At 39.7% G+C, this 144,179-nt stretch overlaps 2 protein-coding genes across 5 annotated transcripts; both read right to left on the bottom strand.

Annotated features, from left to right (window-relative positions):
* Positions 1-7,435: 7,435 nt before the first annotated feature.
* ISOC1 (isochorismatase domain containing 1) lies at positions 7,436-24,198 on the bottom strand. Of its 2 annotated transcripts, XM_025860963.2 has the most exons (5): positions 23,864-24,198; positions 14,606-14,725; positions 14,297-14,500; positions 12,547-12,663; positions 7,436-8,570 (listed from the first exon to the last, which is right to left on the bottom strand). In XM_025860963.2, the coding sequence occupies exons 1-5, from the start codon at positions 24,170-24,172 to the stop codon at positions 8,424-8,426; spliced, it is 897 nt and encodes a 298-aa protein (XP_025716748.1). In that variant the 5' UTR covers positions 24,173-24,198; the 3' UTR covers positions 7,436-8,423. The 2 variants fall into 2 exon arrangements, with proteins under 2 accessions (XP_025716748.1, XP_073734719.1); XM_073878618.1 differs by lacking the exon at positions 14,606-14,725.
* Positions 24,199-61,818: 37,620 nt separating this feature from the next.
* SLC27A6 (solute carrier family 27 member 6) lies at positions 61,819-130,468 on the bottom strand. 3 transcript variants are annotated; one of them, XM_025860930.2, is made up of 11 exons: positions 130,204-130,467; positions 129,036-129,703; positions 117,970-118,173; positions 103,329-103,487; positions 101,902-102,026; positions 81,787-81,981; positions 72,539-72,629; positions 69,541-69,739; positions 68,403-68,500; positions 67,016-67,146; positions 61,819-62,376 (listed from the first exon to the last, which is right to left on the bottom strand). In XM_025860930.2, exons 2-11 carry the CDS (start codon positions 129,514-129,516, stop codon positions 62,200-62,202), a joined length of 1,860 nt encoding a protein of 619 aa, XP_025716715.1. In that variant the 5' UTR covers positions 129,517-129,703; positions 130,204-130,467; the 3' UTR covers positions 61,819-62,199. The 3 variants fall into 3 exon arrangements, with proteins under 3 accessions (XP_025716715.1, XP_073734634.1, XP_073734635.1); XM_073878533.1 differs by lacking the exon at positions 81,787-81,981 and having other exon boundaries at positions 129,036-130,468; XM_073878534.1 differs by lacking the exon at positions 117,970-118,173 and having other exon boundaries at positions 129,036-130,467.
* Between the last annotated feature and the right edge of the window lie 13,711 nt (positions 130,469-144,179).

Here is a 144,179-nt window from a genome sequence, read left to right as displayed (position 1 = left end):
CCAATGGACCAACATCTGACAAGTCATGCTTTTCTTGTCTACAGGATTTGGAAGCTCTGCCACCACTGGACCTGCATTCCCCCATGGTAGTGAGCAGGTGGGACCACGTAGAGTCGGCCCCTTTAGATCGTCCATGCGCTTTCCCACGTGCCAGCCTACCTGCCCCATTCCCTCCATTTGTATTCCCTGCCTTGCCCTGTGGGCAGTCGAGTTTGAGAACTTTGGGTTCAGCAAAGCCTACTGCACACTGACTCCAGGTCGCTTGGCTCAACAAACAAGCTCACTTTAAGTAAGAGTGACTGATACAAAATGAAAAATTAGCTTCTTCAGTTTTTAGACACTGTATATGCACTGATGAGCTGTCCTTCCCCATACTTGGTAATTAGGAATATTCAAGACCACACAGTTGGGGATAAAGCCCATGAAAGAGGTCACACATTCCATCCCTGGGCTCTCCAGGTTCTTACCCTCTATGTGTAAGGATAATAATAATCCTGTCAAGGTTTTGAGAAGTATAGACAGACATAAAGCACCTATTAAAGTGCTGGACTCCTAAATAAGTGTTCAATCGATGTCAAGCTGCCCATTTTGAATCTCTGCCCTTCATCTGTGCACAGAAGCTGGGTAGGCCCTGTGCATGCTGTGAGCTTGGTGCAGAATTTCCTATTCTTTTCAAGTAAAGGCCAGAAAATATTTGACCAAATCAAACCAAACTAATCACCCACTAAGCACTAACAAAATTAAAATGAAAATAGGTTTTGGACTTACAAAGCTCTAATCCATCTGGAGAGCACAGTCATCTGGCATTCCCTAGTGGTGTCCAGTATGTCATCTTTGTACAGACCATGCCATGTGGCCTTTGTTTATCTATCACTAGACGGAGTCCCTTCGGAAAGAATCACTCTCTCTTCTCTCAACTAACCCCAGCGGGGAGGCTTTCGCAAGGCAGGTAATCAATAAAGCAGTACTCAAAGAATGAACAAATAAACCTACATATACTCATTCCAGAGAACCCTTGGTAGCTGAAGTCTGCTGGCATTATTTTTCTTAGATGTTAAAATATTTCAGAATCTCTGCTGCCCGTCTACCAGTGACCGAACAGCTGATGTTGGAGAATGTTATTGGAAACAAACCCCTGTGCACCTGGACTTCACGTTTTCCACATCCCAATTAGCTAAAACTGTTAAAATTTGGATTATACACCCACTATCAATAATGATAGGTTGTTCATTTTTCCAGAACAGTGCTTCATTTTTTTGCGAGTTAGTATGGCTTGAAATCATTGAATGCTTTCCCACATACCTTTCATTTTTATCTTTGTTAGATCTTTCAGTAAGTACAAGAGGTAAAGAGGAGACGCTAAACCTACCTCCAGATGTTTCAACTCACCAAACTGTACAGTACTATTCAGCAAAAGTGCTGCAGTCACAGAATTTATTCCTGTCAATTTATTTAAAGTAAACACCTATCAATTGTGTTTCAAAAAAGCAAGCAATGAACTCATCCATTTGGTCTTGAAAAACAATTTTCTACAACGCAGTCACTCTAAAATTTCTCCAAGCTAGTTCAGCCATTCCATAAAGATGATCATTTTTTAAATGCTCCTAACACCATTATGCTTTGCCCCATCACTGCATTTATTACCCAAAGAAAATGGGATAGTATTTCTTAGTCATGTATTTGTAATTGTGTTTGCATTTTCTAAGATATATTTCTCTTGAAATTATGAAGGGCATCCTTGATTGAACAATTACAGTGATTCATTTTCTCTTCTAAGAACCCATTTAACACATGAGGGCAATCAGCCGTACTATGTTTGCACTGCTTGGTTATGTGAAAACTCTCTAAGGCTCATTTTTTAGCCTTAGGCAAACCGTGTTATTTTAAATGAAGGTTTCCAGAAAATTCTAACACCCAGGAAGCAGATGAAGGGGTAGACCCTTTTTGGCATCTCACCCCACTCCACTTCCTTCGTGAGAGAACCCAGAGATCGCTCAGAAAGTCTTGAGGGCCACTACAGAGAGCGAGCTAGCCCAAGAACCAGAACCCTACAGACTCCGCCCTTCACACTGCAGCACGCCCAATCCACTGTGGGCAGGTACAGTCCTTCTTGGGCTCCATCTGGGTGATGTGCCATGTCTTCTAGACCCTTAATGCTTCTACCCAGGTCATTTCTCAATGTTGTTTCGGCAGCTGGTCACCTTGAGAGAGGACCTTCTGGATGAAGGGCAGCCTTGCTTACGTAGCTTGCTATAGAAGCTCAGTTGTGTACCCAATGAGTGCAAGCCTTCCAGCCAGCACACACTTCATCACCCCTGAGGATGCCTTAGCTTGTAAGTATAGTAGCATCAAATCCGAAGCCTGGCAATGACTTTAGCTTGAAAATTCATGTTTACAGTTTATTATAGCAAATGATTTGATTAGAATTACTCAGAATATGGAGATTGGCAAACAGTATGGCAAACAAAAACATTCAAGGACTCTAGTATATGGGTGTTCCCATTACTCATATTCCAGTAAGTTCTTATGCTATTTTTGGTCTTCATCATTCAGGTCTCAAAAGACTTTCTATTTCACTGACCTTCAAGCCAACTAAAATATTCAAGTGTTCAAGAGATAGCCTCAGTCTTAGGTGGGTATATTTTGTTACTGAAATAAGCAGAAATTAATTTGTCAAAGGCAATGAGTATTCACCATAGCTAAGGTATTTACCTCTGAAAGCTTTGAACACATAGGGTGGGTGAGTTGGTAAAACAATTTCCAGCTAAGAAAACTGCATTTTGGAATGCAAATCTAAGCAATTTAATGAACGTTTCAAGGAAGTTTAAAGAGAGCGAGAGTTGACATTTAGTGAAATTTTTATGTTTCTCAAGGAGCTCTCTAAAGAAATTAAATATTTAAAGTAAAAAGTGAAGTCTTCAAAACAAAAATCAAGCTATTTATAGCAAATCTCAAGAGTGCAGAGAAGGTTATCTATACAAAGCACAAACTTGGGCCTAAAGAACTCCCCTTTGCAACCCATGCTTTAAGCGGCATTGTGGCTTGCTCTTAGGTTTCCCTGGTGCCTAGAGGAGGTGTCTGGCTCACAGCATAGCAGGAGGGAGCACAGCAGAAAGGTTACTGCACAGTCTCTAAATTCCAGTCTCAAATCTGCGGTCAGAATCTCAGTCTCACGACTTCCAAGGAGCTCGACGACCTTGGGCAAGTTACTTATTCACTCAGATCTTCATTTACATAATAGGGTTATGAGGACTCAGTTCATATAAAGTACTTTGGTACCTGGCACATTTCCTAAGATGACGGGCCCTCAAACAAATGTTCGACTTAATTCACTTTCAAAATCTGAAGCACAGGATTTACAACTGCAATGAACCTTACTCCTGAGGCAGTGTAGACCGATCTCTTCGTTGTGCAGATGAGAAATCTGCTCCAGGGACCAAAGCTAGTAAGACTGAAGCCAAGTGTGCCATCTCCATAATTACATGAGCAGGGGCGACTTTGCCAGTAAGAAAATCTCCCGTTCTTCTCTTTTCTGCCAACTCCATTCACCAACAACCCCAACCATTTTTTTTTTTTTTTTAATTTGAGCAGAAAGGTATGAGAGACGCATCCACACACAGTGGTATATTGAAACCATGCTATCTGCAGGAATAAATTGCTGAAATACAACACTGATATCATAAGATGCTTAGTTTTGCCAAATTCGCTAAAATAATAAAGCTCTTACTTATTGGCGAAAGAACAATACAACCACGAAGCTACTAACATCTGGGTGGCAGCCAACAATTTTCACTTGTGTTCTTTGTAGGTATCATGCATTCTTTCTAGGGTCTTCATTTCTTTAAAAAAAAAAAGAAAAGAAAAACTCCACATTTCCAACTTGTAATTTACAAAGCATTCCACATTTTCAGCTGAGGCTGCCAAACAGGCTATTCTGAAAGCACACAGGCATTTTCCAAAAGCCCAATTCAAAGCTGCATGTATTCAATATACGTCAACAAGGAGTACTTGTGTATTAACTGTACGTCCTGAGACACACCCCCTTTCATTTCTTGCATTTGGTGCCTGAAGTGGGAGGAACAATTTAACAAGGAAGCAGCTGCAAGAACAACGAACAAATCTAAAGCCTAGTGACTTTTAGACTTCTGTAGTAAAATATACTGCGCAACTAACAATTGCTGCATTGAAAAATACAAAAAGCCAAGAGGACAAGGAAAAATGCAGTATTAACATAATAGACCAGGGGACATACATTTTCCCTCCCTGGCCCACTCTTCTGGAAACAAATTAATAAGAGCTCATTGGAATGTAAAACACAGACATTAATTTATTCTCTTGACAGCATCCCACTTATTTCCTTCCTCCTTCTCTTCATGTAAACATGATTACAAATTACAAAAATAAATAAAAGCAAAATATATTAGTTCTCCATTGCTGTGTAACCAATTCTCACAAGTATAGTGACTTAAAACAAAAGAAATGTATTACCTCCCAGTTCTGTAGGTAGAAGTCTGGGTACATTGTGGTCGCATTACCTGCTCAGGATCTCTCAAGGCAGAAATCAAGATGTCAGCCAGACCGCGTTCTTCTCTGCAGCTTCTGGAGAATATTCTTCCAAACTCTACTCATGTTGTTTGCTGAATTCAGCTCTTTGTGCTTGTACAACTGAGGTCCTCGTTTCTTTGCCAACCGCCTGCATTCTGAGGCTTGCAATCCCCTCCATCTTCAAAGTCAGCAGCAGAGGACCCCCCCGCCCTCCCCAGGGAGTGGGGGATCTCTTTGCTCAGGAAGAAGCCCAGTCCCTTTTAAAATCTCCCCTCATTACATACAAGCCACCAAGCCAGTCTATGTTAAAGTGCACTGATTTGAAACTTGAATCACCTGAGCAAAAACCCCTTTCCTGCTTTATTGACACCGGGGGTTTAATTGCCTACCTGGGAGCCAGGGACTGCGCACGTTCCCACACCACAGTGAGAACTTTAGGAGCCATTTCAGAATTGTGTTTCCTATGGCCGGCAAATCGGGATTATAGTCTATTCAATAGGAATTACTAGGTTATTTTTACTGAACTACCATTTTGGATTTTAATCTCTTCTAAAAATACAAACTTTCTCGATATCTGTTCAGACCTGATAAAGAAAAGCAACGTGGAAATAAGCATTCTTAAAGCCAATTGCAATTCTTTTCAAAATCCATTTCCGTCTCATCTAAGTAACCGATAATTCTCATTATGGTATCCTAATGATTTTTAAATTCTTTTTAATCAAAGGTTAGTCGTTGACAATTAGGCTCCGTGGAGGATTAAGGAAGCATTAATGATGTGAAAATACTGATTTGGAGTTGACAATGTAAATAATTTCCATATTACCAGCCATCCTCCCGAATTAGTTAGAAAGCCATCCCGAGAGAAAGAAGACTAGATTGTAGACTGCGGGCCCAGGGGGAGCCAGGAGCACAGGGAGTACCCGTCGGTTTTGCTGACGACAACGGCTGTGCTGTTCTACAGACTCTACCATGCTTTTCATTGTTTTCTCCTTTCCTTCGGATCATCTTCACAGCATGAACCACCAGTGTCAGGAAGTACAAGACAACGCGTCAAGAAACCTGGCCCTCGTTCTGCTACAACTTTAACCATACGTGCATGTTTAGAAAAGGCATTTATCTCAGGGTCTTGCTGGCCACATTTGTAACATAAAACCATGACAGAAAAAAGAAAAAAAAATGTTAGAATTTTAGAGCTGAATCGCACCTTTGAGATCATGATCTTTCAAGTTCCAGCCAGCTCGAGTCATATTTATCCAAACATCAACTTGTCAAAAGGGAAAATATTCCGATTAGAGAAATGTGGTATTTAAATGGATATTAACAGGGTATTTGGTTTCCTGCTTGGAGTAAGTTATCACTTTTATTTCTTTTAATTTTAAAGTTCTACACGTTTTTACATTTCAATAAATGAAGCATCTTAATCCTGTTCCTAACCCCTCAACACGGAACTACTCTTCTGCTTCTTGCTTAACTTCTTTATTTCCAACAGTTAAAAGAATACTGTAATCCTACAAAATTGTAGGCACTTCCCAACTCAAAGCCTAATGGATTAAAATCAATTCAGTCTTCTCATAGTAACAAGGCCATGTCACCTTGCTTTGCATGATCTGTGCAAAAGAAGGGAGAAGCCAGAATTCCCAATCATATTCTTCTGAACTTTGGTATATTGACATTCCTGAACTTTTGACATAACCTATTTCAATTTACATTTGCTGAGAGGTTATGATATATCTGACTTTGTACCAGACCAGAAGTTTCCTAGGAGCATCTTTTTATCCTCAGCACACAGCACAATGTTTAGAACTTAGCAGGTTCTCAAAATGTTTCCAGAATGAGTGTAGAAACTGCACAGGTCCTGCTTTCAAAGAGCTGACAATCTAGTGGGAAAGATGAGTTTTAGCCCGGTGATACCCATTTCAGGTTTCTAACCTACAAAACTGTAAGATACTAAGTTTGTATTATGTCGAGCCACTAAGTTTGTGGTAATTTCTTATGGTAGTCATAGGAAGCTAACTTGGGGGTCAGGGAATGAGTTTCAGCTCTGACAAGGCTTCACTGTGGTGGTATGAAGGGCATAGATGCAGGGGAGGGAAACAGATGTTGTTACTTAAATCCTTGCTATTCCAAAATGTGGTCCCTTCTGAGCAGTCCCAGTGCAGAGTGGCCTTTTTATTTGGAAACACAAAATGTCAGGCCCTTCGGCACACCTACTGAACCAGAGCCAGCATTTTAACAAGATCCCCAGATGAACTGCATTCATATTAAAGTTTGAGGAGCACTAGGTTGAAGTTCTTAAAAACTATTTTAAAACGTTGAGAAATCTCTGATTCTTTTTTTTTTGACGCCAAGTTTGCTGGGGAAGAAAATACTCAACTGCACACACAAGATCACTGGCTGCTGTCGGTTACCGCCAACCAAAGAAATAAACATTTCTACTGCTCTTAAGTAATGAGGGGCGCCTGGGTGGCTCAGTCGTTAAGCCTCTGCCTTCAGCTCAGGTCATGGCATCCGGCTCCCTGCTCCGCGGGAAGCCTGCTTCTCCCTCTCCCACTCCCCCTGCTTGTGTTCCCTCTCTGGCTATCTTTCGCTCTGTCAAATAAATAAAACCTTTAAAAAAAATAATAATAATGACAAGGCCCTTCAGTAAAATCCATTTGCCCCACCTGCAAAGGAGTTTCCTTTGACAATTCCCTTTGGCTGAGAGATTTTACATGTCAAAAGTTTTACACCTTGAAGTAAGTATTAGAATTCCTGGCATAGTACTTACAGAGCCATGTTGTGGCGGACAAAATAATTTCCTTCACAGAATACATTTTCTTTAATTACTTTAATATAAAAGACAGCAATGTTCCATATTTCACATAATATAAAAAAAAGTTTTAGAACCGTCTTATAAGTTTTTAAAGAAAATAAATTTATTGAAGGGTAGCAATGACTACAAAATTAACACGACCAAATCATGACTCAAGCCTTTGCATTAACTATAATATTTGGAGGATAGGTAGAGAAAACACCAAATAAGAATATGGACTTTGAAAACTCCATTTTATCCAACCTGTAACTCCTTGCTAAATCTGGTGCATACTAGAAGATGTATTCAAACACTGTTGCAAACACATTCGGCCAAAGTCAAAAACTTATAACAGCTCTCCACTAATTTTATAACATTGCAAACCATTCTGTTTGCAAAATTAAAACAAAGAATGGCCCAATGAGTATTTCTAAGTAAAAGATTCTGCTAAAAAAAGAGAGAGAACATTAACAGAGAATGAGTGATTGCAACTAGAATAAGAAAATTAGCAACATCGATAAAGACATAATTATTCAATATACATTTGTTTGGTTAGATCAATGCAACTCACTCAAGTAGTTGACTGCACTGTGAAGCAAAAGGTAGCATGATCCATAGGCCTGTTTGAAATTCTCACCTAATAATCCTATTTCAATCTACTCGTAAAGTAAAAGCACTGAGTCCATACTACAACAGGCATCTTAACAATACTACGAAGTCAAACCGTTACCGGTACATTTTTTTTTTTTACAGTGCACAATTTATAAGGAAACATCACGAGAGTATTCACTTTAAAAAATGACCAGTGGGTACAGTATACACAAAACAAACACCTCCATTATAATTTTTTTTAATAAATAAAAGCACATTAACAAAAAAAAAAGAAGATAGGCAGCACCTGAAGCCTTTGACATCTGTAACTAAATGCTGGTACCCAAATGGTCTAACTGGTTATGTTTGACTAAGAGGCGCAAAAAAGGAGCTAAGTTTTGAGTTTAACATTTTAATTCTAGTAGAGACAAGAGCTTGTCTGGGCTTACAGTCCTGTCACCTGATGGTGAGTACCATACCAGTCCTTCAAATGTCCTTATACTTTGGAAAGCAGGCCTGACTCTGGAGCACTCGCCTTAATTAAATTCTGAATCTCCTTGAATTTTGGATGGTCTTTATCTGCCACCAGCTGTAGCAGAACAGCCTCACTCGTGGTCACTATGATCCCGGTTCGAGCAAGACGCTTAAAAAAAAAAAAAAAGGACAAATCAAGAAATGAGCATGACAAGGAACACTGTGTTACAACAGCAAAAGCTATGGCGGGTCACAATAATTAGTGTCCTCTATTAAAACCACAGTCCAATCGCTTCTTAGCCTTGTGGCTAAGATCATGTGTGAAAACCGTGGTCCTTAGCCAGAACATCAAATTCAGTGATGGGGACAGATTTCAAACTAGTCACACCACAAACCCATTTATGATTATTCTCGATATTAGTAATACGGACTAGAAATAAGCAAAAGAAAACATGAAGCTAATATTCTGACTTCTAAGTGCCAGGGACAGAAGAAGGGAAATCAAGACTATGAGTGTAAAACAATCTTTGATTTCCTTTTTCTGTCTCCAAACATCTGACATACATCTGATATACAGCAATGTATGTCCTTCTCATAAGCAAGAAACGACTGGTGGTAGGAGAGCCTCATGCAACGTGTGAGAACGTGCCCCTGGGCGGACAACAGACCCACCAGCACTGCCACCACCATAAACTTCAGAATCACGAAACAAGCGCATAAAATTTAAAGTTTCGCTGAAAGGTCAAAGAAGGTCCTTGCCAAATCGCCCCAGTGGAATCGTAATAGAGGAGCAAGGACAGAAGTCTCAAGGAGGGAAGGATGGAGACAGGAGGGCAAAGAAGACAAAGTCGAGAACAAGCAGGAGAGGGGTAGAGAAGGGAAGGAGAGAGAATTCTGGAGTTAGACATGTCTTCTCTGGCTGTCTCTATTATCAGAAACCATAGGGAAAAAACCGGCCAACTGCTGTCCCAAGAACCATCAGCTGTGAGAAGACAGGTGGTTGGACACAATTCCTAGGCAGGTCAGAGGAAAAGACCTGGAGCAGTCATTCCTCATGAAGAAGGAGTGAGGACGAGAGCCAGGACATCCTCGTAGAGTGAAGGTGAAGCCTGCAGACACTTGAGGATGCGCAGGCCCAACCTTCCCACTGGCAGAGCAAACTCTCCCTTTTTGTCCCCAAGCACACAGGAGAGAGAAGCCAGAGCCCACTTCTCGGGAAGCCAGCGTGGACCTCAGCCCAGCAGAACGTGCAGAAGAGCATGCAGAGCAGCCGACCAGAACGCTCAAGCAGGATTACGTAGGAAAGAGGGAGAAAAAAAACCCAAGCGTGCTGGTACCCTTTATGTTGGGGACAAATACCTGAAAGTGAGTTTTCTAAAGACTTCCGGAAACTAAAGTCCTCCTTTTAGTCCACTTCTGACTATCCTATCAAAACCCTTAGAAATCTCCAGGACCGTGTGCTTCCCTCCCAGAGAACAGCAGGGGGCAAATGTAAGACTAGCTGCAGCTCAGCCGTGTCAGGTGTCAAACGCGGCTCCCGCGCTCACCAGCTGGAGGCCCTGCCCGGCCTCCCTCCCTGCCCGAGGTTCAACCAGGGGACTCTCAATGATTCACTCTGATTCTCAATCACACACTTGCAGTGTCTGTGAAAGTGCCTGATATGTGCAAAAGTGCCGACAGAGGTCAGCTCTCGCTCATCTTTCTAGGTCCTTCGTGAGGCAGGAAGGACAGAGAACTGTTCCCAGGTCTAAGGAAGAAAGCTGATGACCCCCAAAACACCAGCTTTCCCCAGTGCTCCGCTGACCACAGTCTGGTTGACTCCAGGCCAACACTCCTCGGTGAGGCTGAGAGTTGGGTCACCGGGGCAGAGGGAGGCTGGGATGCTCGAGGCACAGAGACACACCTTAGTCAACTGATACCAACGTAGTATTCCGTAGCTTCAAGATGGAGATATGGCCAAGGTTGACTGGACTCAAAAAAAAAAAAAAAAATCAAGCCAAACCTGTGTAAGCAGAAGGCGTGGCTCAGCAACATGCAAAGTTTTCCAAACAGCCTCCCAGACCTTCCCATGGTGCCTGCCAACTCCAAATGAAAGGCGACTGGACAGAAAGAGAAAAGCAACAGCTTCTGCAGACACGGGCAGGTCTGTGCACACTCATGTGCGCTATTAGGACACCTACAGTCCTGCTCCCAAACTCTCTTTCTCTCCTGGCTGAAAATGAGGTGAAAACTTCAAACCGCGGCTCTTTAATGCACACAAGTATAGGGCTTCGTCGGCTTCCAAACTCCATCCCCTACACTTACAAAACCAGTCCAGCAAGGCCAAAGGCAAAGTTATTCTGACCCACAAACCTCAAAATGCAAGGGCACAAAGCCACCAGGCTTTCAGAGATGGCAAAGGGGGAAAAAAAAACCTAAACCTAGTAAATTTCCAATCAACATGAACACACCCCGCCCCCCCACAAGTCCAAGGGTATCAAGTTCCAGAGAGGGTTTCATTCTATTTTATTCTACATTTACTCTACAATTACTAGTTGAAAAAAACAATGCCTGACAAATGTCGGTGCTCAAAAAATTCTGTTGAAGAAAGCACATGCCACAAACCCTGGCACTGAAATTTCAGTAACAGTACTATAAATCTTATTAGTATAATAATCTCAACAGGCAATATGGGTAGTCTCAGGAATTCCGTGAGTAGCTATGTTCTAAAGGAACAGGGAAGGCGAGCTGGCCGGATTGCTCTTTAACTTTCAAAGTCCTACGGTAAAAGAAAAAAAAAACTAACCTTTCTCCCAATAAGTTAGGTACAAACTACAACACCTCCATCGAAAATTAAGACCTGCATTCAAACACATATTATCCCTCCCGGGTCTGGACTCCTCCTAATCACTGAGATCAGACTACTTCTCAAAGAGTGTCCGACGGTAAACAGGTTCACCATGTTTTTATTCCCAGTCTTAGGAGAAGACAGAAGTGCCAACCATCATAATTTTCTGTAATAAATGCCATAATAAAGACATGTCTCAAAAACTTATTTGAATGGAGGGCAAAAGTCCTTGCAATTTCTTTCTAAGCAAGATTATTGTTATTTTTGGATGCTTTTAGTTTTCCACTTCCATGGAAACACTTCAAGTTCTGGAGCTCAGCCTTCCTAGAGAAGGGACAGCCAACCAGGGCCTTAAAAAAACTGCTGCCGCCAAGCCCCAACTTGCTTCTGCATCGGCCCTCTGCACTGACTTTGCTCCTTCCTGGCCTCTGACACTCTCATGTGCTCTGCCTCAACACCCCTGGGAACACTCTTGGCTAAAGCAATGATTTTGCAATCCAACAGAGAAAGTGGTTCATAGGCCAGCTTGGGCCTGAACACTGGAGGATCTCAACGACGACAAAAATACCTGTATCCCCCATTCTCAGTAAAGATCATCAGCTAAAAGAACATGCCAACTCAACCCACATGGACACGACTCTAAAATTATTACAGAACTAGAATTAAACGTGAGAGAGACAACACTCCACGACATGGAGCGACTTGTTTCAAAGGATTACGTGGTAGTTTGCTTTTCAACAGTCTTGAAAGAGAAAATGCTTACGGAAGACTGACAAAACATCTCTGATTCCCTGACTATGGTCCACCCTGACCCTCCGGGGCAGACAGCAAGAAACACTGTGTGTCAGTGGTGTCCACAGGCAGTGACACACCTCCCATGTCCAAAAATTCAAGTCCGAGGAAACCCAACAGAGGCTGAACCAGGCTTAGGACCACCATGCCCTAGGGTTGGGCTGAGTTAAACCTAGGTGGGCTGTTTCTGATTTGCAAATCTCTCAATGAGGCAGATTAAGCTTACCAGAATGCCTCTTACCAGTTCATACATCAAACTACAAGCAAAATTATGAGGAAAGATGTACAAGAGCTTTTGATGTCACCAGAAATCTAGATCTGAGGAGAGAGAGGATATAAAACAAGATTTAGTGGCAAGACCTCAAAGGTCAGTCAGCGCACCATCAAGACTCTGGAAGTCGATGAGTCCGATGTTGTTAGAAGAAATTCAAATTGAAGATGTCACTATTTCATTGCTATGAAGTATTCATGATTCTTCAAATTCATTGGGAAAAGTTGATAAATTATTTTCAAGCAGGACAATTACCTCAAGAGCAAACATCCGATCCATCATGCTTCTCGATGAGGTGGCATCAGCAACAATATGAACCTCAATACCTCGGCCAACTAGCTCCAGAGCTGTTTGCTGGATACACACATGAGTCTAGGAAGAAAATTAAAAATCCTACGTAATAATGCAGTCACACATTTTACAAACGTGCAACAACATGGTAAAGCAGGAAAAAGCACTACAGTTTTCATGACCTTGTCCTACATCTGGTGTTGCCTCTAACTTGCTAGGTGATCTTGAAAATAAAACAGCATCTCAGGCTTTGGTTTCCTCACTGTAAAGTCAGAAATTGGATTACATCACGCTTCCTCATACTAGGATCCTTGAAGAGATTCTTGGAGCTCCATGAGAATTTTTTTAAAAAGATTTTCATCTGTCATCTGGATGACCTTCCTAGGGCTGACTACTACCACTCCATTTTGATGCCACTCGCGGTTGGGTTTTATTTCTGAACTCACTCTGAGTGCCTAACACAAAGAATGAGTCAGCAGTACCGTAGACGGAGAAACAAGTAGAAAAACTAAGTTGGTACGAGGTATCCAGTAGTAAAGGTAGGCCAAGTTAAAAATAACAAGTGACAAAGGCAGAAAATATCCAGTATACGGCACAAGCAGATGTATTACAGAGATTCCATCTTTGTAGGTACTAACTTGTAACAATTCATTAGCAGAGAATACAGAGCAAAACCATGCCCGACAAGAGCTCCGTTACATAAGCAATGAAAGCACATTTCAATAATACCAGGATGCCAACCTTATGTGCATGTGACGAGTGAGCTTTGGAGAATTATCAACTGACATGCCATTAAAATTGGCACTGGAGGACTGTTCAAAGATGATTTTGATTAGGTATGAGGTCTAATAATGATGAATGAGCAAAAAAAGTGCCCAACTCAGTGACAATATTTGGCATGACATATTTATATAAATAGGCTTCTTCTATATTATCATTATTGAAGTCAAGATACAAAAATATTTAATGCACACCTAAACCTAAGGCTGCATCTTCCTACTCTGAAAACCTACTGTATAAAAACCTACCATCATAGGTATATTAAATTAATATTATTTGGATTTCATTGTATTTATGATTTTTTTCATAATTCTTAAATGTAATTCAATAGCTGTTTAAATGTTATGAATAAGTACATATATATCTTCTTTACACATATGCAAAAAAAAGGGATCAAACAAAAATCATTTTAATCAGCATGAGGAATCCAGGAGTATTTTTAAAAAAGATATGTCAGTGATTTAAGCATAAAGGACAATGAACTACATGACTTCTAAGTTTTTTCTACAGCAAAAATATGACCAAGGTGGAATCCTACAACACATAAATAAAAATAATGCCTCTGATGAATATGTGCCCCAAAAGTAGTAATTAAAAGCAAAGGCCCAAGAATTGATCAACCGAGATTCAAATCCAACCCCATCCCTTAACCAGCTACATGCCTCACGCAAATTATACAGCATGTGTGTTTTAGTCTCCTCATCTGTAATAGGGGGAGACCGAAAGTACTTAGTTGGTTCAGAAAGTCACCGGGAGTGTTAAATGAATGAAGAGATACAGACCACTGCCATGCAGAGTCAACACTCAATAAAGGGTGGATGTTTTTCATCATTACTATCACCTACCACCTAGTCTATATATAAAATTGCACTGTCGAAATACCAAGTTCTTCTACAAATGATATTGTATCCCAAACATAACAATAGGCACTTACTTCTACTCCAAATAATACAACACTCCGGACTCCAGGAATCTCGGCTAACGCTGCTTCTACTTCTGGTATTACCATTGAAAACTTGGTCTTTGGAAGGACGAGTTTTACACCTGTTAGGTCAATTTCTTGAACGGTGCTTCCAAGACCTTTAGGGTACTGTTCTGTTACAATAACTGGAATTCCTAACATTCGGGCCCCTTGTAACTGGAAAAAACAAAAACCAAAGATAATTAGCAATATACATATCTGTAAATATATACATGTATATCATGCTTCAGGAAATTGGAAAAAATAAACAAGCAAACATACCAATCTTTGTCCCACACTAATAATATCCCCGAAATATTTGATGGCTGGTCTGAATCGTTCCTGCATATCACAGCAGAAAAACACAGTGCTTGAAGGTGTAAGATTTCCCAGGGTGGTGAGCTGAGGAAAAAAGAAAAAAGAATGATTTAGCATTCGTTATACAACGACATTTATTTTCAGTGGAGGTCAATAAAGGAGAAAAGTGTTCCTACTGTTTGACCCAGTAAGTCAATTTCTACAACTATTATCCAAAAGAAGAGATCCGAATTACAGAAAAAAAAAAAAAAAGTTATCCACAAAGATGTTGACTGAATTGCTTTTAATAGTGAAAATGAGAAATGAACCAAGGACTAACAATAGAGAAATGACTTCACAATTTTAACAGTCCCATGATAAAACATTTTTTTAGAGAACTGAAATAACATATGAAAATAAGTGTTCAAAATATCTGAACCATCTATGAAGAAATACTCATGATCTAATGTTAATTTTAAAAAGAGAGCACAGTTCAACAGCACCTCAATCATGTAAAACTATAAATAGAAGGTAGAAGCAAATATATGAAAGTAGTTACACAGTTATGTGTGCTGGTAATATTTTTCTTCATAGGTTTCTTACCTTCTCTAAATGCTACTTAAAAACCCTTCCCAAATGTTATTTAAAAATATGCATTGCTTTTATAACTAGAAAAAAATGTTACGATAGTAAACAACTTAAGTTTGATGATGGCACTGCTTACAAGTACGAAAAGTAATCCTGGAAATAATCTGTAGCAGAGACTATGGAACATAAAACTGAAAAAAGAGAAACAAATCCAGAATCGCTCTGTCATCAAGACAGAAATATTAAGATGCTGTTCTCAGGAATAACTTCTCAGAGTTCAAAAAAGAAATGCAATGAACTGATGCCAGGCACATCACCACTGTTCAATGGACAGACATAAATTGGACACCTGCATTCTTCAACATATTCATCACCATCAGGAAAATAATGAATTAAGGTTAAAAACAGGCATTAGATTACCTAGCTTTAATTAATTGCCAGAGTTGCTCTACAGTAACAACTTGGGCTCAGTATGAATCTACAAAAGAAGTGAAAACCACTGGTGAATGTTAAGAATTTCATGTCACTCATGGATTCTTAAAGGTCCATGATGCTTTTCTTCTTACCTTCTCAAATTTCAGAAAGCCACTGTAGAGGAAGCAGTCCAGTCCTGAATGAACCCTTGCCCCTCCTCTTACTAGCCAGCCCTTAGATCTCCCCTCGAACTTTCCCATTTTGCCTAAAACCACCCATGGATAATAGCTGTTAATAATTTTCTAGAGAAAACCTGTGTCCCAATCACATGGTGGTGGTTTCCCCACCAGCCTGGCCCTAGACCCTCCCTACAGGCCCTACCACTGAGGGCTACTCTCAGGAAACAGTCACCACAGGAATTAAGTGAATCATTAAAAGGAATCCTTTATCCTTCCAGTGAGTTTGTACTTTATCTAGGTGCTGGTCTGAGGAACTCTGGTACCCAGCACCCTTTGGTGTGAACTCTATAGACCAAGTTCATGGCAGAATGGGAGTGCCATCTGTAATTCTAACACTATGCATAGGGTTTCCCTACTTTGCCAATAAAGTATGATTAAAATAAATATTCAAGCATCTTAAATTATATATTCTATCTTTAACTGTTTGCTCCCTTAAATTTTTAATGCAAGTATCATTTTCTAAAGCAGTGAGCATGTATATATAAGTACCTAGGACACAATTTTTAAAACCAATCACTATTTATAAATATGTATTTTAAATTCTCAGGAAAAATTAAATTTTGGATCAAAGGGCTCAAAGTCTAAGTGGGTCCCTAGACACCCACAATGTGTTTAGGGCACACGACAGAATGTGGTTTACCTGCAACTGGTCAATTTCAAATTAGAGCAATGCAACTCAGCCATTCTCGTCATTCCACAGCAGTGAAAGCAGTAAGCAGGCCAAGTAAACCAAAGTAAGTGTGCCGGATGGCCAACCATTATCATACTTAGAGCTCATAGCAGCTTTATCTCCAGCTCGCAGATCTCACCTAACAGACGAACTCAGTATACATTCCTAACAAGTTTAGTTGTCCTGACCCTAAATTCACAGAAGGTTATAAACAGCAAATCAGAACGGAAGCTGCTGGAGATAGGCAAACGCGGTATCGGCAAGAAATGACAGATGACAGAGAAAAGATTCAAAATACACTAAAAGATCAAAACTCAACTAGTTCCACATCTAGACTTCTAGTGGAGGAGTACGTATATAACTTATAAATTGGGACATCATGTTAGCACACTCAATAAGAAAATGTTAAATTATATAGTACTTCAGGACCACGATATTAAAATGGCCAAAATATTTAATACTGGGATACTTAAAGGAATAAAGCCTTACCTACCCAGAAATCCTAAATATTCAGAGTTGTAGTCTCCTGGGGTTTCTGTTCCTACCTCCTTTCAGCTGTGAGGTCTCCTGTTCTGGGCAGGGGGCCACATCAGATATATGTCATAGTAGACACGGACTGAGGACGTCAGAAAATGCTGCCATAAAATCCTCACCACCTTGCAAAACCCTTCTAGTACAGGAACTCACCTATTAACCTTCAGCAAACAGAAACGACAGAGATAATGTGACAAGGCATGCTTTTGTGCAGAGATGACTGGTTATAATTTAGTGAATCAAAAATGCCCAGATACCCTCCTCTCTGTAAGGCAGAGTCAAACTCCTGACATCCCCTTGGATGTGGCATGAAGTAATTTGCTTCCTCAAAGTAGAATATAGAGGGGGTCGGGTGACTATTGACAGTGGAAAAACCTGGCAGACACTGCCTCAGCCAGGTGATCAAAACCGAGATAATCAGGGATGCCACACTGATAGTGTCCCGTCTTGAAAAAACGTGAGGAGAACGACCTTCACAATCTGCCTCTCAGAATCCCACAACCCCATTTGAAGCATGAGAAAAACATCAGATAAACCAAAACTGAGGTACAGTCTACCAAAATATCTGACCAATACTTGTCAAAACCATCATGTCATCAAAAACAATACAAATCTGAAAAACTGTCATTGCCCAGGGGAGCCTAGGAAGACATGACAACCAGACATAATTAGTATCCAAGAATGGATTGTAGAAGAGAAAAATGGCACTCGGGAAAAAATGGTGTAATGTGAATGAAGTGTAGAGCTCAGAGAATCATATGTACCAATGCTGGTTCCTCAGCTGTGCCCAGCATCGTGCCCGGTAATGTTAAGATGTTAGTCGGGGGGGGAAACTAGGTACAAGTATCCAGGATCTCTCTGAATGATCTCTGCAACTTTGCTGTAAGTCTAACACTACGCTAAAACTAAAAGCTTATTTTTTTTAAAGAACACAACAAAAAAAGAGCTATCCCTATGCTGTGGTAGTTGGGGGGAAAAATGCTACTTTATGAATAACCTATATAATTGATAAGCCAGAAAGAAGGCTTTGAGGCTACAATAAAAAGGAGAAAAAAAACAAAACAAAAAAACAACGCTGAAAAACTCTCACCATGTCCCACCAACCCACCCCCCAAATCCACATGAATTCAAGTAAGTTATTAAATTAAACCCTGAGTCTAAAGTCCGGAGACTTCTTAATTTGAGTCATGAATTTCTCTGAAACCAAAACCTTGTAGATAACTAAAAATGCTGCTCAGACACACACTCTAACTGCAAGATAACAAATTAAAAGTGCACTTGACCAAATGCCATCACAAGGAAAAAACAGCAATTACAGATCACTGCATATTCAAGAAACATGAAAAAAATCACATATAAAAATATGTGTGTGCATACACACTTTCATATACCTATGTATCTACAAACATCTCTCTACATACACACACATAGATAATACATATTTCAATAAGCCTATTTAAATACAAAAAACTGATCAAAGCCAATAGCCTCCTCAAGCAAGAGTTTCAGAGATCAATTTCAAGTATAAATTTGTGTCCACTTTAAGAAATGTCATAGCTGGAATCTGACCTTAGATTTCACAGTCAAAAGACTTTTCACCCCCAAGTCCCATTATTATGGTTATCATGACAGTATTTCCCTCTCTTCACTACCACCTATGTTCTGACCATTTTCTAACAGTGGCTGTCCATCTGCAAGGAACGTGTTCCCCTTCTGCTAAGGGTCCCTGGTTACTCAAGACGGGCACATATAGAGAGGCTGGCCTTGCTCAGTGATGCTCTCTCCGTGCCCCAGTTCTGTTCTTCCATAAAAGCAATTCACGGTGAGTGTGACATGTTGAATTCTGTCCCCCAAAATCCGTATGTTGAACTCCTAATCCCTAGGACCTCAGAAAGTGACCTTATTTGGAAACAGAATCATTGAAAAATAATTAGTCAAGATGAGGTCACACTTGAGTGTGAGCTGAGTGCCAACACCAACATGACCAGCATCCTTATAAAAAGAGGCAATTTGGACAGAGAAGGCCTTGGGAACATGAAGGTAGCGATGAAGGTGATGGGTTTATACGCCAAGCAATGCCAAAGATCACCAGCAAACCACCAAGAGACAGGAAAGAAGCATGGAAGAGATTCTCCCTCATAGTCCTCAGGAGTCAACCCTGACTGCTAGCCTCCAGAACTGTGTGGAAATAGACTGCTGTTGTAGAAGCCACTCAGCGTGTGGTACTTTGTTATAACAGCCTCCTAGTGCGAACTACTACAATGAGTAAACTGTGTACCTTTAGGAATGATTAAAGTTTCAAATTGTAAGTGGGATGTGTTCAAAACTGTGGTAGTCTATGAGAGTCACAGGATAGGCATGGATGTGCTCAGGAGAGAGCCCAGAAGGGCAGTCGGGTATCATTATTTCACTCCCAAGTATTTGCATGCAAGGAAATGTGATTACCACAGCTACAGCAAGGCCTTGCTCCAGCTTGGACTCCCTTAAAACAGAGTTTTATGACGTGATTCCCCTGGGGTTACAAGCCTCCCTACACAGCAGAGCTGTGGGCATTAGAATCTGAGACCAAATCTCAATTTCCCTAAATTCAATTACATGAAATCAGACAAATCATTTACATTTTCAAACAGCAGTGTCTCAATCTGTAACGAAGCAACAAAACAGTATCTCCCTCAGAGGGCTACTTCAAGGTTTCAATGGGCTTCATGTAATCAATCAATAAATTCATGGTTCCCACGCTCAAACACAGCTTATTTACAGGTAGCCTCCACAAGGGGAAAAAAGCATACAATGCAGCAATCTAAAATGCTGAATTTTTTGAAAGTCACACACTCTCACACACACACACACTCCCATCGAACCAATGGGGGAGAGACCAACCACATCCCTCATGATCCAGATGTTTCCTCTCAGTGCCTGACACCACTGACCTCCCAGGGATCTGTCCCGCCTGCTTCTCTTTTCTGTTTCTGAGCATTACTATCTATCTGCTCCTCCTACGTGCTCCCACAGGAAAGGTTTCACAATCAGAAAGCACCACCTTCAAACCAGGGAGCCCAAGGGGGGACAGATTCCTTTCCTTCTTCTTCCCAAACCCTGTCTTCTCTCCCTTCCCACCATGAACTCTGGGGTCTCTTCTGGCTAGGAAATGTCATGCCCTCTTGTTGAAAATAGTAACAGTAGTAATAAACCTCTAAGAAAGTGAAGGTGCTGGAGCCAAATCCCTTCCCCATTAACCATCTCAGGAAAGGTCAAAGTAACCTTCCCAGGGAAGTCCTTATCTCCCACCCCACACGAAGCTGCCAGAGCCTTCCCTCCTCCGTACAGAGGCAAAATGGCCTCACTGGTGTTCTCCTCTTCACGGCCCCCTCTTCCTCTCTTCTGTTCGGGCTCTGTCTTCCACGGTGACAAGGTGGAAAATACACTGGTGGTGGCAGGATATCAAATGTACAGGAGTTTCCAGGGTTGAATGCTTCCATTAGTAAAAACTTGGGAAATGCCTTTGGAAAAGTTAAAATTTGTAAGTTGTAAAAATGACCCAAACGCCCACCGTTTGATCCTCTCCTTTACATTTCTTCCTCTGCGTCTCAAAATGCCTCAGACTTCAAGCATTCTGACAAAGCCGAAGAGACATAAAACATGAGCTGTCTTCAGCTACCTGAGCTGTCAGCAGACACTCGGTCACTGTGACGGATTATTTCAGAGAAGACGACACTCCGAAGTCCCGTACTGACACCGGGGATCTCAACAATCGGTCCCCACAGAACCGCTAACCCACCGCAGGTGCGCAAGTTATGGCACAGGAAACCACTGCGTTTTACAAGGTCATAGCAGTAACAGTCAGAAAAACATGAAAACAAAGTCACTCCCCTAGGTACATTAAGAATATACTCTAGAATATATAGTATGTGAGCCAGGGCCCTAGAGGCTCTAAGCCCTATGGTCAAGGAAATAACAAGTTATATTATTTAAGCAGTGGACTACATGGGACCAAACTGATGCTCTCTGTCCCTGCCTCTGGGAGAAAGGGCCCATCATGCCCCAGGAGCACGGCCTCACTGATGGGCCATCTTGAGCCTTCCGGAGTGACAGGCACTGATTCCAAAGAACAGTGAACACCAGCCAAACAAATATTACAAGCTCAAGTTTGTGGCCTGTCCTCTATTCTGCTTGATATTTTCATTAAGCACGAAGAGAGAAGATGAATGCTCTAGTCAGCTACAAGGGAGGACTTGATGCGCCACCATTATCAGAGAACCTTGGGCAAATTTCCTCTATGTTCTGCTCTTTTGCAAAATGAGAGTTAGGTTATCAGGTAAGGAACAAGAATGGGGTCTTATCCATGTTTGGGTTCATCGTGCCAGGCACTTACACCTGCCACTCAAATGTTCTTGTGATGAACTCTATGGTCTCATTTAGCTATAAAATGTCCATGTCTCTAGGATCATACAGCTAGGTTCTAAAAACATATAATAAAACGTTCATGAAAAGAACTATCTTCCCTCTCACTTCTGAGTACATACACACATAGACATGTGTGTCTATATATATATATATATAGACACACATATATACATACAAATAGGTATCAGCATAGTTTTACGGATATATATGGAGCGTGTGTAGCCTTCCACATTTATTTTATGGCTGGAGGAGGCACCGGGCCGAAGAAGTCAAAAGTATTATGATTACTAAAAGGAGATAATATAAGAAAAATGTTGTTAAAAACTTTAAAATATTTAAAGTTAAGAACTCTTGGGCTATTTAGTGGGCTATAAATAACATTTTTTAAAAAGATGGAGCAAAGTTGTGCTATTATTACAATTATTTTAAACATCACCACCAAAAAAATGTTATCTCCTATACCAAGCAAAAGCCACAAGTGACCTGAATTATAAAATGGCTTTTGAGAATGTACAGGACATGGGGCGCCTGGGTGGCTCAGTCGGCTGGGCGTCTGCCTTCGGCTCGGGTCATGATCCCAGGGTCCTGGGATCGGGCCCCGCATCGGGCTCCCTGCTCGGCGGAAGGCCTGCTTCTCCCTCTCCCACTCCCCCTGTTGTGTTCCTGCTGTTGCGCGCTCTCTGTCAAATAAATAAAATCTTAAAAAAAAGAGAGAGAGAGAATGTACAGGACATTTCAGGTATACACATATACATCATTAATTTCCAGAATGTTTCATTAAAAAGAGTTGGCAGACCCGGGCCTTGAATGTTTCAAAATAAATAAATCTGATCTTGGTGGGGAAAAACAGACTTAGAAATGTGGGGTGCAGGGGATCGCTAGTCTGACAACATCTTACTAGGTATAGCCCACCCTCCCTCCCAACCACTACAGGAAATGCTTCACAAAGAAGTCTGCATCTTCAGTTCAGCTCCAGACCTCCTCAGTTAGAATTTGGATTCTGGCCTTTATTAATGGATTTGTCAAAGGTGCATCCAACTTCTTGGGTATTTTGGCAACAATAACCTAAATACACCGACAAGGAAGGCTGCAGAGAGGTGTCAGCCATGAAAACTCCTGAAGACATAAAAATGGGGGGGGAGTAAACACCTACCCACCACAATTCTCACAATTCTCTGTATGGACAACAGGGCAAATTCTGGGGTATCAGAGATCATCCCTCTAGGATCCCCACGGGGGTAAACAGTGGAATCTCATAGCCTTTGTCCTCTGAACATAGGAAATTTATCCAGGTAAAAGTATCTGCTTTGGAAGCTTCTGGCATGGGTGCGGGGTGATAAGAAACAAAACCAATTCTGCAGCTAGCTGTCTACAGCTAGGGGAAAAAAAAAAATCTAGAGAATACTCTTAAGAATATGACACGCAAAAACAAAAAAAGAATATGACACTTGAATATTAAAATGCCTTCTAAGTGTGATTCCCAAACTTCAGTTTGGTCTTGAGAAGAAATGGCTTATCAGTTTCTCAACGAAAGAACAATTGATAGTGTAGTACCTAAAATATACCTTATGCCCTCTCTTTTCAAAAATAAAAATCCTCCAGTGAAGCCTCTGAGCGTAAAAAGGGCAAGAGACAGGCCCGCATAGTTATTAGTGCATGACTTTAAAAAAAAATATCTAAAAGCTATAAAATAATCCTCAGGCGCAACAACTTTCTCAGCCAGGACCATCGGAAAATCCTGGTGAAGCGAAAGTTGGGTAATTAACAAGGTATTACAGTCCTGGAGTCAAATGACTTTTTCAACGAAGGCGACGCATATATAATCAACAGATTCAGTAACCAGTTACCAGGACGAGGCTACGCACTTAAGGTTAGGGGAGGCTTAAGCTCCAGGAACTGTAAGCTGGGGAAAGGTCTGGCTCCTGAAGTTTGTGTTTCCGCAAGTGGTAAACACAACTCCGGGTAACAAACCCTAAGGCCAGCACTCCGCGTCAACTCTTCACCCCATTCGGCAGCACTCCCACAGAAAATCACAGCTAGTACCGCACAGCCCTTGGGTTATGCAGGCGGCTGGACTTGCTCCTGGCACACAAAGCGGATGCGGGCGGTCGAGGACCACACACGTGGGGGCGTTCTCGCCTGCCCGGACGCGCTGGGAGGCCCACGCCCCCGCTTCGGGCGAGGACAGCTGGTGACCGTCACCTTCGGACTGGCCCATCCTCTGGGCCGTCCCCGAGGACTGCGATCCCGGCGCAGCCCTTCCAAGCCAGCGAGGCGCGCAGGGCCCGGCGCCAGGGCGGCGCGGGGCACCTGAGGAGCGCAGCGGAGGCGGAGACAGGGACGCGCGGAGACCAGGAACAGTGGCGGGGCGCGCGGCCCTCTCGCGGGACCCACCTGGATCTGAAGCGGCACGAGGCGGACCTTGCAGCGCTCGCTCACCGCGAAGCCCTTGGGCAGGTCCACGTACTGGCCCCACTCCTCGGCGAAGAGCTGCACCACGAATTTGCGGTGCATGTCAATCTGGTCGCCGTACAGGCTGAGGAACTTCTGGATGAGCAGCTCGTAGCCCGCGCCGTGCGGCACGGACGAGGGCCGCGCGAAGACCGAGAAGCAGAAGAGCACGGGGACCGTGCCCGACGGCGCCCCCGCGCCCGCGCCGCCGCTATTGGGGAGCGCCGGGACAGCCAGCTCCGCCGCCGCCATGTTCCCCCGAGCGTCTGCCAGCTCCGAGGCCAGCGAGGCGCAGACAGGGCCGGCCCCCGCGGCCCCGCCCCCGCGGCCCCGCCTCCCCGCGCCGCCCGCCGGTTCGGGAAGGCGAAGGGGCGGGCCCTGGCGGCCGCCGCTCGCGCGCCCTCCCCCGCCCCGCAGAGGGCGGACCGCGGCGGAGGGCTGGGCGGTGGGGCCGGGGTGCGCGCGAGCCAGCGCCTGCGCCCGCCTCCGGGACCGCCCCCTCCAACCTGGACTTGGCTGGGCGGCCCCGAGGCGCGCCTAGTGCGCGGGAGAGGTGTGTGCCCCCGGCCCTTCGCCCGCGCTCCGCCCCCCCTTCGAACGAGCGCTGTTCGCGGGGAGTTTACGCAGTGCTTGGGGACCCAAGGCTGCCCGATTGAATCTGCCCGGACGGGTTACCTGTTGGCCTTGTGCGGAGACAGGCGGGCAGTCCTCTTCGGGGGTGGCAGCAGTAATGTCAAAACCGATAGGTCAGACTGATAGAGACCCTAAGAAGAGCAGCAGAATCTAATGTTTCCTTGGGAGGGTCATCCGAGGCTCCGAATTTCCTATTTTTTCAGTCCCATGGAATACAGTATCTCTAGGAGTGAACTTGAGATCTTGGCCTCCCTTTATCTCAAACCAGTTTCAGGGAGAACTTGGATTGGGAATTGCAAAATATAAAGAGGTTTATGAGTAAAAATCGAGACTTTATATTCAAACTGAGTTTTTCTGTTAAGTGAGTAAAAGGTCAAATAAAGTAATCCCCTGCCTTATGAACACCATAAAGCACTATCTACAATTAACTGGAATTAGAGAAGCATACACTGTAAAGTTTCCTTTACATCAGGTCGTGGGTCAAGATAGGCTCACGAGTCTAAACACATTTTAGGTATTGGGGGTTTCCTCTTCCTGGAATGTAATAACTTTTAAGTCAGTGCATTTGTAGGATGTTTAGCCGTATCTCTGGCCTCTACCCGGTAGATACCAATAGTCCAGGCTCGTCCCTAGTCTTCACAAGCTAAAATGTTTCCAGACATTGCCAAACATCCCCCCGGGGGGCAAATTTGCTCCCAGTTGAGAACTACTGCTTTCAAGTAATGTTAAGACCTCCATTTGGCCTTTATTGCTCACTTGTACCCAAACTACTAAAAATAGTCTGTTTTCTGATTTCTTTTCAAACCCTGAGAGATTCCATTAAAAACTCTTATTGTCTGAACCCATCAGACCCAAAATGATATTTTTGCAGCTATTACTCCATTGCAAGGTCTTCCATATGCAGATGTAAAAATCTGTGCTAATAAGAGTGACAATCGCAAAGTTCCACTGATGCTCCAGGAAAAAAAAAATAGGGAAAAAATAATTGACAACTAAAAGCTAAGTATGAAAACCAGAGGCCTTTTCAGCAGCATTGAAAGAGGTTTTCAATTCCTGCAGTAGGAAGACAGGGAATGCTGAGGACCAAATATTAAGAGTAGCAGAGCTCCAAAGAGGGTTAAACTCTTAAACAGTGCATATTTTCTACGCCAAGGCCAGAAAAAGCCTTGGTTGGAAATGGAACCGTGACACAAGAGATGGGGTTGATGATGCCCAAAATCATGAGTCCTCAGATTCCTTAATGACACATTCCTCCATTTTTTTTTAAGACAATGCAGAGGCTTTTCCTCAGCAAGACATGAACTCCCCCAGGATTTTCCCCCCACTTTTTTCTCCTGGTACCTAGGCCTCTAACATAGCCTTAAGTAACACCAAAACTAGGCCACAGATGTGCTGGGGCTCATCAGGAAGGAAAGGGACCCAAAGCAATAGTAGAATCCAAAGGAAGAGCTGAGAGATTTTGTGTGTCACTGGATTATGAGGGTGCATGATCAAAGATGTGGAGCAAAAGTTTACCAGTTAAGAAACACTCTACCAACATACAGGTTTTAACACCCTGGTAAAGCTTCGGAGTGATAGACCGAGCACAATGTGTCTAGGGTAGCTCCTGCACGGGCCATACATTTACATTCTCACCCCAAAGCTATGTTAACTGTTTTTCCCTCTGTCATACTCTGGAGAGACATAAACTGGCTGGACACCCTGCAGAATATCACATTTGTCCACTATATTGATAACATCATGCTAATTGGACAAGATGAATAAAAAGTAACTGTTTGTGGAAGGCCTTGGTAAAACACTCCAGAAGAGAGGGAGAACCTCTAAGAAGTTTTAAGGACCCACAACAATAGCAAAATTTTAGGTCCAGTGCCCTAGGGCATGGCAAGACATCCCCTTCCAAGTACAGGACAAATTACTGCTTCTTGCACTTGCACTTCCCACCATGAAGAAGGAAGCACAGTGCCTAGAAGGCCTCTTCAGATCACAGAGACAGCATATTCCACAACTGAGAATAATATGACTCATTCTGTGTGACATGAAATGTGGCCAGCTTTGAGTGGGGTCCAGCAGTAGAAGTGGTTTTGCAGTAGATCCAGGTAGCAGTGTGGACAGCCCTACCTCCCAGGCCATATAACCCAATAGATCCTATAGTACTGGAAATACCAGTAGTAAAAAAGATGCCATTAAGTTGACGGCAAGTCCTAATGCAAGAACCACAATCCAGACACCATCAGTTTTGGAACACAGTCATGCTATGTGCAGCAGAAATTTCTACTGTTCCAATAGGACATCAAGGAACCATGCAGATGGAAAAGCCAACCCTGAGCTGATTTCTTTCAGATCCACCAAGACTTGGGGTTAAAAAGGTCCAGAAGAAATCCATAGAAACTTGGAAGTGGTACATACAGGATCAAGAACAAGCAAGACTGGACAGATCAAATGATTAAATGTGTCAGCTAGCCTAGACACCCACATTATCCACTACTGTCCTAACAGTACCTCTCCTTCAGGTCACATGGGGGATCCATTATCACTAGTTGAAAGAAGCTAAAAGATTTGAGCTTGGTTTACAAACGCATTGGCTTAATATCTTGGTGCAAGCCTTGGAAGACAGGAATGAGGAGAAATTCTCCCCAGGGGCAAAGTTTGGACAGTGATTTGGTTATTTACTTTTCACGGAAAGAGAGGTTACCTGAGCTGGGCCTGAAAAAGACAGAATCAGGGACAAAGTTAAATGGCTTAGCAAACTAGTCAGGAACCTGGAAAAAGAATGATTGGAAGGTCAGGACCAAGGAGATCTGGGATAGTGACATGAAAATGTTCATATGGGAAGGAGCACCAAGTGTGACAATTTTCATATTGCATGGTAATGCTCACTCAAGAGGATCCACTATAGAAGAGACTGTACCAGCAGGAAGATAACCAGAATATAAGAAGGACTCCTTCTACTCCATGATAAAAAGACAAGCCAATTAAAAGGGGAGAAAAGACTTGAACAAGCACTTCATAGAAAAAGATGAACAAATGTCCAAGAAGTACACGAGAAAGTGCTTAACATCACTAGTCGTCAGAAAAACACAAATTAAATCAACATAAAAATTCTATTTCAAACCCACTAAAATAGTTAAAATTAAAAAGACAATAACAACAATATGGAACTAGAGTTTTTATACATTGTAGCTGGTGTGTGACATGACACAACCATTTTAGAAAAATTGACACGGCAACTTTTTACATAGTTAAACATGCATCTGTTCTTTATCCACAAAATCTCAACGGGCAGTTTTTATGCAAGAGACATGAAAACCCACGTCCACAAAGACTTATACACAAATATTCATGGAAGCTCCATTTATGATATCCCAAAACTGGAAATAACCCAAATTTCAGTGAGGTTTGATAAACTGTTGGTGATATAGTCACACAGTGGAATGCTACAAGAAATAAAAAACAAAGAATATCTCATACACAGAACAACATAAGCTGAATCTGAAAAAACAAAAACAAACACGAAGCCAGACACAAAAGTGTGTATATTGTGTGATTCCATTCAAACGAAGTTCAAAAAGAGATAAAACTAATCTCTGTGATAGAAATCGGAACAATGGTAGCCTATGGGAGGATTGTAAGGATTAGAAAGAATCACAGAATTTTCTGCGTTGTTGGAAATATTCTGCATTTCATTTGCGTTTATTTAATTAGAATCCACCTGCGCATTTTACCATATGTAAATTTTTACCCTGAAATAAAAAGTACAATCCAATGTCTTATAATAATTATTTCTCTGATCCTAATTTCTACCACTCAACCCTCCGCTCCAGCCCCACTGCCCTCTTGTCATTCCTCATCCTTTGTACTTGCTATTCTTTCTGCCTGAGAACTATTCTGCTCCCAGACAGCCATGCTATCTGAGTTTTAAGCAAGTCTATATGAATTCCTGCTGCCTCATTGAATGTAGGTCTATGTTCAAATATGAACCTCAAATCAAAGAGGTCCACCCTTATTTTCTTACATAAAATAGATCACTTACTGTGATCACAATCTATATATCCATTTCCTGCTTCACCTTTCTTGTCTTTCTTAACACTTATCCCCTTTTGTATATATAGTGACAGCAGAAACTTGTTTCCATTATTTCCTGCTGTATTACAACCCCTAGAACACTGCCTGGCACATAGTAGGCTCTCCACAAATAGGGTGAAGGACTGTTACAGTGAATTTATCTTTAAGCTAACTGTACTGAAAAATCCAAGGTATGCTCAGTCAAAGGTATTATTTAGGTGAATGCTTTGTCTACATTGTAAATTAATTCTGGGACAACTATGATTAGAGGATTACCGGATTTCTCAGAAGGCTCCAAACAGGATTATCCGACTCCATTTGTGTTCTCTGAAAACTCTGTGTTAACAAAAGCAAAGAAAGTCAAGTATCACACAGCTTATACACCCTTCTCCATGGGGAGTTCTGACAATTTTCTGCAAAGGAAAGGAAAGGTGTCAAGATGTCATTTCATACATAGATGTGATGTGGTACAGTGAAATGATGTGAAGATCTACCAGATAAGTTTAAGAACCAGAGGAGACCTTAAGATCATCTACTAGAGACACTCTAGCTGAAACTTACTGCTAGGATTTATTATTATTTTACTATAACATCACCAAAAATCTTACAGTTGATTGCTGGCACATCCAGCTGTGACTATCTCCCATAATGTTAGTCAAACTCATATGAATATAAAATTCAATTGCTTGAATTTCTCATCTAGTCAATCAATGAATACTATACACTTAGGATTCTGTGGTGAACAAGAAAGATAATAAATATTCTTACAGAGCTCCCTGCTGTTATAGAGCTGACAGTCTGTCTACTGGGGTAGGTAGACAATAAACACATAAGCAAATAAATGACCTAAATAACCCTGGGTAGGAAAAAGGCTATGAAGAAAGTATCATAGACCATAGCCAGGAGTGGTAGGATGCAGGATACTTTAAATAAATTGTCTGCGATCTCCTTTCTTGGAAGGCAGCATCTAAGCTGTGATCTGAGTGGTAGGAGAAAGTACTCCAGAGGGAGGAACATGCGCACAGGCTGTGAAAGTGTAACCAGCCTCCTATGTTTGAGGAAGGGTGTGGTTGGAACACAGTGAATTACATGAGACAAGATAACCTGATCAATGGTTATAAGCACATAAAGAATTTGTGTTTATTTTGAGTCAAGTGTTTTAATCAGGGAAATGACATGAACTGATTTATGATTTAATAAAACCTCATCTTAGTACTATGAGGGAAACTGAATGTAGAGAGTCGAAAGCAGAGACAAGGAGACCTGCGTAGTTGGCTGTCAGAGTCCTGCAGGCAAGAGGGAAAGGCTGATTGTTCTGCAGCAGTGGTTCTCAGCCAGGGGCGATTCTGCCTCGGGGCATATTTGGCAATGCCTGGAGACATAAACAGCTGGAGAGAATGGTCCACTCTGTCTAATACTGCCAAGAGATCAAGCAGAATGAGAATACACATAGAGAACATGGGGACATCAAGTCTCTTGGTGACTTTGACAAGGACAGTTCCAGGGGAAGATGGGGGATAAGAGCCTGGTTTTATTGAGTTCGAAGAGAAAATTGGTAATGAGAAATGAGTCCACCAATTCGTTATATTAAGAGGGACAGGAGTTTAGGAGGATTTCTTTAAGGATAGGAAATGCTAGAGACATTAGATTATCATTTTATACTGGTGAGAATTAAGCAGGAGATAGGGAGAGGTTTATAATGCTCTAGGAGAGAAGATAATTGAAGGAGCACAGTCCCAGGGCGCCTGGGTGGCTCAGTTGGTTGGGCGACTGCCTTCGGCTCAGGTCATGATCCTGGAGTCCCGGGATCGAGTCCCGCATCGGGCTCCCCGCTCAGTGGGGAGTCTGCTTCTCCCTCTGACCCTCTTCCCTCTTGTGCTCTCTATCTCTCATTCTCTCTCTCTCTCTGTCTCTCTCAAATAAATAAATAAAATTAAAAAAAAAAAGGAGCACAGTCCTTGAAAAGGACAGAATCCAGAGCACAGAATGGGGGTTGTGCTTCTTGTGGGAATGGAGATCCTTGTTCTACTGAGAATAAAAGGCAGGGGGCCTGGGTGGCTCAGTCATTAAGCGTCTGCCTTGGGCTCGGGTCCTGATCCCAGGGTCCTGGGATCGAGTCCCACATCGGACTCCCTGCTCCGCGGGAAGCCTGCTTCTCCCTCTCCCACTCCCCCTGCTTGTGTTCCTGCTCTCACTATCTCTCTCTCTGTCAAATAAATGAATAAAATCTTTAAAAAATAAAAGGCAGAGGATTCAGGTAAACATAGAGGCAGGTTAATAACTGGAATAAGAACATAAGGGAGTCTATTTTCTTTTGCATGATATATAATATTGCATATGACTCTTAAATATCTATTATCCTTATTTCTTGGTATAATTTAGATATAGGTTATTATATTAAAGCCAGTCATAATTTTGGCCTGGTCTGGTATTCCTAACTCTGTCTTTTCTTCTTCTCTTTTCAAAGGACATACTTTGGGAGTCACCTATCTATTTTAACACATTCCTTTCACCATGACCATCTTTCGAAGATAGAAAGCTGTTTATAAGTTGTTCTATTTTGTATTTCAGAACTTCCCTGTATCTCCTCAGGAAGTTTCTGTCCAATGCGGCATCTGGTTCATTTTTCAAAAAAGGGGGTCCTGGAGTGGACAGGAAACAGTGAAATTATAAACTTCCCAGAATTTCCATTGTCTCCAAAATCTCTCTTAAGGTCTTGAAGTCAGACAACCTAAGACAGTGGAGGCACATGGCTGAAATCACAACGTGCATGGCTTTAATTTCCCAAAGTTCAGTTATGGCTCCTTTGGAATCCTTAATCACCTTGTTGCCCCTCACACTGTTCTGCTGCCTGTGGACAGATGGAGTACTGTGATTTGCCATTCTTGGACAAAAGTTTGTAGAGCCTTTCAGGTCAGCATAGCATTTAGCCCCCCATCTTCCCTCCTGATAAGCTGAAGGAAGCATCCCTGCTCCTACCAAAGGCTCCCCTTGGGCCCTGGATCCTCCGTCCCTCAGAGATTTGTGTTCTGCAATTATCCCCGATCCTGTTCTATGTGAACAAATTCCTCCTCTCTCCTGGATCTTTCTCACTGGATATGAGTTAAGTGAGGAGATAATAAATGAACTCTTTTGCTCCTCTTCTTCTAAAAATAGGGTCCTCTTTCTCTTGTGTCAGTTGAAAAACTTCTTGGAAAATGTGACTCCACTTGTCTTTCCATTTATTCCCTAACTCATCCCGCTATGGCTTCTACCTTCCTCTGTCCCCTCAAACTGCTCTTGTCAAGGTCGTCAATGAGCTGCTTCTTGCCAGTCTCATGACTATGCCTACCATTAACAACCATGTCTGCACTCTGAACTTACTGGACTCTTCAAGCATATGCAACACGTCTCATCACTCTCTGCTTTGTGAAATCTTTTTAGGTGGGAACTGCCATTACTTTATATTCCCCTGGTTTTCCTTCTTACTGACTGCCTTCGCCAGGCTTTTTTAAAAATCTTGTTCTCCCATTATCTGACTTCTAAATGTCAGCACACACCAGACATCCGTCTTGAGTCCTCTTTTTTTCCCTTCTCTGCACGCTTTCCCTGATTGATCTCATCTCGTTCCTAATCACCATCTGCATGTTACAACAATCAAATTTTTATCTCTAGTGCTGATTCCTCCCTGACATTCAGACTTATATGTCAAACTGCCTACGTGGCCCCTCCACTAGATGTCTCCAGAACCTCTCACATACACCATGATTATGATCGGGGTGCCTGGGTGGCTCAGTCGGTTGAGCATCCAACTCTTGATTTCAGCTCAGGTCATGATCTTGGGGTCGTGAGATCGAGACCCATGTCAGGCTCCATGCTGGGCGTGGAGCCTGCTTAAGATTCTCTCTCCCTCTCTCTCTGCCCCTCCCCACTTGTACACTCTACCAAAAAAAGAAAGAAAGAAAAGAAAACTCAAATACACCATGATCAACACAGAACTCTTAACTTTCATCCTATATGTGATATATATATATATCTTTCTTCAGAGTCTTCCCTCATCTTAGAAAGGGGAGTCATCTCCCAGTGATCAAGCTAGAAACCTGTGAGTCATTCTGGACTGATTCCCTCCAGCACCACCACATCCATTTTGCCAGCAGAACCTGTGGCTTCTACCAACCAATTTTGTCCATCCTTGTCAAAGCACATCAGCTCTCTCCTGGATGGCTGCCAGTAGTTTCTCTGATTCAGCTCGCCCCTCAGGCCATGCTCCACACAGCAGAGTGAACTGTTGACAAAGTAAATGAGAACATCTCATTTCTCTGCTTACAACCCCTCATTAGCTTCCAACTAGACTTAAAACGGAAGGAAATCCATTTCCTTAGCACAGTCTGCTAGGCCTTACAAAGTCTGACTTCTGTTCTACCTCTCTGCTCTCATCTCCTGTCTTCCCATCCTTAACTCCCACCACTCCAGCCACATAGAACTTTCCCAGAACTTTCCAGTTTCAAAGCCTTGCACTTATTTTGCCTGTAGGATTTTTTCCCAAGATTTCCCCCCTGCAGGGCTCCCTCTCATCCTTCAAATCTACCTCAAGTACATTCTCTCAATCCAACCCCTTCACTCTTAGCACGTTATTGTTTTGATTTTCTCCTTGGCCCTTGCCATTCAGTATTCATTTTACATAAGCTTATTGATGAAGGGTACTCACCACATGAAGGCAGAAACCCTGTCCATCTCTTCTGTCAAAGTGTTCCCAGCAACCCACTGCCTGCTGAATAATACAAACTCAATAAACACGTGAACAAATCAATGAATGACTCAATGTAACTGATCTACCTTTCTCCTTATTCTTTCTATTCTCTGGTTTAGTAATTTGAAGTCATTTCCCACCCTCTCCCCAAAGATGTTCTAGGGGAGTTACATCTTTGTGTGTTCCAAGGTCCCTGAACCTAAAGAATTGACCATCTGATTTTATTGTATAGATCCTGTCGATTACAAATACAGTTCTTTTCTGTTATCAGTGGTTTTGCTTTCTGCTGTTTCGGTTAACCCACAGTCAAGCACCTTCCAGACGCAGACGACTGTCCTTCTGATGCATCCTCAGAAGGTCAATAGTAGCCTAATGCTACGTCACAATAGCTAGGTCATGCACCTCACTTCAGCTCCTCAGGTAGGCATTTTGTCATCTCACATCATCACCAGAAGAAGGGTGAGTACAGACTAATATATTTTGAGAGAGAGAGACCACATTTATGTAACTTCTATTGTATTGTTATAATTGTCCTATTTTTTAAAAAAGATTTATTTATTAATTTCAGAGAGAGAGAGAGAGAGAGAGAGAGAGCACAAGCAGGGTGGGGCAGAGGGAGATGGAGAGAGAAACTTAAGCAGACTCTACACTGAGTGAGGAGCCCGCTGCCAGGCTTGATGTCACAACCTTAAGATCATGACCTGAGCTGAAACCAAGGCTCAGAGGCTTAGCTGACTGAGCCACCCAGGTGCCCCTAATTGCTCTATTTTATTATTAATTATTGTTAATCTCTGTGTTAATACTGTGCCTAATTTAGAAGTTAAACTTTAGCAAAGTATGTATGTATAGGAAGAAAACAGAGTACATGACCTCCCTTGGACTCGCAAGTAGGTACTGTGGTACTAAGGAAGAAGGAGGGAATGGCTTCTGGTGGACAACAAAGAACAAAGGCTATAAACTATTACAAGATTAGCCAAATGCAACCTTTCCTCTCTGGCCTTGCTTCATGAAGGCAGTGATGGCAGCTGCCTCAGTTTACACTTCATTATGCAGCTTGCAATCTTGGGATGCTTTTCAACACATGAGTGTGGCAGGCAAAGCCGACAAGGACGCTTCAGGCTTTTTCCACTCGGGTAATGCATGTCTGGCTTTTCTACATGGCCTCTGCAGCCACTTTACCATCGTTGATTCTATCACCTCCATTAAAATTTAAAGTCTAGCTGCGATGAAGTTAAGTGATTTCTCATAACCTCCTTTCTGGAGCTACAACTTGGCTAAAATAGGATTTCTGTAATTATTACTGCTTTAATGCTGGCACTCACTTTCACTGGCAGGCTTTTTCCCCAATTTTAGTTTATTAAAAAATTGGACTATCTCCTCTTACTTTCTTTTCAGGAATAACCTCTCCAAACCTAATAGGCTACCCCCAAAAATTGTGCTATGGGGCTTTCTCTAAGCCTAGAGAGTAAGGAAAAGAATATCTCGGGCTAAAACAAAAAACCTGATGGGATCTTTTGTGCACGTATTTTTTATATTTTTCCTTAGCCCTATCTAAATCCATTATCTACCTAAACCTCTATGTTTCTGAGTGAATTAGGGCCTTGGTCTTATCTTCTTTTGGATACCATTTATTGACTCTTTACGGCTCACTAGGTCCAAGACTAAGCACTTTCCATGTATTTATTTAATTTGATTCATACAATAATCCAACGAGACAACATGTCTTCACCATCCACTCTCCTCCGGACTTCTCAGCTTACAAAAAAAACTAAGGTCCAGAAAGGTGAAGTGGCTGCTTGGAATCCTATAACTTGTAACTACAGAGCATGGACCCTGTAGGAGGTCATGATTTTACTGCCTGGAATACAAGTAGAACCTTTTCTTAATTAAGCGGAAGGGGAAGGCTTGGGAATGCGGTCGCTGCTTCCCTCTAAGGCTACCCAGGTCCCTCGCCCTTGTTGCACCTGATCAAAATGTCTGCTGGTGGGAGGGGGGCTGCCACATGGCATGCTCTTTTCACTTACCTCTTCAGAATAAGCTTCTATCTGGAAACCCCTTCAGTACTCAAGTAAATGCAAATTCCTTGAAAATATAGAGGTAGTAGCCCTTGAGCTGTCCAATGCTGAGGACTCCAGCGTGTAAGTTTGTGGCTATCTTCTTGGAATACTAATAGCGAACACTTCTATAATGCTTGGTATGTTATAAGCACGGGTCTATTTGTTTTTGGTTTCTGTGGCTGCCCTAACAAAATTATCACGAACTAGCTTACTCCAAACAACACAAGTTTATTTGCTCACAATTCGAGAGGCCAGGAATCCGAGCTCAGTATCACTGGGCTGAAGTTAGGATGTCAACGGGCCTGGGCTACCTCTGGAGACTATAGAGAAGAATCTGTTCCTTGCTCCGTCCAGCTTTAGGTGTCTGTTGGCATTCCTTGGCTTTTGGTCACATCACTTCAATCCCTGCCTACATCAATGTATCACCTTCTTCTGTGTCTGCATGTGGTCACATTTCCCTCTGCCTTCTTCTTATATGGATACATATAATTGCATTTAGGGTACATCTGGATAATCTCCCCATCTTAAGGTCCTTAACTTAATCACATTTGCAAAGACCCTTTTTACTATGCAAGTAGACACGGACAGGTTCCAGGGTTTAGGACCAGGTAATGGAGCCATGACTCAGCCTACTGCAATATTTTATACATAGAACTCACTTAATCCCATAGCCATGAGGTAAGTATTATGATTATCCCCATTTATTGATGAAAGTGAAGCACGGAGGGGTCATACAACTTATCCAAGATCAAATAGCTATTAAGTGGCAGTGTGTGGATTTGAATCAGGTTTGTGACCTGAAAAACTAGCTGCGACTGTAATTAAATGGAAAAATAATTCCTATAGAAGAATTCCCTAGGGGCGCCTGGGTGGCTCAGTCGTTAAGCACCAGCCTTCGGCTCAGGTCATGGTCCCAGGGTCCTGGGATCGAGCCCCGCATCGGGCTCCCTGCTCCGCGGGAGGCCTGCTTCTCCCTCTCCCACTCCCCCTGCTTGTGTTCCCTCTCTCGCTGTGTCTCTCTCTGTCAAATAAATAAATAAAATCTTAAAAAACAAAAAAAGAATTCCCTAGGCTGAGTGTGCCAAGATCGAAGTCAAATGTAAAGAGGTTTCTGCTTTAAAGGCAGTCCTCCTAGCTAGCTTATGGAATTTCCCCACTTTCTCCTCTTTGGCAGGACTCCTTGTTCTGTCATGTACTTTATCATCTCATACATACACAATCTCTCTACGTGTAGGGCTCTTAGAGTAATGTGAGAAAAGTGTGCTGGATAAAGTGTAGGCAGTTGAAGTATTTGCTGAATGAATGGACTTTTAACCGTTCCATCAAAGAAACACCATGTTTGAATTGGCAGCAAGCAGTAAGCAAGCTCGATACTCCTCATTTTTAATTTTTTTAAAGGATTTTATTTATTTATTTGAGAGAGGAGCAGGGGGAGGGGCAGAGGGAGAAATAGACTCCCCACTGAGCAGGGAGGCTGAAGTGGGGCTCGATTCCAGGACCCTGAAATCATGACCTGAACCAAAGGCAGATGCCTACCCGACTGAGCCACTCAGGCGCCCCTGCCCTTTGAAATCTTAAACCTATCCATCTCTGATTCTTGCTCAGGTCAGGCTGTTTTAATCAAGTAGCCCATTTCTATATGCCTGTTCTGGAGACTCTTCCAGAAAGCTCTGTATTTATATCCTTTCCCAAGTCTACATTCTTTATAGTACCCTTTTAACCAGTTCATTTTTATTTTTCTCCCCCATATACTCAGAGTTTCACCAAAACAATTTTCATAGTTCTTCATATCACTATACTCTTAGGGTCAGGTCACTGGTCCGGAAGTTTATTTCTTTCCATGTGAATCTCATTCTTCTTGACCAAACTAAGCACAACCAACATGCTCCTCAATTTACAGCCTTAAGTTATCCCACCAGTGCTGGGACACACAGGTATTACTCTTCTACAGAATACTGGAAAGATGTATTCAAAAAATAATACCACATCAAATAATAAAAGTGTTTTTAAAAATATTATATGTTGGCAGATGAAATAAGAGTCCCTCATACATTTCTGGTGAGCATGTACACTAATACAAGTTTTTAAAAAGCCAAGTTGCCGTCATCTATGGAGAACCTTGAAAATATTCATTATCTTTGATCTCTGAATTCTACTGTATAAGTTGGTATAGGTTGAGATGCTATAACTGAGAGATTCAAGCATGTAAATTGGTTTAAAGACAATAGGGGTTGATTTCTCACTCACGTGATAGCCCTAGTTGAGTGACTTTCTTCAGTATAGTGATTCAGAGACCAAGCTCCTTCCTTCTAAGGCATTGCCATCCCCTCGGTCTTCGTCATCTTAATCCTAAGGGAAGAGAGAGCAAGACCTAAGGGAGGAGAGAGCAAGGGGAAGATACATTCACTTCAAGTTTTAATGCAAAAGTGACAGACATCACGTCCGCTCACATCCAATGGTGAAAACCCATCAGTCAACTTTAAGAGAGAAGAGAACACAGTCTAGCCTACATGCTCAGAAACAAAAGGAATTGATTTTTTGTTGAGGAACAACAGCGTCTGCCACATCAAGCTTTCCAAAGAAGCCAGCCTCAATATAATGCCAAAAGCAGAGTGTAGTGGGAATATAACCCCCAATACAGAGCATATAGAAGCATCATGGACAGATAGGTGGATTCAAGTTAGAATGCTCACTCTGGCCCTCAGAAGGTGGGGCCCTTATGGAATTTAAAAGTTAACTCATTTTATAGTTTGCATAATTCTTTCGCAAAGGGATTTGGTAAAGATTAAATGGGATATTGTATTCAAAGCACTTACTCAAGTATTTGTTACACAATAATCATTTAATAAGTAGCTACTATCATTATAATTGCTATTTAAAAGTTTTATATACAAACATATCTATGACAGTTATTCCTGTTGAGCCAAAATAATCTAAATGTATCACTGAGTTAACCACGGCACATGCATTCGTTAGAATAGAAAACAGTTCTTTGAAAGTAATGCAGTCAGCAAAGTACAATACAAAATGGATATAAAATGTAAAAATTTTAAAGCAGGAGACATTTTTAAGGAGTATGAATTTAATTAGGTTAAAATACTCTTAGCTATGTAAAAAATACAAAATGCAATAAAATTTTAACCAATGTTATCTATAATTTTTCATTTTTCTTTGTTTTGACTTTGTTTTTGAATTTTTAGTGACTTTTACTTTTTTTTTCTTGGTTTTGCTGTTTATGTTAAAACTTCTTCAAAGTAATAAAATACTATAGATGTATTTGAAATCCCTTTTACAATCCCTCCTGATATGGCTCTTTCCATCTGAGAGAAAACTTTTTCTTGAGTTGGTGTATGTCCTTCCTCATCAAGTATTTGACTCTGGCCATAGATGTATGTTTACATAAAAATATATGATAATTTGGAATTTTTTAAATTACATGAATGGAATCCATCTTTGATTTATCTTTTCATGTAATATTATGCGTCCAATTTTTTTCCACATTTAGTCTATAGATCCAGTTCATTTAAAGTTCCATGGTCTTTCATTGGATGATTATAATACAATCCATTCATTCATTCACCATGGATGAATAAGTAAAGATTTCCAGTTTTGTGCTATCTCTAAGAAATACTGCAGTGAACATTCTTTCCTATGCTCCCCGTGAATGTGTGTGATAGATTCCCTACAGTATACAATCAGAAGTGAAATTCATAGGTCAAAGGGTACGATCATACCGAGGTTTATTACATATTGCCAAATTGGTTCACATCTATTTTATATTCTGTTATGAATATACCAATTTTCCAAACCTTTTTCTCAATTCTTTCTGACTTCTTTTTTCCCAGTATGACAGTATTTAATAATATGTCTCTGTGGCTCTGCTTTTCCTTTCAGTGATTATTTATGAGGCTACACATTTTTCATATTTTTCTTAGGCATTTAGATTTCAACTTACACCTTTAGTTTTTTGCTATTTGCGATAATCTTTTACTTACTCATCTGTACAGTTCTTTCTCTGTATGTATATTCCCCAAACTAAACACATTTTACAATACAGGCACCCCAAATGTCATTGCCTATATTGTGGCTAGACATATTGCTTCACAAACTTAAAAATCAAGCTACTATTTGGTAACTCTGGTGGAAAATTAAATTTCTTTTCCAGGTGTTTTTATTGTGAATAATAGATGTGGTTCACTAAAGGGATTTCTGGGGACAAATGTATATTCCATACAGATCAAAGAAAGGCAAGCCACTGGATCTCTTACCGAGTTCACCTTCCCTGCAGCTAAAGACAACAGAGTCTAAACATGCTGCCAACTGTCAGGGATTTTCATACTGCTCATCCAGGCTTAAATATCTGCTAATTTAGATAATGGCTACAGCCCCTCAGCTAATGGTATTTACAACAAAAACATATGGCCAGTACTTGGAAGGCCAGTCATTAGCTAATATGAGTCATTTCCAGATGATATAGAGATAATTTATACTGTCAGTATGAATTGTATTTGAGTGGTATGGCATTTACCAGAGTTGACCCTTCAAGAATAGACACTGGTGGCTACTTCATGTGTTAACTCTTGAGGGACTCTGAAAAAGACTACCTGTCCATCACAATTTAAGGAATACAGACTGAAAAAGCACTAAAGGTTAAGGGAGGTGGAGGAGAGATGAAAGAAAGAGGAAAGAAAGAATCAGAAAAGAGTAGGAGGACAGAGATGGAGCAAGCTAAAGTCTACATTAGACAGAATAGGTGCTAGATTATGCTGTAGTAACAAATGGTCTCTAATAATGATGGTTTAACTCAATAAAATTTTTTCTTGATTATATTCATGTTCACTGTGGGTCAGAGAGGGCTCTGCCCAATACTCTTCAAGAGGTAGAAGCTTCTGTGATCATCAGAACTTCCTCCCAAAATTGATATATACCACTTCTGATCACACTTGACTGTCCACAGCAGATCCCATGGCCACCTGTAACTTCAACAGGAACTGATATATCTTCCACGCTAGCCTGGAAGCAAAGGAATGGGAAACATTTGGTAAACAGCATAGTGACTACTAAAGACCACCATTTTGGCTATCAAATGTTGGTTCAGGGGCGCCTGGGTGGCTCAGTCGGTTAAGCATCTGCCTTCGGCTTGGTCATGATCCCAGAGTCCTGGGATCAAGCCCCGCGTCAGGTTCCCTGTGGGGAGCCTGGTTTTTCCTCTCCCTCGGCCCCCTACCCCCTGCTTGTGCTCTCTCTCTCAGATAAATAAAATCTTTTAAAACAATGTTAGTTCAGTTGGTTCAGTCTCTAGTCCCAAAAAGAGAACAACACATCTACCCCTACTCAAAGAAAGACAACCCCAAAATCCCACTCAGTCATGGTATTACCAAACCCCAAGTTTGGCTGCCTGTCACTCAAAAGGCCAATACTCAAGAAAAAGTTTTGACTGGAAAGGAATTTGAACTTTATTTAGGAGGCCAGCCACCTGGGGAGAAGGCAGACTCTTGTCCAAGAGCCAACTCTGAGGTTTATGCCTGGCCCAGGGGTTTTGAAAGGGGTTTAGGGCAGTTAATCAGTGAAGGGAGTGCAGTGGTCCACAACATTTCTGGATTACGTGCAGACTCGATGGTGCCAGCTACAGATGTTATCTCAGTGCCCCGGGGGTTGTGAGAGCAGGTCCAGTTCTTCTTTGATGATGTGTAGGAATACTCTGTTCTTCCAGGAGGGCAAGTTCTACAGATACACAAAGGGAGGTTAGTAAAATTATTTGCATGACCTGAAAAAAGAAAAACATTTTGCTAAAAAAAAAAATGCTAGGCTAATCAAAAAGGTGAGGCAGCTTCAAACAGACTTGTTGGCCACTGTAGCCTGGGAAAGTTTTGGTCCTTCACTCCTCAAGGCCAGTGGCCTGTCTGCTACTGATCAAGGGACTTGGGTCAGCAAGTAAGGACTGCGTTAACTTGAAGCAAGTTAACCCTGCAGACCGGGTCGAGTGCTGCTATAATGGCATTAAGCTCAACATCTTGGAAGGGGAACCCTCCTACAATGTTGTTAGGTTCAGCCACTCTGGAAGACAGAATGGAGGTTCCTCAGAAAGTTAAAAATAGAGCTACCCTATGACCCAGCAATTGCACTCCTAGGCATTTACCCAAAGGATACAAACATGGTGATTCGAAGGGGCACCTGTACCCCAATGTTTATAGCAGCAACGTCCACAATAGCCGAACTATGGAAAGAGCCCAGATGTCCATAGACAGCTGAATGGATAAAGAAGATGTGGTGTATATATATATATACAGTGGAGTATTACTCAGCCATCAGAAAGGATGAAATCTTGTCATTTGTGATGTGGATGGAACTAGAGAGTATATGCTAAGCGAAATGAATCAGTCAGAGAAAGACAAATACCATATGATTTCACTCATACGTGGAATTTAAGAAACAAAACAGGTGAACATAGGGGAAGAGAAGGAAAAATAAAATAAGATGAAATCAGAGAGAGAGACAAACCATAAGAGCCCTTAACTATAGGAAACAAACTGAGGGCTGCTGGAGGGGAGGTGGGTGGGGGATGGGGTAACTAGGGCATGGGCATTAAGGAGGGCAGTCGATGGAATGAGCACTGGGTGTTACATGCAACTGATTAATCACTAAATTCTACCTCTGAAACTAATAACACACTATATGTTAACTAAATTGAATTTAAATATTTTTTTTAAAAAAGCTCAACAACTTGGACCTTTGCATTATATTCTTCCATATCTACCTTAAGTTTGGAAGCAGCTACTCTTGCAATGGAGAACTATTAACGAAAAAGACAAGTAAACACCTTCCAACACACAGACATACACACATGCCTCATACATTAGTGTAACATCAACAGGTAATCATGCTAAGGCCGGAAGCAATAAAAGTCCAGTTCAAATAGTGCAGAACTGTGGAAAATTGCTAGTTTAGTGTGGTTTCTGTGAGTCTTACCAACGAGCAGGATCAGGAAGCTGTCTGGCATTTCTTTCACCCAAAGCTAGGTTTATGGTGATACCCAGAAAAGACAGGCACAAGGAGCTTCCACTACTCAGTACTTTGCCAAATTAATATGCTAAAATAAAACCATCTGCAGCATGTACAAAGATGGGTAGACACCATGATAGGACACAGTTTACTTTTACCCCAGGCTTGTCTGTCAGTTTCTGGATGTGCAAAATTAAATTCCCTTGTGGGGTGACTACATTTAAACTCCAGGACTCCTTTAGCAAATGCATTTCTCTTCTATTTCCACCTCACTTTCTTCCCACCCATGTAGTCTGTAGGCCCTAACCTCATTTAGACTGGAGTCTAATATCCGTGCTCCTGGCATCTGGTCTGTTTGGTCCCGAGTCTTACCCTTCCGAAGATAGATCTATAAAAAGAAAAAGGATATATATTTTTTTCTTTAAAGATTTTATTTATTTATTTGACAGAGAGAGAGAGCGAGAGTAGGAACACAGGCAGGGGGAGTGGGAGAGGGAGAAGCAGGCTTCCCGCCGAGCAGGGAGCCCGATGCGGGGCTCCATCCCAGGACCCTGGGATCATGACCTGAGCCGAAGGCAGACGCTTAACAACTGAGCCACCCAGGCACCCAAGGATATTTTTAATAAGGATGGAAAACTTTTGTATTACAGATGTTTTCAGTAACTGACAGGACAATTGGTTGAAAAATAAATTTGAAATGAGAGAGTATGGGGGTATTTCTGGGGGGAAAGGGTGGGTATTTTTTATTTTATTTTTTTTTAAGATTTTATTTATTTGACAGAGAGAGACACAGTGAGAGAGGGAACACAAGCAGGGGGAGTGGAAGAGGGAGAAGCAGGCTTCCCGCGGAGCAGGGAGCCCGATGCGGGGCTCGATCCCAGGACCCTGGGATCACGATCTGAGCCGAAGGCAGACACTTAACGACTGAGCCACCCAGGCGCCCCTGGGTGGGTATTTTTTAATATGTAGAGGATACCTCAAGAGGGATAACACCCTGGGATAACAACCTGGGGAGAAGTACAGAATGCCAGACACCAAAGGGAATAAGCAGCCTGGGGAACTTTTAAACAGAAGTCAGTCGAGGAAGCCCACCCTTTGTGTCCAAGCATGACCTAAGCACTAGCAGCACAGGTATCATCTGGGAGGTTGTTAGAAAGGCAGAATCTGGGTCCTGAACCTTACAGTATCAGAGCCTGCAACTTAACCATATCACCTGGTGATTCCTAGCAGCGTTAATGTTGGTACTCATCAAGATTTTAATTATTAAGAGTTCTTTTTAAATAGTAAGGTATAATTGCTCACATATTCTTGCATTCAGAAAGCAGGACCTAACACAGTTACCAAAGCTAACACAACCTAACTAGGCAGTTATTGGTTATTGGTAACTATTATTAAAATCAAATCATGGGGCACCTGGCTGGCTCAGTCAGGGCATTCGACTTTTGATCCATCCAGGGGTTGTGAGTTTGAACCCTATGCTGGGTGTAGACATTATTTAAATCAATAAATAAAAACTTAAAAATAAAGTCACCTCTTTTGTAGTGAAAACATTTCTTCTGCTGCGTTGACTATTATTGCTAAGATAAACTTTATGTGGACGACAAAGCAATAAATATAAAATCTGAAAGAACAACTTGAAGTACAGGAATGTCTTATCATTTATGTATTTACATATTCCTGTATATGTACACATGCAGAAGTCATGTATACAAATATATAAAATGTAATATAAATTAAAAGTGTAAACTTTGTCATGTAAGTATCTTTACATAATAAAGGATACCTAGACAAAGAGAAGTTAAATATATCCAAGGTCACAAAATTTTTAAGTGGCAGAATATGGAATAGAATCTAGTTCTCCTGAATATATTACATTGTAACTAATAATTCTGATGTTTAAAAACATTTATTAAGATTAACTACAGTAGTTATTTCATGATGAGTTTCAAGCAGGAATCAAACTACAGCTTGAATGGTATGGATTTTATGTTCATGTTTTTCTGGAATTTTAAATAAATGAAATGTCTGTCTCACAGTTAAAAATATTTTTCATATATTATAATTTCATTTTTTAATGTTTACGTTATCTTATTACTATGGACTTTTCTACTTTCTAAATAAGATGGGCTAAATTTAATTTAAACATTAAGTCTTTAGCTCAGAAATTTTAATTTCACTAAAGGCTACCACAAAGTTTTAAATATGAAAGCTTTTCTAATACTTGATTCATTTTAATCTATTCAATTTTTATAATGGAAACCACAAAACATATTAGGTAATAAAGGCTAATTTATTGGGTATTTTCCATGTGTCATGCACTTATGCCACATTTTTGTGCCAATAAAACTTCCTTCTCTTTAAAATATTGATATCTATTAGTTCCAACTTTTATTATATATAAACAATACTTTATATCTATACTTTAAAAATAAGGAATGTAGAAAATCAAAGCATTTATGTTACAATAATCCAAAATTGCATGTACACCATGATTACAATATAAAAATATTCATGCATATAGACAGTGAAATGCAAAAACAAGTTCATTTTCAGGGCGCCTGGGTGGCTCAGGCGTTGGACGTCTGCCTTCGGCTCAGGTCATGATCCCAGGGTCCTGGGATCGAGCCCTGCATCTGGCTCCCTGCTCCGTGGGAAGCCTGCTTCTCCTCTCCCACTCCCCCTGCTTCTGTTCCTGTTCTCGCTGTCTCTCTCTCTCTGTTGAATAAATAAATAAAATCTTAAAAAAAAAAAAACAAGTTCATTTTCTAATATAGGGTTATAGATTTTTGCTACTCTAGACATTTACATAATATATTATTTTCAATAAAAACTGAGTGCTCTGTTTGTATATGTTTCTCAAATGAGAAAACATGGCTTAAATTTTTATCTTCTTAGTGATCGATGTAGAGAAACATAGATCTTAATTTCATTGAATTAGAGACATCAGGCTTCTTTATACTTAGTGTTTGGTTCTGTTTAAATTTTTACATACCCCAAGTTCATATTCTCTCATCTTCTGAAAACATCATAGTTTTTACATTCACATTTAAATTTGCAATTGATTTGTAATTGATTTTTGTTTGTGGCAGGATGTTGAAAGAAGTTCCATTACTTTTCCACATGGATATCCAATTTTCACAACATGGTATTTGGAAATCATTGTCATTTCCCCACCGCTCTCCAGGGCTACTTTTCCACACAAGTCAAAAGTCCATATGTACACTGGTATGTTTTCTGATTCCCTGTTCTGGTCCTTGTTTTATTTCTCTACCTTTGTGATACCATGATAATATCTTAATTATTTTAGCTGTGTAATAAATCTTTAATTACAGATTTTATTTACTTAATAGTTAGAATATTCAGATTTACAATCTCCTTTTTTATCAGGTTTATTAAGTTGTATTTTCCTAGAAGCCCTAAAATACATTTAACTTAAGTCCCAGAAGGAAAAAAGAGAAACAAGGAATGAGACAGAAGGCATAGTTGAAGTGATAACAACTAAGAATTTCCCGAAACTGATTAAAGGCTTCAATTCATAGATTCGAGAAGACCAAATTTAGATCAAGATAAAATTTACGTTAGAGGCAAATAAGTGAGAAAATCGTTAAAGAAGTCACAAAAGTAGAAAAAGGAACAACAAAGAAGCAAATTACATAAAAAGGCTTTCACTCACATACTGTGGATATTAGTTACAAATTCAAACACCAGTTATATTGTATGTAAATATAGAAGTGCTAGGATCCAGCTGTTTCAGGACCTCTCAGATGCCTTCAAGCTATTGTGCATTCTCTGCAGGAGCTGACTCATTCCCTGTCTACCCCAACTCCCACAATGCCATCTTTTGAGCCCTAATCTAAAGCACCACAGGTTTAGAAGGGTCCCCACCATTGGTGTCTTCTGCAGTGCTTTTGTCTCGTATCCCCCAGATTCCTTCAATAGTGAGGGTGAGCGTCCCGGCCACCACTGCTAGGTTAACCAGAGACCCCTGGGCCGAAGCTGCCCTGAAGGGATTTGGCATTTCTCTGCATTTGGATCAAGACTCAATTATCTGCATTTCTGTCTTGTCATCCAGTGATGTTTTACTACCTTATTAGGATCCTGATAACTTCAAGTAAATTTTTTTGCAACATATTTGATGCAGGTTTTCTACTTTTCAGTGGGAAAAGTGGTCTTAATTACCTAGTTTGTCACTACCAGCAAAGACAATTCCACTCTTATGATTTTTTACATGCAGAAGGGCTATCATTCCACCTTTCTAATCTAGTTCAAATGGTCTCTTTATTTCTTTTTTTAAAATTTTATGTATTTATTAGAGCGAGAGAGAGAGAATGAGAGAGAAAGCACGAGTGGGGAGAAGAAGGAGAAGTAGACTACCCACTGAGCAGGGAGCCTGATACGGGGGCTCCATCCCAGGACCCCGGGATCACAACCTGAGCTGAAGGCAGACGCTTAACCGACTGAGCCACCCAGACACCCCTCTTCATTTCTTAAACTTAAGAAAAATAAGGGTTTTAATATAAACAGCACAAAATCTCATTAAAAGTCAGGAAATCTCTGAGTTTAATCATTAATCTTATATTTCATATTTACAGGCCAAGGGTTTAACAGATTTATTGCATGCATTGCCCTAGTACCCAGTTCCATCAAGGCTCAAATGGGTCTAAGTTTTATGCAAGCATATTTAACATCAGCTTCCTTCAGCTTAGCTAATTCTAGGGAAAAACATAGTAATAATAGATATAATATTAGAGATACAGGGCAAGTGATCTTCAAACATTTATAATCTGGAAGACACTCGAGAGACAGGGGCACCAGGAACTAAAAGGAAGGACAGAAACAAGGGGGACTATGTGCAAAGACAAATTCCATTTTTTTTCTAGAATCTACTACTATGGCTCTCTGGAACTGCTCTAGAAGAACTGGTATTTTATCTAGTATGCAAATAACGTTGAATCGGGGGTTCATGTGAGTATTTCTTCCATCTCATTTTCATAGCTTTATGCTTGCTTATGCTTGATAATGAAAACAATGCCAGATGGTATGGCCAATTAACAGGCTCTAAGAGACAGCCTCCAGAATTTATATGGGAGTTAGTCTTAAATAACTCAATTCAGTTGCTTTTCTTACCGTGAATGGGAAGTGTGCAGTCAATTGGCCAGAGATAGACTGAGTTACTTAAATACTTCAAGCTTTGTTTAATGCAGTTCTGTTCAGAAACTGCTTATGGAGTAGGGAAGATTTCTGGATAAAGACAAAGTTTCTGATGACTGTTGAATAGTGACTATGAATTACCAAGGTTGAGAAGGGTATGGGGGAAGGGTAACCAGCACAGGGATATATTTAAGAGATGTATTTTAAAATCTTATCATGGGAGAAGCAAAGGAGTAATTTTTGCCTCCAATCAGACAAAAGTTTCTGATCTGACTCACTGGGTGAATGGATAATGGTGCAGTTTACTGTGATCAGGAATACAGCAGGTTGAAATCCTAAGATGCATCAAATTTAAGAAATTGGATTAAAAAGAGGGGCAAAGGACTTTGAGATGAAATGGAAGAGAACCCAGAGAAAACAATATCCTAGAAGTCAAGAAATTCGAGTTTCAAAAAGAAATAAGCACCCAAAGATATCAAATGAAGCCCATAATCTAAACAAAAAATAGCAAAAAGCCATTGGATTTAACAATATGTTGATTATTAAGGATGTTTAGAGAGCAATTTTGACATCATTATGGCATCAAAAATAAGATTGCAGGGGGTGCCTGGGTGGCTCAGTGGGTTAAGCATCAGACTCTTGGTTTCAGCTCAGGTCAAGATCTCAAGGTCCGAGATCCAGCCCCATACCACACTGCCCCTGCCCCCTGCTCAGTGGGAGTCTGCTTGAGATTCTTTTCCTCTCCCTCTGCTTCTCCCGCATTCATGCTCACTTACACGCATTCTCTCTGTCTCTCTCTAAAATAAATAAATCTTTAAATAAATAAGATTTCAATGAGTTAAGATGCAAAGGAAGTAAGGAAGTAGAAATAACTAGGGCATAGTAGACTTTCAAGAACCTTGTCTATAGTGAGACGGAATGGTATCTATAAAGGGAGGCAAGTTTGAGGGGAGGGCTCTGTCTTTTTTTTTTTTTTTTTTTTTCAGCAAGAGTAAATGGAGGGATCAGAAAGACCCAGGGGACTAGTAGGCTAAATAGAGGAGAAAAGGTACACAAATGATGGAGAATATACCAAGCGAGAAAGAGAGGTCTTGATGGAAAGGAGTGGTAAGTGGTTGGTCATAAAACAGACATTTTGAACAACTGAGGGTAGGCAAAAGTTGCTTAATGAAGATATAGATCTGAATGTGTCTGGAGAGGCGTAGCTGTGTAGATGATGCATGATCAGACCTTAAACTATGCAAGATATATTGATTAAGCTCCACTCTGAAAACGCTGAAGTTGATTTTTTTTTTTTTTTTTTTAAGATTTATTTGACAGAGAGAGACACAGCGAGAGAGGGAACACAAGCAGGGGGAGTGGGAGAGGGAGAAGCAGGCTTCCCGCCGCGGAGGGAGCCCGATGCGGGGCTCGATCCCAGGACCCCGGGATCATGACCTGAGCCAAAGGCAGACGCTTAATGACTGAGCCACCCAGGCGCCCCTGAAGTTGATTTTTAATACAAAGGATGTAATTAAGAGAAATAAGACAATTTGTAATAGCCATCCACGTAATAAAGACTCTAAGTAAGATAAATGATATTGTGAACAAATCCAACAAGAATATTTTAATTAAAACTCTTGCATTCAAGACTGAGCTTGAATGACAATTATGGGATGGAAGGGAATCGCTGATGTCCATGAAGGCTACGTTCTCAGCAGTAAGGCTGCCCTTCGGGTTCAAGGACATCCAGTCCATCAACCAAGGAAAATGCCAGTGGTCAGGACGGGGTGAGTATTTGAGATGGCAGAAGTCAAGGGGGAGGACATGCCTAAAAATATGATGGAAAATAAGAGCTGAGGAAAGAGTTTTTGAAGCATTCACCACAATTCATTGCACCTGGTAATCTTCTCTTTCTATTGGCCTCTGGGATTTAGCTAGAGCTCATACATCCCTGTTTGCCTGGTTTACGTCTGTTGTCACAGCATCGTTTCCTATTTAACGTTTGCCATGGGGGGAACCTAGATGTAGGCACACCTGGTTGAACATTCAAACTAAGAAGGGTCATGCAGAAGTGAAGTGAATAGGTCAAGTTAGGAGGGGTAAGAAATTTTTAAATTAGATTGCTGTGTCCATTGGTGTTTGCCCAAAGCCACTCCCAGCCAACGCATTTTGCTTTAATCTAATTTGACCTTGATATGCTTGATTTTCTAAGCTTAGCTGTTCAAACTGCAGGAGATTAGCTAAGGCTGAACTACTGACCTGAGGATAAAGATCTAATCACGGGGAAAAATGCCCAAGAGGCTCATAAACCCCTCGAAGTTTTCTCACTGAATCCCAGCGCTTTTTAGGTGAAGAGCTAGCTACCCGAAAAGAAAGTTATTTGTGGCCACAAGTGGTAAGTAAAGGATCATATTAGTATTATCTTTTAAGGAGAGAAAAGGGGAAAGAAAAAAATCAAAGTAATAGCTCCTTTTCCTGTTAACTTGCTTTGCCTTTCCTCTTTTCCCTCCCCATCCTGGAAAAGTAACTTATAATTTAAATAATGTTTCTCGGGGTGCCTGGGTGGCTCAGTCATTAAGCATCTGCCTTCGGCTCAGGTCATGGTCCCAGGGTCCTGCGATCGAGCCCCCTCCCTGCTCAAAGGGAAGCCTGCTTCTCCCTCTCCCACTCCCCCTGCTTGTGTTCCCTCTCTCGCTGTGTCTCTCTCTGTCAGATAAATAAATAAAATCTTTAAATAAATAAATATTGTTTTTTGAATATAAAATCAATGCAAGCCACTCTATAGACAGATAAGGGATTTTATACTTCAGGGCAGGATTTTCTAATTTGGGCGTTAAAAATGCCTAGAAGGCTTGCTGAAACACAGGTTGCTGGGCCCTGCCCCCAGAGTTTCAGTAAGTTTGGTATTTGAGGGGGAGAATGGAGTGGACCTAGGGGACCTATTTCTAACAAGTCCCCAGCTGATGCAAATGTTGCTGGTCCCAAACCACACCTGAGAACCACTGCCTAACTGTAGGTAGCTGCTCGAAGTAGCCTCTTCTTTGTGTGGTACTTAAGAAACCCTGACTCATTCTTCCCCCAACATACTGCTACCCAGATTCAGTGAGAATTCAGGCCTGCACCAAAATCCCAGGTCACTCCTGATTCGTCAGATGCCTCAAGAGGCTCTTTCTGACCCTCAGGGGCTCACGTGAGAATTAACTGAGAACATACTAGCGCCGTCTCTGTGGCGCAATCGGTTAGCGCGTTCGGCTGTTAACTGAGAACATACTAAGTTAAGTGGCTACCAAAGTGAGAGGCCTGCTCACAAATCCAAAAGTCCACTGGTTACCAACACAAAGCCTATGGGAAGCAGAGGACCAGCTTAAATGGACACATCCCCCATTTGTAGAGAGTGCTCAATATGGATGCCTGATCAGGCTGGAAATCGCTCCTTTGTAGTCACTAATCAATTTCTTTCATATCTTCATATGACTGCAATCTTAATTACAGTGGGTGATTTTGCAGATTACTTAATAAAATTAGACAAACAGTGGCGTCTGGGTGGCTCAGTCGGTTAGGCGTCTGCCTTCGACTCGGGTCATGGTCCCAGGAGACCCCGTGTCGGGCTCTCTGCTCAGCGGGGAGCCTGCTTCTCCCTCTCCCTCTGCCTGCCGCTCCCCCTGCTTGTGTTCTCTCTCTGTCAAATAAATAAATAAAATCTTTAAAAAATTAAAAAAAAATAAAATTAGACAAAGGTAAACCATTGTAGTGCTTCTTAAAGTATTTTAGGTCCTGAGCTTACTTGGAGAAACTGAGGAAAGCTATGGATATTTTCCCCAAGTAAATACATCCAGTTTGTTGGGGGGCAGGGTGGACAGTTCAATACCTCCTGAGAGATCTATATTCTCCAGATTCAGAACTTCCTGCTCTGAGGGTTTCAGGTTCATGCCCTTCTGCTGAATGAGCAGTCTCACAATCCTAAGATATGAAAGGCCTCTTGCGGGGAGGTTTCAGACTCAGGAGGAGATATGCCCCCATTGACGTGACACAGTCTTATGTCTTTACCTCAGTCTTCCTTTGTCCTAGAACTATATTCATTTTAGGTGTTGTGAAAAATTTACCACAAACTTTGCAGCTTTAAAACAACACAAACTTACTATCTTACAGCTCTGCAGGTCAGAACTTCTAAAATCATAGTGTCAGCAAGCCTGCATTCCTTCCGGAGGATCTGGGAGAGAGAATCTGTTTTCTTGCCTTTGTCAGCTTCAAGAGGCCACTTGGATTCTTTGGCCGGTGGCACCTGCCTCCGTCCTCAAAGCCAGGAGCCTAGCTTCCTCAAATCTCTCTGTTTTCATCTTCATATCTCCGGCCGTTATTCCAAGGCCCTTGCTTTCCTCTTTCCCTTTGTAAGGCCTCTGTGATTACACTGGGCCCATCTGAATAATCTCAGATGCTTGTCCCACCTCAGGGTTAAGCATTTTGAACTTAATACTAGTAAAGAAGTTGGTAGGACTCCAGTAGCCACTCCATGAATTGTAGAATTTTTTTTTTTTTTTAAGATTTTATGTATTTATCTGACAGAGAGAGAGAGAGCACAAGCAGGGGGAGCAGCAGAGGGAGAGGGAGAAGCAGGCTCTCTGCTGAGCAGGGAGTCCGATGCGGGGCTCGATCCCAGGACCCTGGGATCACGACCCGAGCCAAAGGCTGTTGGTCAACAGACTGAGCCACCCAGGTGCCCCCGTCCCATCTCAATATCTTTAACTTGATTTCTGTAAAGTCCCTTTTGTATTTAAGGAAACACATTCATATGTTCTGGGAGTTAAAACATGGATCCTAGGGTATGTGTGTGGGAGACACTCTTCTGTCTACCAGAGCACGCATTGTATTATTATCCTTCCAATATACTCTAGCTCTTGGTTGATTATCATTATTTTCAACATCAGTCAAATAAAATTAATAGTAACTGTGGATTTCAGTTAAGCATTTTGAACTTACTACTAGTAAGGAAGTTGGTAGGACTCCAGTAGCCACTCCATGAATTGTAGAAAACTTCTAAACTTAGATATTTATACATACAAATTAATGTTGCTTCTAGATCTTTAAAACTTACTCATTGTGGAAACACGGTCAACAGAGTCTGTATTTTGAGACCAACTGAAAAAAACAGAAAAAGAAAAAATTAGTTTATCTTAAAAGTACATGATGTAATCAATCAAAAATTCCTGTGCTCAAGTATAGAAAACCATGGAATGCAATAAGAAAGATATGATTTCACCGAAATATTGTCAAAAATAAAGTGTTTTAGTTGACTCCATGTTCAATATGGGTTTTTAAGATAATGTGATTTTAAGCTGAATTAACAGTTGTATAATCTTTAGAGAAGGAGATAATATTCATTCATTCAAAAAAGGTTGCTTTTAAAGCATCTATGTGGCAAGGACTGTTCTAGACAATACACATAATCTCCACTTTGTACTGTTACTATGTCCTCATTTTTAAAAATTTTAGGTTCGGAAAACTTGGATAAAAATAATCACAATACAGTTACAGGAAAAGGCCTAAACTTTAAACTCAATAAAATCTTGGCATAACAAATTTTTTTCTGAATTATTGTATCTGTTCATGCAATTTTATTAGCAAAAATGTATTTAAAACTGTTTTTTTTTAAATTATCAGTTGCATCATGCACATTAAAGTTTTAAACCATCTGCTTTCCAAAATGTTCAGTTCAACATCACCATCTGCTGAAGGGGATTAAGAGCACACCTTGATGAGTGCTGAGTAATATATGGAATTGTTGAATCACTATATTGTACACCTGAAACTAATTTAACACTTTCTGTTAACTATACTGGAATTAAAATCAAATTTAAAAAACGAAGGAAATTCTGACACGTACTACAACATGGATGAACTTTGAAGACATTATGCTAAATGAAACGAACCAGTTACAAAAGGAAAAATAATAAAACATCGCTGTCTGCAACATTTGAAAATTGTCTTTCTTTTAATTTTGCTCCTATTTCTCATGAACATCTCTCAGTATGAACTACAGTATAATCAGACAGAATTTCCATCCTATCACTATGTTTAGCTAAATGTTTAATATATTGCAATTTTAAGCTGCAGCAAGAGTAGCAAAGGCAGTATTATAAAAATCTTGTAAACAAGTAATTATAGCCGTGATGTCTCAACCTTTTCCACAGACTCATATCCCTGTTTCATTATTGTTTTTGAGATAGACACATATTTTTAAAAATCCTGAAGCGATGCATAAGTAGGCAGATGCTATTTGTGTTACAAGTTTTATGACAAAGAAGTAATCGGTTCTTCTTCTTCAGTGGGGAAAAAAACAGAAAAACATGAGTGGTGACTAATGATTGTATCAGGCCACAGACCCAGGTGCACCAGAAGGGAAACCAAGCTTTGGTCCCTTTGTTCACATGAGCCTGGCATCAGCTGGCCTGTCCTTCATGCCATTGCTCATCTGGTCTGCAGGTCAGGCCAGTGACACATGAGTGGCACGTGAGCCTCCTCCCCCAACTTTGAAGCTTTTTGTCCCAGCTCTTTCATTACAGCAATGACCCTCTAAAAGCCTTGGAAAAATACTTGGCTGGGCTCTCTTCTTGTGGTCAGGCTCTCTCGGACCACGTTTGCCCAGACATGCCATAGACAATCCCTACCCCCACTGCGCCATGTTGGATAAAGGGGCCCTTGACGTGATGCTGACTCCCAGGACTTGACTTGAACTGGGGTTCAGAATACCCCCGCCCCTCTAACCACAGCTCTAATTAGGGTTTCTACTCTTCTTCCCTTTCCCGGTATTTGGCCTCAGACATCAGCCAGGGCACAAAGCCCATTCCCTGGGAATCACACCAATATTTAAACCTTCTGTTTTCCCCTCCAACTTCCACCCCCCCCGCCACCACTCCTCACCCTTCTAGTCTGGCAAACTCGAATACTATCTCCAGAGACAGGAAACAGTGATTCTGACCGACTTTGCAGCTTACACTTCTGAAGCTCAGGAGCTAAATACTGACTTGTTTGTTCTGTGGTGTGCTGTCGTAACAGGCCAATTTTGAGCAAAGGCTGTGCCTTTCTCTAGCTGGGTAGTAGGGTGGTGAGGAGGTACTGGGGGGTGGGTGGAGCTCGGGGGAAGGCTCTTCCTGGGACGCTAGGAGGTGGGTACATGTGCAGAGGCTTAGTCTCAAACTTACAAAGACAAGAAAAAGGACAAATGTCAGAGTGAATATCTGGAGGGGAAGCGCTTAAAATTATCCTTGAAATTGCAGGAGTTTTGAAGTGAAAAGAGCTCTACTTGAGACGGAATAGGACCAGAAAGTTAAATCCAGGCTAGAATAGGAGTTTACCTACTCAGGGGAGAGGGAGAAAAGTGCTAGTTAATTAACCAGCTTTTTAATATTTGTGTAGCTTTACTTATGGTAATTTTTCCTGATGTAAGTTAAATTTTAGAGTTTTAAAATGCAACGAGGAATGAAATGTGCTGAGCAGAGAAGAATTCACACACATTGTTACAACTTCTCTTCAGGTCACATGGTAGTTGCAAAATTTTTACATTTAGGAAGGGCTTCCGGCTGGCTCAGTCAGCAGAGCATGTGACCCTTGATCTCAGGGTTGTAGGTTCAGGTCCCATGTTGGGTGTAGAGATTACTTAAAAATAAATAAAGTCTTAATTTTTTTTTAACCTCAGGAAAAAGTGAAAAAACAAAACAAAACAAAATAGAGAATTTGTCGTCATCATCTTTTCCCCTTCTTATTGAAGACTTTCAATCCTAAACCTCAGAAGCTGCCAAATATGAAAGGCAGTTGTCTTTCTGTTTTAGTCAAATTTATATTTTTGTATTGTTACTGAAGTAATGCTTGTGTTTTGCCAGACAATTGCATGTTTCAAAGCACAATGCAAAGTTAATCTACACAGTAACAAGGAAAGGATCCAGGCACCTGTCCATAAGCACATTATAATCTCCTGGTGTAAGAAAATAATCCACTTAGTTCTACGGAGAATGAAATGCTATGATTCCATAGGAGGAGCGATATGAAACGGGCAACATGAGCATGTGTCCCCCGGGCCACAGGCTGACCCCAGACGATCCTGGCACTCGGGAAACAGGCTGCCCGCTACTGATACCCAGAGAGCAGCAAACCAACTTAGAGACAGTCATACTCATGCCATATATTTTGGCATTTGAAAGCTTATTTAACCGATCTTTTAAAATACCTTTTCCAGGGGTGTCTGGGTGGCTCATTCAGTTAAGCGTCACACTCTTGATTTTGGCTCAGGTCAAGATCTCAGGGCTGTGAGATGGAGCCCTGAGTCGGGCTCCACTCTGGGCATGGAGACTAAGATTCTCTCTCTCTCCCACTCCCTCTGCCCTTCCCCCAACTCGTGTGAGAGCGCACACGCTCTCTTTCTCAATAAAAAAATAATAAAGTATCTTTTACATAAGGTAACATGATAAAATTTGTTCTTATAAATTATTTCTTAATAATAGCCATTTTATTATCCTTTCCCCCTTCTGGTTATGGCATATTACTACTGCTAATAATGTCAGAATTTGTCCTTAACTTACCTTTGAACCTGATTTAGTGGTTTTTCTGAAAGTCCTTAATGTGTTTCCTAGTACATAGCACATCAGGATACTTTCAATGACAGGTAATGGGAACCCCACTCAAACTAAAGGGATTTCATTGCCTCTCATAACTAAAAGTCCAGATGAAGAACAAATTGCTTGAGTAGTCCAATTTGGGATTTTGCTCCATTTCTCTGCAATGCTTAACTCCATGTTTCTGTATGTGTTTCCCCCCCACCCCCGACCCCTTAAGCTCAATCTCCATGTAATTATAATACAGCTACTGTCAACAGTTAGGGCAACCTGCTTCCTCATTCACATCTGGCTGGAGAGGCTGGGTTTCCATTGTTCTCTGTCAGAAGTTAAGGAAGGACTTTCCCAGGAACCCCCAGAAAAGTTGCCCTGGTGCCTCATTAAAGAGGCTATGAGGCTGATCTCCATTCTTAACAAGCCACTGTTAAAGGGAAAACCAAGACCAACCAGTTCTACCCCATAAACTGAGGTCAGTTACACAAACCTTACGAATGACAGAAGAAGGAAATCATCATCATCATCATCATCATCCTCACCATCCATCACCATCACCATCACTATCATCACCATTTCAGAGAGGTTAAGGAAATTAAACATATTGGCCTTCATTTATGGACATTTTTTTTTTCTATTAGAGACCCCCCCCAACCCGCTCCCCGCACCAATGCATCTCGCCAGTGATCTATTCCATAGCATGGAGCTTCAAGTAGCCTTTTTCTAACCTTCTATCTAGTTCTTTCCTTCCTATGCTCCTCTTGCAAGGCTTCCCAGTCAAGCACACTCTCTCTCCCTGGGTTCTGCTAAATAAAGGTAAATGAATATCTTGTAGGCTATTCAATCCTGTATTAACATGCTGATTGACTGACACTGAGATAGCTTTGTGATGAATAATAGGAAGGAATATTAGTTGTTAGTTACCGTAATTGTTGTCACACTTGGATTAGTAAGGCTCGGGAATCCATCTTTTCAGGAATGTAACCCTCTATTAAAATCCTGTTTCCATGGGAAAATTTTATCTTTTATCATGTCCATTGCCATGAATTCACTTATTATTTGAATTAGCATATGACTCTAAATTTAAATACCAGTTTTCCTAAATTAACGTGTTCATTCATTCATTCACTAGAAATGATATTGCACAGTCTAATCCTGTAGATAGGAAATGGCCATCTCTATTTTTTCAAGATGAAGGTTAAACACAATGGTGCATATTTAGTAGATAGATGCAACAAGCGTTTTATTTTTTTATTGAGTGTACCCAGGGCCTTCATATTTGTTGTTCATTTCATCTTCACAACATTTTTGTAAGGTAGATTTATAACTTCTATTTTACAGGTGAGCAAAATAAGGCTTAGAGAGGTGACTTGCCTAAGGTGACCCAGCTAATTAAATGTCGAGGCTGGGAGAGAACAGAACACAGTAAATCCTGACTCCAGTTTCACTTTACTCATGAGTTTAAATAGGAATTAAACTGGACAGGGCAATGTCAAGGTGGCAGTGAATTTAATTTCCAGGAATCATATATTAAAAGAATATTTTGCTACACGTTAAACGTATTCTTCTGCAGTGTGGGCTGGTAGACATAAGCCACTGTTTGACCAGAAAATTTTTTAAGAAATAAAAATCACTACACACTGATAATAAGAGAGATTATTACTCACTATTCTATAGAGTTTATAGAATATGTTAGTCTGCTATCTCTCCTACACAAAAACAATCATTTTCTTAAAATTGCCCAATATTTTAGATTCCAACCATAGATGCAAGGTTTTTACTGACCTTGATAGTTTGAGGAACGCTAGTCAGCTGTTTTGTAGAATGTTCTCAATTGGCATTTGACTGATGCTTTTTCCTATGATAAGGCCGGGGTTATCTATGGGTTATTGCCCACAGTCTTTTTTTAGTCTAGTGTGAATGAAGTCTAAGAAAAACATATGAGAAATCTGTATTAATGCTTTGTTCTTCTTATATGCAGAACTTCCCCCACTTCCCAGAAAAAAATTAATTCCTTTTACTACAAAACCCCACTTGATATAAATGTCTTTTCATGTTTTCATACCACACAGATCCTAATAGCTTCAAACAATGTTCTCTTCTTGGTTTAAATAGTGTATGAAGGTAATTAAATAGCAAAATCAGGTATTTTGATGCAGATCAAAAACAATTGACCACTCACAGATTCTCTTTTTAAACATGTAGTTTGGCTTGCCTAACAATCACCAAAATATTTGAGTAGTGCAGGAATTACAGTAGTAGATTTGACCATTATCTTTGATATTGGTTTTCCAATATCCCTTATTGGTTTTCTTGGCAACATCAAGAAAGAATTGCCTTTTTGTTTACTAAACTCACTCTGACAGAAATTTGTTCATTATGTTATTGCCTTTTTGGCATAAGCTTTCACATATTATCTTTAATATTTGTAGCTCATTTGCATGAGAATATAATATCTAGTCTCAATACTGCAGCTCTTAATATATAGAGAATTTGCTTTAATTTTCCATTATGTCACTGAAAATTTATAAAACATATGTCTGCAGAAAATGGCATTTTTTTGGCCCAGATGTTCACTTATAGATAATAGTACACTCAAAAAATAGCACAAAGAAGACTCATAGTAAAAAAGATAGCCAATGACTTACCTAAATCCATTCCCAAATCTGGCGGCTAGATGTCAGTGTTAAGTCTGTCTTTGACCCACCCATTACAGGTATGGGTCCCTTTTTCCTAACCATCATGCCTATGGAAGCCAAAGTAATCTCTTGGCTGCTCTTTCTATTCCAGACCTAATTCATAAACAGGAAGAAAGAAGTAAAATGTCTGCCAGTTCTAAGAGAATTGCCTCATGAATCATACTAGAAGACCCTAAGGAGCACAATCAATGGACAATTCTCTGAGTATCTGTAGAGATCCTTTATTGCAACTTTTCTTCCATATCAAGAATTAGAAGTCAAGGAATTGAGTTTCAGTTTGAATCAGAATTAATCTAATTTCCATTTTGAAAAGCAGGATGGCAGCACTTAATTTCAAGCAATTTTGGCTTCTCTTCTATCATTTCCCTCAACTTTGGGTCTACATCCTTGAGAGTGTGCGGTGGATACCGGAGAGGAGAGGAGCACTGGGTTACCCCACCATGCAGGTGTCTCTGGAGAAGTCAGTTTTATTTGGCTCCCAGTCATAGATCCATGCAGTTAGCCACTGAGATGCCCCTATTTCTAGCCCCTAGCCCTCTAGAAGCCCAATGTCCTTCTCACTAATTTCCTGCTAAAGTTGGAGTCATGGGAAACATTCTGTTTCTGAAATAGCCTCATCGTTTCTCATAGGTCTCTGTGACTCTAAGACCAGAGACTTTCTAATCTAGGTGGAAGTCTGTTCTTCTATAACCTCTCTTTTCTACATTTTCTTAAGGATTTCATTTTTTAGAAATTAAAATCAGAAAACCTCCTTGCCCCCTGCTTTTGTCCTAGTAAAGTTGGATCTTGGTAAGGATTCCATTTTTCATATTCTTTTTCCTTTTGAAAGAGAAATCATATTCTCTTCCTTTTGCCTCCCCCTTTTATTTTTGCAAATGTTCTTAATATATAATACATGTGAGCAACTCCCTTCCCCAGGTTTCTAGACATTTTGTCTTCGTTTCTATCTCTTTAAAAACTTTAATCCTTAGTATCTTTTGTCTTAAAGGAGTTTTGAATGTCATGGGGTCTTATTTTCTATTTCTTTCTTTTATGTCATGAGTTATTTTGTGTGCTGATGGAAATTTTCTATAATCAAGGGAAAGGCAGAGAAACTCATTATCTCAATTTTCTACGATTAATTACCCTAATTAATTACACAGAGGGCCAGTCTTGGTCTTCAGATGTGTTTTTAATGTGGCTGGAGTTTCTTTTGCCTTTGAAGCAGTTTTCAGTGGCATTAAGTGTGAGGCTTTGTTTCCCCCATCCATCAGTTGTTTCTTTGATAACCTGGGCCCGTGTGTTTCCTATTTTCCAGTAATTTCTGACAACGTTTTATCCACTGAAGATAGACTCTCTTGTTCCCTCCCCCCCACCCCCATCTTTTAGTGGATTATTGTCTTCATGATATTTTGTCTTTAACTATAATGGATTTGACAGGAAAGGTTGGGGTAAGGGAGTGAGATATGTATGCTAAATTCACCATCATCTCATCGCTAACAATTTTTAGAAGTTATGAGTTAGTAGTAAAATGTCCATTCAGATTTATTGCAGTAAAGAGCACCCATAAATTAAAAATATGTACATAAAGGCAAAACAGATTTTTAACGGGAAAGGTAAAGAATACAAAATCACCAATATAAAAATTAAGTGCCAATTTATTCATTCACTTAATGGTTTTTAATAAAGATCATTCATCCATTCTCATATATATTATGGGAGAATGGATATGCTTAGACTTATTTAATTCATTCTTGCCTAAGAACTTTTTTCTCTTTTAAAATTTTTTATTTTTGCAAAATTGATTATTTTGTTTTTTTAATCCTAAGTTTGATGTTTTATTTCTATGCTACATATGCTTTATATTTCTTTTTTTAAAGATTTTATTTATTTGACAGAGAGAGTGACAGTGAGAGAGGGAACACAAGCAGGGGGAGTGCGAGAGGGAGAAGCAGGCTTCCCGCTGAGCAGGGAGCCCGATGCGGGGCTCGATTCCGGGACCCCCGGGATCATGACCTGAGCCAAAGGCAGACACCTAATGATTGAGCCACCCAGGCACCCCTATACAATTGCTTAATCTTTACATTTAAAAAATATTTTAACTTTGTAACACTTCTTTTCCTAATAAGGACAAAAAAGAACTACAGTATCTGCAATTTCTCTTCCAACCAAAATTAGCTTTTTTTTTTTTTTAGGATTTTATTTATTTGAGAGAGAATAAGCAAATGAGATAGAGGGAGAGAGAGAGAGAGAGAGAATGAGCAAGGGGAGAGGAAGAAACAGACTCATCAGTGAGCACGGAACCAGATGCAGGGCTCAATCCCAAGACCCTGGGATCAACCTGAGCCGAAGGCAGATGCTTAACCCACTGAGCCACCCAGGCGCCCCCAAAATAAGCTTTTTAACAAGAGGCAAAGCTAACTTTCCTTCTCTTTGTACAGGGAGCTAGGTTTATGGGCAAAGGAGCTTCCTGCTGGGCTCCGCTCCACTTCTTAAGTCTAGCTCCACAACCCCCTCCTGTGGAAGCCAGCTCACTTTGCTGAGAGAGTCATTCATGCGGGAAGCAAACCTTGGAGCCTGTAGCTTCCAGACTGAAAGAAGTATCATTGTGTGTATTACATTGTCCTTGCACTACATTTCTGTTAACAACAAGAAAGCTGCTCACACTCAAAGTCTTTTCTGCCTCTGATCTTGGTGTCGATACCTACGTTCTATTCTAGTCCATTTTTTTCTCTGTATCGTTAGTGGTTTCTACAGCTCTGTTGGATTTTATCATTAATTTGATCCCATTTATGTATCTTCCAAAAATTCCTAAATGTTTTGGGCTTACCAGTTCTCTTGTGTTGCTGTATCACGCTTCTATATTTCTTCTATCATCAGAATGTGAGTTCAGTAAGGGAGATAGGAATGCATGCATGAGGTCAGTCAGCTTCCTTGGACTGGAAGTTTACAGTTAAAACATCAGAACAAAACCTCAAAACACATATTAATGAAGATGATTTTATTGAGTTATAGCACAGGGTGCATAAAAATAAAACATTTGAGCAAAATTTAACCATTTATTCAAAACTAGAGACTTTAAATAGGAAAAAGTACATTTGTAGTAAGTTTCTAAATTGTTAACCACTTACTATTTAGAATCTTTACGATTGAAGCAAATATTTAGTTATGCACTGAACCCCCAGATAGGTAAAACAAATAAGCAACTAGAGTTTGTTATGGACTAAAACAAATGAAAGTTCCTACTTAGAGAAAAGCTGTTGCATATTAAGAAAACACAGTGTATGTTAGTTAATGTCCATTCCCTCCCCCCATATCATGTTAAAGAATCACACACTCTCCTCTCACCTAAGAAAACATATGAAAATCCCACGTGTACAAAATCTTAAAGTTTGACCTCCCCTAACATTATTTGATTATAAAGTTCTTTGGTCAGTGGAACAAAAGATTTTTTCAAGTTATCCATGAAGTAAAGTGGGTCAGAAATTTTCAATGGGTTAAATCCTTCTTCCACCAATTGAAACTTCTGTAGTTTGAATGTCCCTGTTGTTTCCATCTTCTCCTACAAAGTAATTGAATTGTCAGGATTAGTGGAATCATTTAATATTATCTAAAGTCTATAAACAGAATATCCAATAAGACAGACTGTAATATTTAATTATAATACTCTTATATCCAGTGACTATCACTCTACTTACTACTAATAATTTAATATTAGAAATTTAAAACATGCCCCCTAGAACACTGGAATCTTTAGCTCGATTTACCTCTGAACTTCATTCAGTGTAGAAGAATTATGAAAATTGTCAAAAACTAATTACAACTGACTATAGACCTGTCTAAGATACACAGGCTTATCTCTTTAATTCACTGCCAACACCACATCATGTGCAGAGAATGCTATTAGACACCAAGAAGATAAAACCTATGAAAGAGAGCATTCTGTTCTATAAGGCAAAATACTATAAAAACCAGAAGGAGTAAAGGATGATCTAAATTTTGGGTTCCCAAACTGTGCAACTGAGGTGCTTTGTGGTGCCTCCGTGAAGTTCCATTGTCTCCAAAGGTATATTTTAAATATTCCAGGTAAGCCCAGTGATATCTGCTGGTCCCCACTTGCTAACTACTAGCTCAAGGTAGTTCACAGTTCTAAGAGTAATTTGCGACACATTCTTTTCAACGATGCCGTATCTTTGTGAAACGGGGTTTTCAGTGGTTGCTGGAATAAAAGGCAAGTACATCCCCAAATCAATGTGGGACAAGGAATTAGGCTGTCCCTGTGCAGCCCAATCTAATTCCAAGGTTTGAGGAGTCGTACAATGACCAATTTATATCTCTTTGGTACCTGTGGTTGTCTAGCAATAAAAGTATTTTTTCTTTTACTGTTGAATCACAGATCTGTACTTCTGAAACAAATAACGCAACATATTTTAAGGAAAAGAAAAAAGAAAAAGAAGATAGCAGGAGAGGAAGAATGAAGGGGAGTAAGTCAGAGGGGGAGACGAACCAGGAGAGATTATGGACTCTGAAAAACAAACTGAGGGTTCTAGAGGGGAGGAGGGTGGGGGATGGGTTAGCCTGGTGATGGGTATTAAAGAGGGCACGTTCTGCGTGGAGCACTGGGTGTTATGCACAAACAATGAATCATGGAACACTACACCAAAACAAATGATGTAATATATGGTGATTAACATAACAATAAAAAATTTAAAAAAGTATTTTTTCTTTTAATTTATTTGCATTATTTTTTTCAAACAGCAACTCATTTGTCAGACCCAAATACTTAATGAATTTGTTTTGACGTAAATACTGGGTAAATGAAAATTTAGGTATTTGGTTGGCCCAAGAATGCCAGGAAATACTTACCGAGACACTAGAGATGCCATCAATCTAGAAAGTTCAAGAAGCTCTCTGCTTTAAGGGGTTTAAGAGATAAAGTGTATCTGTGACAGTTTCAGGCATGGAGAAGTAACCTGCTTTAAGTCAGATGACATGTAGAGGTCCTTATAAGGAACTTGGCCATTTTGATTCATCCTTCCGGACTCACTCAAGACTCAAGTTCTCTCTACACCTCCTTCCCTACTCATCCTTTCAATCATCCCCTCCTCCCAACACTGCCATCACAGAATTAGATCTGGCTGTGTAGAAACACATACTCTTTTTCTCATTTATAGAAAATGAGAAGCTCCCTGTATTTATACAATTGATGTCCTGCCTTTAAATAAACAGCTCTAGGGGCGCCTGGGTGGCTCAGTTGGTTGAGCTCTGAACTCTTAATTTCGGCTCAAGGTCATGGGATCCAGCCCCCACGCCTCTGAGACCAATGCGGAGTCTGCTTGGGATTTTCTCTCTTCCTCTGCCCTTCTCCCTGCTCTGCTTGTGCTCTCTCTCCCTCTCTCTCTCTCTATAATATATAAATAAATAAAATCTAAAAACCAAAGAAACCCAGCTCTATAATATGCCAGGTATATTTTTCCGTAGATAATTTTTTATTAGGTAATAAAAACCATTAAGTACTGGTTTAAGAAGATCTCACCTAATTATAATGTTTGAATTAACATTACTCTTATTCTAACTAATAAAGAATATCAAAAATTTTTACTGCTATAAATACTTTGTAGAACATCTGTATATATAACATTTGTTCAGCTTTGATTACTTTTTTTTAAATATTTTTATTTATTTATTTGACAGAGAGAGACACAGCGAGAGAGGGAACACAAGCAGGGGGAGTGGGAGAGGGAGAAGCAGGCTTCCCGCTGAGCAGGGAGCCCGATGCGGGGCTCGATTCCAGACCCAGACGCCTAACGACTGAGCCACCCTGGCGCCCCTCTGATTACTTTCTAAGGATACATTTCTGGAAATGAAATTACTAAGTCAAAATATATGTAAATTCTAAGGGCCTAATTATATATTTACCAAATTGTTTTCTAGAGACGTTCTAACAGTTTGTGTTTCTACAAGCAGAATGAAAGGATCAATTTAATTTCATCCCACCCATACTGAGTAATATCACATTAAATATTTTTTTTGTAAATTTAGGGTGCCTGGGTGGCTCAGGCAACTAAGTGTCTGACTCTTGATTTTGGCCCAGGTCATGATCTCAGAGTCCTGGGATGGAGCCCCACGCTGGGCTCTGCGCCCAGTGGGGAGACTGCCTGAGGATTCTCTCCCTCCCTCTCCCTTTGAGGCCCTTCCCCCGATCCAGAATAAATAAATCAATTGTTTAAAAAACTTTTTTTGGTAAATTTAGTACCAAAAAGTATCTTTTTTTAATTTGTGCTAAGTGGATTTTGATAAGATTTTGATTTTGATAAGATAGTTGTTTTATTCATTTTGCCAGAAGTGACTTAAACTTTTGTACTGCTTATACCAGATTTATTAAATAAATATTGTGACTGCCAACTAAGTGCATTGTGCTAACTGTACAAATACTATAATAAATTTAACAGTCACGGCTCTAGTTCTTTAGGTGTTAATTTTTTTACGATTTTATGTATTTGAGAGAGAGAGAGAGAGAGTGGGCACAAGTTGGGGGAGAGGCAGAAGAAGAGGGAGAAGCAGGCCCCCCGCTGAGCAGGGAGCCTGATGCGGGGCTCGATCCCAGGACCCTGAGATCATGACCTGAGCCGAAGGCAGACACTTAACTGACTGAGCCACCCAGACATCCCTCTATTTCTTTAGGTGTTTAATGATGCTAAAGTTTTTTCTAAGTTTGTGCAAGACTGATTTAGATTTCTAAAGCAGTTCTATGCCAAAATATTTCTTCGGCTTAATAAAAGTGAATTTTAAGTTGCCCTAGAGAAAACACGTTTAAGACATTATTTAAACTACCAACTGTCTACTCCCATTAAAATACATTATTTCTAGGGTGGTATGGGGAAGGGCAAGAGGGAACTGGGTGTGGTTATAAAAGGGAAACATGAGAAATCCTTGTGGTGTCAGAATTGTTCATATTTTGACTGCAGTCATTGATGAATAAAGCAACACAGGTGATAGAAGTGTATAGACCTTAAAACACACACACACACCCCCGCACGAGTGCGCGCACACACACACATACATAAGTAAAGCTGGAAATTTAATAAGATGGGTAGATTGTTATCAACGTCAATGTACTGGTTATAATAGTTTTGAAAAATGTCACCACTGGAGGAAATCGAGTAATGGCTACACAAAACATCTCTCTCTGTGTTATTTCTTACAATATCATGACTACAATGATCTCAATAAAAATTTCAACTGAAAATGTATTAATTCTGCTTCCTACTTCTGCTTACCTTTAATATTTCAGAGGACTGTTATGAAAATAATCTGAAACAATGTGTACAAAAGTTCTTAAAACAATTATGTAGATGAAATATGTATTTATGACAGTCCAGATGATGTGTCCCATTGGCCAAGCCGTGACAGGGCCGTGAAGATTGCTGTGAATGCTTTAAAGATGAATATGATGCATTCCATGGCTCTGCTAGGGATCTAACAGTGATCTGATGAATGTATCCAGAAAAGTTCCATGAGATTGGATGTTAAGAGAAGATAAGTACTAGCTTTGGGTACACAGTATTAAATACATGAATGGCTAAATAAATGAGCAAGCAAATTTATCCAGTAGCTGAGCAAACTCTCCCTTTTACTGTATTTTATTCTACTAACCTAACAAGAGAGTACCCACCTCTCAAAACAAGTAAATTCAGAATTCCCTAAAAGTATAAAGTCCCAGAGTGAGGCTGGTTAGAACAAGGATAAAAATTAAAAGCAGAATGGCTTAAAGCCAATTGCCTTTAGGTTCTGCACACATCCTGCAGACACCTTGATGTAAAATTATGGTGGAACATAATTTTAGGCACAGAGCACCAAATGTCTTCATAAGGCTTGTGTAGAATGGAGTTTTGGCTTGCACCATTGCTGAAGTTGAGTGAAGAGGAAGAAAGCAATTCTATAATTAGGACAAAGACAAAGACACCCTAGCATTTCATCAAGTTCCCTTCTATAATTAGGCTTCAAATGTGGCATAAATTAGCATCCCAATGCTTTTCATTGTTCTTGAGATTTTCTAATATAGATAAAATGCACATATTATCTAAAAGATAAAATACTATTTTGTAATTAAACCATCTTCTGGATTCCTGGTCTTGTAGTTAAGTCGAATCTTTAGTTAAGTAAAATTACCTGAATTCTTAAAATTCAAACAGAATTACCTGAATTCTTAAAAATCGTGGGCAGGCATAAGCTGGTAGAAATGTTACAACCTGTTCGTAAACTTTCTCCAAGTCCAAAGACTTATTTGGTTTTAAAATAATAGAAGCCATTCCTGCTTTTCCTTCATAATCTGAAAAAAAAAGTTTGCAATAGCATTAATTTTAAAGTACTAGGCGATTCCTCTTAATTATATACTAATTGTTGCAAATGGAGACAATTCTATCACAGCAGCAACAATCCAACAGTAGCATAAATGAGTGGGTCCTTCCCGGAGCATATGATCGACTTCCCAGAAATAAGTTAGGAACAGGAAAAGGTAGAGTCTATTAATTGTTGACACTACACAAATGAAATAGATGGAATAGAAAACACCATAAATAACCCCTACTTTGCATCCTACCACCATTAACATAAAATATTGGGAGGAAACATTTATTTAATGGTGAATATATTCCAGACAAATATCCATGTTAAGAGTCAACGCAAAAAATAAAAGGCAACATTGTTTTTAAATTTAAAAACCAGACTTATCATGCCACCTATGGATTTTTCCAGGCAATCAGAACAGACAGCACCCGAGGTCTATTAGAGTAAACACCCCCTTCCTCTGCTCCGCATTTAAACACTCCCACGCCATGTGTCCCTGGCACCTACAAACATTAGTTGGAAAATACTGTCATTTACCAAAATGAAACAAAACAACAGCAAAGGAGAACAGCAATCCTATAATTTCAATTTGGTAACTGCCATTTTCACCATCATGAGACAATCCTCATATGCATATTTATAAAGATAAATGAAGCCAACAGGTTTTAAAATTATTTTTGAAAAAGATTCACCTTAACCAGGGGCACCTGGGTGGCATCTGCCTTCATCTCAGGTCATGATCCTGGGGTCCCTGGGACGGAGCCCGGCATCGGGCTTCTCCCTCTCCCTCTGCCCCTCCCCCTCCACTCCTACTCTCTCTCTCTCTCTCAAATAAATAAAATCTTAAAAAGAAAAAAGATTCAACATAACCACAAGTCAGTGTTATTAAACATTTAAACTAGGACATGTTCCTGTTTGGTGGCATGCATAAACTCTAGTCACAAAGAGAACAATAATAGGACTATTGAAAAGTTGGAACTATTTTCAAGCAGTGAGTCACTGACCAGAATTTTCAAGCTTTACTTAAAAATACACACATCCATTAAAATTAAGTTGGTATCTGATGGGACCATGGCCTTTGTAAGCCTGGTCTAGGGCATTGCTTGCCAAGACAAGACTCAGATATTTATTTGAATATATAAAAAATGAAATGTTGAATTAGTAAGATCATTGCAGAAGTAAAGAGAAGTGACACATTCTATTCTGAGAATTCCTCCCAAACCTGAAGTATATTCATACCTCGCACCGTCACCCCGTAGGCGTTTGTCTCCTGTATGAAATCCAACATTCCAATAACGTCAGCAACCTCTGTGGTGGCAACATTTTCTCCTTTCCACCTAAATGAAAAACAAGTTCCAGGGAATGCGCCTATATCTCAAGTAGGCACTCAGTTTTAGTTTCAGTGCCTTGCATTTGGTTCTGCGCAAGTACATGTAACCAAACACAATGGCCGTTTTTGGAATGAAAGGCATTTCCAAAGAAGCACTTTGTTGAGAAGTCAACATACTCAGAATCACTGTTTTAAGTAGAATTACTTTATCTGTTTCATTGGTATGAACTGGTAACTCCAAAATGTTTTTCTATAGTATGTCATCAAAACAAAGTAATGATAACTCCCTCTTTATTTTGAACTGTAATGATGTTTAAGTACAAAACATTGCCTAGCTCTAATGATAGAGTTAGAAAAAAATGAAAGGAAAGTTATAGTTGTCTCTCAGTGTAATGACCTTCTTTAATTTCTAGGGGTTAACCCCTTTGGCTCCTTTAATGCATATGAAATATGTATTGAATATGTTACTTCAATTAAAATAATTTTATACAAAGTGAGCACATAAGTTGGTACAAGAAGGTGAGGAAGTATGATTCATTTATTTATTCAAACATTTTTGGAATGTCTCCTGTACGTCCTTCACTATTCCATAGTCATTGAGTAGTAAAGCAAAATCACTGCATAAGCCTAAAATAATCTTAAGGAATTAAGAAGGAAAATGTAAAAAGGGAAAATTTTGCTGTTTCATTGTTTTTATCATTCGGTCAAAAATTAGACCAGACTTGACCACATTGGTTTCTGTTTCAACTCTGCCACTTAGACATCCCATCTGTCTACTTATTTTATATTCTAAATAAAGGAGCTCACTGATTTGGACCAAAGTGATTCATTTAAGTAATGATAAAAATTGACATCAACATTTAACTTAGGTTACAATCTAGAAACAGATGGCCAATGAATTTTTAAATGGGGAGACATTACCGAGATAAAAGAGCTCTGTCTGCCCCAAAGATGAAGACCACGTGGTCTATAATGTTTCCACGGAGCCTTGCTTGGAGCATAGTTCACAATCACAAAAGAAGCAGTACGACCGATGTTATTTCATACCTGAAAGTGTCACCAATACGGTCCCAAAAATAGAGGAAATTGTCCTGATCTTGCACCATTAAGTCTCCTGTGTTAAAGTAAACATCTCCCTTCTTAAAAACATCACAAAGCAGTTTCTTTTCTGTGTGCTTCTTACTCCCAGCGTAACCGAAGAAGGGATTCTTCTCATTCACTCGAGAAATGAGCAGCCCAGGTTCTCCTGGGGCACAAAGGCATTTTTCAGTGATTTGATTAAAACTGTTAGTACACATATCATGCATGTACTTAGATTATATCTGACCAACACAACCAGTGTTGCTTATCGTCCCCTGAATTTGTTTTTATTATATTTAATATTTACTCTGGGTGCCTGCATCCAGCACACCTTTTCACAGACTGCCACCAACACAAATCACTTTGGAAAAACTAGAAAAAAGGAAAGCGAATGCAAACAAAGGCATATTAAACTTATTTTACAACCTATCTTGGGTGGATAGACCAAAGGCTACTTTTCTTTCAAATTCCATAGATTTTAACGCTGATGATAATGACAACTATATAAATAACCATAATAATAATTTTAATAAGATTATGATAGTAACAATATTTATTGGGCATTTACTATGTAGCAAGCCCCACGAGCCCCTTGCAACTGTCATCCTATTTATTCTTCACAGAAATCCTTCGCAAATGATAATTCAAATCCTTATTTCACAGGGAAGGAGCCACGGCCCAGAAGGGTGAAATAAGTTACTGAAGACCAACAGGTTGAAAGGAATGGACCTAGAATGGACCTAGAACTCAAATTCAAGTCTATGATTTTGCAACAAGGTTTCTGTTCCATACTATCTCTGATCTAGAAGTTATGAGAAGCTTAAGAAAGTGTTTTATTCTTATGGGGTGTTGTTTGGAAAACCTCAACGGGCAAGAGATGAGGCATGAAAGTTATTCGTATTCCTCATATGTAGACACATTAGCTGAAAAAATTTTTCAATCAGATTTACTCAAATTAATCAGGATTTTGCCCAGTAAGCTGAAAGGTAAAAATCTACTTCTAAGAGAAGGGTGTAAGACAAAGGGGAGCAGCAAACATGGCCCCAGAACATCCCAAGGCCATTGTTGACCTGCTTTGCCCCCTGTGAAGAGAGGCAACGTCCACGTGATTAATGAGGTGGAGTTAATTCCAGCAAATTATAAACCAATTTTTGTCATTGTAACATTATTCAACGTTCATGGGTCCCACTCCTGCTGGACATCCTGGCTTCCACATGCCATTGGCCAAGCCAAGTCTGCTCGACTACTGGAGAGGCCCCTTGTCATCACTGACACACCTTAATCATCATCATCATCATCATCATCATCATCATCATCACTGCCATTGTTACACTTCCTGAGCACTTTCTGGGGACCAGTCACTATTCTGAGCACTTTATTTATCTGATCCTCATCATAAACCTGTAACACAAGTCCTCGTATTATCTTCATTTTACAGGTAAAGAAACCAAGAAAGAGACAGTAATTTGCCCAATGTCATTCAGTTGCCAAATATGAGAGATGGGTTTTGTTGTTGTTTTAACACTTAACTGACTGAGCCACCTGGGTGCCCCCAAGATGGGTTTTTAGAAACCAAGTTCATCTGACTCCAAACCTATCCTCCAACACATATTCCTTCAGTCTACATTCCTCAAGCAGACTCCCCGCTGAGTGAGGAGCCCCACACGGGGCTTGATCCCAGGATCCTGAGATCACCACCTGAGCCAAAATCAAGAGTCGGCTGCTTAACCAACTGAGCCACCCAGGCAACCTGAGACAATCTGCTTTTTAAGAAACTCTGAGTTTGTACAAATAGTACTGAGACTCAAGTTCCAATGTCAGATTCTATCCTAAATGCAATAAATAAAACACATTAGGGGTGCGTGGCTGGCTCAGTCAGTGGAGCATGCAACTCTTGATCTTGGGGTTATGAGTTCGAGCCCCATGTTGGGTGCAGAGATTACCTAAAAAAATAAAATCTTAAAATAAACAAACAAAATAAAATAAGATAAAATACACTAAAATGTGTATAAATAAAGCTCTTTACAATCTTTTTAGAAAGGGCTTTTCTCTTGGACACAGCTTGTAGACTTGAATTAGGGGAAGATATTTGATAAATGCTCTTAGATTTGAAATTGAGAGGGCAGGATAATTTGTTTTTTAATAGATAAGGCTTATATTCACTCCAAGCTTCCAGCTACCAGAACACGCAAACGAGCCAGGTTTACAACCTCTATCTCCACATTTGAAGTAAAGATTTAAATGAATTCATCTTTGAAATGTAGTCTAAGCATATTCTGAAGACAGCAAAAAGTAATTTTGGTCTGATTTATTCAGACTGAATCTCTAAACAATTCCAAATGCACATATCTACATTTAAATTTCTAGACTGATCATAAGCAGCAGCAAGTTAATTGTCTAACCAAACCTGATCAGAAACTCTGCCTTGGTGGAGGAGCGGAATGAGAGGGAGAAGAGAAGGGAGTAGGTGGCAGCTGCATACATCACCTCATTTAATGGTCAACAAGAAATTCATGAAATACTGTCATCTCTACCTAGGAAGAAAATGAGACTCAGCGGGTGTGGCCTGCCCAAAGTTGTACAGTTTCTAAGGGTGAGAGCCCAGATACAAATGTCAGCCTGCCTGACTTTCCACTGTACCTAGAAAGATAACTAAGGCATTCTTTTTTACATTATATCTTGGTGATAAGAGGACATTAGGGCCACTGTTACAACCAGAAGAGTGGATTAGGAAAAACAGGAGCCCAGTAGTAATCCATTTTAAACTTCAGTCACTGACCATCCAAGTGACCCACGTGGGATCCCTAACATCTAATAATGACACTATTCTACCTGTATTGAAATTCCGAATAAATCTCATCACATATCAATAATAGCCATTCTTTCTTTTCTAAATTCAGTAGTAATTAAATAGAAATTCAGAAGCTTTTGCCTGAACAGACGTGGTCAAATGCAAGAATCTTACCTTTTTTCACATGAAGACACCAGCCCTGTTCGTTTCTAATGGGTTCATCTTTCTGAAAATCATACTTTACCAAGTCAAAAGTGAAAAGAAGCTGCAAAAACAAAATTAAACAACAAAAACAACAACAACAAAATATTTATTTGTGCGGTGACATCTCCTGGTGGTAGAGCTTATGTTTAGGCAATTGAAATAAAGAATCCGAACGTAGATTTAGGAAAACAAGTAAACTTTACTGATAAAAAATTAAATATATACTTGAAAATCAAAACTGAAGGCATTAGCCAACAGCATTTGTATACTGGAATTTACTTTCATTTCATTTTATATTGCACATTACCTTAGCAAAACATTAATTTTATTCTTGAATGAGTGGCATCAAACATCCCTGCCCTCAGTTACATACTCTACTAACTCTAGCTAAGGGGGACGCTTCTTGCTTTCTCCTTTCTGCAGTCATTCAAAAACATCCCTTGGGGGGCGCCTGGGTGGCTCAGTTGCTTAAGCGTCTGACTTTTGGTTTCTGCTCAGGTCTTGAGATCCAGCCGCACATCGCTTGGGATTCTCTCTCTCCTCTCCCTCTGTCCTTTCACTCATGCTCTCTCTCTGTCTTTCTCTCTCAAATAAATAAATAAAATTAAAAAACAAATCCCTTGAAATGAAAGTTTTAATAGCACTAAAATTTCATCTACACGAAGGCAAGGATTTTGTTGTCTATTTTTAATTTACAATCCCTTAAAAAGGGATCAGATGCCCACTTGACTTTGAACTTTTCCCCAGCCTTTCACCCTAATGTCCTTTAACTAACAGTTAGTATTTCTGTGCTGCGAGATGGCAAATTTGTTAGAACATGCCCATCACATTGGAAAACAAGCTAGTTGGACACCTCTCCTTGTCCCCAAATATTTCCAGCTACCCTGCTCCTGTCATGTCCATGTTGTCATGCAGATTCACCTATCCATGAAGACGTGACTCTGGGAGGAAAAACTGCAGATTGGTTCAACCCAACTCCTTCATTTTATATATAAGAAAACCGAGGTTTTGCTGATCAATTAAACAAGCTATCCGGTTAAGGTGAACTAGAAAACAGTCATCTAAAATACAGAAAAAATAATAAGGAAGGATGCATAGAAGAGAGAGAGACAAAGAGAAGGAGGAACAAAGCGAATAAATATAGAACAAAGAAGTGGGAAAAGATGAATAAAATTAGTGAGATAAATGTACTATGATTTATCCTCAAGGACTAGACACAAACATCCCTGTTTTTTTTTTTAAGATTTTATTTATTTATTTATTTGACAGAGAGAGAGAGAGAGTGAGAGCAGGAACATAAGCGGGGGGAGTGGGAGAGGGAGAAGCAAGCTCTCCGCTGAGCACGGAGCCTGATGCGGGGCTTGATCCCAGGACCCTGGGATCATGACCTGAGCCGAAGGCAGATGCTTAACCATCTGAGCCACCCAGGTGCCCCCAAACATCCCTGGTTTTTAATCTCAGCAAATTCAGCATGTAATTAGAATCACAATTCATTACTTGAATTAAAATATAAACGACAGCCACTGATGTTGATTACTTACTGTATGGCAGACAGGGCTACAGGCTTACAAGCAATATTAATTTAATTACCAACACACCCTATGACATAGCAATTAATATTGTCCCACCTTGGGGCGTCTGGGTGGCTCAGATGGTTAAGCGTCTGCCTCGTCTGCCTTCAGCTCAGGTCATGATCCCAGGGTCCTGGGATTGAAGCCCGCATTGGGCTCCTGGCTCAGCGGGGAGCCTGCTTCTCCCTCTCCTTCTGCCTCTTTCCTTGCCATGCTCTCTTTCTCTCTCTCTATCTCTGTGTCTCAAATGAATAAATAAAATCTTTAAAAACAAAATATTGTCCCATCTTAACACGTGACCAATGAGAGAGGCAGCAAAGCAGAATGTATGGTGATTCTAGACATAAAGATTCTTTATTAAAATGCAAGCTTGCATCTTGTTGGTCTTTGTCTGTAATTGGGATAACAGCTTTCTGGCCACTTGCCCAATGGTCTGTAAAAAGAAAGATTTCAGAAGCCCCAGAACCACATTTATCATTTTGGTCAAACAAGAAGAGAGCCCCGTTCATTAGCCATCTCCTCTTGCAACGTGTTTTATATTTTGAAAAATGCTCAGCAACTGATATCAGCTTTAGTGTTATTTCTTTTATATTAATTTGTCAACTGCATTCCTGGGTGAGATTCGTTCTATACCAAACCACCATTCAGTGTGCCTGTTATCACAAATTGGGTAATTTTATGATACAACTGGAATTTAAATATGTCACAGCATCTTCCAGAGCTAGTCTGGATCTGAGTATTAAGTTTCAGCTAGAGGGATTTCTACTTGTTCCTTGCCTTCAAGAGATCCCACAAGATTACAAAAATGACTGTGTTATCACAACGCAGATTAAAAAAAGACAGATCCCCACTTTAATACCCCTAAATGTACGTGTGCACGCACAGGTATGGGTATCTGTGTCTGTGTCCAGAGCAGAGTCACAGGGGTCCCACTCACAATAGACTGGGTAAATGGATCCCCAGTGCTGTGCACTCCACACCTATGTGGCTACACACGCTGCCCTTGGAGTTCCCACACACACCTGCATGCTTCTGCATATTCATACCTGCAAATGTAGAAGTTGGAAGGAGAACACAAAAATCATTCCCTCTGTGAATACATGCGGAGACTCTGAATTCAGAGGAAAGTGACTTGTCAAAGTGAAAAACTTAAGGAAAGGCAGAGCTTAGACTACAGGCCTTGGTACAGTGATGGCAGTTCACGGTTTTCCCCTCAACATTATACTACATTGCCTACACGATAGAGGCTCATTTCTCTCGCACCATAGGGAAAGGTTAGTCTCTCTGTTTTCTTTAACAAAAGACCCTAAAAATACACAAACACACATATAAATCATAAATCTATTATATATACATAATATCTATTATGCATGTATACCCATAATACATACATCTATTTATGTAAATAAATATATATTATAATATATCTAATATTACACATAGTTGGGTTATTATGAATACTTAGTCTTAGAATGCATTTTTTAAAGAAGATTTTATTTATTTATTGACAGAGACACAGCGAGAGAGGGAACAGAAGCAGGGGGAGTGGGAGAGGGAGAAGCAGGCTCCGCACTGAGCAGGGAGCCCGATGCGGGGCTCCATCCCAGGACCCCGGGACCATGACCCGAGCCGAAGGCAGATGCCTAATGACTGAGCCACCCAGGCGTCCCTAGAATGTATTTTTATGCAACAGCAGAGTTCTGAATGGTTCACACAGTTGTGTTAAAAAAAACTAGCAAAATAGAAAAATATGAAGAAAATTTGTAATTTCTCCAAATTCAACCAAAAGTAAACTGGCATTAACATGGTGTAATATATTCTCAGCAGAGCCAAAGTGATCCCATTAAAGCTGAAATAGAGACCCTTGGTCTTCTGCTCAAAATCTTTGCTCACCTCACTATGACCACTGTGGTCTCCTTGACGTCCCTCAAACATGGCAGGCATGTAACCACATAAGGGCCTTTGTACCGGCTATTCATTCCACTTTTTTAAAAAGGATTTATTTATTTATTTTAGAGGGAGAGGGAGGAAAAGAGGGAGAGGGAGATAGAGAATCTCAGGTAGACTCCCTGCTGAGCGTGGAACCCAACTCTGGGCTCAATCCCACAACCCTGAGATCATGACCTGAGCCAAAATCAAGAGCTGGACACACAACCAACTGAACCACGCAGGTGCCCCTACTCATTCCACTTTGAACACCAGATAGCCTCATGACTCCTTCCTCTATTTCCTTCAAATCTTTCTCTAAATATCACTTTCTCAGTATGGCCTTTCTGACTACCCTCTCTAAAATTGCAAAATCCCTACCAACACACACACACACACACACACACACACACACACACACACACACACAATCTTCTTTTCCTGATTACTTTTCCTTCTCAGCATTTAAGAGTATGTAATGTGTATTATATTACGTTATATTTATTTATCTTGTTTTCTGTCTTCCCCAATCGAATATAACCTGCACATGAGCAGGAATTTATGTCTGTTGTGTTCACTGTGTTCACAGTGTCAGGTATATTGAAAACTTTTAGGAGACTATATAAAGGAATGCATTTGATGAGCATCATTACAAATGTGTTTAAATAGAGAGAAAGGTAGGAAACTGATTAATAAAATAATCTATGAAAGATGAAACCACACCATTTTAAGAAAGGCAATCAATTTAAATTTCTTTGAATGTAACAAAAGAAAATGGAACTGAAGTTAAATGATGTGTTTCTTTAGCATAGGAGACATCAGTCCCTGCAGCATCAAGAATTTAACCTTAACCCCAGTTTAACCAGAGGTCTGGCTTTCACTCCCATCTGCTGGGCGATAATCTCTATGCCCCTGCAATGTCATGGGCAACAGGAGTGTATGTGTTAACCTAAGGGCTTTTGGCATCCAGATAGTGACCATATGATTTAGATTTAGTGTCTCTGAGCCACACGAATAATGTGATTGATGTAGGTTGGGGGACTTTGGGTCTTCCAGCTTGACCTCTTGAAGGATTCGAGATGGAGGTCAGCCGCACAAGCAGCCAAGTAGATTTAAATGATGGAGCTGCAAGGAAGACTGTGGGCACCAAGGCTGGTGAGTGTCCCTAGCCAGCGATACTCCATGTACATGGTCACATATCAGTTCCAGGAGAGTAATGCCATCCTGACTCCACAAGAAAGGACCCCTAGAAGCCTTGCATTTGGCGCCCTCCTGATTCTGCCCTATTGCTTCTCCCTCCATCTGATTTTAATCTGTATCCTTTAGATGTAGTAACAGTAATTATGAGCGTAAACAGCTTTCGGGAGTTTTGTGAGTCCTTAGCGAATCATCGAACCCAGAATGGGTTGTCGGGACTTCAAACCCGGCAAGTGCTGTGAGAAGTGAGGGTGGTCTCGTGTGGGTTACTGCCTAACTGCACAGCCAGCTAAATTTCCTGGTCCATAAGAAATGCCTACTTTTAAGATGATAAAAAAGTTTGCCAAAATGTGAAGGAGGCTTTTTATTAAATCTGTTTCTTTACACTGTATTTATGGACTTACTACAAAAGATGAGAAAATTAGCACCTATATTTCCTCCTTATATGCCGTCCCATTTATCAACATAATTTGGAGCTGTTCAATCTTCTGTATTTAGATGGATTCAATCAAACCTTTTAACTGAAGGCGATTCCTTCATTTCTAAATTCTGCTTTCTCTTCAGGTCGACCGGACATTTCCACGGAGTGAATTTTATAAAGAAGTATGACATTCCTATAAATACATGGGTATTATATTCTCTGAGTTCTTAAAATTTTGAGAACACAGCTTTGTTGCCTTTATACTCAAAGAACAACTCAGTCAGAAGTTAAATTCTTAGGTGAATACCTTCCTTCCTTCCTTTTTTTTCCCCGGCATTGAGTGTTTTGTTCTTGTTTTGAGAGATGCTGGAGAGGATTCCCATCTTCACCCTATACTTTGTACAACCTTTATTTTCTCCTTACAGTTCTTTAATTTATGTTCAGTACTTTCACCAGCATATATTTTTCTGATGGTCATCCTGTACTAATATTTTTTTTTTCCTGGAACATAGTGTGCTCTTTTGCTAAAGATTGAAGTCTTTACGAACCATGAGAGACGATGGACTCCGAGGAACGAACTGAGGGTTCTAGAGGGGAGGGGCTGGGGGGATGGGTTAGCCCGGTGATGGGTACTAAGGAGGGCACGTACTGCGTGGAGCACTGGGTGTTACACGAAAACAATGAATCGTGGATCACAGCATCAAAAACTAATGATGTATTGTATGGTGACTAACATAATAAAATATAATTTAAAAAAAGACTGAAGTCTTAAATTTAAGGAAGTTTTCCTCTATTAGGTTTCAAATCATTTTTTTTTTCCTGCAGGAACACCAATTAGCGGATGTCAGATGATTGTCTATGTTTTCAAAATCTTTCTCATTTATTTTACATTCTTATTTGCTTCTTCTTTTTATTGTGTTTGTGTGTCTTCAATCCCATTCATCTTGCTCCCTAACAATGTTTACAGCTTGTGGTGTTCATCTCTGCAGTACTTTCAGTCTTCCCTTTTATTTTTTTCCTTTGAACTGAGTATGTCTACTTTCCAACTCCTTTTGTTGATTTATATTTCCCTTGCACTTTCCTCTCTTTTAAGCTCTTATTTTTTTTTAAGATTTTATTTATTTGACAGAGAGACAGAGAGAGAGGGAACACAAGCAGGGGGAATGGCAGGCAGAGGGAGAAGCAGGCTTCCCGCGGAGCAGGGAGCCCAACGTGGGACTCGATCCCAGGACCCTGGGATCATGACCTGAGCCGAAGGCAGATGCTTAACTGACTGAGCCACCCAGACATCCCACTGAGCTCTTATTTTTAAAGAGAATATTACTGCAATTTTTGAACCTATGGGAAATTGTTTTTCTAAAATCCCCTGGTCATTTTACAGAGCTTATTATTTTGCTATGTATCCATATTTTTCTTCAGTTATCTTTAATTAAGACTTATTTTCTCTCTCTCTCTCTTTTTTTCAAGTTTTATTTCCTCTAGGGATTTCATGTTTTTCCCTCCTAATTATATTATCTTTGGGTGTAGAAAAGGAGAAGCCAGTCTGTAACTGTGACTTGGGATTGTCTCTCAAATGCAGTCACCAATTTTTTTATAGTGTTTGCTCTGGGGGTGTATATGGCTCACATATCCCTTTGGATGCATGCATTTAAATGGTAAGTACAGGGCGCCTGGGTGGCTCAGTCGGTTAAGCGACTGCCTTCGGCTCAGGTCATGGTCCTGGAGTCCCGGGATCGAGTCCCACATCGGGTTCCCTGCTCGGCGGGGAGTCTGCTTCTCCCTCTGACCCTCTTCCCTCTCGTACTCTCTCTCTCTCATTCTCTCCCTCTCAAATAAATAAATAAAATCTTTAAAAAAAATAAATGGTAAGTACAGAACACAAGAAGGACATTTGGGATGCAGGAACTCTGTGTTGAAGCCTCATGTTTTTCCTTCTCTATTACTATCCTATCTCTGCTTAGATGCTGATTTGTCTCTGAGCCAGTAAGTGGAAGCGTCCACGAGGTTTAAATTTTTGAGAGACAGACTTATCAAATCTCCCCACATGATTATGAAACAGTTATTGGTCCAAATTTTTCTGATGACCTATGTAACAAAACCATAATACATGCATGAAATGAGAAAAGATAGAGTAGAATTCATATGATGATAGGTACAATTTTTTTCATTTCCAAACTGAAAAAAAAATAAGTTGAAAATCAGAAGTTTTCCAAATAAATTAGAGACAATCATGACTTCTTGCTTTATTGACAGTATTACAGTCTCACAGGGAATTTAAAATATTATAAAATTATAATGAAGTCAAGCCAGTAATGTAAAATACAAATCTTCTTCATTGTGCTCCTGTTGGATGATTACTTGGAAATAACTCAGCTTCACTAAGTAGCTTTAATATGAATACCAAATTTTTAACGGAACCAGTGTAACAAGTTGAGAAAATTAACTGTAAGGAATGAAAAACTCAGTAATATCAGCACTTACTTTCCCCAAAATTACTTTTCAGAATGTAGCTGCATTTCTAAGATGCCAATAAGACCCCCAAAATCCCAAAGAGTATATCATAAAAACAGTTGGCACCTTCTCTAGGTTCCAAACATCAGAGAAATTTATACCAGCTTTGAATCTGTTTCTTTACTTTTTAAAATTTATATGTTTCTCTCTTCTGACACTTCTCATTAAATGTTTATCTTGTATTTTTTTACTTTATGTTCTTGATTACTTCCTTATTTTTATTTTCTTTGAGTTTATTTTAGTTGCTTTTTAATTAACCCCCAGAAATGGATATTTAGCTCACAAATTTTCAACCATTCTTATTTGGATCTACATTCTTATGTAGATCCAAAAGTTTTGAAATATAACACTTTCATTTTAATTCAGCTCCAATAATTCGTTTTTAGATTTTTTATTTTTATTCATTTTAGAGAGAGAGAGCACGAACATGAGCAGGGGTTGGAGCAGAAGGAGAGACAGAGAGGGACAAGCACAAACCGACTTTCTGCTAAGGGTGGGCTCCTTCCCACAACCCAAGATCACAACCAAAGCCGAAATCAAGAATAAACTGTGCCACCCAAGGCGCCCTATCTCAAATTATTTTTTAATTTCGATCATGATTTTTTGTCGACTCATGGACATTTACAGACGTTTTATAACCCAATATATAGGAGATGACCTACCTGTCATTTACAAAATTTATTTCTACCTTAATTAAACTGCTGTCAGAGAACATAATCCATATTCAATCCTCTGAAGTTTGCTAGAATTCCCTAAGTGGTGCGGTAATCTGTGTGGATGTTTCATAAGTGCTTGAAAAGAATGGATAGTCTGCAGTTTTTAGATGTAGTATCTTATATATGACCGTTAGCTCAAGTAATTTGTTTATTGCATATTCTGTAACATTGAAGGTTTTCTTTTGTTTATTCTATCAAATACTGCAAGAGCTATAATTAATATCCTACTATGATTCTGGAGTTGTTTATTTCCACATGAGGTTATATACATTGTGCTATATAAACTCAGAGACTATTTTCTTTACTTGCACTTTTATTCTTTAAATAATATTGCTGAGGATAAGCTTTATTTTGACAATTATTTTCTTCAAAGCAGTTCAAGGCATTGTTCAATCCATGGCTGCTATTGAGAAATCAGCTGAAAGTCTTTCACCCCTAGGCAAATGATTTTTTGGACAGATTTTAGTGGTAGCTTGGTTTATCAGAAATCTATACATAATTTTTGAGTGATATAAAAATGAAGTGTAATCAGAAACACTGGATTAAAAAGACTCAGGAAAAATGGAAAGAGTCAAATCAACATGTATCAGAAACTTCGCTTGTTTTTTATACATTATATTATTAAATTTGAAAACAGAACAAAAGACTTAGGTATCATTATCCCCACATTATAGAGGAAAACATGGGAGATAGTTGAGGTTTTTATAAACTATGGTTCACCTAGAGGCCATGACTATATAATTTCTCAGCTTAAAGAAAGAAAAAAAAAGGAAAAAGAAAGGTGATCACATTTACCATAATTTACAAGCAGGAAGACTAGAAGAGAGGTAAACTGACCTCAATATATTTCCTATGTAAAGAAAATACTGTACTTACTTTGTAAAAGAAATTTGTTCTCCCAACGGATCCTATTTTCCCAGTGTGATTCATGAAGCAAATGTTTCCTTCAGTAGCTCCATAAAGCTCACACATTTTAATATTTCCAAATCTGTCTAAAAATTCCCTCCATACATCACTCCGTACACCATTTCCAACTGCTAAACGCACTTGATGATCCTTTTCTCCTTCTCTCTGTTAGAAGAAAAGATTTTACTTGTAATTTATTAATTTCCCAGTTCTCCATTCTTTCATTACTGTAACTTTAATGCAAACATCCAGAAGTAAGTTCCACATATGCAGTAATGGAAGGGAAGTAAAAAAAAAAAAAAAAAAAAAAAAAAATTTAATTCTGTTGCAGAACCATGTCCGACAGCTAATGAAACTAACACTGGCCTAGAGTAATATAGCTTTTATTATACCCATATCTGGTAAAAGATCTTCCTACATTCCAGATTATAAAAGCCTTATTTCGGTAGAGATCAGGTAAGGAAGAAAGCATATTTCAGGAAAAAAAGCATTACTTTAAAAAATTTATAAAATACACTTGAGTTTGTACTCTCAGCTCCACTACTCATTATCTATATAACTTTGAACAAAAGGTTGACTACCATTCTGATTCTCAGTTTATTCACCTGTAAAACTGAGAATACCTCTCTCACCTAAGTACCGCAGTATATAGGTGAACCCAGGGCCTAGTGTAGGGTAAACAGTACACTGAGGTCATCTAATCCCTGAAATATTTGACTTACAAATATTATGGCAACTGCTTGTAAATATTATTTTTGAATGTGCAATATTCTCACTTTTTTTCTTCTGATTCATACTTTAGAACTGAAAGAAAAACTAGAACTATACTTTACGTTCCATAGGCACTATGTTAAGTAACGTGAATTATATACACTGATCAAAAATGAGAACCTCACACCTGTTAGAATGGCTATTTTAAAAAAAGATGAGAAATAACAAGTGTTGGCAAGGATGTGGAGAAAAGGGAACCCTTGTGCACTGTGGGTGGGAATGTGAATTGGTGCAGCCACTGTGAAAAACAGAATAGAGGTTCCTCCAAAAATTAAAAATAAAACTCCCATATTATCCAGCAATTCCACTTCTGGGCACTTATGTGAAGGATAAGTGGAAAAGATATCTGTACCCCCATGTTCACTGCAGCATGATTTACAGTAGCCAAGACACAGAAACAATCTAAGTGCCCACTAACAGATGAATGGATAAGGAAATTGTAGTACACACACACACACACACACACAGGGATATTATTCAGCCAAGAAAAGGGAAATATTGCCATCTGCAACAACATAGATGGACCTTGAGGGCGTTATGCTTAGTGAAATAAATCAGACAGGGAAAAACAAAGACCAAGTGATCTCATTTACATGTGAAATCTAAAAACAAAAGCAAAAACGGAACCCAAAAAAATCCCCAATCCAAAGCTCATAGATATAGAGAACAAAAGCAGGGAGTGGGGGGAGGGTGAAGTGAGTGAAGGGGATCAAAAGGTACAAACTTCCAGATATAAAATAAATAAGTCATGGGAATGTTACATCCAGCATGGTGAGTACAGTTAAAAATGCCGTGCTGAATATTTGAAAGTTGCTAAGACAGTAAATCTTAAAAGTTTCACCACAAGAAAAAGAAATTTATAACTATGTGTGAGGTTGGACATTAACTAGACTTATTTTGGTGATCATTTTGCGATATATACAAATGTCAACTTATTATGTTGCACACCTAAGACTTATATAACATTAAATGTCAATTACAACTCACCAAAAAGTTACAGTAAGAATATACTATCAATTAGATTAAGAATATACTGTCAGTATGACTATGGTAAATCCACAATTCCCTCTGAGCTACCCCCATCCTCACCCAAGGTAATTATAAAATTAACAAGAAATAATAATACATCCACAACAATAAAAGAGTATTCAATGTCCCTGACACTTATAATTAAAAATGATCAAGAGAGCACATTCTTTATCTCAGTTCCTTCTCAGTCTTAAAGGAAAGATTTTTACCTATTAACTGTCAAGAACAAAGAGAATGTGAGGGCAAGGTCACCTATTTTTTTTAAAGATTTTATTTATTTATTTGAGAGAGAGAAATGAGCGATAGCATGAGAGGGAAGAGGTTTGGAGGGAGAAGCAGACTCCCTGCTCATCAGGGAGCCCGATGTGGGACTCGATCCTGGGACTCCAGGATCATAACCTGAGCGGAAGGCAGTCGTTTAACCAACTGAGCCACCCAGGCGCCCCAACGTCACCTATTTTTAAAACTGGAAAGTAGATAGGTGGCAGCCATGTGACTAAGCAGAGTGGGAAAAGCTGACATCAAAGCCTAACAGGTAGGGATGCAATAAATGTTCTGAGGTGTTTATGGAAGCAGCAAAAAGAATGAGGAAGGCAGAAGGCTTGGTTGAAAATGTTTAAGAAGCTCCTGCACCTTTAGATACTCCAACATAGACAATGCATGTGGGCATCTGCCCTTGCTACACATTAACCAAATACTGGAGACTAACTGTCTGGAGAAGTCCATCCACACAGACACCAGTTTGGGGTTGAGGAATCTACTGAAAACAGTAGCGTTACATAAAAGTATGAACACTAAATGGTGAGATCATTAAACTCTTCTGCTCTGATCTCAGAGCAAAACTAATCTATAGTCAGAGAAATCAGAATACTGTTCACATTTGGTGGGACAATGACAGATTGTTGAAGATATCCAGGGTGATGGTCTTCAAGAAAAAAAAAAATTACTTAAAAATACTCCCAAGTGCTGGGACGCCTGCACGACTCAGTTGTTAGGCGTCTGCCTTCGGCTCGGGTCATGATCCCAGGGTCCTGGGATGGAGTCCCACGTCAGGCTCCCTGCTCAGCGGGGAGCCTGCTTCTCCCTCTTCCTCTGCCCCTCCCCCTGGTCATGCTCATGCTCTCTCTCTCTGACAAATGGATAAATAAAATATTTTAAAAAATAAAAATACTCCAAGTGCTGTTAAATCATTACAACAAATATCAGCTGTCATGGAGAGTTTGAGAGTATTCTGATACTAATTCCTTTAGATCCTAATTCATTAGGTATTTAGAAAGCTAAATTTTTAAAAAGAATTAAAAAAAAAGTAATTATTAGAAATGAAAAGTTGAAAAAATCAAATTGTAATGATATTTTAATTACATGATATGCCTCCACTGTGAATAAAATGTACATATTTTAATTTCTTTATAATAACTTAAAAACCTGATTATCAACATATTTTTAGGTGATCATAATTATATTGTGCCAAAGAGGGAGAAGAAATATATCTATATGAGTATGTGAGTAGGAAGCCAGGTAGATGACAATTAAAACTGAAAAATCAAGAAATAGTAACATACATATTTTATTGAGAAATATGTTACTATATAACAACCAAAAATACCTTAACATAATGAAGGGTGTTTACCTCTAGAGATCAGGTATTGATAGCAGGGGGTTACCATTTATCTTGAGAGTACTATTTGATTTTTTTCAAACTATAGAAGTCATTATTTGATAAAACAAAAAATAAATTAAAAAAATAAAATAGGAGGTAAGCAAGAGTATGGATATATTGAAAATAAGACTCCAACTTGCTGATTTCCTTAGCCCCACATCAATAGGGTTGAAGGTAAACATTCTGCAGACAGAGAAAAAAACTCACTCAGATAAGAGCAGCTCCTTCCAAGACAGAGGAGCAGTTCTGTACTGGTTCCTACCTCCCAGGGCCATGTTGGATATGGCCAACCTGCCATGGAACTCGTTCTTGGATTTTCTGCCGCCATTTTTTCTGTACAAAACAGTAGTGCTGCAAATCTTAGGATTTATTCTGCTTGAACAGAGAACAATCTTTTCTATAGTATAACTCTTGGATGCTTTCCAGGTCAGAGATGAGTCTCAGCAAGTATCATTATTTATAAAATGTGTTGTACACTCCAGAAAACAGTAAGAAGGTGGTTTATAAACCAAATTCCATAGACTTTAACCTCTGTGTGCTATAGCTATACAAGCTTACTAAATATGGATAAATAATTATCCAAAAATGATTCAACTGATAGAGAAAATTGAATTATCCATACTAGGGTAAGGCTTTTGTCTAAAAATATCAAATCCACTTATTTAACTCTCAAGGTATCTTTATTCTGTGGTCTTCTCTTTTATTTTACTTTTTAAATTTAGTTATTTATTTTAGAGAGAGAGAGGGAGTGCACATGGAGGGTGGGGAGGGAGAGAATCCTCAAGCAGAATCCCTGCTGAGCAGGGATTCCACTGTGGGGATCCATCCCAGGACCCCGAGATCATGAATTGAGCCTAAATCCAGGGTCAGATGCTTAACTGACTGAGCCGCCCAGGCACCACTGGTCTTCCCTTTTAAAACAGACCCAGAAGATCATGCTTTGAGGGGTATGAGAAGAGATTCATTATTTACTGTTATGGGAAAAAAAGAGAAGGTGTATTTCTTCTGATTTTGAAATGCATGCACATCATAGAAAATTTGGAAAGCACGTGAAAGTTTAAAAAGGAATTAAAAAATCTGTAATCCTACTACACCAACATTATTTTTATATAACCATGTATATACATGAAAAGTCACAATCACACTGTATTAGAGCTATATATTTTACTTTATTAATATTATATTCTGAACACTATCCTAAGATACTAGCTCTTATGCTTCAAAAACATGATTTTTCATGTTTATATGACTATCATATCATTATATCACAATTTAACTACTATCACCTATTTTTGGATAACCAGCTTGTTTTCAAATATTCACCTATCTAAATAAAACTGAGTGAATATCCTGTCTATAAATCTTTGCAGCTCATTCAGATAGATTCCTGAAAGAACCTAATAGCTATCAATTTTTATGACTTTGTTACCAAAATTGTTGTATAAAAAGGACATCCTATTTACATCATACCTCTTCAATGTACTAGAACTAAGAATTCATTTAATTTAAAATGTTAATTTGATAAGAAAATGTGGAATAATCTTTTTTTGGATTTATTTTCTTTGATTTTAGGCAAGTTGAATTCTTGTCACATAATAAAATATTAATAAGATTAGTACTTTGTTTTAATAGTTAACGGAATTTATTTCCTTTTAATTTAATTTTTATTTTCAATATTTGCATTCAATGTGTTTATTTTTATAATTAAATATATTATTCTCTTCTTTGGTAATATTTTCTACTTAATTTGTGATTAAAAATCTCCTTTCCCATCCAACATCACAAAAAAAACAAAACAATAGACTATCTTCTTCTTTACATTTAACAATTATATTCATCTAGAATTAACTTTATGAGAAAAGTGGAACTTCTAAAATTTCATGTAATGATTTGTCTCATTTAAGGCCAATTCAGATTTCATGAAAATTCAGTTTACAATTTATTCAGCTCTAGTTATCCAAAGACTTGCAAATAGAAGCTTCTCAATAAAAGTCTAAAATTTTACAAACATCTTTAAACTGATTCAGTAAGTACATGCACACAAAATACTTTTAAACCATTCTCTAAAATCTTCCTTTAAAAGATAACTGAGAATCAAAACCTAAGCACTTCTGAAAGAATGAAATATAAATGACATAACTGATGTAAGTGATGTAAATTACGATTGTTTTACAGTTTACTGAAATAATTATCTAAAGTTGTCAATAGCATCATTCAGATTTTCGTTTCCTTGATTCAAATTATGAGCCAGGAAGTATATATAAATGAAGATAATATGATTCCTTTGTTTATAATAATAATGTAAAAATTATATAAAACCTGCGGCAAGTCCAAAAGATAGTTATTTTTGGCATACACACACACTCATTATGTACATACATATATGAAAAGAGGGAAAGAGAGAGAGAGAGAGAGAGAGAAATAAAAGTTTAAAAAAATAGTTTGCACAGGAATGGAAATTTTACCTAAAACATTATAATAAGATGTTATCATAAGGTCTAAATCAAGGGTTATTAGCAAACTACAGCCTATAGGGGCCAAATTCAACCTACCTCCTGTTTTTGTGAATAAAGTTTTATTAGAACACCATCACGCCTATTTATATGGACTGTCTATTGCTGTTTTTGTAATATAGAGGCAGAATTAAATACCTGTGACAGAGAAAGTATGATCCACAAAGTCTAAAATAATTTACGAATTGGTGCTTTTTTTGCTGACCTTTGTCCTAAATTGTAAAGAAAATTAAAAAAGCAACAACTTCTTAATATTAAGACAAGTCAAACACCATCTAGTTAAGTGGATGATACACTGGTGCTACATATATTGGTTCATTAAAATTCTTCATCCAATTTCTTTTCTTTTTATGTTTCTTTCTTAAGATGGGTTTTATCTTACTGGAAATAACTGGGAACTGGTTTTATTTGTAAAGTGGGTGAGTAGCATCTCATGCACATTGAGCATATTGGTTGATGGGCAAAATATTGGTCAGATGAATCTTTTTAAAGACTAGCCAGCTAGTGATGTTGTGAAGTTGAGGGGGATGACTCGAAGCCAGAGGACGGCATCCAACAGAGCCTGATAAAATAACTACATTAACCTGGTACTAACTGGCATGATGCACTGGGAGGTTGGCAGGGGTAAGGAAGTAGAAAAGGAAGGTCAGCAGAATGGCAAATTTAAAAAAGAAAACATAATCAGGATTGGCAAAGGGAGCTTCAAAAAGTGACCCTGGAATATATGGAAATTGGGAGGTGGGTCTGAGGGTTGCTAATTATATTTGGTTTGATATGTGTCCATTTTGAAATTGTTCAGAAACTAGCGGTACATCATCTAAAATACAACCAAATTTTCATAACTCCCACCTACAATTAAAAAGAATCCCCCTCGGGGTGCCTGAGGTCCCGCCTGAGCATCTGACCCTTGATCTTGGCTCAGGTCTTGATCTCATGATCGTGAGTTCGAGCCCCTGGTTGGGCACCATGCTGGGTGTGAAGCCTACTTAAAAAAAAAAAAGAAAGAAAAAAGAAAATAAAAATACCCTTAGCTGTCCATAAATTCCTCCAAACCTTCTTAGAACAAATTCCTATTGCTTCTAATTCTCCCTGAGGAGAACATGCATAAATACATAGGTACAATTAGATGAATACATAATACCTACATAAATAAATGCAGAAGAGAAAGAAGACAGAGACTGGCAAAGAACAAGAGAAGGGAGAGATAAAGAGAGATAAGAGAGAGAGAATACATGAGAGACCCGCAGAGACACACGGAACGCAGGAAAGACAGTGAAAGTGAAAGAAAGTGAGAGAGACCCACAGAGCAAGGGTGGAGGGAGTATAAACAAAACAGAGAAAGGGACCAAGAGTGAAATAGAGATCCATAATAACAAAGACAGAGACTGACATAGTCAGAGGCAGAGAGAGACCCACACTGTGAGGGAAACATTGAGAAACTCCAAGTGATGCAGGGAGACGCTCACACTCACTTATACAGGGATGCAATGTGAGGGACATTCAGAGACACAGAGAAATCCACACGCTGAGTGATATTAAGAGACAAAGGCACATGCACAAGGAGGGATGCTTGCTGTCGATCGCTGTCACTCTTTCTTTCTCTCTCTCACTCTCTCTCCACCCCCCCCCCACACACAGAGGGAGAGAGAAAGTTAAAAAAAAAAAAAACTAGACACAGAGAGACATACGAAGAAAGAAAGGCACACACCCAGAGACACACAGTTGTACACAGAGACACAGGTATTGAGACCCAGACAGAGATACAAGCAAATAGAGAAGCAAACAAGCAAAAACAAGTGAGGTAGAAACAGACAGAGAAAGGGGGCAAACACAGAAATCCACAGGGTGCAGGACAGGAACAAAAGACATGTTTGCAGCCCAATCAGCAGGAGCAAAAGGAGTAGATGTGTTTGAGCCCCCATGTTCAGGTTACCGTACTTTCTCATTTTAATCACCATGACAACCCTACAAAATAAGACACATTATCCCTGTTTTGCACATTGGGATAATGAAGTTCAGGTCCAAGGTCACAGACACGAAATAAACAAGAGACAGAATTTGAACTCATTAAAATGAAGGTGCTATGTGGGGAGGTCTGTTGTCTGTTCTCTCCTCTGCTGTACCCCATTGCCTAGGACAGTGCCTGGTGCATAAGAGATGTTCACAACATATTTGTGGAAGGAAGAAAGAAACAGAGGGAAGGCAAATCAAAGAAAGAAAGGGAGACAGAGATGGAGAAAGGGAAGGAAGGAAAGAAAGGGAAGAGAGGAAAAAAACCAGCTCAAAACGCTGCAAAGCCCATGTTCTATTTTCCAAGTGTTTCCCCATGATTTCAGGAATAGGAAGCAATCAAAACATGAGTTTCTAATTCAATAGTTAGTAATTAAATATTTATGGACTTGCACACACACACACACACACAGAGTAAGCCATTTTACAATACACAGAAAGTACTCATTTTTATCTCCAGCCATTTAAAATCCCATTTGAAATTCAAAAGAGAATCTGTAGGATGAGTCAGACCTCTTAATACAGAGATCCCACGGTCTTGGGTTTCAGTAGAGCAGTTTCCCTTTGCCTTTCAGTACCATGCACCCATAACAACGTGGACAGACCGTGTCCATAGCAGGACAGGAGTCACATCCAGCTGGTTTCCAGCACTGTCTGTTGAGCTTACTAGATGCCGGGCAGTGCTTGAACTACAACTACCCCCTACCCAGCCATATGTTCACTTATTCATTTGCTGAAATGGACAGGCCTCTAACAACAAAGTCTTTGTCTTCCAGAACATGGGCTTAATCCTACCCAGAAAATCTAAAACACCCAAGCTAAATGCCTCTTTGTATGTCTATGAAAAGTGAAAGTCTGAAGGTTCTGCTTAAATACAGGTAATTTTATATCAACCTTGCTTTCTCAAAAACAAGCGTGTTTGTTGATAGATGGAGACACAGAAAAGAAATACAAGTTAACAGTGAAAACAAAGGGGCAAATCATTTCTGCCTTCAGCCTCGGGTAACTAGCTGCTTAATGTGCAAAACGAAAGTATGGTCTAATTCCTAAAGGATCATCTGATATTTATAACAACACATGTTAGGGCTTATGACTCTTCCATCTTGATTCCATTTAACCTAAGACCTCTTTTTTCTAAAACCCACTGATAATTACACACGCACATGTGTCACACCAACACACTCCATGAAATAACTATATTCCAACAGTTTGCTGCCTTCACAGACACTCCAGTATTATACATTGAAAAAATAAAGGCAGCAAGTCAACTGGGTATTACAGATGGGTACAAAGTAACACTAAGGGCAAACAGACTGTCAGAGAATCCTGGGGCAAAAACAAAAACAAACAAACAAACAAACAAAAAACAAAAAACGTCATAAAACAGCAGATTTTCTTCGACTGCAGCAGGAAAGGCATGGTGGGGGGACAGGGTGGAGGCCTCTTTTGAGAAAGGGCTGGAGAGTACTTAAAAGGAGAGACCTGCCCTGCTGACTTGACCCGGGCTCCAGCTGACCCTAAAAGTCTTTGCTGCGTTGCCTCTCCAGCCTGAGTTTGGGCAGGCCATGGTTTCAGAGATGCCAGCCTCAGTTCAACAAACCATTTTAAGGCATAAATATAGCTTGAAAAGAGCTCTGTGATCTCAAGTATTACAGCAGAAAGCAACCACACTGTGGGCTTATTTCAAACTCATCTTCTAGATATAATAGTAAGAGGGACTGCCATTTACAGACCATTTCTTCTGAACAGGTGTTTTCTATCCTGACAGCACTCCGGGGAACTCAGAGGGCAGGGAAAGCCATGCTGCAGACCAGAGACATTTCCAAATTGCCTTGTTTGAGAAAGACTGGCTCCAAGAGTCTATGCAAGACTTGCCTTAAACCTGAATGGCAGTGCTAATTCAGCTAAAAAAACAAGGAGGGGGAGCCTGTGTAGACATAAAGGGAGGTTGATCTGGAAACCCAGAGAAAGGGTCACCTGAGCCACAACTAACATGACTTATTAATGAAATGTTCTGAAAAGTGTAGGGGCCCATGACCAAGATAATTTCTGCTGTGAGCTGGATGCAGCAATGGTTTGACTCCCTCCATGTAGGGATGCAAACTTTTGATTTATCCAAACTCCTTCAGGGAGCTCTGTCCTCCCCAGGAACATGACTTGCTGATTATAACTGAGCTTACCATGCAGGTCTGGGACCAGCGAAAATTGTGCTGATTCGGAGCACACAGGTATCCCAGCAATGAGGCTCATTATATTTGTTACTTTATCTTTAAAAAATGACTCAACAAATTTTTATCGAGCACCTGTTATGTGTCAGGTACCATATTGAGTACTGAGGGTGTAACTATAGATGAAGAAGACAAACGTCCTGCTTTCCTGGAAGCAGGAAATAATAGTGGAAGGGGGAGATTAAGAGACAATAAGGAACAATTACATATAAAATCTGTAGTAGGGTAATAAGTTATGTGAAGAAAAATAAAGCAGTGAAAGAAGACTATGAGATAAGCATTGTAATAGAATCTGACTTCATTCTTGAGGTCTGATTGCTGATAGCTTTCAGCTCTAGCACTCCCCTTTCTTTCCCTGACTCACATCTGGGCAAGCTGATGAGAACATCCAGTGCTCCTTCCTTTGGCAGCAACAGGAAGTTCAAAGTACACAAGCAGCCCCACGTGCACAAGACCACTTGTCCCGGTGCCTCCTTCTTGTCACAGTAACAGCCGAACCCGGCCCTTTCCCTGGCTGTCTGAAGTCATTTTTGGATATGCTTGGGACCCTACCCTGCTCTTCCCAGAAAGCCCCATTGTATGAGTAATAAACTTGTTCACATCCTCTTGGTGCAGGTATGGTATTATAAGTCTTAAGTCTTAACATCTGTACCAAATTTGGGTATGGGACCATCTGAGATGCTAAGGTGACCGCTCCACATATCAGTAGGACCTGTGGTCAGAGAAGACCTCTCTGGGGAGGTGGGATGTGGATGGGCTAGGGACTGAGCCATGCAAATATCCAAGGGAACATTCAAGGGGAGAGAACGGAGAGCCCTGGTATACTGAAGGAAAAGCAAGGAGGCCAGCAAAGGGGTGGTGGAATAAACAAGGAGGGCAAGCAGGTGTGGCAGGGAGGTGGGAGATGGGGGGAGATGCCAGCAGGGGAAGCAGACCACACAGAGCTGTGTGGTCCATCCTAAGGGAACTTGGATTTTCTTCCAAGTAAACCATCAGAGGGATTTTAATAGCAAAGTAACGCAACTTGAATTCCATTTTAACGGAATTGTTCCAACTGCTATGAAAGAATAGAAGGGGACAAAAGTGGGGTGAAGAGGAAGCCAGAGCTAAACTCTCAGGGAGATCAAGAGCTGGCTGAGATGAGAGCAGTAGGGATGCGGTAAGCTGAGGTTATGGTTCAGGATGCATCTGAAGGTCAAATCTGCAGCGGTTGCTCATGGATTAGACAGGGGGCGGGGGGGGGGGGGGTGGGAAAGAGAAGCTCCAAGGGAGATCCCAGGACCTGTGAGGCTGAGCACCTAGATGGGCAAGAAGGGCATGCTGATGGAAGAGATGGTGAAAAAGTTGAGCTTTGGCCATTTTTGAGATCAGATGCCAATTAGATTTCTAAGTGGAGATGTCCAGTAGGAATGTAGATAGATAAAACCTGAAATCAAGGGAGAAGACACAGCTACACACTTACGAGTTAAGTTGTGGATGGTATTTGTAGCCAGAAACATATCCCGGGATTGAGAGTAGAGAGGAGAAAGGTTTGATTGTGAGTGGTGGGCACTGTAACATTTACAGGTCAGGAAGATTAAGGAAGACCCAGCAATGGAGATGATTTAAAGCTATCAACTGGCACTCTTGGGCTTGGTCTATAGGAGTCTAATCTAAAGACCTATACTGATAAAGGGAGATCTGAACCTGTCAGGCCGGTGATGAGATCTTCAACTTTGGCATTATTTGCTGTGATAACAAAAACCGTCTTGTGAGGTCTCTTCCAGCCTCTCCCCATCATGTCAATCTGTTTCCATGTGAATTTCGGTGCTTAATAACTTAACCCTTCCATCAACCCTGGACATAACTGTTACTACATTCATTTTATTGATGACAAAACTGAGATTGGGGCTGCTCAGAAAAGCAAGATAATTTGCCCAAGATCACAGAGGTTTTGAGACACAGAGAAGTTAGGCTTGAATTTCAAGCTCCCTGACTTCAAGGGGCAAAGAAATGGAATGACTTGCCTGATGTGACACTGTGAATTAATGGTAAGGCTGGCAATAGATCCCTGATATGTTTAATATATTCTTATTTTTCTCCACTTGGAATAACATAATCACTTGGAAAATTCTGGCCATTTATCCTTGGCTGAAGATTCTTGTGCTTGCACACTGAAGGGCAAAGATTGGCCACTTCTTACCTTATTTTATACGTCCATAGCAAGGACGTCAAGAACACTATTAAAGGAATAGGCAATGTGAAAATGTGCAAATAAATAATAAAACAAACAATCTTGGAGGTAAACTTTAAAACGTTAAATCAATTTGGACTGTAGGAAAACCTCACCCACATGCCACGTTTACAGTAAGAGTAGTATATATAAGCCAAGAGGAAACAGGCACCCTATCTTCAGGATTTTTAATTACATTTCTGTTTTTGGTATTTTTATTTGTGAAAAGTATCATGTTATAAAATTATTACTATTTTAATATTTTAAGGTTTTACTTTGAAGTTATCATGCCACATTTAAACGGGCTTTTATAATTTTTATTTATTTATTTATTTATTTGAGAGACAGAAAGTACCTGCACAGGAGGTGGGGGTGGGGGGGGGTGAGCTGGGGCAGAGGGGGAGGGAGAGAGAGAATCCTAAGCAGGCTCCAAGCTCAGTGCAGAGCTGGTGGCGGGGCTCCATCTCACGACCCGAGCCCAAATCAAGAGTCAGACGCTTTACCCGACTGAGCCACCCAGGTGCCCCTAAACGGGCTTTTATAATTAATAAGTATGATTTTTATTAGTCAAAGAGCAATTATTTTCAACACACAAAAATCACTCTAGTTTTACAATGACATTTGCAGAAAACATTGCCACATTCTGTTTAAAAATAAATTCCTTCCATTTGTTTTGGGCTTCCCAGTTTAGATTTTTTTCATGTATATCTCATAGCCAGATTATGAGAAGCAAGGGGCAAATGAGGAGAAGTGGGTGTTGTCACCTGTTTTATATAATGACGGGAACCATGGCTCAAAGAGAAGAGACCGGCAGAAAGTCATACAACTAGAGTCTGAAATTGAACATGGGTCTTTTGATTCATAGTCAAGGCACTACCTGATGACTTTCTGCATAAAGTAAATTTGTTGGAAAATTTATTTTGAAGATTCATTTATTTATTTGAGAGAGAGAGAGAGAGAGAGAGAGAGAATGTGCACATACATGTGCGAGGGGACAGAGAAGAGGAGAGGGAGAGAATCCTCAAGCAGACTCCCCGCTGATACTGGAGCCAAATACACGGCTTGACCCCAGGACCCTGAGATCATGACCTGAGCCAAAATCAAGAGTCCAGTGCTTAACTGACTGAGTCACCCAGAGGCCCCTCCTTGTTGGGAAATTTAATAAATAAGAGATGTATATTCTTAATGGAAACCATAGCATGAATGGTACAAGCGGATAGACAGAAAAATATATGTATATTTTATATGCATCACTACCCATGCAATATGAATCATTAAATATTAAAATCAGCTCTTATTAAAACTGTTTAATAATATATCATTCTAAACAGTCTAAAACATCTAAAATAAAACATCTCAAAATATTCATTAATTCCCTGCTAATTCTACTAGCATTCAGGTTGTTCGTATTTCTTTTTTTTTTTTTTTAAAGATTTTATTTATTTATTTGACACACAGAGAGAGAACAAGTAGGCAGAGAGGCAGGCAGAGGGAGAGGGAGAAGCAGGCTCCCTGCCGAGCAGGGAGCCCGATGCGGGACTCAATCCCAGGACCCTGGGACCATGACCTGAGCCAAAGGTAGCCGCTTAAGCGGCTGAGCCACCCAGGCGCCCTCGTATTTATTTCTTATCTGAGTTCTTCTAAGGACTATATTTCTATTTTTGTAGTTTCTAAGCAGAAAAGAAGGTTCTGGGAACTTGCCAACTTTTCTAAATGCTTTCATATCTAGTATGAGAATATTAAATACATCTTTGATTTACTGAAGGAAAACTGAGTTTTAAAGGAGAGATGATTTACTCAACCATATAATAAAATGCCTCAAAAATTTGGGGGAAAGAAATAACAAAAAACGTATAAATGCCTTAAAACAACTAGGTCTTGGAGATAAAATCAATTGTTTGGAGTGTTCCAGAGTAGAAAATGATAACGAAACTAATGCAGAACATCTTAATAAGAGCTAATGCTCATATTAATTTAAAAATGTCATTCTTTAGAGGTTATTAAGTGTGATGAGAAAAGTTTCCAGAGCTCAATGCTTTGATAAACTACATCTTTTACAAGATGTGGAATGAGGAAAACGTGATGATAAAACATTTGAAGTTAGGTAGAAATTAAGAAAATGAAAACACTATAAAAGAACGAATGTTTTTAATATATCCATTAAGGTGCATGTATTCATTTACGTCAACACAGCATAATTTAGTCCCTTCTATTGGAATTTTATTCTTTGACACATCTCCATCTTCCTCATCCCCACCTCCCTAATTATGACGAGGAAAACTCTTAAAGTCTGGAAGAAATGATGGGCTTTCTTTGGAGAAAATAGAGTAGGTATCTTTTCAAATTCAAGTCTTAAAAAATCTCGCAGTGCTGATATTTGATTCTTGTCATTTAACAACTTCATCTTGCTACCCTAAAGAAAGCCCAGCAAACACTTAAGGGTGCCCTGCACAACTGTCTAAATATTGCTGGTGAAAGAATTGTATGGCTTTTAATGAACAATATTTAGTAAATATTTATCAGCTATCCGGGTCCCGTAAAATGTCTCTCTTTTCATAACGGGAATCGAGTGTAATCCATTTTGTCAAGGTTTTAATACACTTTAATGAAAATATCCAGAATCCTAAGGATACTTTCTAGCTGCCAGCGAATGTCCTCGCTTTTAAGAAAACAGAAGAGAGAAAAGAGATGTAACTTACAGAAGATATATTCACTAAAATACATATACTAGAAAGTATAGGCTATGCCCTCAGAATGTCAAAACACAGGTGTTTTACATTGAGACAAACTATACTGCCTAAATGATAAACTATAGTATTAACTTGAAAAACAAGCATTACACACATAGATCTTTTGCTTGGTTCATTATATCCTGCCCTCTGTAGGCTTTGGGCTCCGAGCACATTCCTATATCCAACTACCAATTCCACTTCTTTACCTGGATGCCTAATGAACATATCAAACTTCACAGGTCCAAAAGAAATTTAATTTTCATTCTTTAAATCTCAGTTTTCTTCACCTCTGTCAATGGCTCACAGTTTACCTGTTTCAACCAAAAACCTGAGACTCATCATTGATTCTATTACTTCACTGCCTAACCCTGAATTAACAAGTCTCGTTATCTTTCCTTCAAATAGATTCCAAATCAGTATAGTTTTTTGTATTTTTTTTCCTTTTCAGTTTGCCTTCATCTTTTCCCAAATGCTCTGATGGGAATGAAATCCAAATTTTCCTCCATCGTATACGGAGCCCCACGAGATCTGGTCTGCGAGATCTGCCCATCCACCCTTTCCTTCTCTAAATATTCATGCGTGTCCTCTGTGGGCTTCTTCATTTTCACTTTGTTCTGTTGTGATGCAATCCCCCATGGGTGCAAAGCCCCCTTTGTGGCTGGATCCCACTCGCCATACCAATTCCTCGTCTCATCGGTCACCATTTCAGACAAGCCTTCCCTGACTCCTCAACCTAATTAGCAATGCCCCACCCTCACCACCCACCACCCTACTTTTCCTCACCCTGTTTCATCATAACACCTGTCATTGTCACTTTCCTTCATGGGTTGGCTGGTGTATGTTCTCCCTCCCCAAACTAGAGCATGAGTTCCATGAGAAAAGGGGGCTTGTTGGTCTTATGTGCCCCCAAATACCAAATCCTGCAACACTATTTGAATGAGTGACAGATAAGATCCTATCCCTAAATAGTGCTGTCGGCAGTTTGGGGCAGAGTTTATTTAAATATGATGAACTGTACAGGAATCCCCCAGAGGATCACAGATGTATAGCACACCACCATATTCCTTACCAACCGATATGAAATGTAGCACTAATGCTAAGCAAACAAAGAACTCGATCCAGTCAGAGAGTGTATGATGCTGATGCTTCAATAATGCAGAAAACTTGGACGATTGGAACGTGGAGAGGGCTGCTTTCCTATTCTCCAGGGAAGGGAATCATTACTCCATCGCTCCGTGACTAAGAAGAGCCAGTACCTTGGCTTATTTTAAAAAAAAATTTTATTTTATTTTATTTATTTATTTCAGAGAGAGAGAGAATGAGAGATAGAAAGCACGAGAGGGAAGAGGGTCAGAGGGAGAAGCAGACTCCCCGCCAAGCAGGGAGCCTGATGTGGGACTCGATCCCGGGACTCCAGGATCATGACCTGAGCCGAAGGCAGTCGCTTAACCAACTGAGCCACCCAGGCGCCCCCTTGGCTTATTTTTAAAGGGTAAGTGCTACTGCCAGAAGTTTGAGGCACATCCAATGTTTATGCCAAAGGAACTTTGGTAACTGGACTTTTGAAAAAGAGAAACAAGACAGGGTGGGGTGGGGTGGGGGGGAGGTGGGGAGAGATGGATAAATGCTTCCAGCCAGGGAAGGCCAACCCTAGGGTGTTTTTATGCAACTACAACCAACCACATACAGCTTGGGGCAAAGCTCTATTTATTTCCCTCTCTTCTCCTCCTCAATTTGCCTTCAGGTCATTGCTTAAAAATTATTTCACAAACATAATCTTTTCTTCCAAGAACCTCAGTTAAGAATTAAAATATGATGTCACTAACTAAAAGCAAACAGGAATTCTGTTTTTAAGCACTCACCTCAGACCTTGAATTCTGCCAGCAGGTAAATCTCCTTTGGAATATATTACTTACCCTTGGATGTAGATAGAACAAATATCTGGATGCATTTAGAGAATAAGTGGTTTTGCTCCTTTTTTTTAGTTAAGGATTTATATTAAACAAATGTCTTTGGGGCTTCAAACCACGGTGTGGGACACATCCACTGTTAACTCTCTGAGGGCGTGGACCGGGTTACCTGTTCACTCTGGGCTGAGCCTGAAGCCACGGATCTGCCGCAGAGCAGATGTAGCCCCCTGCCTGCAGGAGCAGTTCACTGAAAGCCATAAATATTGGACCGAAAAAAAGCAAGACCTCCTTGAAGGGGTCAGATGTCTTAACAGAATGACTTTCTTCTTTCCCTAATCTTTAATGCCAAGAACTGCTTGTTCTTGTTCTGTGTGAAATCAACAAAAGGGATTAAGTAATACAATGCATCTCTGCAAAAAAAAAAAAAAAAAAACAACTTTTTCTTTTAGCAGAGCTTTTATTTCCCCTCTCTCTGCCTCCACTTGCCTTCAGGTAAATGCCTAGAGATTATTTCACAAACACTATCTGTTCTTCAAAGAACTTTAGTTAAGAATTAAAATATTTAATTAACTAAAAGAAAAATCAGGTATTCTACTTTCAATTCTCAGTTCTCTCAAATTCTCTGTGGCTATAGCATTTTTCCCAAATTGGTGCATTCCAAATTCAGAGCGGTGAAAAGGATATTTCTTTTTATAAAAAAATTCAGACGAAAACCCTTCGAAACAAGATTTGTAGTGAACATCATAAACTATAAATAAATACCTTTATTAGAGGAAATGGTAGCTCAAACAGATAAAACATTATGTGCTAACAACATCAATGAGTAAAAGACTCAGAAAAGACATTTTAAAGAGAAATCTAGATAATTTTCTAATTATCCGACCTTGCTAATAATCTGAACAAAGAATTTAAAAATGTTTGTTTCTAGTCTATAAAATTATAAATAAAATGATTGTTTCCCCATTAAAAAAAAAACACACAAGAAAAACCCCCCAAGACATCCCTTGTTCAAACAAAATATTATTGAAAAGCCCTAGCAAATTGGGTTTCATCCAACATATTTGAAAGGGTGGACCATGAAGACTGTCCTGTTTTTTTCCCTGTTCACTACCCTTCAGGGACTTATGAGGAACTTTGAAGGAGGTTCTAGTTCTTCATGAAGCATAACTGGAAAACCACTCTTTTTAACATAATGCAGTCTGATAAGAGACCATACGCACAATGGGTATACTCTCACAACATCAATGAGATTCTAAATCACATCAGCCATTTTTAACAGCAATTTGGAAATATGCCATAAAAAATCACCAAGGTATTCACGTCCTTTGACTGCCTTCACTTCTGAGCCCCCCTACTGGCTACATTGCATAAAGATATTAATTGCCGCATCATGTAACACAGTAAAACATTAGGAAGAAAAATGCATGTGTTCAGCCCTGCAGTGCATACTGACTGGCAAATGACCTTGCAAAAGCTCATGTTGCTATTGAAGGACGGAGAAAAAGAATGGCTGGGGGTGCAGTTTAGAAGGTCTGTGAAGAGGTTCATTACGTAGTGCCTAATCTGTCCTTACTGAAGGAGGTTTCTATCTTCACGGAGGACATTGATTCCCCAAATTATCCTTGCCCAGATATCACGTTACCAAAGACCACAATGAAAACTAGAAAATGGGGCAGGTTGCGGCATTATCATTAATTGTTCTCCAAGGACTCTTCAGATAAGCAGAGTCACAACTTTAACATTGGCAAAGTCTCCCTGAAGAAAATAAAGGTCAAAAAGTCTAAAACATTACTCTGGGACTCCCTGTCTTAGCGATGGATCTAGGGAATCTATAGCTATCTGAGGCACCCCTGACCAAGAAAAGAACAAGGCCACAAAAGGGGTAGGTCAGGAGCTAGACAGGAGGTCTCTACATGGTAAACCTCAAGCTTAAAGTGCATAAAAGGATTCTGTAAATAAGATTATCCAGTTTCACATTCTTCTTGTGTTTTTCTTCCCTGTGTAATCCCATATCTTCAACAAAGTCTAATTTAAATGCTTCTAGCCTAGTCTCAGCTATGCTGTGGGCAAAGGAAGGATTTTGTGTCCATATTTTAGCCAGCCAGAGAAGATATCCCAGCCCACCATCCATGCCTCAAGCTGGCATGCTGATGGCAAAGGTGATGAGTGAGGAATGAGGAAAGGGGTTTATCAAAGTCCAAGGCCAGGTCATCAGCTTCTGCTGCCTGCCCTGCACAGGGAGGCATTCCCAATCACCATTATTCATGGGGTGGTGTGGATTTGATGACAGAAGGTCACTTCTTCATAGCCTCAAGAATGTTTAAAAAAATCAGTTAAAAAATAAGCATCTCAAAATACAAATGAGACCAGGAAAAGAATGTCTGATGGCAAAAACGCAAACAAATGAATAAAGACAGACTTCAGGCTCTTGCAATTCTCTCTCCTTGTCTATTTTCAGAAAGGGACAATTTATCAGTTGTTTGTGGGAATGATGGTTTTAGGTGGGGAGACAGGAACACATGAAAGCAAAATTTCTTTTTAACTTTAAGTCAAAGCCAAACAAACAGACAGACTAATGTAATCACTTATTCAAAAGGAAAGAAATAACAAAAAAGTATAATCAACATCATTAGTTTTGTTTTGTTTTTTAAAGAACAGCATTTTGAAAGACTATCTAATTCAATCTTGCAGTTGTACAGAGCACGCATCTAATTTCATAACTGGATGTGTGCTACATTTGCAGAAATTTTAATCTGTCTAAACATAAAGTGGACTGTATCACAAGTGTCTTCTATCCTGCCACAATGTAAAGCACTTTAGTACAATCCTGCATAGCTCTCCTTTTATTTCCTCTGACTTGTTTTATACTCATTTTTTTCTAGGGGTACTGCCTACATCTCTGTAAATCAGTCAAACTATGTTCTGAAAGAAGGTAGAGTACACACAAATAAAAATTATTTTTCTCTCCATACTTTTTTCTTTCTGAAATTACTTTTCCTTCTGAAAATGATTCCTCTTACCTTCGGTTGTTTGCAAAGATAGCGACAAAGTTCTCCGATATACTGAAACACAGTCACATTATACTTTCTGCAGTCATTCCAAAACTGACTTGCTGAGAATTTCTTCTTTAACACACAAGTAGCTCCTATGAGAAAAGGCAAAGAACAGGCGCTGGGGAAAAATATTCAAGGGCAGAATTGACCTAAAACACAAAGGATGTTGCCCTGTCTAGAACTCCTGGAACTCTGTCTTGCCCTCCATTTCAAGGCTTTTCTAATCCATCAGTGGACATTTATTTCAAGCTCATTTGAAACCATTAATCTTACAATTGAATAAACTTTTAAAAAAATTCATGTTGTAATTCTATATTTTGACTGCAAATATTTTTTTTTTCTTTTTGAAATACGGGATGAAAGAAGAGGTCAAAATAAGTAGGGGAGTTGCAAGTATTAGAGCATGACTACAGGAAAGGGTCAGCCGTCTTCACAGAGACCAAGAATATTCACTTACTTTTGTTCTTGAATATGTACATTTTATTTATTTTCAAAACCTTAAAGCTGCCTCAATATTTCTTGATGCTGAGAGTTGGTAAGGCAGAATTGGGAAGATAGCACCAGCCAAGTTCATCGATGACTACGGACCCGAAATGTAACAACCTAATTTTCACAAGAATGTAAGTCATATGAATATGTTCCAAGGAAAATGCTAATGTCTTGACCCTTGCCTTTGTTCATTGATCGTATTCTAAATATGCTATTCCATAAAATCATTTTTGTATATTTCAGACAGATACAGATAGTAGTGAATGGTCTCTGTTATATACTATTTAGGGGCCAGATAAATAATCTCAGCATGTTCATGAATGGAATCCACTCAGTCACAAGCTACCAACAAACTTACTGGGTGCCTGGGGTACCTTGTTTGCAAAGATAACCTCAACAATTCCTTCTGTGCGCTTACCTTTACAATGTGAATTTGCCACCTCTCCCTTTCAAGGGGTAGGGTCTGTTTCCTCACCCTTCAAATCTTGAATCTATACTGATTTGTGACTTGCTTTGATCAACAAAATGCAGGTGATCAGTGTGATTTCTGAGGTCAAGCCTTAAGAGCTACGCAGTTTCTACATTCACACTCTTGGAAGGCTCCTATCACCATTTAAGGAGGCAGGAGTAGACCATCAAAGGATAAGTGACCACATGAAGAAGGAAGCCCAATCAACAGCCGGCTCCAACCATGTGACCTAATGTCCAAGGCACTGCTCTTTTCACTTCAGGAATAGACTGAGTATGTCACGAAACTGTGTCCTTTTAATAAAAATTATGTTCTAATTATAATAATAAGCCCACAATCACTCTGAATTCTACTGATAGAGCTTCAAACTTTAATGAACACAAGTTATGGTTAGTAAGCATTCGGGAAACTCATCAAGCAAAAAATGAAAACTTACCCAACTCAATACATCCACCAATTCCCAGAAGAGCTCCTGAACTATGATACAGAGGAAGAGTTATATAAATGATGTCATTAGCAGTACAACCGAAAGCCCACAAGCCAGCAGAACCCTTTAAAGCCTGCAGCTGACTGATTACAGCTGCTTTTGGTAGACCTGGAAGGAAAGAAAAGAGATATATGTAATAGAAAGCAAGTTTATGTATTACATGTGCTTTGTAGGGACCATGCAAATGTGAGCTACCGCTCTAATTAATTTCTAGAATCTTGGATCTACCCAGAAGGATCAAAACCAAGATTATATAGAGTTTGAGATACCATTAGCTTCCAAGAGCTATATCTACTATAAGAATGACAAAAATGCCCCAAATCTGGAAATGTACACCCAAAATGAGGTAAATCACAACATAAATCTAAATTTTCCTTAAAGTAGAAATTTTCTAGTGAAAAATTCCAAGTAAGATTCTATCTCAAGAACCAGCAATTTTGTCATGTTTCATACGTCCTGGTATAAGATCATTATAGAATATCAGATTCCATACTACATGATGCTGAAATAGTTCTATACATTCATGATTCAAACATAAATCATTTGCTTTTTTCTTTCTAGTCTTCTTCTGTGTCCTAAGGGTTTCTTATAAAAATTTCTAGTTATAATTAATGTATAAAACATTTTGCACACTGTTTTTAATTTTCCATATTGTTATAGTCTTTTGCAGTATAATGTCAGCATAATAAATTCATCCAGTTAATATATGATATAATATGAAATTGCCTTATCTGTGATTGAATATCAGCAATTTCATGTTTCAACCTACATCTCCTTGTACACACAACACACAACTGGTTTTCATAATGATAAGTATCCTCTCTTGAATTCATTTGTTAGATTAAATGGCATTTTAGTCCTATTCTGTTTGTCAGTTCAAAGAGTTCTAGTATTTCTGGAATGTCCTCATGCAGAGGGCCCCATTCCAAATCTACCTCACCAATAAAGTTTCTTTGCTTCACAACACGCAACGGTGATGAGGAGTGTCATCCATTCTTGCAGGGAGACAAGCAGAGACCAACGTGAGAGAAGCCACAGGAATAAGCAAATGGCAGGATCAAAAGTGAAGACCAGCCACCATAAAGTGTGGCCTTTCTCCACCCCGCATACTGACACAGAACGTCAGTGGCTCTACAAACTTACCGCTGCACCTGATTGGACTTTATTTCCCAATTCTAGAAATTGAGACCTAAATGTGTTTCCCAATTTGAAGTACTTCCTTGTAATTTTCAGCCTGCCTTAGAGTCCTACAGCAAAATATGCTCCCACAGTGATGTCAGCTGCAAGGATGGTGAGTCATTCTTTTTTCCCTCTCCCCTCTGATATACAACTAATGGGACATGTGTAACTACCTCCCCTCCAAAAGTGCGTCTGCGCAACATACAAGGACATCCCAGAGATCCGCCCATCTGTGGTCGTGAATGTGGGCGAACTGGACCCCAGAGGAGGTGGCAGAGTGAGGGAAGTGGTGCTGGAGCCATGACCCTTCTGGCAGAAGAGGTCAAGGGTGGCGGCAGTGAGTGGGGGAGTGGTGAATCTGCCTGGGCCCATAGGCTGCAGCTGGACCAAGCTGCTCTCTCTGAGAGACCACAGTGACTGAGGGGAGGGAAAGGGAAATGAAATAGGCAGACAAAGAGAGGTGAAGGAAAGTGACTCCTACTATCTACCCCAGGACTCAAGAGGACGGCCCATAGACCTTTAGGACCCCCCTCTCCCCTTGCACTTGATGATTCCCGTACCAGGGCAGAGGCATGCCCAAAGCCCCAAGTGCTAAGTACACACCACCCCCCCACCTCAACCACCACTCTGCCTTTTTTGTGTTCCCAGCTCCAGTAGAGAAACCAAGAATTGGTGCTATAGCGCCACCTTCTGGAAAACGAAAGGAAGGCTCCTAACTACCAATGTGTTCAACTGATAGTATCAAAGTAAACAAAACCTTGCCTAGGGGCGCCTGGCTGGCTTAGTTGGTGGAGCATGTGACTTAGTCTACAGGTTGTGACCAAGAGCCCCAGGTTGGGTGTAGAGATTACGTAAAAATAAAATCTTTTTAAAAAAACCCCAAAAAACCATGACGCCTGGTTTGTTCAGTTGGCTAAGCATCTGCCTTGGGCTCTGGTCATGATCCCAGGGTCTGAGATCTAGTCCCGCATCGGGCTCCTTCCTTGGTGGGGAGCCTGCTTCTCCCTCTGCCTGCTCTTCCCCCTGCTTGTGTTCTCTCTCTCAATCTGACAAATAAATAAATAAAATCTTAAAAACAAAAACAACACTGCCTAAATAAGAAAGGTATTTGCTGCCTCAAATATGGTGGCAGAGGCACTTTTCATCAAACATCATGAAAAATCATGGTCATAGAGTATAACAGAAAATGACAATTCTCCATGAACCAAACCCAAAGATATGGGATACTGCAATCTAACTGATACAGAATTTAAAATAGTTATTATGAAGATATTCAATGAGCTACAAGAAAACTCAGCGAGACAATATGATGATCTCAGGGATACAATTCATGAACAGGAGTAATTTAACCAAAGAAGACTGAAATTGTGAAAAAGAACCAAACAAATTCTGGAGCTGAAGAATTCAAGAAATGAGATGAAAAATGCTTTAGGAAGGCAGTGGAAATAGACCTAGATCATATGGAAGAGAGAATGAGTAAGATGGAAGATAGAAATACAGAAATGATTCAGGTGTAAGAGGAGAAAAAACTAAGATTTTTAAAAAGTGAAGAAAACCTATGAGAACCATCTGATTCCTTTAGAAAAGCCAACACAAGAATAATGGGTAGCCCAGAAGGAGATGAGAGGGAGAAGGGGGCAGAGGGAATATTTAAAGAAATAATAGCTCAGAACTTCCCGTATCTCGGGAAGGAACTGGGTATACAAGTCCATGAAGCTAACAGAACACCTTGCTATTTCAATGCACAAAGATCTTTTCCAAGACACATTATATTAAAACTGTCACAAGTCAATGATAATGAAAGAATTTTAAAGTCAGCCTAGGAGAAAAAGACAGTAGCCGGCAATGGTACCCCCATTATGCTATCGGCAAATTTCTAGCAGAAACTCTACAGGCCAGGAGAGAATGGAATGACATATTCAAAATATTGGAAGATAAAAATTGCCAGCCATGAATAATCCACCTGGCAAAGTTATCCTTCAGATATGAAGCAGAAATAAAGGCTTTCCCAAACAAACCAAAGTTGAGGGAGTTCACCACCATGAGATCTGACTTATATAAAATGTTGAAAATTCTGAGCTCTTTGAGCTGAAACAAAGAGGCAAAAGTACACAGAACTCTGATTAAGTTGATAAAGTCGGTCAGAATTAGAATACTGTAACTCTTTTTAGAATAGTATAATAAACTCAACTATAACATAAAGGATAAAGGAAAATCGCATTAAAAATAACTATATCTACTACAACTTGGTAATGAAATCATAGCATATAAAGAGATAATTTGTGACATCAAAAATATAAAAGTTTGAGTAAAAAGATGGAAACTTTATAGGTGAATGAAGATAAACTGCTTTCAGCAGAAAAAAGAATTATTTTATCTATGAAATGTTTTATGTAAATGCTTGGTAACCACAAAGCAAAAATCTAGAGCAGAGACATTATACATAAAAAAGGGCAAGACTGAGCAAATCATCATGGAAAACCACCAACTTACAAAGGCAGACATAAACATAAACGGAAGGAAAAAGAAATAGAGACCCAAAATTACCAGAGGGCAAAAGATAAATGACACTAGTAAATAATCAATAATCACCCTAAATTTAAATGTTTTGTACTCACCAGTCAAAAAGCACAGAGTGGCTGCATGGATTAAAAAAAAAAAAAGACCCAACTATATGCTGCTTACAGGAGAATCATTTCAGCTCTGAAGATACACATAGGTTCATAATGAAAGGATACAGGTTGATATTCCAAGCAAATGGAAATGAGAAGAAGGCAGGCGTAGCTATATTAACCTCACAAAACAGACTTCAAGCCAAATGGGTAATAAGAGAAAGGTCATTATAAAATGGTAAGGGGTCAGTATATCAAGAAAATACAATGATCGTAAATATATAATGCTCTTAACACCTGAGCACCAAAATGTATTAAGCAATTAATAACAGATCTTAAGGAAGAAATACATGACAGTATAAGAATTGTAGGGTACCTCACACTTGATCTTAACTAAAAAGCTGACAAGTGATTGTAGGAAACCTCAGGACCCCACCATCAACGATGGGTAGAGCATTGAGAAAATCAACAAGGAATCACTGGAATCGAACAACATTTTAGAAAAAATGGACCTAATAGACATGTACAGGACATTTCACCCAACAGCAGCAGAATACACATTCTTCTCAAATGCACATGGAAAAATCAGGGTAGATAAGTCATAAGTCATAAGTCGTAAGTCACAAAACAAATCTTAGCAAATTTAGGAAGACTGAAATCATACCAACTATCTTCTCTGAACACAACGGTACGAAACTGGAAATCAGCAACAAGAGGAAAGTGAGATCTACAAATTGTGGAAGCTAAATAACACACTTCTAAACAACCATTTGGTCAAAGAAGAAATCAAAAGGGAAATAAAAAATTATCTCAAAACAAAAGAAACTGAAAACACAACATACCAAATATTGTGGAATAGAGCAATAGCAGCTCTGAGAGGAAAGTTTATAGCTACATATGCCTACATTAAGAAATTAGAAAGATCTCAAACAAAAAACCTAACTTCAACCTCAAGGAAATAGAAAAAGAAGAAAAAAATAAGCTCAAAGTTAGCAGAAGGAAGGAAATAATAAGGATCAGAGCAGAAATAAATGAAATACAGACCAGAAAAACAATAAAAAGGATCAACAAAACCAAAAGTTGGTTCTCTAAAAAGATAAACAAAACTGGCAGACCTTCAGCTAAACTAACTGAAGAGAGAAAACTCAAATAAATAAAATCAGAAATGAAAAAGAAGATATTATAACTGACACTATAAAAATAAAAAGGATCATGAGAGACTAAGGGGAAGAATTATGTGGCAACAAATTACACAACCTAGAAGAAATGAACGTTGCTAGAAGCACACAATGTACTAAGACTCAGGAAGAAATAGAAAATCTGAACAGACCAATAATGAGTAAAAAGATTGAATAAAAAAAACAAAAAACAAAACAAAAAAATACCAACTCCCAAAACTGAAATCTCCAGGACCAGATCCTTCACTGGAGAATTCTTCAAACAACTGAAGAATTAACATCAATCTTCCTCAAGCTCTTCCAAAAAACTGACGAGGAAGAAACACTTCCAAACTCAATCTGCAATGTCAGCATTACTTTGATACTAAAACCAGATAAAAATACAAGAAGAAAATATAAACCAATATATCCCTAATGAAAATAGATGCAAAAATTCTCAATGACATATTAGCAAACCAAATTCTAGAACATATTAAAAGCATGATACACCATGACCAAGTGGGATTTATCCCTCGGATGCAAGGATGGTTCAACATATGCAAATCAATAAATGTAATACATCACATCAATAAAAGGAAAGATAAAACTCACATGATCATTTCAATAGACATAGAAAAGAAGCATCTGACTATACAACATCATCTTATGATAAAAACCTTTAACAGTGTACCGAAGGAATATACCTCAACATAATAAAGATCATATATGACAGACCCACAGTTAACATTATATTCAACGGAGAGAAATTGAAAACATTTCTTCTAAGATTAGGAACACTCTCACTACTCTTATTCAATACGTTACTGCAAGTCTTGGCTAGAGCACTTAGGCAAGACAAAGAAATAAAAGTTATCCAAACAGGAAAGAAAGAAGTAAAATTGTCATTATGCTGATGATATGATTTGATATATATAGAACATCCCAAATAATTAATCAAGACTATGGGAATTAACAGTAGCATCAAAAACAAAATACTTAGGAATAAATTTATTCAAGGAAATTAAAGACACGTACAATGAAAACTACAAAACTTTGCTAAAAAGAAACTGAAGAAGACACAGACAGAAAGACATCCGATGTTCATGTATTGGAAGAATTAGTATTATTAGAATAACCATAGCACCCAAAGCTATCTACAGATTCAATGCAATCACCATCAAAATACTAAAGGCATTCTTCACAGAAATATAAGAAACAATCCAAAAAATTTGGAACCACAAAAGACCCCAAGAGCCAAAGTAATCCTGAGGAAAAAAGAGCAAAGCCAGAGGTATCAGGCTTCTGAATTTCAAACTATACCACAAAGCCATAGTAATAAAAACAGTATGATACTGGCACAAAAACAGACACTTCTACTAATAGAACAGAAAGGAGACCCCAGAATTAAACCCTGGCATATGTGGTCAACTAATATTTGACCGGGGGGCCAAGAATATCCAGTGCAGAAAAGATAATCTCTTCAACAAATGGTGCTGGGAAATGCTAGAGAAACATATACAAAACAATGAAACTGGACCTCTATCTCACACCACAAAAAAATTAACTTGACAGAGATCAAAGACTTAAACTTAAGACCTAATACGATTAAACTCCTAAAAGAAAATGTGTGGAAGAAGATCATTGATATTGGTCTTGGCAATGATTTTTTAACACGATACGAAAAGCATAAATGATAAAAGAAAATTTAACAAATGGGATTACATCAAACTCAAAAGCTTCTGCACAGCAAAAGAAACAGCCAAATAAAAAGATAACCTATAGAATGGGAGAAAATTTCTGCAAACCATATATCAGATGAGAGGTTAACAAGCAAAACCTATAAATAAGTAACTCAATGACAGAAAAAAAAATCCAATTAAAAATGGGGCAGAAGAATTAAACAGACACTTCTCCAAAGTGTACATCAAAATGGTCAACAGACTAACGAAAAAATGTTCAACATCACTAACCACCAGGGAAATGCAAATTGAAACCACAGTGAGATAACACCTCACACCTATTAGAATGGCTACCATCAAGAGGACCAGAGACAAAAGGGGCTGGCAAGGATGCAGTAAAAAGAGAATTTTTATACATTGCTGGGGGGAGTGTAAATTGGTCTAACCACTGTGGAAAACAGTATGGAGGTTCTTCAAAAAATTAAAAATAGAGTTACACTATGATCCAATTTTACTTCGGGATATATACCCAAAGGAAATGAAAATGAGATTTCAACAAGACATCCGCACTCCTATGTTTATCACAGCATTATTCACAACAGCCAAGATATGGAAACAACCCAAATGCCCATCAATGGATTAAAAAAGATGTGGTACATATACACAGTGGAATATTATTCAGCCATTCGAAAGGAAGATATCTTCTCATTTGTTTTTGTTTTTTAGATATCCTTCCATTTGTGACAACATGGATGGACTGTGAATGATGCCTGACATGATGCTTGAGGGGCACCTGGGTGGCTCAGTCGTTAAGCGTCTGCCTTCGGCTCAGGTCATGATCCTGGAGTCCTGGGATTGAGCCCCGCATCGGGCTCCCTGCTCAGCGGGAAGCCTGCTTCTCCCTCTCCCACTCTCCCTGCTTGTGTTCCCTCTCTCGCTGTGTCTCTCTCTTGTCAAATAAATAAATAAAAATCTTTAAAAAAAAAAAAGGAAAAGAAATGATGCTTGATTTTCCAACTGAGATTTGACTCACACTGGTCTTTTTATCTCCCAACATTTATCTCACTCAGACAATGAGCTCTACCTGTTCCATACAAACTAAACTCCAATTTTGCTCTGGTTTCATCTTCTATTCAGCAGTTTGTAGTGAACAACTTATGCATCACTCAGTCAACCGGGGCACCATCCTACTAATAGTAGGACATCATTCCTTCTCTGATTCAACATATTCACTGATAAAAGCCAAAATTTTCATGGGGTTTTTGGTCACAGCAGCACCCAGAGCTATGAACCACAGGTTTTGGTGCTTCCTAGACACTTCAATCCAGGTGAACCTCAAACCCACCTTGTTGCTGTACCTGCTGTGACATTTTCTGATAAGCTTTGTGCTGCATTTCTACTAAACTGGAAGATGATCTCATATGCAAAGTTGGCATTATCTTGCCTTTATCCTAGCTAAAATTTATTAATTTTTTTCAAAAGAAGTTTCTCTGGCTCTTCCTGACAGCGTGGCATCTCACAACATGGAAGTTTCTCGTCATCCACATGCACAGGGAATCTGTCCAAATTTTCTCATCAAAGCCACATATAAAGATTTTGGGTGAGACTAGCTCCATCCTTGGTCTTGATAATTCAATGTCTTTCTCGTCTTCATCCAGAAGATCAAGCATTTATGTGCTTTCTGCTTCCAAGAAGTTCCCAGCCATGATTCTTCAGTCACTATATTCCCTACTTCCCACACTGTTCCTGATCCCATGGAAACCCAGCTTTAAAATAATTTTTCAAATGGGGTGTGACCAAAGAAAAGGATGCTTTATCTAGTTGTTTTCCATCTGTATGCTTATTTCACTCCTTCAAAGCACTTCAGTAAACAATTAGCCATGTTTCCCATCCTAATTTGGTTAGCCTTAAGTGATAATGAACTCATTAATTTATTATAAATCATCCAAAGTACTCAGATTTTTTGGGGGGTGGTGCAGACGGAGAGGGAGAATCTTAAGCAGGCTTCACACCAGCATGGAGCCCGACCCAGGGCTTGAGCTCATGACCCTGAGATCGTGATCTGCCTGAGCCGAAATCAAGAGTTGGTTGCTTGACCAACTGAGCCACTCAGGCACCCCAACCCCTAGATTTTTTTGATAAAAGAGACAACAGATATGAGATTGTCCAAGAAATGAAAGTGATCAAAGGTTGATGGAGGTTAAAGTTTGAAAGAAGGAATAAAGAAAAAGGCGAATAAAGTTTGTTAAAAGTACATTTTAGCATCCCCCTTTAAAGAGTTAGAAAGCACATTAACATTTTAAAGCTCTTGCAGAGCCCAGCAGTATGGAAACTTTGGTATTTTTTGTTAATGGTGTTTCTCAAACTTCCATGGTCACAAAGCCTCTTTTTTATACACACACACACACACACACACACACACACACACACACACACACACACGTATTTAGGTAGACTCCACACCCAATGTGGGGCTTTAACTCACAACACTGAGATCAAGATGTGATATCAAGAGTTGGATGCTCCACTGACTAAGCGACCCAGGCATCCCACCCCTTTTTAATTTCTATTTCATCTCTTTAAAGATGAGAAGGAACATGTCATAGAAACACACTTTGAGAAATGCCCCGAAGTCTTCTGCTCTTCTAACCTTCTATGAATCCCTGGCATTGGAACTCCTCACAGTTCCAGGAGGAGGTCCAGGCATAAAGGTGGGAGGGAGGCTGTGCCCAGTGAGTTGGGGATTAGAAGGGCGAAGGAGGGAGAGATAATGTAAGAGAAATCCAATCCAGAGGCAGGAATAAATAATTTGGGGAATTCTGAGGTAGTTTTGGAAAAATGAAAAATTCCGTAAGATTAAGAAAAAGGAGAGACGAAGGAAAGAGAAATATTGAGATGATGATGGTACCTGGCTTCCAGGCAAAGCTCAGCGGGCAGTGACCTGGTTTTCCTCCTCCCTCTCCTTCTAGGAATAGTGGAACCCATGGCTGTTATGTCCAGGCTTAAACAGCTTTCCTAGAGATTCTTGAGGCTACTTAGCCAAGGCCAGTGAGTAACAACAGAATTAGAAGTTGGCAGATAGACACATACACAGACCCTCAAGGCAACAAGAATGGATTTATAGATGAAATCAACAGGATTCTAGAAAAGCAGATGGATGGCCGTGGTAACTGACACAGTGGACCCAAGAGGCTGATACCTGAGACGAGACTTGAAGAAAGATGATTTGCCCCCACAGAATCCCCAAAAGGCTTAGAAATTTGATGAGCAGGTGCCCTATAGAATGGAAGATAAATATGGAACTATAAACAAGGAGCTTTATGGAAGTTCTATTTAAGAAACAATGAGGTCAAGGTCATAGAAAAGGGAATCTATATAACGCTCACCCCTTGTTCATCAAGATATCACATAACCTCCTAGGTCAAAGAGATAGGAATGCCATCAAAACTGATCTCAACCTTTTTCTTACTCAGAGACACTGCATTTTTTCAGATGTGGGAATATAACATTTTGGTGACCTTGGGCAAACAGGGCTTGGCAGTAGTAAGAATGGCTAGGAAATGTTCATATTTAGCCCAAGGGCTTCATTACAGCCAGCGGAAAGGGCTCACGAGCAGACTTTCCATCCATCGCTCACTTTTTCAAAGCCTCACTTTTTACATCATGTCCTAACATGCACCAACACCTTCTTCATTATCAACATCAGAAGGCTTTGCTGTATGAGAATCAAGTGACTTTTCTAACATTATATGGCATACTAATAGAAATGATCATATTTATTACCATTACAATCAATTCAGCTCAAGGTTTTGAGTTGCAAAACACCAGTTCCTATTAGAGAGAGATGCTTTTCATCAAAAAACGTCAATAAAATCTTTAATGAGGCTGCATGCATCATGGTTTGCTACACTCTTTGATAGTGTTATCTTCATAAATCATGACATCTACTGTATGACCAATTCTGTACATGGTTCTGCTCTCATCTCCATAAGAGGATCCCAGGTTGCTTAGGATTTAAGCTAAAAGAAGATGACATTTGTATCACGTTCCTTTTTTTTGGATGGCCTGTACTTTTTTTTTTCTTTTTTTCCTTTTTTTTTTAATTATTATGCTCACTTTCCCTGTGTAAGATCATTCACAAACTAATTTTGGAAGAATGTCAATAAATGCTTTTGGTATTTGTTCTAAAATTCAGAAAATAAAACAAATCATAGCCAGATGGCTTCCACCATACTGGTCGAAGTTATGAAATTTATTCTCTGGAAATGATGAGCCTCCAGAAACACGAGGAAGAAGAAATGTTGAGCAAACAGGGGGAATGAGAGAAAGTTTGCTTGTTCCTCTAGCTCCCTTCTACATTTTATTCATTTTACCCTTCGAGGTGCTTATCTGAGGAATCTGAATCATCTACCAGTCAAAACTGAAAGACGCTGACAGTCATGAATCCCCCAACAAAATGTCCTGCGTGATGAAATCAATCAGTCCACAAATTCTACTCAGCTTCGAGCCAGGATCTGTTTTGGGGGTTTCTGTGTATGTTTTGGTGTCTGCACTTTAAATATGAACTGACAGCCAAAGGTCACCAGCTATTTAAGGAAAACCTCCAGGACAAAGGATAGAGACCAAAATAAACCAAAAGATAAGAGGGTGCTGGCAAAAAGAGAGACAAGGTGGAGAGGAGAAATTTTCAAAAAATTATCACTACTACTCTGAGAGATACAAGATAATAAATAATCAATAATACAAAAATAGCCTGCTACAAAAAAAAAAGGCATCTTCAGAGAACAGAGGTTTAGAAGATAAATCTCTCAAAAAGTGGATGAAAAATAAGAGAAAGAAAATGGGATAGAAAAGACCAGAAAATTAATAACTCAGTCCAGGAGGGCCAATCTTTAAAAAGTTTGAGTTTCAAAGACAAAAGAATGAACAAACAAACAAATACAATAGGAGGGAATGGGTAGAAAGAACAGCAATAAAGAAGGAAAAAGAAGGGGATGTAGAACTTTTTTCCTTTAATTTCCAAGTACCTAGAATTGCAAGATATGAGTTTCCAGACTGAAAAGGCCTACAAATTTACCAGCAAAATGGATATATAAAAGTCCCAGTACAAGTCATCACCAGGTTAGAGACTACTGAAGACTCCCAGAAGATAATAAAAATCCCCCAAAAGAAAGAGAAAAACAACACCAGCTTGCATGTCAAGGCTAAGAAATCAGAAAGGAAAGGACATCTCATCATGGGTACTGGAAGTCAGAAGACGGTGCAATGTCCTCAAACCCCGGGATAAAAATGGTGTCTAACCTAGAATGCTACACAAACAAGGATAAGGGTATTTCCGGACGTGAGGACTTAGAGAATTCACCTCCTAAATACTCTTTTTTTTTTTTTTAAGATTTATTTATTTTTAAAGAAACAGAGAGAGAAAGAGTGAGAGAGCGAGAGAGAGAGAGAGGGCGAGTGCACACAAGCATGGGAAGGGGCAGAGGGAGAGAGAGAGAGAGAATCTCCACCAGACTCCCCCCTAAGCACGGAACCTGCCATGGGGTTTTATCTCATGACCTTGAGATCATGACCTGAGCCAAAATCGAGAGTCTGACGCTCAACTGACTGAGCCACCCAAGAGCTCCCCTCCTAAATACTCTTTAGCAGCTAGCTAGCTACTACTGAAAGCAGTGCAGTGATAAAATGAAAACTGAACTGAGGAAACTAATTTAGGATCTAGGAATTATGGGATCAGAAAAAGGAAAAAGAACTGAAGGGAATTCCCAGGACAATGGTGAAAAACACACCCAGGACAGCCAGAGAGCGAGGGGTTGACAGTGAAATCGTGGGGAGGCTCCGGGAAAAAGGTGGCCAAGAACAAGGCTTGACAACAACATACAATCTTACCAATATCAAAGGTGAGTTAACTTTTTGACAAAGGGGCGAGTATGCACCAGCAATAGGCATACAGAAAACTAAGCAAGCAAGCAAACAAATGAAAACAGTGGTTAATTCCAGGTTAAGGGGAATTTTACATGGAAGGCAGCAATAGTGTTTACTAAGTTGTGATAACTGATACCAATCCAGTCAAATTTCAAGATGACACAATACTAGTGTGACGGGGAAAGAAAGTGTCTGCACCAGAGAGAAAGAAATGAATGGAGAGAGAGAGTGGTTGGTGAGAGAAGACAAATCCTCATTTCCATCATGGAAAATCTGTAGATAATTTTCAGTAAGCATCTACTAAGTATCCAGTAAGATACCCATTCTATGCAGAGAAATGGAGGTGATTCCAAAAAGAAAGATCTAAAAATACTGAATGTAGTTGGTTTGGAAAAGGAGAAATGTGGAAGGGGGTTAACGGGGTACTTTTCTCTAAAATTTCTAAAACTATTAGAATTTTTCATCTCTGTGCTATATAACTTTAACATAAATATCAAATAAAATGAAAATCAGTAGTGCTTTTGCTTCCTTCCCGTTCTATGAATGGATAGAACAATCTGGTTTCGATCTTGGAAAACAAAAGCTAGTAGCTCTGGCTTGTTCTCTCTCTCTCTCTTTTTTTTTTTTTTTTTTGAGAGACAGAGTATGTGCAAGCGAGCAGGAGGGGTAGAAGGAGAGGGAGAGAAAATCTTAAGCAGGTTCCATGTTCAGTGCAGAGCCTGATGAGGGGCTCAACGTCATGACCCTGAGCCAAAATCAAAAGTTGGACACTCCACTAACAGCCACCCAGGCCCCCCCTGCCTGTTCTCTTTGGGCCGAGGGTGGGGAGTGGTGAAGAATGTTTGGAAGACCAATCACTTTCTATTTTTCATAAGAAAACAGCCATATGGATAAATTGATTAAATACCTTCTGTTGAATGTTTTCAAAGCATATCATTTCTGAAATTTCATTGTCTCTTTCAAAGTCCAATGTCAGACTGAATGTATGCTGACAACTTGAGACACATTAGCACTTTCCAGTTCATTTAACAAAGCTCTTCCAGACAACGTCACAAGTATAGCCTACTCTCCAATCTAAAAGAGATCACTGTTAGCCTCTAAATAGTAAATAAAAAGGAGACAGACACACACACACAGAAAGAGAAGAGAAAAAGAGAAAACTAAGAAAACTTTATTTATGCAATAGGAGTTTGCTTACAATACCACCTGTGCATAGGAAATTAGTTAACAGATTATTTTTCATTTCTCTAATTCAAACCCCCAGTCATCTTCACACTAATGACAAAAGCTTATTTAGCCTACCATAAATGCCATTCACCTTTTCCTAAGAGTCAATCAGGTTTAACGTTTCTTCTGAATTCTTAGGCAGTTTAATTATTCTTTTTATTTTGGGGTGTTACGATTTTTTTACCTACAAAAAGGGAGGGGGGATGTTTAGTTACTTGATTCTATTTTGTATCTTCTCCCAATCCCCCACTGCTTTCAAGACTTCCTGTTTGTCACACATTCCAATCTCCCTAAGGAAAAGCCGGAGAGCCTACTCCCTGTGCTTAAACTGCAGCTACAGCTGGATTGTGTTTAGGATTTAAGAGGGTACACAAGAACACAGAAGACTGTCTTAAAGTAGACCAATGGATTTTTTGATCCAGGAAGATAATTAGAAGCTACCTAAACTAATCTCTTCATTTTATATATCAGGAATCTTAAGGAACTGGGAAGCCAGCAGCTATCTTGCCAAAGAAGTTGGCCAAATTTCACACTCTGAGCAACTGGGCCGGATCAAGGTCTGCACTCATTCCAAGGTCTTCAACGACACTTGAAGAAAATCTTTCTAAATGAGACAATGGCCAAGTGAACATGGGAACTTGCCAAGTTGCAGTGAGAGCAAAGTCATCCAAGTTTGAGAGTTCTAAGATCTAAGAACCTTGGCACTTCTTGGATGCGTGCTTGCTCAGATGTTTGGTGAGACCCATGGTGACAGTTGTTGCTTGGAAATATGCTGCATTCTTTTTAATTCTCGACAAGAAATGGATCCTACCTGTTGTTCCAGAGGTAAAAATATAAAGATGAGGAGACTTGAGGCTTGAAGCCACATGGAGGCTGCGAGGCACGGGCTTGTCAGACGCTGTGCCCAGTTTTTCTTTGAGTGAGGTTACGCCTTGTGGAACAGAATCGTTCATCCCCCAAACAGTGATACCTTCTGGGAGGCTCGGAAGGATTTCTTCTACAGTTCCAAGCAGATCTAAAAACCAGAGATTTAGGAAGAGATAAATAAAACAGGAATCTCAAACCATTAACTTGTGTTTTCTTTTCTCTGTTGGAACAGGGATAAAATGTCAATACGACGCTGACTTCCTCTTCATTGGGATGATTAATATCATAGCCATTTTACCATTCCGATTCAATGGGACCAACTGGAAGGGAAATCTGGTTACCACCTGATTTAATAAATGCAAACAGGCTGATTCAAATTGAATTCTGGAGACACCATGATTCCGATTATGGCTTTTTTCCCTTCAATGTTTTAATGAAATTCTATTTTTATATTCTACTTTAAATCTGCGTTCAGGACACCACAGTAAACATTTTTGTTGAAATATACCTTGGTAGCTCATTATTCCACAAAGCCATCTGTGTGTCACTGTTTAATTCTACTATAATGCAATACGTTCCGGAAACTCTCCTGACCCCTCCAGAGTCATGAGATCATTATGGTTTAGAGACCGTTTCAGAGCCAAAAGTCAAGTGAGGAAATTAAGAAATGCCCTTTTCTCTGGATCAGGATAACCAAAGGTGAAAGTCTTTGAAAGCTAGAGGAGGAAATGAATGCCTTCCACAACAGGCAGTAAGGTCCCAGGGCCCAGCCAAGTGCAACAACGGCAGATGAGAGCAGGCTGAAGAGAGCACAACCTCCAATGGCAGCAGTGGGACCCAAGGCCCACCTAGAACCAATGCCAAGCAAAAAGGAAAGCAAGAAGTAGAAAAGTCTGAAACACTGGTGTCTTCAAGCCTGAAGAACTTGAGAGTCTCACAAGACCAAGGGTCTGGGTTGCAATTCAGGTTTCAGAAAGGAAAAAAGGAAACAACTCCCAGGAAGCCTCTACTGTACAGAAAACAAAAGAACACCTGGAGAGGAGAGGCTATGTTGCATTAATTTGGGAGACTACACCCAACCTTCTTAATTTGGTCATTAATGTAGAAGAAAACGCCATTTGCTCAGGAGGAGCTGGGGTAAAGAAGAAGAGAGGCAGAAGGTGGGCGTGAGTCCCTGAGGAGGAAATATTTATTAAGGTATCCGGCACTCTGTAGGACATAAAGGAAGCAGAGCATCAACATTCCCAGAGAGTCTTTTGTATGAGCCAGTGAGGCCTCATATTTTTTTCTAGAGTAGAGACACAGTTATTTATAGTCTTTAAATACCTTTAAAATTTAACACTTCCCTACTTTAATATGGATCTCTAACATGGAAGTTTGACACTTATATTCCACAAAGGTGCTCCAATTTTAGTTTGGTATTCCTATAAAACGTCATACTTGTTTAAGATATAAGGGATTTCTGAGTGCTACATTATTTATCTTAAACTCTACCTTAACATCCTTAGAGATATTAAGCAGTAATATCCCACTGGCCTTTGGAGTTAATGCGAGGCATGCCAAAGGCTACCAGCAACTGCCAGAACCAGGAAGAGACAAAGGAAGACTTTTTCCTAAAACCTTTAGAGGGAGCATGGCCCAGCAGACACTTTTATTTTGGACTTCCAGCCCCCAGAACGGCGAGGGAATAAATTTCTTTTGTTTTAGGCAACCCAGTTTGTGAGAGTTTATTATAGCAGCCCTGGAAAATGAATACACCAAGTCACAAGTCAGTGGACAGAATTGTTATTCTAACCTGTGGCTAATTATCCCTAAAATCTATACATTACCTCATAAAAGAAATCAATTATAAAAAATAATGTTATTAAATGTAAAATATACCCTGGTAAAAAGCTCAAGTACATGTAAATATGAACCGTCCCATCCAAACAATTATATTTTTTTCTAAATTTTTTAACACAACTTCAAAAATAATTACAAGATATATTCTGCTTTGAAGCTGAACTTGGTGTTCTGCATTAAACATTTTTTTTGGAAATGGAAATCAGTATCTGGTAACCTCAAAAAGCCATCTGTCAGCCACTAGTTAGTCTACTATAATATAATACATTTGAGAAAAACTCATGATTTAGTTCCTCAAAGTCTATAATCCAGATTGATCATAAAGAAACAGCAAGAGAAACATGTCAAATTAGACCAAGTAGTTCACAAATAAAACCTGTAATACAACTAAGGAAACCCACAAAATGATAAGGAGTTCATATGTAGGGGGTAGGGAGGCCGACTGGGACTTGAACTTTTTTGAATTAATTTTTATTTCTGTCACAAATCCACATAAAATAAACTGTAAGAGTCCAGAGTTCCACTGAGCGCACATGGGATGCTGCTAGCTACAGATTGCTTCGGTAAGAAGTGAAAAATCACAGGGAATGCTGGGGGAAGAATAAGCCACAAATAAATGAAAAAAAAAAAACCAGGACAAACAAATGATCGAGACTTTCTATTTTCTTTTAATTTCATGGTGTTGTTTTTGAGAGAGAGAGAGTGGGGGGAGGGAAAGGTGCAGGGGGAGGGGCAGAGGGAGAGGGAGAGAGAATCTTAAGCAGGCTCCATGCCCAGCTCAGAGCCCGATGCAGGACCCAACCTCACAACTCTGAGATCAGGACCTGAGCTGAAATCAAAAGTCAGACGCTTAACCCACTGAGCCACCCAGGTGCCCCAATCTTGTTCTAATGACTCTTTCTGGCAATGTGAATGTATAAGTACGAATCTCTGAGTTGACTCATTTCATTATCTTAATTTCAAATCTCTCATCTGGAATTGTAAATTAACAGCATAAACTTATAAAATGTTTGTAATGATATGTCAGTCTAAGTAGGCAAAGTAAGTGCAAAGAAAGTTACAGTATGATTAATTGTGGCTCCCTATCTTTTTTGGAATTGTAGAGTCTAAAGAAACACTCAACGTTTACAAAGAGTGATGCGTTTTAGAAGAAAAAGGAAGTGAGCAGATTCCTAAGAATTAGAGGAAATAAAATTTAGTTTCCTTCAAAAGTTAAAATTAAATTGACTTAGCTAAGACATTCAGAATTCTACAGAATTTTATAAATTACTTCTTCAACAGTCATAGGTAATGTGGTTGAGGATAATGAAAATTGAAATAAAAATCTGAAAAGTCTTGTAGAGGATAAAAAATGATGATTTATTCATCACTGTCAGTATTCCTTAACAAAATGAAAAGGTTCAGTGTCATTTTGAAAGTAAACTCTGAATAGTAGGTCCTGACACAAAACAGCACATTTTTATATATCTCAAGGACACCTGGCTATGTTTCATGAAGATTTACTCTTCAGTGAAGGGTACTCCCATCGACACCTGTTGAACTATAAGACCTCAAATGAATGATATGTGTCCTAGTACATACCTCTGCTCACTGCCCCTGGCGCACACACACTGCGGGTGCTGGATAGAGATCTGGGTATGGAATTGAGCTCTGCCCATGGGATCCCTTGGAGATGCAGGTCTTGACAGAAAACTGCTATAAGAAAATGCAACACCTGAATATTTTATGACCTTGAACAAAGTCTGCCTCATGGGGCAAGGCTGTATAATGCAGAAGGCTTTCACAGCAATAGGGTCCTTTTAAGAAACATGTACTATTTCTCAAGTATGCAAGGCATTTCATTAAGTAGTGCTGCAAACATTAGAATGGGTAAATTAAAGGGCTGCCTGGGTGGCCCAGTCAGTTAAACATCTGACTTCAGCTCAGGTCATCATCTCGGGGTCCTGGGATGGAGCCCTGGAATCAAGCCTCAAGTTGGGAGTTGGGCTCCCTGCTGTGCAGGGAGTCTGCTTCTCCCTCCCCCACCCCCTCTGCCCCTCCCCTGCTTTCTCTCTCTCAAATAGATAAATGAAATCTTTAGAAAAACAGGTAAATTATGATCTCTGCTTATGATCCTTCAGCACTTTTTGTACCAATTAATTTGTTTCTACATCATCTTGTCTCTTATTCACATTACTGACACTATAAATGCAATGAGTAAAATTTAACATATCCCTCTACTATGCCATTAGTATGAATTATGTGACTCATCCTGCATTAAAAACTCTTAAAGTTATCTTATTTTACATAAAACAAGCTAATGCTTTCAAAGGAATAGCTTGTAGTTCTTAATACACTGGCAAACACTGAAACTTTTAGGCATGAAGACAACTTATATGGAATTCCGGGACAAATGGTTACCTTGAGCTTTCCACATTCCAAAGCAATATTCACATAGAATCCAAAGTGAAATTATAGATCTCACTTCATGCTCATAAATACCCTCCTCCTACTTAGAGCCACTCAACAGGTTTTCCATAGAAAGCATGGGCAGGCTCTGGTTTCTAACAAAACTGATGCTTAAGTAAGCAATATCCTAAGGCAATTCATATCAGGCCAGAAACTCATCTCACCATGAATAAGTGCCAGCTAGTCTAACAAATATTAGTTTATTAATAGTCATAATAATCCTAGGAAGTGCACAGAAGCACAAGTCTTTTCGATTGTGATAACATATTCTTCCCTGAAATGATTTTATTAGCTGCCCTGAATATATGCAAACAAGTTTGTAAGTGGGCTTATGTGTCTTCACTCTCAGCTGTCCCCACATGTTTTGAGGGACAGAGAGCATATTTATTATGGGTAAAACTGTTCAAGAAAGTAAATAGTAGAACACTTCATTTGATTTTATTCCCAGCACATCTCCCATTGCCAATGAATAATTATTACCCAAATGGGACCACAACGCCATGATGTATTTGCCTTGCTATTTTTCAATGACAAAGTAGTAAAAACTAGTAAATGCACAGAAAAGCTCTCTAGACACAGACGAATCAGTAAGTAAACTATAAATTGGTAAAAAGGCAATTCCAAGGTAGTATATCTACAAGATTCATACGCCATCAGAGTTATTTTCCACATTCCTTTCTGGTTATAAGTGGAAGAATCCTCCTTTTCTCGGCCAGAGAAGAGCTAACCATCTGGCTCCTAACTTGTCTGACACCATTCCAGCTCTAGCTCCTGAGAGTTGGGAAGTAGATATGGCCACACTGCTACGGGGGAGGACAGAACAGCTGCTTAAAACCAGTTCGCTTGGGTCCCGGGCCATGTGCCTGGATCTGCTTCCTGATGGCCATCTGCCCATAGCAAAGGCAGACACTTTTACTTCGCATATATGTCTCTGCCTCTATGCAATTAAAAATAATTATGGCAACCATTTATTGAATATATACTATGGTCCAGGCACTCTGTCGTGTTCTTTACATTTAATTTGCCCAAGACCCACTGATACTCATCGATCATCTGCTATGCGTTAGCAGTCAGTTAATGGCAGAGTTAGGGTTTAAGCCCATGTTTGCCTGACTCCAAGATGTGTATTTCTCCCACTTAACCCTGCCACATCTCTGAGTAGGCACAATCTCCTTTTAAATAGTTTTTGCTCCTGCCAGCACTCAAACATCATTCCCTTACCGTGAACACATGTTCAGCAGATAATGTAAATAAGAACCCCACTCAGTGTCCCCATGATCAGAAAAGAAAAAAACCACAAGTGCATCAGTGCTTAGAACACTGTCTTTTCCAGCTAGGGAATCATGAAGCCACTTAACCTTCCTATTGAAATGCGCAATTTTCTTTTGGAATGGAGGTCATCTTTGACCGAGCTGAGTCTAAAATGGAAAATAAAAACACAAAACAGCCATTCATTCTACTAAATATAAGTAAAAATACAAAAATGTCCTAAGAATGAAAATAGATGTGAGGTTATCACAATACCTGGGTTAAATAATAAAAGTTTACATGAGCCATGTTTCTTATCTATCCGAATACATATTCCTTTCTATAAAACTTAAAGGTTCTTTATTCTTCCTCTAACCCTTCCTCTTGGTCTTTAAAAAGCAGATGCATTTATGGCTGAAAGTCATTTGGAGAATTACAATGGCACGTTTGCCCTGCACAGTCTGAATGCAACAGTTCAGGAAAACTAACAGGGCAAATCTGCATGCATTACCGTAAATTATTAGAGCCGTTTCTTATGAACAGGAACACAAAACCCTTCCAAACATGTTGATACCATTGAATCCAAAGTAAGAGTTCAGGGTAATATTGATATATATATTTTTAGTTATCCACTTAGAATAATTTTTGTATATTAAGAAAGGAGAAAGTACAAAATACATACATGCAAATGAATTAGAAACTCTGGGGATGCTTAGTGTATCTAAAGCACTTCGTACTTTTGGGGAGTTATGATTCTAACAATTAGCAACATTAATATAAAATAACACAACAAAGAAATTCCACTGATGCATCTACTATCAAAATCAGTTACCAAATGGACAGCAGAAGGACAATTTATTAGCAAAAATATGCAAGTAAATTAGAAGTTACGGAGTGTCCATATCTACTTCGTACTTTTTCATGAGGTCATTCATTCATACCGGCAATAAATATTTGTTGAGCATCTCCTTTGTGCTAAGTTCTGAGAATTTAGCAGTGAACAAAATAAACTGCCTCCACTCAAAGAGCTTACAACCTTGTTCTGAGCCTAGTCCTGAGTCTGCACAAATCATGACTAGAACTTGACCATTCTGCTGGGCCGCTGTGAATAGTCATACCACACCCGAGGCAGGAGGGGTTACTGAAAGGAAGTAGGTGGATAGATGGGAGGTGAGAGATAGGGAAGGAAAGGGGGTGGGGGGCAGGAAGGGATGGGGAAAGGAAAGGAAAAGATGGTGATGGGCCAAAGAACAGGAGCAGAAGGACAAAGACAAAGGTGTACCCAGCAGGCTTTCACATCAGAACATCCCGGCTCCAAACCGTACATTGCTTCTTCTACATGGGTGAGCTTGAGGAGATGGCTCACCTGCTCTAAACCATGTTCTCCCTCCCTTTAAAACGAGGCTATGGCTGTGGTGAGCGTCACATAAGACTATATATATATATGTGTGTATATAGATATGTATATAAACAATTTGTAATTCATAAAGTACTTTAGACATGGAAGAGGTTATTATTATTTATTATTAAGATTATTATTATTATTGCTAAGTAGATCAAAGAATATAATTACATGGACTTTTTAAAGTGATATACAAGCATCCCAACATTTTCCTGTTTATTCTAAGTAAAGAGAAAAGCATATAGAGGTAGATGATAATCTTGGCTGCAGGCACTATTAGTAATAATTGAAGTTGAAATAGTGGGAGGAAAGGACGAGGTTTAACCTAAGACTATTTAATTTTCAATAAGCACTGAAATTTCCAGGGAAATCTGAAATGCCATTTAATACATCTTCAAAACCACATTATACAGATAGGAAACTTCCTGGCAAGTATTTTTGAATCTTCAGACTGTGAGAGAAAGGAGTAAGAGTTTTAAAAACATTTAATTTTGGGGGCACCTGGGTGGCTCAGTCGGTTAAGCGGCTGCCTTCGGCTCGGGTCATGATCCCAGGGTCCTGGGATTGAGCCCTGCCTCGGGCTCCCTGCTCAGCGGGATGCCTGCTTCTCCCTCTCCCACTCCCCCTGCTTGTGTTCCCTCTCTCGCTGTGTCTCTCTCTGTCAAATAAATAAATAAAATCTTTAAAAAAAATTTAATTTTTTTCTAGTTATCTGTATATGAAAAACCTGGTATCTTAATATTAGCAACCTTTATTTTAGTATTTTTACATAACTGGAATGCACATTTTTTCATAGTTATAGCTAAAGGGGACTGACCAGCCTCAGAAACAGTTGGGCTATATAGTACAACACAGTCTTGTATCAGAGATGAGCCTCTGAATCTTTGCTCTGCAAACTAAGTTGTTCTCAGTGAACGTCTTTCCCTCTGCTGCCAATACATAGCTCTGTACCTGCCTCTCGGAATCGCTGAGAGTATCTTTTAAATAATCAGCCTTGAGTAACGGGCAACTGTCAATATTTTTGTTAATGACACTAACAATTTGCCTGGGAGATTAGTTGACATCTTTTCCTTTGACTTATTCCTGAAGACAGAATTATAAGACATTATTTGGGGACTCCCGGGTGGCTTAGCTTAAAATCCACTTGATTTCAGCTCAGCTCATGATCTCAGGGTCCTGACATGGAGCCCGGCTTTGGGTCCCATGCTCAGCAGGGAGTCTGCTTGAGATTCTCTCTCTCTCTGCCACTCCCCCTGCTCACTCTTTCCCTCTCTCTAAATAAGTAAATAAATAAAATCTTAAAAAAAAAAAGGCATTATCCAGCCTGCCTATAAATCTGTTTGAAATCGGTTCTATATAACTTCTGGAAAAAAAAAAAAACGTTGTTAAAACATACCAAAGTAAGGTGCTTGAGGTCCTGTACCAAACTACTTACCAGCCTTTCTTATAGCTAACACCAAATTAGATTGTAGCAGGAAAATCCAAGCAAGTTTCCTTATTAAAAGCCTCAAATGACTTTATAATAATAATAATAGCAATTATTTCAATTCACTACAGCTCCAGTTAGTACATACCAGGCACTCAGCTAGTCACTTTACAAAAGCTACCTCATTTAATCTCGGAATTACATTGTGAAGTAGATTGGTTTTGTCACTATTTTACAAATAAGTAAAATAAGACCCAGGGCAACTGGTGACCTTTTCCTCAATGACAGAGCTAAGAAGTGGTAGACCATAATTGAAATCCAAATCTGTCTGGCTTATCTTCATCTAAACCCTCTGACTCATTTCTTTCTCAATACACTTTTCCTGGGGATATAATGGTTTCATGATACCTCTCCATTAGAAACATTCCATGAGACTCCAAGACCTCTAAAATTTAAAGCTCTAAAAACTGTAACTCAAGATGCCAAGAATACAGTGTTTCAGGCTAAGGGCTTCAAGTACAGAAAAGTCCCCGTGATAAGCCACATCCTACCAAAAACCAAACAACAACAACAAAACAAAACAAAAAACAAAAAATACACAACCACCCAGGAATTACATAAAATACAATTGTCCCATCTTTGAAAAACATATGTAATTTATATATTCTAAAGATACGCTAAAAAGAACTGTTAATAAGATTTAAGGTTTGTTGCTCCACCTATCTATTACTAAGCAAACTGACTAAATGGTTTTGGCTTAAAACTCCATCATCCCCATCATTGGCTTTTATATACAAAAACTCACTGTTGGTGTGGAAGTCAAAAACAAGGAAACCATGCAATTTAGTTATTGGCAAGCAAAGCAAAACTTTGGCACAAGTAGAACTGCAAAATTAATTGTTCCTAATTGGGCTACGACTCAGTCAAGAGCAAAGTTTGACTGTTCTTTGCTGAGAGGTAACCAGCCCTATACACTCTCAGAGGAATCCCTCAGGAAACTGGCTATAGGATGTTTCCCAGGTTGGCTTCAATAACATGGCCACCCAAATCTTTTTTAGGGATACCCTGGCCCTCTTAGTTTGCTCTTGTTAAAGGAATTTGTGGCTTTACTAGCACAACCAAATTTCGATTTGCTCTAGAAACTGCTATCTAAATTAGATTGAGCAATAAAATGTTAGAATATATCCAGAGATGAACAGTATTTTTTTCTGCTGCATTCACATTTATCACTTGCCCCTGTTCACCATGATGTCAAAATTCTGTATGACTCATTTATCCTACTTATTACAGTTCAGAGGAAGTTCATCACACTAGTTAACCTCTTTCCAAGACAAGGGATTGAATTTCAGTCTTGGAGGATATGACTACTGAATGAAAAAAAAAAAAAAAGGAACAAAAAACAGACAAGAGAGACTATTCAGCTTCTCCACTCCTTTAGATTAAACAAGATAAAATCAGTGCTTGAGAGTAAACATTTTGCTACTTTCTCAGGTCACAAGTTGAGCTGGAAGGACAAGGGGAATGAGCAGAAATGAAAGTCTTGAATAACTAACTTGTGTACTATATATCACCTAACCCCTTATTGTGTGATATGCAAGTGTTATAGGATAAAGGTTACTTGTAAAGTTCTACACTTCCGAGATCACTAATGTATAAACGTAGATAATTTTTCCATAATGCTCTATAAATCTAAAAACTCCATATGAGGTTTCAGTGTGTATCACTTAGTCTAAACTACTTAAGTACTTTCACTAAGGCCCTTGCTGTGGATCCTCCTCATCCTCCACCTGCCAATCCTCGTGTTAGAAAAATATGCATAAATCCATTAGATTATACCAAATAAGTATCACTGGTCATACTTCAATTCCACTTGGTTGTGCGACCCATCTTCCTTAGGTTCTTTGTTAATTAGGTATCAACCAAAACCTTTCCCTTGTAGTTCTGTGTCAACATGTGCATCCAAAGCCTAACTCCAAGGGAGGAGGGAGAAGACTAGAACCTACTGACAGGGGGAAAAAAAAAAAAAGATGACAGACAGGGCTGGTTAAGAGAGAGAGTCTGCCAAGCGTCTGCCAAGAGCCCGCCCACTGGCTGGGAGATGGGAACCTAACCTTGCTGGGCAAATCCTAGCTTGCAAGCAGTGCAAAATAAAAGCAGACATGAAGATAAGAATTCATGCAATTCAGATTAAACATATTTGTTCTTCAAATGTAGTCAGCCTTGATAGTGATACTATTAGAGACAGATAGGTATTCCGCCATGAAATCAAGATACCTTTCCTACACGTCAAATAATTTTGTCAGGTGGGACAAAATTTTAAAACATACCAAGTTCTATCTCTCTGTGTTCTTACATTCACGGAAGGAAGGCATCAATAACCGTAAAACTGCCCCCTCTCCCCAAAACAGTAAGAAGCAGAAAATTCAGAAAAGTTTTTTAAACTCGTCTTGGTATTTACTCATCTACAACAGAGAAAGTGGTGGAAACGGAAGAGGGAGAATTAAACCACCACGAGTCACAGAACTGTAAAACTGTTTTGTATCCTTACTACGCACACTTCATCACACACCCAAAGTATTAATTGTGAACTGTTCTAACAAAAAAGGGCAGGGAGGAGGCGGGTGACCCTCACCCGGTACTTTACCTGCCCCTACCACGAGGGCCCTGGGCTCACAGCTGCGGATACAGTGCAGGAGGGAGTTGGAGCGAATGTTGGAATTGAGGAAGGCCACCACGCAGCCCAGCTTGGCCAAGCCGAACCACACGTGGACGAAGTCAGGCTCGTTGCTCATCAGCAGAGCCACGGTGTCCCCCCTTTCCAGCGTGGAATGGTTCAGGAAGACGTGGGCCACTCTGCTACTCTTTTTGTCCACATCCTGATAGGTGTGGATGTCTCCCTCATAGATGATGAAAGGTTTCTGGGGCTGCTTCTTGGCAAGACTCAGGAATTTATCCAGGACAGTGAACAGCTCCCCTTTCAGTGCGTACGTCTCCAACCGAATTCCATAACGTACCACCTTCAGCAGGTACCAGAAATCGTCCCAGAAGTAAGGGAACGCGAGTTTCTGCAAGAAATGCAGGAGGATTATTCCAGCCGCTAGTCCTGTTAACCATGACAGGAGCATGGGGGCCACCGGCACAGAGGCAGCTGGGATCCCAGCCCCTCTCCCCAGGTGCAGCTCTCCGCAGAGACCGCACGTCCTCGGGCTTCAGGCTGGCACCTGCAGTTCGCGCCACCGTTTCCGGGAGGGAGAGGGTAATCTTGAGAAACAGAATCGGAAGGGTGCACAGAAGAAGTCGCTCCAACGGATGCTGTGGGGATAAGGCTTGGGTCACCTGGCGGATGAGGGGAGAGCGCGCGAAATCAACGCGGGCACTCGCAGGGTCCTCGGAATCTAGGAGCCCAGCTCAGCGCCCCTGCCTGGCAAAAGCCCCAACTGCGGCCCGCGCCCTGCGGGGTCCTCTGGCCCTCTCCAGCCCTCTCCCCGCAGGCTGGCTCAGTCCCCGGAGCCTCTGCGGCCCGCAACAAATCCCACCACCCTCAGGAGAACTACGTCCAGGGGCAGATGCTCTTCTTCTGGGGGCAGGCTTTCCGGCGGCTGCAACTTGGAGGCTGAACTCGAGCCTGGAGAAGTTGGGGCGGCGTCGGCTGAGAAAGGCAGCGGCTTCCCCTCTTAACCCGCCAGAAACCGCGCGGGGTGTCTGGGCCACGCCTGGGTCGGGGATGCCCCAGATCTAGAGAGGTCCGGGTCCGAGCCCCGCCCCGGCTCCGCCCCGAGCGCCCCACAGCTCCCCTCGGACGCACCACGCACCCGGTCCCGGCGGACTGCTCCCCGGTGACCCCCTGCGCCCGCCCGGAGTGGCTGCCTCCGGCCCGAGCCGCAGATCCCCTCCGACTGTGCTTGGGCTGGTGTATCTCCTCCGAGCCACCGCGGAGGTGTAGTCCGCCTACCGCCCGCCTCCAGGCTCCCGGCCAGCCCCCGCTCGGAGCGCCGCCGCCGCCGGGACAGCTCGGGCCCCCTGGCCGCCTCCCACCCTGGGCCCGGCGAGGGTGCCGAGACTGGGGCCTCGGGCCGCGAAACGACGGTCCCCGGAGGGAAAGCCCGGGATCCCGGAAGTCCTGGCAAGAGTCGAGGGCAACCAGGCTGCTGGAATTGGGGCGAGAGAGTTCATTCACTGAACAATAAAGGGAACTAAACTAAACTAGACGCTGGAGAGGCGATTGGAAGAATTAAAATATATGTATTTATATGTATATGTATGTATGTATATATATCCCGACGGAAAGAGAGAGAAAACAACAAAAAAGATATCTATGAATTGGTCAGGTCAAGGAATATTCGAACTCTTTGATTCATAAAACACAAAATTGGGTTCTACAAAAAAGTACTTTTAAAAACTTAAAGGCCGGAATTGACGTTTATATTGAAATGTTATCCTTAAAATGCCTAGAAGCGCTTTTTACAGAATTTTACAAAAATATTGATTGATGTGGGAGCTTAAGTCCATATCCACACACACACACACACACACACACACACACACACACACACACACACCTTTTTTTAAGTATAAGATACTATTCTTGGGCGCCTGGGTGGCTCAGTCGGTTAAGGGTCCTAACTCTCGATTTTGGCTCAGGTCATGATCTCAGGTTCTTCGGATGAGCCCAGGGTGGGACTGGTGCTGGGCATGGAGTCTGCTTGGGATTCTCTCTCTCCCTCTCTCTTTCTGCCCACCTCGTCTCTCTCTCTTTCACTCTCTGTCTTTAAAAAAAAAAAAAAGAAGAAGAATAAAAGGAAAAAAAAGAGAGAGAGAAAAAGATACTATTTTCTGTCCTTAAAAATAACTTTTTAAATTTTCATTTGATAGTTTAAACCATTTACCAGGACTTCAAGCTAAAGATTCCCAAGGTGGGAGGGGAAATGGAGAGGAAACAAGTAATTGTAAAGAATAACAATAAAATTTTATGCAGCACTGATGAAATTTTACTGAAGGTAAGAAACTGAGGGGCATTTAGTTACACATTTTGTTTTCTTGCAGACACCATCATCCCAGGCCTCTGCTTTTAAGAAGTGTGAATAGATGGTTAATTGCACATAATGAAATGATTAAGCATTGCCTCACATTTCCCTCCTTTTGTCTTATGTTCTGCAGCTGGGTTCTAGCTAACTTCAGATTTCCTAATTAAGAAAACCTGATAACTCCAAGGCAGCCTCTGGTTTATTAATCTGAAAATGATTATTTTGAAATTACAGTGAAGAGCCCAGAAGAAAGGCTCTTTAATCCTATTTGTGCAGATGAAGAAAATGTTTCCTAAATTTACTCAGAAGCTCTGGTCTTTTCAATCCAAAAACATCTTCTCAGTTAAAAAAAAAAAAGAAAAGAAAAAAGCATTAGTATCAAGTAGTTTTCAACTTGAAAAGCATCTTTGAAATTCGATTCTTTTCTCTCCTAGCTGTAGTCTGCTTCAGTTACCTCCTGGAAAACAACATTTGAAGCAGACAATAGACTATGGAGCAATGGGTCTTAGGCTTTTGGATTTCCAGCACGAGTAAAATCTGTCCTCCTCTAGCGAAAAAAAACGACTAAAGAGACATAGGTTGCCATCTTTTAATTTGTTAAATTAAAAACATTAAGCACACATTAAAACAATTACCATCTACTGTCAACATTGTTTTATAAAGGGAAGGATTGATTTCCACATTAAAAACAAGTAATACTATTATAATAAAACAGTCTTTTAAAATAAAATTAGCTTCATGAAAAATTCATTGTGTTACACTTATTTTTCTCATCATGGGCCTGGTAACATCATCCCAAGGCATGGAGCTAAATTTTTAGCAACTACAGGTATAAGTGGGTTGAGAAAATATTTGGCACCATGTGAGATACTTCGATTCATTAGGAGAGCTACAAGCCTGTGTTGCCAAAATCTATCTTAGCCAAGACCAATTCCTTGCCTGAAATCTCGCCACAGAAGAAGGAATCAATGAAAATCTTGGGTCAGCTATAGTGGTATGATATGTACTATTACATCAGCTCATATAGCCCTGCTTTTTTTTCTATAAATTTGATATTCACTTTCAAAAAGAACCAAAGACAGCTAAGTAAAATAGATATAATTATTTGTTACAGTTGTTAATTATTGTAAAATGGGGGTCAGATAGTAAGAATAATTGAAAGTGAGTAAATTTATCATTTAATTAAAATAGAAACAAACACATGCAAATAGTCTAGACATTTCTGTTAACATTACTTTTGATCAGGGACAATGCAGTATTTCTCAGGTTTCCTTTTATGAAATATAGAAATTTAATTTTTTTCTTTAATGTTATTTGAAAATAAATATTGTGACTAAATTCAAATCAATGCAAAAAAGAAAAAACAACCCTTCCTTTATTTTCAATGTAAATGTGCTCTCCTCTCCCCCTTCCCCATTTCTGACTTGACTTTCCCCTCTAACCTGCTTCTAATCCCCTCTGCACCCCCTGTTCTGTTGAAGATGAATTGTTTAGTGAGTAGATAGAAGTAAAACTGAACAAAAAGCATCATATGGTAGACTCCGAGTCATCTCATGCCCATAAGATTTTACCACTGTAACTTAAGAATTTTGACTTTGTGTAGACAAATTACTTGTCCGTTAAGTATTCTGAGTATTCTGAGGAAATTCAACAGCAGTTATATTTTGGATTATAGGAAGTTTTGGGGGAAAAGGCAGAGGTTTAGAAAGTCCCAAATGATGCTATGTTGGTACCAAAATACCACAACAGGTATGTGCCATGGGCCGGGAAGCTGAGTTCCTAGACTGTAGCAGTGTTTGGGGAAGGTGGTAAGAGTGGGGTGGACTGTGTGAGGGAGATGCATGGCGAGGTGAGGCTGGGGAGGGGTGAATGTGAGACTTACCCACTTAACACTTCTGTCTAGGAATGGGGTCTTACCCAGGTTTTAATCACTGTTTTAGTCTCTGATCATAGCTTGGTTTTTGATGGGAAGCCTAAATCGTCCTACAATTGGTTTGTTTGTATTAATGAACCGTCATTGCCTACAAGTTTATTCCCCACAAGGACTCATGAAGCCAACTCAACATTAAAGATGAGAAGTGGGTTAGAGGGTTGGATAGTATGAACATTAGTACATGTCTTTGACACATCAAACACTTCTTGAAATATAAAATTTTTATAGCACCATGTAAGTGATCCTATAATAACAGTCTGGGAAACAATTCTCAAACAAATTAAATCTTTAACTATTATTTTTGCCGCAGACCACAAACCATGCCTAGAAACTTTTGCCCATCAGGATCCTGCCAAGAAGATATGTATTTTATCCATGAATTTTAGAAATAGCTTTCTTATATCCAGGTACTTCTGTCTATGATAACTTCCCCTTCCTCGATGTTGGTGTACTATTTGGAAGGGCTATTTATATGAAGTTTTACATACTGATTCTGAGTCCTCAGGGTAGCTTCATTTCTATTTTATAAGCCACCTACATGGAGGCAGGTCATATGATCATCAGTGAGATAAAATCAAAGAAACTCTTTGGCAACTTTTATTAGGAATCAACAATCTTCCAAATATCACAGTGAGTTGTTCCCTGGGCCCTTAGTTTTGTACGTCTCATAGGGTCTAAGATTTAGTCTCAAAGGTGTAGGAGGGGAGAGTGGGAATTCTGAGATTCAGAGTGTGGCTATTACTTCCTGACACATCAAGCAAATTTACAATGCATAAAATTAAATTTTTTTCCAACGGCTTAATTATAATAACTATTTCTCCCTGGGTAGGCAGGTGGTCCAGACCTGGCACCACTCTGTCAACTTCGACTCGTGCCTTACCACTTAGGGGGTCAAGGCAGCCGCTCTAGCTCTTGCCAGCTCCCAGTCTTCAAGAGGGGGATGGGCGGGGGACTGAAGGAGTCACCTTAACTGATGTTTCATTGCTTCAGTTTTATTTTTCAGCTTTTTATTAAATAAAATTTACAAACACACATAAAGACAGAAATAATACAATAATGACCCCCCTACCATACTGTCATCACCTGGAGTTTGTGATTGTTAACCTTCTGCCCAATTTGTTTCAACTCTTTTTTTCTTAAGTATTTTAATTTCAGACAACATAGCATTCCCACCCTGAATATCTCTAGGTACTTTTCTGGAAAAAAAAAAAAAAAAGGAGATTTCACTCCCTAATCACCATACCACGATCACATGCGATAAAATCAATGCTAATTCTTTAATACCATCTAATACTTAGTCCATATTTAATTGCTTCCAAAATGTCTTGGGGAATTGGTTGATCTAAAACCAGAATCAATTCAAGCTCTAAAGTCTAAGTTCTCTTTTAATCTAGAAGAGTCCTTATCACAACCTCTTTATCTTTTCCCCAGACATTTCCTAGTTAAAGACAACAGGCCAGTAGTCTTACATAAGAGTGTCCCACCTTCTGCTTTGATCTCACTGCTTCCCCATGTCTCCTTTAAATTGTTCCTCTGTCCACCAAGGCAAACCGATAATTAGACCTAAAGACTTGGTGAGACTCAGGTTAAACATTTTTGGGCAAGAATACTTCACAAGAGAATCTATGTACTTTATGTGGTATTACATCAAGATAAACATGCTATCTAGTTGTGAATCAGCCCATCACTGTTGATAAAGAAACGTACCTTACTGTATACACTGATATCTACCTTGTTTTGTGTCCCCAATGCACTCTGGTGACCACAGTCTATCATTATGCAGTGATCCTCCTCATTTTCTTTCATGGCTGTATATACTTCCTGTGGTGAATAACGTAACTTCCTCAACTTGCTCTTCACTGGTGGGCTTGTTTTCAATCTTTTGCCATTACAAATAGTGTTAAAGTTAATGAGTCTGTGCACATGGTGTATATTTATTCTCAGTGTAACTTTGGGATAGCTTTCTAGAAATGGGATTGCTGAGACAAAGAGAAAACATGTGTAATTTTTCTGAAAATTGCCATTTTCCCCTCCATATCAAATGCCCACCATCAATGTATGAGAGTATTTGGGAAGAGCAATGAAGTCTCTAATGACTACTTCGATTAAACCGGCAATGCTGGGGACTACATACAATGTTCCCACAAATATGTACAAGTTAATTCATGTTCAGTATTGTAAAGCATTTGGTTCTGTGTTCTGACACCATTATTGAAGTGTTTCATTTGTTTTTTGGGTTTTTTTTAAGATTTTATTTATTTATTTGACAGAGAGAGAGAGAGAGAGAGAACGCGCGCGCACACAAGCAGGGGAAGCAGCAGAGGGAGAGGGAGAAGCAGGGAGCCTGATGTGGGGCTCGATCCCAGGACCCTGGGATCATGACCTGAGCTGAAGGCAGATGCTTAACCTACTGAGCCCAGGGACCCCTGAAGTGTTTCATTTGTATTGAATATATATTTTTTCTTTTATCTTACATGAAACTATATAATTCAAAATCCACATCCGTGGTATGATTTGGGCAACACTAAATTTCCAGCCTTTTTAGACAGTAAATTACAAAAACATATTTAAAACAAAAGCTAAACTTAAGTAACAGATCTTCTCAAAGATGAGAAAGAAGACAGCAATGTGGCCTCAACATCCAGGCCACACACTTCAAAGAGATAGGCTTTTCCAAATTATTACAAGAATATGTGTTCTGATTTGTTACAGAAGGCACATACAAGTTTTGGCTCATTTAATTAATGATATTCATAGGCAGCATAATATAATATCAGATGAAAACCTAAAGGTTACAGACAAGGAATTTCTGATGCATGCCAACAGGAAAACTTGTCCACTCTTTAAAATTGGATTTTGAACCCAGAGAGGGTTCCAAAAGCCCTCGTATCCATTTTTCTCTATGTTGAAATTTCAAGAATAAAACTACAAGTTTGATAATGCATTCTTTTGCCAGGGAAAGACACCCAAAAACAAATGGAGAAAGCCTGGTACTCTCTCACAGAGAAGGGTTTTCAACAAAGTCAATATCAGATTCTGCGGCCCTGTTCCAACAACCTGAGAACACTACAAACTCGGTCACTGATGCCCTTCTTTAAAGATCAGAGTACAAGGGATACAACTTCCAGCAGTAACATGCTGATCGAACCTGCAGATAAATGATTTACCTGGTGCTCAATGATTTCCCAAGGAGAGGGGAGGAAGCACAGTTAGACCTGGCTGCTGTCATCTGGCCACATAATTTATCAAAACTCAGGCCAGTGCCCTCATGCAGCTCAGGACCATCTTTGACAGGGCTCTAGAGGAAATGTTAATCAATTAAGCCATCTCACCAGGGAGGCGTATGTCTCTGGCACTCTGTCTGAGTCCCAGCATAATACTGGTGGATCACCAGCAATGTTAAGCATGCAGCATCTGGGCTTCAGGGTCATGTAGTGATGCTCAGCTGAAATAATGACCCACATTGGACAGAATGAATTAATGGCCTGAGGCATTTTCTGTACCTGCCCTTGACCCCCAAGAACCCTGGAGTCTGGCCAGTGGACCCACATATTGGTCTTCACACCCATATTAGCTTAGGTTGCCCAATTCAACCCCTGATATGAGTCATCCTCAGAGCTCTCCACTTAAGTCTGTATGTCCCCTGGCTTCCAAGGTCACATGATATAAGACTAAAAAATTCTAATTCATATTCCTCTCTTATAGAGTTCTATTTAGTACCCACTCCCATGCCAATAACAGATGCAGAGAAAACTGTAAGCTGAGGGGTACCTCGAGTGCAGTTATTACCTAGTGTACCTCTCATTTCTGTAGGGCAAAATGGACATACTCTAATTCTCTCCAGGCATTTAATCAGCACATAGTCTTCATTATAACAACTTTCACTGTCATTGTGGCTATTCCGATAGCAGGCCAGGATTTAGAGAAGCTGAAGGACACATAAAAGGGCTCGAAGTAGGTAAATCAGAGATAGAAAACCATACCCAACAAAGTCTACGTTCTCCAGGCCTATATGTAGTAGGGAGCCCAGATAGGTGAGGCCTGTAGCTCTCATCGCTCCCTAAGCATTAAATAAAGAAGAGGTTACATGTCTGATGCTCAGGCACCAAGCCAATAGCCCAGAAGTTTCTGCCTGATGCTTCTTGTCCCTTCTCCCAAGATTTGAACATTCCCTTCTCCCAAGACTATCACTAGCCCACCAGCTTGCCTTCCTTTGGCAGAGAGCACCTACTAGAAGACTGGTAAATATCGTTGCCTGATACCTGAAGGACATTCAGACCACATGTGAGAGAAGTATCCCTTCTGGGACGAACCATGGGCTTCTCCACTAGATGTGCTGCAGCCCCTAGCATGGGCAGGTTGGCCAGTTGGTCTTTCAACTTAGGCAGCCAGCCATCCCCCACTGGCTCTCATGAATGGTTGATCCTTAAATTATCAACGTGCCAAAGATCAATTTGATGAGTGGCAAATTCACCAAAATTGAATTCACTAAAAGATAATTTGCTGAACTATTGATCACTTCTTTAATGGTTTAGTATTCGTTTTTTTTTGTTGTTTGTTTGTTTGCTTTACCATCACCCTCTATTGCTACCAATGCCTTAGTCTTGACCTTGTACCTTCCAGAGGTTGTCAGACCAATACTGGAATGTGTGCAATTAGTCCAGCCTTGTTGCCACCAGAGGCAGGAAGGGGGCACACCCAACTGTATGAGCAGGGTGACACTGAGCTGCAAACAGAGAGTTTAAATGTCAGTCTATCCTTTGAATATAAAACAGGAGGGTCAGCAGAAGGTCAAGTGCAGATGGTGGAGTAGGAGAAGTTGCAGGGGGAGGCAGCCACCTCATGTAGCAAAACTGAAGCTTTCTGAATAGTGTGACATTTTTTCTTTCCAGCCACAGTGCTTGGTATAGTTCCTCATACTGGATTAGAAGGGTGAAGTAAACCTACAGACTACCAGATTCATTCATCCATTCATTATGGGGTTAGAATGAGGAAGAGGTTGACACATCTTAATGAGGATTTTTTCTTAAAGCCTCTTAATTAATTTGACAATGTATTTGAGGGCTGTAAGGCGGGTTCGGCAAGTTTTAGAAGATAGAATAAAAAGATTTGAACACACAAATTATTTCCTTATATTTTATGGCTTAGGAATAATGATATGTACTCAAAACACCAGGCTAAAGCTAACCCACCCATTTACCCTCCCACTTACGTCAGCAGCTCCTCTTCTGCCTTTAGTAAGGCCTGTACATTGTTTGCTGATGTGCTCTGAGGAACTGTTTGGCTTCTGAGCAGCTTTTGGGGAAAAAAAAAAAATCAGGCTTGTTCACTGGACTAAAAATAGAGACTCATCAGCACACAGTAGAAGCATCTACTACCGAGGCGTTCACAGCATCGTATGGGTTCTTTTGTTTTAACTTCATGGCAAAGCAAATAAGTCAGAATTAGTTTACACATATATGGATGTATGCATATATGTATATTCTTTCCTGTGTAATATCTAATAAGAAGAAATATTATAATTAATCAAATGTAAGTGTTCTTTGGGTAACTGAGTTTCTTGAGAATGCTTTTTTTAAAACAATACCTTACTGAGGTATAATATAATATATAGAATAATTTTAAAACTGTACATATTTAAAGTGTGTAATTTAGTAAATCTTGATATATATGTATATGTGCATGAAATTACCACCACAATCAAGATAATGAACCTACATCCATCAATATCCAAAGCGTCCTCACTTTGAAATCCCTCTTTCCAGTCACTCCCCACCACACCGGCCCCACCCCATCTCCAAGTGAATACTGACGGTGCTTTCTATAGAATTAGTTTGCATTTTCTAGAATCCCATGCAAATGAATCATACATGTGGTTCAGAGGATCTGACTAGCCATTTTTCCAAACAAAACTTACAGATAGCTAACAAGTAGGTACAAGAAAAGATGTTTAACATCAGTAATCATTAGGGAAATACGAATCAAAACCACAGTAAGGTATCACCTCACCCCTGTTAAAATAGCAATTAACAAAAAAACAAGAGAGAACAAATACTGGGGAGGACATGGAGAAAAGGGAACACTTGTGCACTGTGGGTGGGAACGTGAATTAGTGCAGCCATTATGGAAACCAGTATGGAGGTTCCTCAAGTAATTAAAAATAGAAATATCACATCCAGCAATTCCACTTCATGGTATTTATCCAAAGAAAATGAAAACAAAAATGTTCACGGCAGCATTATTTACAATAGTCAAGATATGGAAACAACTGAAGTGTCCATTGGCAGATGAATGAATAAAGAAGTAGTCACACACACACACACACACACACACACACACACACACACACACACCGCACCATAGAATATTATTAAGCCATAGAAAAGAATGAAATCCTACCATTTGCAACAACATGAATAGACTTTGAGGGCATTATGCTAAATGAAATAATTCAGGCAAAGACAAGTACCATATGATCTCACTTATATGTAGAATCTACAAAAACCAAAAATGAAAACAAGTTCATAGATTTAGAGAACAGACTGGTGGCTGCCAGAGGCAGGGAATGGGAGGTGGGGGAAATGGGTGAAAGAGGTCAAAGGGTACAAAATATCAGTTATAAGAAAAATCAGTCATGGGGATGTCATGTATAGCATGGTGACCATAGTTAATATACTGTATTACATATTTGAAAGTTTCCAAGAGACTAGATCCTTTTTTAATCCTTGAATATTTTTTAATTTAAATTCAATTAGCCAACATATGGTACATCATTAGTTTCAGATGTAGTGTTCAATAATGTATCAGTTGTGTATAACACCCAGTGCTCATCACATCATGTGCCCTCCTTAATGCCCATCACCCAGTTACCCCCCGACCTCCCCTTCCACATCCCTCAATTTGTTTCCCAGAGTTAAGAGTCTCTCATGGTTTTTCTCCTTTCTGAGGACTTCCCATTCAGTTTTCCCTCCCTTTCGCTATGATCCTCTGTGCTGTTTCTTACATTACACATATGAGTGAAATCATATAACTCTTTCTCTGATTGACTTACTTTGCTCAGCATAATGCCCTCTAGTTCCATCCGCATCAACGTAAATGGTAAGTATTATCCTTTCTGATGGCTGAGTAGCATTCCATTGTATATATGGACCACATCTTCTTTATTCATTCATCTATCGATAGACATCTGGACTCTTTCCAGTGTGGCTATTGTGGACATTGCTGCTGTGAACACTAGGGGGCAGGTGCCCCTTCATATCACTACTTTTGTTAAGTTTGGGGTAAATACCTAGCAGTGCAATTGCTGGGTCACAGGGTAGCTCTATTTTTAACTTTCTGAGGAACCTCCATACTGTCTTCCAGAAGGGCTGCACCAGCTGGCATTCCCACCAACAGTGTAGGAGGGTTCCCCTTTCTCCGCATCCCCTCCAACATCTGTCGTGTCCTGTCTTGTTGATTTTAGCCATTCTGACCGGTGTGAGGTGGTATCTCATTGTGGTTTTGATTTGTATTTCCCTGATGCCCAGTGATGTGGAGCATTTTTTTTCATGTGTCTGTTGTCCATTTGTATGTCTTCTTTGGAGTAATGTCTGCTCATGTCTTCTTCCCATTTAAGAGATTAGATCTTAAAGGTCTCATCATAAGAGAAAACAATTCTGTAACTATGTATGGTGACATGGTGACAATGTTAACTAGACTTACTCCAAAATGTATACAAAGAGTGAGTCATTATGTTGTACACCTGAAACTATTATAATCTTATATGTCAATTATACCTTTAAAAAAAGCCCCAATATAACTATGGCTTAAAAAAGCAAAAAGAAATATCCTTAATGAAACTAAAAGTTCATTAGCTTTCTCGTATTTTTTAAATGAATTTTTTACATATAAGAATCTTAAATCAGTGAAAGCCTTTGGTTTGTCATTACATTGCCTTTTTTTTTTTACTTTCCTATACAGTTTCAAATATATTAATAAGCAACATGAATTACTACATTATTAAATAATCGTTTGTTATGTATTGCTTAACTTCTCTCCTGAATATGATTGTTCTTAGTATTTATAATTGTGAACAGATTATTATTATAAAATAATTTAATTAAACATTATTATTTTATCCACCCTAATGGTAATTCTGGGAGCACCAGCAACTCCAGCTGGAGCAGCAAAATTGTATGCTTCACTCATATGCACACAACTATTATTGAGGTAAGATCTGTTCTTTTTTTTTTAATTTTATTTATTTATTTAACTGACAGAGAGAGAGAGACAGCTAGAGAAAGAACACAAGCAGGAGTGGGAGAAGGATAAGCAGGCTTCCCGCGGAGCAGGGAGCCCGATGCGGGGCTCGATCCCAAGACCCTGGGATCATGACCTGAGCCGAAGGCAGCTGCTTAACCAACTGAGCCACCCAGGTGCCCCGAGGTAAGATCTGTTCTTGATTAAGATACATTTACAAGACAGGGTAAACTCTAAGGTAATTAATGAGGCCCACTTGACATTCATGCAACATTTTGTTCAGCAAGTGGAGACATTTTGAAATAAATCTTTTATCCTGTGTCAGAAAGCAGTCCATACCTATCAGGATGAGGACACAGGAGCAATCAGGTTAGCCATGTCTTGATGGACCAGACAGCTCTTAAGAAGAGAGACACAGGGCGCCTGCATGGCTCAGTTTGTTAAGAGACTGCCTTCAGCTCAGGTCATGATCCTGGAGTCCCACAATCGAGTCCTGCATGGGGCTCCCTGCTCAGCAGGGAGTCTGCTTCTTCCTCTCGTCCTTCCCCTGTGATGCTCTCTCTCTCTCTCTCATTCTCTCTCTCTTAAATAAATAAAAAATCTTAAAAAAAAAAAAGAAGAGAGACACATTGCTCTGCTACTAAGCAATATGCCAGACTTCATTCATGTATGGTTTATGGTGGTCAAGCTGGACCATATAGCAATACTCCTCATACCAACACTCAATCCAATTCCTGTCTGCACTGTCCTCACCAAAGCAGAGCCAAGGTAATGGTACTGAGTGATGGTAAGTCTTTTTTTTTTTTAAGATTTTATTTATTTATTTATTGGAGAGAGAATGAGTGAGAGAGTGCGCACACGAGAGGGGGGAGGGTCAGAGGGAGAAGCAGACTCCCCGCCGAGCAGGGAGCCCGATGCGGGACTCGATCCCGGGACTCCAGGATCATGACCTGAGCTGAAGGCAGTCACTTAACCAACTGAGCCACGCAGGCATCCCGAGTGATGGTAAGTATTTTTTTATTTATATTGATAGTCAACCTACTGGCTTTTATTTCTACAAAACATGTGAAGTGTTAAACCATCTATTTAACGGATATGTATTCAGTATCTATTAGGTAGCAGATATTGATAGATGCTGGGGATACAATATGAAATATCACAGTCCCCTCTCTCGGGAAAGGGAGGTGGGCATGGTGGCAACCAGTAGGATGGTTTGTATAATGGAATGAATGAACAAAGTGTATTGAAGGGACAAAATGAAAGAATCCTCAGGTAACTTGGGAGAATCAGATACATCTTTCTAAAGGAAGTAATTTGAAATGCACTTTTCTGAAATTTATCATATCAAAAAATAGAGATGCCCCAGGCCCAGGCTCAGGAGTCAGACTACTTGGGTTTCACCTGGGCTTCCTGTGATATGTGAAGTTACTTGGTGTCTGTGTATTACTGCACCCACCCACCACCGAGGACTACTGCAGACACAAGGTGAGGTAACAGATAAGGAACAACATTGTGCAGTAAGTTTCTAGTAAATATGATCTGTTCCTGCTTTCTTTCCATGACCAAATATGTAGTCTCATAGGGCATTAGGTTGACAGCATCTGGTTCGGGTCTCACAGTTAAGGAAAAGCAGATCCAGAGATGCTGGCTGGCCATAGCCACGCAGGTCACTAATCTTCTGAAATAATTTGTAAAATTAACCTATGACTCCTCTGGAAGTAGAACTTGCTTCGTTTTTATTTTTTTGACTCAAAATATACTTGGATTCTGAGCTTATCATTCCTAAGTAAAGTAGCATTCAGAAATTTATGATAAAATGAATGAGATTTTAAAATCTTCACATTGTCAAAACTTTCAATTTTTTTTATCAATTGGTTTAAAACTTGAAAGTATTTGCTATCTAAAACTTGAAGTATTTTCCTTCACATGCTTGATTATGTGGATATTTGTGAAGATAGTTTATCTGTCAGATTCTGGAAGCTAACATTAGCATTTAGTTTCCGAGGAAGAATTATTCTTTCCAACACGTTAATACTTTATTGAATAAACTAGATGATGCCCCCAAAGATCCCCTGCCTTCACACCTCAGAACTACAGCAAGTACAGGCAACTCAGCCTTAATCACACTCAAGCCTGAAACCACAGGTGATACTTTTTTAATCCTGTATTCATATTGTTCAATATCCTATTGCACAATAATTCATTTGAACAATATCTGTGCCCTACATCTATATCTCATTATCATAATGCAGATGAAGAAGAGTTCTAAGAAAAGAAAAATTTGTTAAGAACTTTTTTTATTTTGTAATGAAAATTCATGAGATTAATACCAGTAAATATCAACTTTCCAAATGTTTTGAACGTTAAAATGGATATTTTGATACTAAAACAACATTTATATTAACTGTACCTACATATCCACCACCTAAACTAAATTAGTCAAAGTTGAAATGAAATTATTTGTTACATCTTTCTTTTTTGTTTGTTTTTTTTCTGTTAATTTATTCGTATTTCATGTTTGTTTCATTAGCTATTTCACAAGTGCTTATTTACTAAAAGAACACAGTTTTGTTCACTTGGCTTAGAAGCAGGC

This window comes from Callorhinus ursinus, unplaced genomic scaffold (assembly GCF_003265705.2).
Source record: "Callorhinus ursinus isolate GAN/ISIS: 27379988/994484 unplaced genomic scaffold, GSC_fseal_2.0 scaffold30, whole genome shotgun sequence".
Lineage (NCBI taxonomy): Eukaryota > Metazoa > Chordata > Mammalia > Carnivora > Otariidae > Callorhinus > Callorhinus ursinus.
This window is presented reverse-complemented; position numbering and strand designations above follow the sequence as displayed.

Coding starts and splice junctions, on each gene's coding strand:
- ISOC1 (XM_025860963.2), bottom strand. CDS start 24,172: ATGGCGGCGGCGGAGCTGGCTGTCCCGGCGCTCCCCAATAGCGGCGGC. Junction 14,726..23,863: donor TCGTGCCGCTTCAGATCCAG/GTGGGTCCCGCG, acceptor TTTTTTCCTCAG/CTCACCACCCTGGGAAATCT. Junction 8,571..12,546: donor ATCGGATGTTTGCTCTTGAG/GTAATTGTCCTG, acceptor TTTTTTTTTAAG/CGTCTTGCTCGAACCGGGAT.
- SLC27A6 (XM_025860930.2), bottom strand. CDS start 129,516: ATGCTCCTGTCATGGTTAACAGGACTAGCGGCTGGAATAATCCTCCTG. Junction 103,488..117,969: donor TTTTACCTCTGGAACAACAG/GTAGGATCCATT, acceptor CTTTCCTTCCAG/GTCTACCAAAAGCAGCTGTA. Junction 69,740..72,538: donor GTGTCTTCATGTGAAAAAAG/GTAAGATTCTTG, acceptor TTTGTGCCCCAG/GAGAACCTGGGCTGCTCATT.